Source organism: Ranitomeya variabilis, chromosome 2 (genome assembly GCF_051348905.1).
Source record: "Ranitomeya variabilis isolate aRanVar5 chromosome 2, aRanVar5.hap1, whole genome shotgun sequence".
Lineage (NCBI taxonomy): Eukaryota > Metazoa > Chordata > Amphibia > Anura > Dendrobatidae > Ranitomeya > Ranitomeya variabilis.
In genome coordinates, this window is record NC_135233.1 from 1,086,236,655 (window position 1) to 1,086,380,833 (window position 144,179).

Below are 144,179 nucleotides of genomic sequence, written 5' to 3' on the forward strand. Positions count from 1 at the left end.
GACAAAATTAGGACAAAGGGGCATAAAACTCCCCTCCTTCTTTACAGTGTGAAGAAAAATTGACATGCTGTTGTTACAGAGAACCTGTTACCTGAAAAACCGCAAATAACCTGCAGATATGAGATTAGTCTGCAGGTTAATAGTGTTCTAAACCTGCCCAGCACCGGCACTTAGAACCCCGCTTTTGGGAAGAATTAATTTTTTTCCTCCTGGAAGCTTACGGGTTTCGCATGGGTTCAGTCACCGCTCTGTGCCCCCAATTCACTGAGAAAGTTGAAAAGTCACAATTAGGAGCATTTTTGGTGAACATTTTATATTGGTTTGTGGTAATAAACACATAATATCCCAGAAAACCCCATTTATTGTAGCTTTCCGACATCGTTCCTCTTCTTAAGTTTCAATTTTGCAATATTTTTCACAAGACAAGGCGCATGGTGTCAGACCGGTGACATTACTTCCCTTTTTATTGTACTGTCATACATGCTTCAAAGAGCGATTCCAAAAGCAGGTCCTGTGGGTAACCGTCCCGGGCGTTATTTTGCGGCAGTCAGGGCCATTGTTACTCCCTTTCCATGTAGTCTGAGCAGATAGGAGGAAAATAACCTAATCTACAGCAAATTTATTAAGAGACTCGCAAAATCTATATGCCATGTTCACCAGTTCGATAAATGTGGCATATTTTTCAATCATAATTTAGGCATCCCACAAGACTAATGCATCTCTTTGAATATTTTTGCTTTCTTTTGAAGCTTTTAGCTCCTAAAAATAGTAAAAAAATAAATAAAAAATCCCTTTTTACACATTTTCCTATTAACCATGAGACAAACCATTAAAAGAGAACACAATTTAGCATTCGGCATCTTTAACCCTTTAGTTTGATATGTAACATGGGGTAGTTATATATTTATTCATAAAATGACGTTTCCACAGCAACCAGAATGACACCCTCCCTACTTTACACTGCAGCCTGCACTTTGTGAGTGCTTATAGGTATTTTGTATTACAGGCATTTTCTTCTTTGCTGGCTGTTTGGATGTTTCTCTATGTCCGCTCCACCTCTCTCATCACAAGGTAAAATGGCTTCTGTTAACCCTCATGCTTTACACTGCAGCGCTACTTTTTCAAAGTGGGTGCTCCCGCAGAAAGTCAGTGCGATGGGAGCTGATTCAACAAAAATAAGATGATTATAGACAAGAATCTAAACCACTTGTGATGCTTAGAGGAATAAGGCTAAATTGCGGGGTTGGGATGGTCGACTTTATAACATTTAAGGGCAATTCTCACCTATTTGTTTACCAACTATCTGCAGCAAATTGCAAATGATGTATCTCCATCACATAAAAAGAACAGGAACCATCAAATACAGCAAATGTAATAAAGTTTCAAACTTTTATGGAAACTGACAGCCATCTAGGATAATGAACTTTAATAACCCTACACATCCATGCCACATGCATCCAAGTAATTTAAAGGGTCATAATCATTTTCATAAATGTTTTTTTTTTCACACAGAGCTTGTCCATACAAGCAATTTTTCAATTTATAGCGTATTAAAATTTTCAACCATTCTTGAGATATTAACACTTTTCTTTTGTTCTCGTTGCTTTGGAAACCGACCACCTCTGCTAGACAGTAGAACATGCGCACTACTTGCAAGCCCTTTTCTGTTGAGCATATATGCATTGCATTGAAGCTGGCCAGAATCACTGGGGCTTGCCGTTACCTATTAATCCATGCCAGATTCAACATAGTGGTTAAAAGTTAAACAATAGTGGTGGTCGGTCTCCTAGGTAACAAGTTGCAAACAATAGAAAAGTGTTAATATCTCAAGAACGGCTGCCAATTTTAATAAGCAGTAAATGGCAAAAGTGATTGTTTTTACAAGCTCTATCCAACAATATCCATTTCGGAAAATGTAAATGAAATGAAAAAAATCCCTTTAAATGGACTCTAAACCTAAAGTTTCTCCATTTGTCTAGAAATGAAGAGTCCAAACAGTACTGTGCTGTAGTTACAAACACAAGTGGATCCAAATGTCGTCCTCTGGACACATCTCTCAGGCAGTTCCAGTGTCCGAGCAGATCAAGGTGTAGACGGAAGAGCGCCCTTCACCTACAAAGGAAACAATGGGTTCATTTTAGAGCTATGTAAAGAATGTGATATAATTATCATCTACTTCCATCTATCGATTCGTTCGCACATTGGGTGCTCTTTGTGTTTCCCTTTTTATCTCCCTGGTAAAAGAAAAGTTCAAATAAACATTTTCATACCAAATCCATAGAATCCATGACACCAAACGTTATAAATAAGGAGGACTTAAAGGGCCGGGACCTCTAAAATTATCAGTCGTAAACTATATCTATATGTCTTGGAGTAGATTCTATACAGAGTGATACAATTTTCCTTTCCAAATTGGCTACTAACATTTAGGATAGGTTCATCCGGCTTTTTTTTTTAACCGTGAAACTGGAAAAATCAGATGAGTTTTTCAAAAGGATTAAACTTTATTTTTTTTTTACTTTTTTTTCTACTGTGATGTCTATTAGAGGAATGCAGCTATTCATTCCTGGAAGGATATGCCCAAGTTGCTACTCAGTAATTGTCCAGAGCCCAAAATTTTGTGCAGTCCTATCCGATGTACTGTAGTCAACAGCCACATTCCAGTGTAATTGCTGGTGAACGATTGTCCCTTATTACCGATAATTACACAACATTGATACTTTTTCTTTCAAATTTTAAATTCCCTTTAACTTCAGGGAAAAAAAACAAACTTTGAACTTTATTCTTAATTTATTCTTCACTTGGAGCCAGAAGATATTTTAAGGTTTGAGATGTTTTGTGGAATGTTACCATTCAGGAAAGGATTGTTTAGCAAGATTGGCCGGTGTTTGCACAGGACGGGTGTGTGGTTAACATAAAATGTTGTAATCGGTTATCATGCTGATTCCTTCCTGGAAAAACAAGAGCGAATTTCAAATCAGCAGATATAGATCATAAAAATAGTTCTGCAATGTATAACGTCCAAGAAAAAAAAAGAGATTAATATATTCCTCTTTATTTAGCAGGGCATGGATCCTCAGGGGCGGACACTAGCAGAGAAGGGTGAATTATTTCATTTATGGTTTTAACCAAGAGGATATTGATGGGGATGAAAAAGTTATGTCTGGAGAATAAAAATTAAGAACTTGTGCTATATTGTATCTGGCAGTGGCGTAACTACAAAGTTATGGGCCCCGGTGCGAACTTCCAAATGGGGCCCCCCCACCCCGGTATAGTTAAATGCGGCGGCGGCGGCACTGGCAGGGGGCGGGGGGAACAGTGCAGCGGCCCACTACTGGCACCGGCTCTTCTGGCATTTGCCAGAAGTGCCCGATGGCCAGTCCGGCCCTGCACTGACCTGCCAACCCGGGGCCCCTGACCTGCGGGGCCCGGTCGCAATGGCGACCGCTGCGACCGCGGTAGTTACGCCCCTGGTATCTGGCTGTGATGTGTTACATTTGTGTAATTGTATGCTGTGTTACACTGTGTCTGCCTGTGATTTGTTACAGTTGAGAAGTTGTATTTGGTGTTACACTGTGTCTGGCTGTGATGTGTTACAGTCGGGGAGTTGTATTTGGTGTTACACTGTGTCTGGCTGTGATGTGTTATAGTCGGGGAGTTGTATTTGGTGTTACACTGTGTCTGGCTGTGATGTGTTACAGTCGGGGAGTTGTATTTGGTGTTACACTGTATCTGGCTGTGATGTGTTATAGTCGGGGAGTTGTATTTGGTGTTACACTGTGTCTGGCTGTGATGTGTTACAGTCGGGGAGTTGTATTTGGTGTTACACTGTGTCTGGCTGTGATGTGTTACAGTCGGGGAGTTGTATTTGGTGTTACACTGTGTCTGGCTGTGATGTGTTATAGTCGGGGAGTTGTATTTGGTGTTACACTGTGTCTGGCTGTGATGTGTTACAGTCGGGGAGTTGTATTTGGTGTTACACTGTGTCTGGCTGTGATGTGTTATAGTCGGGGAGTTGTATATGGTGTTACACTGTGTCTGGCTGTGATGTGTTACAGTCGGGGAGTTGTATTTGGTGTTACACTGTGTCTGGCTGTGATGTGTTACAGTCGGGGAGTTGTATTTGGTGTTACACTGTGTCTGGCTGTGATGTGTTACAGTCGGGGAGTTGTATTTGGTGTTACACTGTGTCTGGCTGTGATGTGTTATAGTCGGGGAGTTGTATTTGGTGTTACACTGTGTCTGGCTGTGATGTGTTATAGTCGGGGAGTTGTATTTGGTGTTACACTGTGTCTGGCTGTGATGTGTTACAGTCGGGGAGTTGTATTTGGTGTTACACTGTATCTGGCTGTGATGTGTTATAGTCGGGGAGTTGTATTTGGTGTTACACTGTATCAGGCTGTGATGTGTTATAGTCGGGGAGTTGTATTTGGGGTTACACTGTATCAGGATGTGATGTGTTACAGTCGGGGAGTTGTATATGGTGTTACACTGTATCTGGCTGTGATGTGTTACAGTCGGGGAGTTGTATTTGGTGTTACACTGTATCTGGCTGTGATGTGTTACAGTCGGGGAGTTGTATTTGGGGTTACACTGTATCAGGATGTGATGTGTTACAGTCGGGGAGTTGTATATGGTGTTACACTGTATCTGGCTGTGATGTGTTACAGTCGGGGAGTTGTATTTGGTGTTACACTGTATCTGGCTGTGATGTGTTACAGTCGGGGAGTTGTATTTGGTGTTACACTGTATCAGGCTGTGATGTGTTATAGTCGGGGAGTTGTATATGGTGTTACACTGTGTCTGGCTGTGATGTGTTACAGTCGGGGAGTTGTATTTGGTGTTACACTGTGTCTGGCTGTGATGTGTTACAGTCGGGGAGTTGTATTTGGTGTTACACTGTGTCTGGCTGTGATGTGTTACAGTCGGGGAGTTGTATTTGGTGTGACACTGTATCTGGCTGTGATGTGTTACAGTCGGGGAGTTGTATTTGGTGTTACACTGTATCAGGCTGTGATGTGTTATAGTCGGGGAGTTATATATGGTGTTACACTGTATCAGGATGTGATGTGTTATAGTTGGGGAGTTGTATTTGGGGTTACACTGTATCTGGCTGTGATGTGTTATAGTCGGGGAGTTATATATGGTGTTACACTGTATCAGGATGTGATGTGTTACAGTCGGGGAGTTGTATTTGGTGTTACACTGTGTCTGGCTGTGATGTGTTACAGTCGGGGAGTTGTATTTGGTGTTACACTGTGTCTGGCTGTGATGTGTTACAGTTGGGGAGTTGTATTTGGTGTTACACTGTGTCTGGCTGTGATGTGTTACAGTCGGGGAGTTGTATTTGGTGTTACACTGTATCAGGCTGTGATGTGTTATAGTCGGGGAGTTGTATTTGGGGTTACACTGTGTCTGGCTGTGATGTGTTATAGTCGGGGAGTTGTATTTGGTGTTACACTGTGTCTGGCTGTGATGTGTTACAGTCGGGGAGTTGTATTTGGTGTTACACTGTATCAGGATGTGATGTGTTACAGTCGGGGAGTTGTATTTGGGGTTACACTGTATCTGGCTGTGATGTGTTACAGTCGGGGAGTTGTATTTGGGGTTACACTGTGTCTGGCTGTGATGTGTTATAGTCGGGGAGTTGTATTTGGTGTTACACTGTATCAGGATGTGATGTGTTACAGTCGGGGAGTTGTATTTGGGGTTACACTGTATCTGGCTGTGATGTGTTACAGTCGGGGAGTTGTATTTGGTGTTACACTGTGTCTGGCTGTGATGTGTTACAGTCGGGGAGTTGTATTTGGTGTTACACTGTATCAGGCTGTGATGTGTTATAGTCGGGGAGTTGTATTTGGTGTTACACTGTATCAGGATGTGATGTGTTATAGTCGGGGAGTTGTATTTGGGGTTACACTGTGTCTGGCTGTGATGTGTTACAGTCGGGGAGTTGTATTTGGTGTTACACTGTATCTGGCTGTGATGTGTTACAGTCGGGGAGTTGTATTTGGTGTTACACTGTGTCTGGCTGTGATGTGTTACAGTCGGGGAGTTGTATTTGGGGTTACACTGTGTCTGGCTGTGATGTGTTACAGTCGGGGAGTTGTATTTGGGGTTACACTGTATCTGGCTGTGATGTGTTATAGTCGGGGAGTTGTATTTGGGGTTACACTGTGTCTGGCTGTGATGTGTTATAGTCGGGGAGTTGTATTTGGTGTTACACTGTATCTGGCTGTGATGTGTTACAGTCGGGGAGTTGTATTTGGTGTTACACTGTGTCTGGCTGTGATGTGTTATAGTCGGGGAGTTGTATTTGGGGTTACACTGTATCTGGCTGTGATGTGTTACAGTCGGGGAGTTGTATTTGGTGTTACACTGTATCTGGCTGTGATGTGTTATAGTCGGGGAGTTGTATTTGGGGTTACACTGTGTCTGGCTGTGATGTGTTATAGTCGGGGAGTTGTATTTGGTGTTACACTGTATCTGGCTGTGATGTGTTACAGTCGGGGAGTTGTATTTGGTGTTACACTGTGTCTGGCTGTGATGTGTTATAGTCGGGGAGTTGTATTTGGTGTTACACTGTGTCTGGCTGTGATGTGTTATAGTCGGGGAGTTGTATTTGGTGTTACACTGTGTCTGGCTGTGATGTGTTACAGTCGGGGAGTTGTATTTGGTGTTACACTGTGTCTGGCTGTGATGTGTTATAGTCGGGGAGTTGTATTTGGGGTTACACTGTGTCTGGCTGTGATGTGTTATAGTCGGGGAGTTGTATTTGGTGTTACACTGTATCTGGCTGTGATGTGTTACAGTCGGGGAGTTGTATTTGGTGTTACACTGTATCAGGATGTGATGTGTTATAGTCGGGGAGTTGTATTTGGTGTTACACTGTATCTGGCTGTGATGTGTTATAGTCGGGGAGTTGTATTTGGTGTTACACTGTATCTGGCTGTGATGTGTTACAGTCGGGGAGTTGTATTTGGTGTTACACTGTATCAGGATGTGATGTGTTATAGTCGGGGAGTTGTATTTGGGGTTACACTGTATCTGGCTGTGATGTGTTATAGTCGGGGAGTTATATATGGTGTTACACTGTATCAGGATGTGATGTGTTACAGTCGGGGAGTTGTATTTGGTGTTACACTGTATCTGGCTGTGATGTGTTACAGTCGGGGAGTTGTATTTGGGGTTACACTGTGTCTGGCTGTGATGTGTTATAGTCGGGGAGTTGTATATGGTGTTACACTGTGTCTGGCTGTGATGTGTTACAGTCGGGGAGTTGTATTTGGGGTTACACTGTATCTGGCTGTGATGTGTTACAGTCGGGGAGTTGTATTTGGTGTTACACTGTATCAGGATGTGATGTGTTACAGTCGGGGAGTTGTATTTGGTGTTACACTGTATCTGGCTGTGATGTGTTATAGTCGGGGAGTTATATATGGTGTTACACTGTATCAGGCTGTGATGTGTTACAGTCGGGGAGTTGTATTTGGGGTTACACTGTGTCTGGCTGTGATGTGTTACAGTCGGGGAGTTGTATTTGGTGTTACACTGTATCTGGCTGTGATGTGTTATAGTCGGGGAGTTGTATTTGGTGTTACACTGTATCTGGCTGTGATGTGTTATAGTCGGGGAGTTGTATTTGGTGTTACACTGTATCTGGCTGTGATGTGTTATAGTCGGGGAGTTGTATTTGGTGTTACACTGTATCTGGCTGTGATGTGTTACAGTCGGGGAGTTGTATTTGGTGTTACACTGTGTCTGGCTGTGATGTGTTATAGTCGGGGAGTTGTATTTGGTGTTACACTGTGTCTGGCTGTGATGTGTTATAGTCGGGGAGTTGTATTTGGTGTTACACTGTGTCTGGCTGTGATGTGTTACAGTCGGGGAGTTGTATTTGGTGTTACACTGTGTCTGGCTGTGATGTGTTATAGTCGGGGAGTTGTATTTGGGGTTACACTGTGTCTGGCTGTGATGTGTTATAGTCGGGGAGTTGTATATGGTGTTACACTGTGTCTGGCTGTGATGTGTTACAGTCGGGGAGTTGTATTTGGTGTTACACTGTATCTGGCTGTGATGTGTTACAGTCGGGGAGTTGTATTTGGTGTTACACTGTATCAGGATGTGATGTGTTATAGTCGGGGAGTTGTATTTGGGGTTACACTGTATCTGGCTGTGATGTGTTATAGTCGGGGAGTTATATATGGTGTTACACTGTATCAGGATGTGATGTGTTACAGTCGGGGAGTTGTATTTGGTGTTACACTGTGTCTGGCTGTGATGTGTTATAGTCGGGGAGTTGTATTTGGTGTTACACTGTGTCTGGCTGTGATGTGTTATAGTCGGGGAGTTGTATTTGGTGTTACACTGTGTCTGGCTGTGATGTGTTACAGTCGGGGAGTTGTATTTGGTGTTACACTGTGTCTGGCTGTGATGTGTTATAGTCGGGGAGTTGTATTTGGGGTTACACTGTGTCTGGCTGTGATGTGTTATAGTCGGGGAGTTGTATATGGTGTTACACTGTGTCTGGCTGTGATGTGTTACAGTCGGGGAGTTGTATTTGGTGTTACACTGTATCTGGCTGTGATGTGTTACAGTCGGGGAGTTGTATTTGGTGTTACACTGTATCAGGATGTGATGTGTTATAGTCGGGGAGTTGTATTTGGGGTTACACTGTATCTGGCTGTGATGTGTTATAGTCGGGGAGTTATATATGGTGTTACACTGTATCAGGATGTGATGTGTTACAGTCGGGGAGTTGTATTTGGTGTTACACTGTATCTGGCTGTGATGTGTTACAGTCGGGGAGTTGTATTTGGGGTTACACTGTGTCTGGCTGTGATGTGTTATAGTCGGGGAGTTGTATATGGTGTTACACTGTGTCTGGCTGTGATGTGTTACAGTCGGGGAGTTGTATTTGGGGTTACACTGTATCTGGCTGTGATGTGTTACAGTCGGGGAGTTGTATTTGGTGTTACACTGTATCAGGATGTGATGTGTTACAGTCGGGGAGTTGTATTTGGTGTTACACTGTATCTGGCTGTGATGTGTTATAGTCGGGGAGTTATATATGGTGTTACACTGTATCAGGCTGTGATGGGTTACAGTCGGGGAGTTGTATTTGGGGTTACACTGTGTCTGGCTGTGATGTGTTACAGTCGGGGAGTTGTATTTGGTGTTACACTGTATCTGGCTGTGATGTGTTATAGTCGGGGAGTTGTATTTGGTGTTACACTGTATCTGGCTGTGATGTGTTATAGTCGGGGAGTTGTATTTGGTGTTACACTGTATCTGGCTGTGATGTGTTATAGTCGGGGAGTTGTATTTGGTGTTACACTGTATCTGGCTGTGATGTGTTACAGTCGGGGAGTTGTATTTGGTGTTACACTGTGTCTGGCTGTGATGTGTTATAGTCGGGGAGTTGTATTTGGTGTTACACTGTGTCTGGCTGTGATGTGTTATAGTCGGGGAGTTGTATTTGGTGTTACACTGTGTCTGGCTGTGATGTGTTACAGTCGGGGAGTTGTATTTGGTGTTACACTGTGTCTGGCTGTGATGTGTTATAGTCGGGGAGTTGTATTTGGGGTTACACTGTGTCTGGCTGTGATGTGTTATAGTCGGGGAGTTGTATATGGTGTTACACTGTGTCTGGCTGTGATGTGTTACAGTCGGGGAGTTGTATATGGTGTTACACTGTGTCTGGCTGTGATGTGTTATAGTCGGAGAGTTGTATTTGGGGTTACACTGTGTCTGGCTGTGATGTGTTATAGTCGGGGAGTTGTATTTGGTGTTACACTGTGTCTGGCTGTGATGTGTTATAGTCGGGGAGTTGTATTTGGTGTTACACTGTGTCTGGCTGTGATGTGTTATAGTCGGGGAGTTGTATTTGGTGTTACACTGTATCAGGCTGTGATGTGTTACAGTCGGGGAGTTGTATTTGGTGTTACACTGTGTCTGGCTGTGATGTGTTATAGTCGGGGAGTTGTATTTGGGGTTACACTGTGTCTGGCTGTGATGTGTTACAGTCGGGGAGTTGTATTTGGTGTTACACTGTGTCAGGCTGTGATGTGTTATAGTCGGGGAGTTGTATTTGGGGTTACACTGTATCTGGCTGTGATGTGTTACAGTCGGGGAGTTGTATTTGGTGTTACACTGTGTCTGGCTGTGATGTGTTACAGTCGGGGAGTTGTATTTGGGGTTACACTGTGTCAGGCTGTGATGTGTTATAGTCGGGGAGTTGTATTTGGTGTTACACTGTATCAGGCTGTGATGTGTTACAGTCGGGGAGTTGTATTTGGTGTTACACTGTGTCTGGCTGTGATGTGTTACAGTCGGGGAGTTGTATTTGGTGTTACACTGTATCAGGCTGTGATGTGTTATAGTCGGGGAGTTGTATTTGGTGTTACACTGTGTCTGGCTGTGATGTGTTACAGTCGGGGAGTTGTATTTGGGGTTACACTGTATCTGGCTGTGATGTGTTACAGTCGGGGAGTTGTATTTGGTGTTACACTGTGTCTGGCTGTGATGTGTTATAGTCGGGGAGTTGTATTTGGGGTTACACTGTGTCTGGCTGTGATGTGTTACAGTCGGGGAGTTGTATTTGGTGTTACACTGTATCAGGATGTGATGTGTTATAGTCGGGGAGTTGTATTTGGTGTTACACTGTATCAGGCTGTGATGTGTTACAGTCGGGGAGTTGTATTTGGTGTTACACTGTGTCTGGCTGTGATGTGTTACAGTCGGGGAGTTGTATTTGGTGTTACACTGTATCTGGCTGTGATGTGTTACAGTCGGGGAGTTGTATTTGGTGTTACACTGTATCTGGCTGTGATGTGTTATAGTCGGGGAGTTGTATTTGGTGTTACACTGTATCTGGCTGTGATGTGTTACAGTCGGGGAGTTGTATTTGGTGTTACACTGTGTCTGGCTGTGATGTGTTATAGTCGGGGAGTTGTATTTGGTGTTACACTGTGTCTGGCTGTGATGTGTTATAGTCGGGGAGTTATATATGGTGTTACACTGTGTCTGGCTGTGATGTGTTATAGTCGGGGAGTTGTATTTGGGGTTACACTGTATCTGGCTGTGATGTGTTATAGTCGGGGAGTTGTATTTGGGGTTACACTGTATCTGGCTGTGATGTGTTATAGTCGGGGAGTTGTATTTGGGGTTACACTGTGTCTGGCTGTGATGTGTTATAGTCGGGGAGTTGTATTTGGGGTTACACTGTATCTGGCTGTGATGTGTTATAGTCGGGGAGTTGTATTTGGTGTTACACTGTATCTGGCTGTGATGTGTTACAGTCGGGGAGTTGTATTTGGTGTTACACTGTGTCTGGCTGTGATGTGTTACAGTCGGGGAGTTGTATTTGGGGTTACACTGTGTCTGGCTGTGATGTGTTACAGTCGGGGAGTTGTATTTGGGGTTACACTGTGTCTGGCTGTGATGTGTTACAGTCGGGGAGTTGTATTTGGGGTTACACTGTGTCTGGCTGTGATGTGTTACAGTCGGGGAGTTGTATTTGGTGTTACACTGTGTCTGGCTGTGATGTGTTATAGTCGGGGAGTTGTATTTGGTGTTACACTGTGTCTGGCTGTGATGTGTTACAGTCGGGGAGTTGTATTTGGTGTTACACTGTATCTGGCTGTGATGTGTTATAGTCGGGGAGTTGTACATGGTGTTACACTGTGTCTGGCTGTGATGTGTTATAGTCGGGGAGTTGTATTTGGGGTTACACTGTATCTGGCTGTGATGTGTTACAGTCGGGGAGTTGTATTTGGTGTTACACTGTGTCTGGCTGTGATGTGTTATAGTCGGGGAGTTATATATGGTGTTACACTGTGTCTGGCTGTGATGTGTTATAGTCGGGGAGTTGTATTTGGGGTTACACTGTGTCTGGCTGTGATGTGTTACAGTCGGGGAGTTGTATTTGGTGTTACACTGTATCTGGCTGTGATGTGTTATAGTCGGGGAGTTGTATTTGGTGTTACACTGTGTCTGGCTGTGATGTGTTACAGTCGGGGAGTTGTATTTGGGGTTACACTGTATCTGGCTGTGATGTGTTACAGTCGGGGAGTTGTATTTGGTGTTACACTGTGTCTGGCTGTGATGTGTTATAGTCGGGGAGTTGTATATGGTGTTACACTGTGTCTGGCTGTGATGTGTTATAGTCGGGGAGTTGTATATGGTGTTACACTGTGTCTGGCTGTGATGTGTTATAGTCGGGGAGTTGTATTTGGTGTTACACTGTGTCTGGCTGTGATGTGTTATAGTCGGGGAGTTATATATGGTGTTACACTGTGTCTGGCTGTGATGTGTTATAGTCGGGGAGTTGTATTTGGTGTTACACTGTATCTGGCTGTGATGTGTTATAGTCGGGGAGTTGTATTTGGTGTTACACTGTATCTGGCTGTGATGTGTTATAGTCGGGGAGTTATATATGGTGTTACACTGTGTCTGGCTGTGATGTGTTATAGTCGGGGAGTTGTATATGGTGTTACACTGTGTCTGGCTGTGATGTGTTATAGTCGGGGAGTTGTATATGGTGTTACACTGTGTCTGGCTGTGATGTGTTATAGTCGGGGAGTTGTATTTGGTGTTACACTGTGTCTGGCTGTGATGTGTTATAGTCGGGGAGTTGTATTTGGTGTTACACTGTGTCTGGCTGTGATGTGTTACAGTCGGGGAGTTGTATTTGGTGTTACACTGTATCTGGCTGTGCTGTGTTATTGTCGGGGAGTTGTATTTGGTGTTACACTGTATCTGGCTGTGATGTGTTACAGTCGGGGAGTTGTATTTGGTGTTACACTGTGTCTGGCTGTGATGTGTTATAGTCGGGGAGTTGTATTTGGTGTTACACTGTATCTGGCTGTGATGTGTTACAGTCGGGGAGTTATATTTGGTGTTACACTGTGTCTGGCTGTGATGTGTTATAGTCGGGGAGTTGTATATGGTGTTACACTGTATCTGGCTGTGATGTGTTATAGTCGGGGAGTTGTATTTGGTGTTACACTGTGTCTGGCTGTGATGTGTTACAGTCGGGGAGTTGTATATGGTGTTACACTGTGTCTGGCTGTGATGTGTTACAGTCGGGGACAGGGCCGGCTCCAGGTTTTTTGAGGGCCCCGGGCAAAAGAGTTTCAATATAACAGCCCATATAGTATATAGCACAGCCACATACTATATAGCACGGCCCACATAGTATATAGAACAGCCATGTAGACTACATGGCTGTTCTATATACTATGTGGGCCGTGCTATATACTATGTGGCTGTGCTATATACTACATGTCTGTGCTATATACTACATGGCTGTGTTATATTCCCGTCCGTATCACTAACAGCTCTCTAGAGCAGTGACACAGAAAGCACACATGTTTTTTAGATATTAAAAACAATCTTTTTTATTGAACACATAAATATTTTAAAATACAACAAATGTCAACCGAAATATCACAGAAAACCGGGACCGACAGACTACTGCTCAAATACAGCAAAGGTTAAAGCCCTAAATACAAGGGGTAAGCTAAGCAGCAAAGATCAGTCATTTACTGCAATAATGAATGATTATCTTAAACCTCCATATAAATGGAGGATATCGACCCATATGCTGCAGCCATTTAATAGGATTAGAAGTAATGTCACCGCAAAAAAATATACTTCTATTACACAAATACCCTTGACAACATCATAGGGATTGTAAGGTGCCGTGAGCTTAGTCCTATGTTTGGAAATGCCGTACTTACATTGCTGTATGAGGAGTGTCACGGTCCCTCTTACCCCGACGCGCGTTTCGTGCCACAACTTCTTCAGGGGGCGTGTCGGGGAAGAGGGAAGTGAACTCACTTATAGCGCCCTGCATCCAATGTCCTTTCAAATTTACAGACCATGTGATCGGAGACTGTCAAGATCATTCGACGCGCTGAAGCGTTCACCCGCCGCCGTCTGATGACTCATTGTCCTCGGTCAGGTGAGACGCCGATGTAGCATGCTAGACTCATGCCCATCAGCTGACTCTAAAGACCGAAGATTTCCGAGTCTGCGGTCGGGTAGATACAAGTCAGCGCGCTGTTATATGCTACGTGGGCTGTGCTATATACTATGTGGGCTGTTATATGCTACGTGGGCTGTGCTATATACTATATGGGCTGTTATATGCTACATGGGCTGTGCTATATACTACATGGCTGTTCTATATACTACGTGGGCCATGTTATATACTATGTGGCTGTGCTATATACTATATGGGCTGTTATATGCTACGTGGGCTGTGCTATAAAATACATAGCTGTTCTATATACTACGTGAGCCGTGTTATATACTATGTGGCTATGCTATATACTATATGGGCTGTTATATGCTACGTGGGCTGTGCTATATACTACATGGCTGTTCTATATACTACGTGGGCCATGTTATATACTATGTGGCTGTGCTATATACTATATGGGCTGTTATATGCTACGTGGGCTGTTATATACTACATGGGCTGTTCTATATACTACGTGGGCCGTGTTATATACTACATGGGCTGTGTTATATAATATGTGGCTGTGCTATATACTATATGGGCTGTTATATGCTACGTGGGCTGTGCTATATACTATGTGGCTGTGTTATATGCTACGTGGGCTGTTATATACTACATGGCTGTGTTATATGCTACGTGGCTGTTATATACTACATGGCTGTGATATATGCGATCATGAATCGTGGTATGTGTTAAAGGGGGGGCCCACTGAAACTCTTTCGCCCGGGGCCCTCAAAAACCTGGAGCCGGCCCTGCCATGTAGTATATAGCACAGCCCACATAGCATATAACAGCCCATATAGTATATAGCACAGCCCACGTAGCATATAACAGCCCATATAGTATATAGCACAGCCCACGTAGCATATAACAGCCCATATAGTATATAACACAGCCAAGTAGTATATAACACAGCCATGTAGTATATAGCGAAGGAGTTGGCGCTGGCGACAGGTGGGCCCCCCTGCCTCACAGAGGCCCCATAGCACCTGCGTGATGTGCTGCTAGCTGAGGGCCCCTGGGGGAGCGGGGGCCCTAGGCAGCTGTCTGCCCTTAACGTCGGCCCTGAATGGGCCCCCCTGTTTCGCCAGGGCCCCGGCACTTGCCCGGGTGCTGACGCCGGCCCTGACCGGCAGACACCGGTATAGTTCAATACGGCGACGGAGGAGTTGGCGTTGGCGACAGGCGGGCCCCCCTGCCTCACAGAGGCCTAATAGCAGCTGCGTGATGTGCTGCAAGCTGAGGGCCCCTGGGGGAGCGGGGGCCCTAGGCAGCTGCCTGCCCCTAACGCCGGCCCTGAATGGGCCCCCCTGTCTTTGCCAGGGCCCCAGCACTTGCCCGGGTACGCCGGGTGCTGACGCCGGCCCTGGTCGGGGAGATGTATTTGGTGTTACATTGTGTCTGGCTGTGATGTGTTACATATGAAAGGGAAGATGGATGGCACTCCTAGTTTTTGCTAAGTGCTCAAATAGGGATCCACCCCTTATAAGAAAATACTGAGCTTGGCACTCCCTTAGAAATGTAGCGAGTATATTTATTCAATTAGCAATTCAAAACCATCCACATGATATTTTTGTCTTAGAGAGGCCAACCCTTCGTCAGATACTATAATCCATACAAAGCAATGCAAAAAAAGCAACAAAATATTTGTCAGAAATTACAAATATGAAACAGCATCATATAATACTTTTTCAGATAATAAACATAGTGGATAAATTTAACAACATCATTTTCCTCCTTGTAGAAACAGCTGCATATATTTCCAGGTAAGCCTATACAGCAATACGCCGCAAATAGTAATTATATAGCAAGAATACCACTGTTCAGAAAATTACAAGACTGTTAGGAAAATGGTCAGACTGTAAGTAATACAGTATATTGCTCTACTTATGTTAAATGTCTCATGGTATCCACTAGTATACTCTAATGTGGGAATGGGGGGGAAGAATGTTTAAGGAGATCTCAGAAAAAATCTAAAAAAATACTTTTTTTTTGTGACACAACACAGTCAGGATACCGAAAGTTGTGTATGGTGTTACACTGTAACTGGCTGTGATGTGTTACCGTAGGGGAGTTATATATGGTGTTACACTAGTTCAGGCTGTAATGTGTTACAGTCCAGGAGTTGTATATGGTGTTACACTGTATCAGGATGTGATGTGTTACAGTCGGGGAGTTGTATTTGGTGTTACACTGTATCAGGATGTGATGTGTTATAGTCGGGGAGTTGTATTTGGTGTTACACTGTATCAGGATGTGATGTGTTACAGTTGGGGAGTTGGTGTTACACTGTATCTGGCTGTGATGTGTTACACCCAGGGAGTTGTATTTGGTGTTACACTGTATCAGGATGTGATGTGTTACAGTCGGGGAGTTGTATATGGTGTTACACTGTATCTGGCTGTGATGTGTTACACCCAGGGAGTTGTATTTGGTGTTACACTGTATCAGGATGTGATGTGTTACAGTCGGGGAGTTGTATATGGTGTTACACTGTGTCTGGCTGTGATGTGTTACAGTCGGGGAGTTGTATATGGTGTTACACTGTATCAGGCTGTGATGTGTTACAGTCGGGGAGTTGTATATGGTGTTACACTGTATCAGCCTGTGATGTGTTACAGTCGGGGAGTTGTATTTGGTGTTACACTGTATCAGCCTGTGATGTGTTACAGTCGGGGAGTTATATATGGTGTTACACTGTATCAGCCTGTGATGTGTTACAGTCGGGGAGTTGTATTTGGTGTTACACTGTATCAGGCTGTGATGTGTTATAGTTGGGGAGTTGGTGTTACACTGTATCTGGCTGTGATGTGTTACAGTCGGGGAGTTGTACACTGTCTCTGGCTGTGATGTGTTACAGTCGGGGAGTTGTATTTGGTGTTACACTGTATCAGGCTGTGATGTGTTACAGTTGGGGAGTTGTACACTGTCTCTGGCTGTGATGTGTTACAGTCGGGGAGTTGTACACTGTCTCTGGCTGTGATGTGTTACAGTCGGGGAGTTGTATTTGGTGTTACACTGTATCAGGCTGTGATGTGTTACAGTCGGGGAGTTGTATTTGGTGTTACACTGTATCAGGCTGTGATGTGTTACACCCAGGGAGTTGTATTTGGTGTTACACTGTATCAGGATGTGATGTGTTGTTGGTGTTACTCTCTTTCTGGATGTGATCCTCCTCCCGCCTCCTCGTGTCTCACTCCTTATAAACACACCCTGTTTGTCTTCTGTTTCTGGCTGAACATCCAGCCTCGCTGCTTTGCCCAAACTGACAGCCCCAGGAGGCTCAGCCCGGAGTCTGGCGGTACTACAGGAAGGTACTGTACCCATCTCTCACTGTGGCGATGCCATTGTGAACCCTGGCATCTTATTGTCATTCTCCTGCACACTTCAGTGCCATCTAAACAAGGCATCATCTACTCCAAGACACTTGTTGTCTTCATGTCACTCGCTCCAGTATTGTATGTTTGCTGCAGCGTATATACACTGCTGCTGCAGAACATCTTTACTTATTGTTCTAATACTCATATGTAATTTTAAGATGTTCTGGGGCAGCTGTGGTCCAAACATTACAATGTGACTTTAAACAATGTTTTTTTAAATTACATTTTCTCCATTGCTATGATGTTTTGGGGGAATTTCAATCAAAACTAAAGGTTTACTTTTTACAAAAAACTGTATAGCTAGTCTCTATTCAGATTTTGGGGTCCTCGGTGGCTGTGATTTTTGGAGATCTTTTAAGGATCTTTGATCCAATTGTCCACTTTACCTGCTGCCAGAGAATGGGGAAACTTGTCAATGTCCTTCTTTATTCCTCCACAGTCCTAAACTCATTGCTGAACAGGTAATTAATTATATGGACAAAATGGGGGAAGGCTGCGGACCCCATTTCGGGACCCCTTCTGAGATGAGATGGATGGCTTATACTCAATAAATGATAACTAAATTCTCTTCTTACAGGAACATTAAATCTAAAGTCTGTATTGCCTTTGATATCCTGCAAGCTATTGTTCCCTGTTATCATCCATTTTAGTCTGCTGTAGAGGCTGACAGTAGTGGTTTTCAATGGCAGGAGTCCCTGCCCCCATGATCATTACTTTATCTCACAGCTTTCCAGATCTGAGAGCCTCCAGAGACATTTATACACAGAGAGCCGGGAGTTAGTATCAGATCATCTTATAATACTGTATAAGGTTTATATGGTGTCAGCAAGAAGATAGAAATTCTTTATAATTAACCCATCGCAGGTCTGTCTAGTATCTGGCAATCCACTGGTTGCATTATATTGCTATAGTGCTATGAAGAGGGAAGGATGCGGACATTTCTGTCAAGTTCTTAAAGGGGAGCTATATAATTATACCTTCCAACATTGGAATCTCATCATGAGATATGTTCAAGTCACAGATCACTGAATCTCTAAAAAAAAATGGGGGGTTGCAGGATATTTTTTGACAGTTTGAGGAAATTTCTTTGCATAATTCCAAAATACTTAAAATATCCTTTAGTTTAGGCTTCAAATGAGAGGAGTTGTCACTCAGCTCTTCTCAGCTCTATACCTGTCTTGTTACTTAGTGTCGCTGAATAATGGACATCCCTCTACATAATGGAGCACATATTCCATTCAGGAGCACGGGAAAGCTGGGGCCTGCAATGGTCACTATATTAGTTAACGCGCAACATCCCAAGGAACAAATCTAACTAATATATTTTGGGGAGGCAATATGATTTCCTAGTAGAGGTTGGTTCAAAAAATTTGGAAAACAATTTTAGCAATTTGACAGCAGAGGTTGAGATGCTTAATACGGATATAATCACATTTGTATTTCCATTAATAGAATATATAATACTACAGTATGTATGTATAATACAATGTCATACAGATTATATATGCTCAGATGTAACCAACATATGAAGTTGAGTCACTATGTACATATTGGGGTATTGGAGTATTCTACCCCAGAGCTGCACTCACTATTCTGCTGGTGCAGTCACTGTGTACATACATTACATTACTGATCCTGAGTTACATCATGTATTATACCCCAGAGCTGCACTCACTATTCTGCTGGTGCAGTCACTGTGTACATACATTACATTACTGATCCTGAGTTACATCATGTATTATACTCCAGAGCTGCACTCACTATTCTGCTGGTGCAGTCACTGTGTACATACATTACATTACTGATCCTGAGTTACATCATGTTTTATACTCCAGAGCTGCACTCACTATTCTGCTGGTGCAGTCACTGTGTACATACATTACATTACTGATCCTGTACTGATCCTGAGTTACATCCTGTATTATACCCCAGAGCTGCACTCACTATTCTGCTGGTGCAGTCACACATTACATTACTGATCCTGAGTTACATCCTGTATTATACCCCAGAGCTGCACTCACTATTCTGCTGGTGCAGTCACACATTACATTACTGATCCTGAGTTACATCCTGTATTATACTCCAGGGCTGCACTCACTATTCTGCTGGTGCAGTCACTGTGTACATACATTACATTACTGATCCTGAGTTACATCCTGTATTATACTCCAGAGCTGCACTCACTATTCTGCTGGTGCAGTCACTGTGTACATACATTACATTACTGATCCTGAGTTACATCCTGTATTATACCCCAGAGCTGCACTCACTATTCTGCTGGTGCAGTCACTGTGTACATACATTACATTACTGATCCTGAGTTACATCTTGTATTATACCCCAGAGCTGGACTCACTATTCTGCTGGTGCAGTCACTGTGTACATACATTACATTACTGATCCTGAGTTACATCCTGTATTATACCCCAGAGCTGCACTCACTATTCTGCTGGTGCAGCCACTGTGTACATAAATTACATTACTGATCCTGAGTTACATCCTGTATTATACTCCAGAGCTGCACTCACTATTCTGCTGGTGCAGTCACTGTGTACATACATTACTGTTGTGAGTGCCGCTCTTGGGCTCCCTCCGGTGGTTTTGAGTGGTATGGCTGCTTCTTGGATTTAGCACCAGCAGCTGCTTCCACTGATCGTCTTTCTGGCTCGGCTATTTTAGTCTGGCCTTATTCCTCAATCAATGCCAGTTGTCAATTGTTCCTGCTTGGAGCCACTGCTCTTTTGGATTTCCCTGACACTCTGTACAGTTCAGCAAAGATAAGTCCTTGCTTGTTCTTTTGCAGTCCACTTGTTGTGGACTTTATTGTTCAGCACATTCTATGTTTTGCTCATTTGCCCAGCTTATCAATATGGATCTATTCAGCTAAGCTGGAAGCTCTGGGCTGCAGATTTTGCCCTCCACACCTTTAGTCAGGTGTGGAGATTTTTGCATATCTCTGCGGTGGACTTTTTCTAGTTTTTATTACTGACCGCACAGTGTTCTTTTCTGTACTATGTATCTAGCTAGAAGTGGCCTCCTTTGCTAAATCTTGTTTCATACTACGTATGTCATTTCCTTCTCCTCTCACAGTCAATATTTGTGGGGGGGCTGTCCTATCCTTTGGGGATCTTCTCTGAGGCAAGATAGCTTTCCTATTTCTACCTTTAGGGGTAGCTAGTTCTCCGGCTGTGACGAGGTGTCCAGGGAGTGACAGGAACATCCCACGGCTACTGCTAGTGTTTGTGTTAAGATCAGGAACTGCGGTCAGTATAGTTACCACCTGCTCAGAGCTCGTCGCATGTTGCTCCTAAATTACCAGTCCATAACACATTACATTACTGATCCTGAGTTACATCCTGTATTATACTCCTGAGCTGCACTCACTATTCTGCTGGTGCAGTCACTGTGTACATACATTACATTACTGATCCTGAGTTACATCCTGTATTATACTCCTGAGCTGCACTCACTATTCTGCTGGTGCAGTCACTGTGTACATACATTACATTACTGATCCTGAGTTACATCCTGTATTATACTCCAGAGCTGCACTCACTATTCTGCTGGTGCAGTCACTGTGTACATACATTACATTACTGATCCTGGGTTACCTCCTGTATTATACTCCAGAGCTGCACACACTATTCTGCTGGTGCAGTCACTGTGTACATACATTACATTACTGATCCTCGGTTACATCCTGTATTATACTCCAGAGCTGCACTCACTATTCTGGTAATGCACCATGCACAGGCATTGTATTTTGCTTTACAGAAGAAAGAAATTCTTGAGAAATCTTCTGAGGATGTAAAATGGCAATGATCTAGTTCTGTGGTCCTTTCGGTTTTTCTCTATCATTTATGTATAATGGCTGACACCAGAGAGACGTGCCGACAATATACAGCTCTGATAAAAATCAAGAGACCATCACATCAAAACCCTGTCATGGCCAGCCCAATCTCCAGACCTGAACCCCATTGAAAACCACTGGAATGTAAATAAGAGGATGATGGATAGTCACAAGCCATCAAACAAAGAACTGCTTAAAGTTTTGCGCCAGAAGCAGTGTAAAAAAAAACGGTGGAAAGCATGCCAAGACGAATGAAAGCTGTGATTAACAATCATGGTTATTCCACAAAATATTGATTCCTGAACTCTTCCTGAGATAAAACATTAGTATTGTTGTTTCTAAATGATTATGAACTTGTTTTCTTTGCATTATTTGAGGTCTGAAAGCACTGGGTTTTTTAAAAAAATTTTGACCATTTTTCTTTGTCAGAAAAAAAACACATTTATTTCTTGGAACTTCGGAGACATGTTGTCAGAAGTTTATAGCATAAAAGAACAATTTACATTTTACTCAAAAATATACCTATAAGGAGAAAAATCAGACAAACTGAACATTTTAATTGTTGCCAGAGCTGTACATCTTTCTGAATTTTAGTTACTTTGCAGAAATGTTTGTTAAGTTTTGGGCCGAGCTGAAGAATGAGATTTCCCAGAACAAGCAAGTTATGCTGAGAGTTTTGCTCTGAAGCCTGCAGAATTAGGAGTACAGCTCTTGAGTATTAGGGTACATTTCTACAATCAGTGTTTGTTCAGGTTTTCATGCTGCTGAATTTCAGCATGATTCCCGCACCTCAGCTCACATGCGGTTTTAAGGCATCTTTGTACTTTTGTTTTTCCTAATAAAGTTGGTTGAAAAACATGCAGCAGAGCAAACAGGAAGTTGCCAAAAGCAAAGAGTTCAGTAACGTAAGTACATAGATAGAGGGAGATAATGCAGATAATTAATGTCACAACCCCCCAACATATTATAATCTTGCACCCTTTATTGCTGCTATTCATTTGGCACTAAAAGGTGTTTTTAGCCTTGCTTAGCCCAATAAATAAATAAATAAAAAAGACGTGGGGTCTCCCCTATATTGATAACAAGCAAAGGTAAAGAAGACAGCTGCATGCTAATATTATCAGGCTGGGATATTGGCCCCTTCCCAGCCTAAAAATTCCAGCCCTTAGCCACCACTGAATTGGCGCATCACATTATGTGTGCCAATTTTGGCTCTTTGGCTGGCTTTTCCTGATTGCCCTGGTGTGGTGGTAATCGGGGTAATAGTGTTGGGGTTCATGGCAACTGTGATTTCTCACAAATCACAGCTGGCGTCAAGCCCTTTGGTTAGTGATACTGAGGTTTCCACCAGACACCCACATTACTAACCCCGTGATCGTGGGCACGCAGCTTTCGACAGGCTCAGATACTCAGCTAAATCATTAATTCACTAAGAATTAATTTTATTTGTAAACCGCTCAATAGTGACCGTGTTCAGGAGGTGCTCGGAAATGGCGACCTTTCGTGCAGTGACCGTGCTGCACTTTGTGGTGTGCACAGGCTCCTACTCCTCCAAAAATGACAGGAATTCCATCATCCGCCAAGTCCTGGAGATCAGATCCTAATTCTCTGATAATATTGATGTGTTGATGGAGCTGAGGGTGGGGAGCGTTCATATAAACCCTTGTTAATACAGTCTTTACACATTGGACCTGAAAGGGAGACATGTGAGAGGATGTCCTGTAGCCACAATCGAGACCACCTTCTCGGCCCATTTGGTGTTTATGGGACAGTCAGAGGTTGTCCGCTCTGGAGAGCCCACACCTGTACATTACACAAATAATTCTGCCTTATAGTACTGAGATGTTGCCATATAGTGTAAAACACAAAACAATACTTTCCTACGGGGTATAATACATCATGTAAAATAATACTCCCATACAGTACCCATAAAATACGTGATGTCATACTACTCATCTATATTACCCACAGTATATGCCATTCTATGCAGAACTAATACTCCCAAACGGTACCCGCATCATACTGTGATACAATGTACAAATAATAATTCAAATAGTATGTAATATTATGCACAAAAAATACTGCCATACACCAAAAAACAATACAGCGCAGAGATAACACCCAGCTATAGTGCTAATATAAGATGTAGAACTATGCACAAATAATACTCTCATACTGTAATACTCATACTGTACACACAAAGTAGAACCATAAAAAAACAAATAATATACCTATATTGTAGCCAAATAATAGTATCATACAATAAACTATTACCGTAATACTCGCTGATAGTACCCATATAATACTGTCATAAAATGCACAAGTAATGCTCCTATACAATATCCATATAAAAGTAACATACACTAAATAATAGTCCAATATAGTGCTGACATAATACTGTCATAAAGTGCATATATAATGCTCCTATACAGTACCCTCATATTAGTACAATGTAACTAAATAATGCTCCTATACAGAACCCACAGAATACCACAATACAATAAACTATTAATACTCTGTCACAGTGCCACATAATACTGTCATATAGTGCACAAATAATGTTCATATATAATAGTACAATATAAAGAAATAGTAATCCTAAACAATATCCACATAATAGTAGCAAACAATAATGACATACTAATGCTACACACTACCCACATAACAGTACATTACAATAAACAAATAATACTTTTTTAAAGCAAGCACATAATACTGTCTGAGAGTCTCAAGTACCGTAATATTCCTATACTTTACCCTCATGATACTGCAATACAATGCATAAATAGTATTCACCTACAGTAATGCCATAAATATTAGGGACAAGCAATTTTCCTACAGTACCTGTGCAGCGCCCCAGAGTCCTGGTCGTTGCAGTACTGATGCTCCGCCGCTAAGGGGGGCTATGGTACGTCTGATGGCACTGAAGGAGTTCACCTGACCAGGTATCACATACACCAATACACTTCACAGTCTGGCCTCCAGGGGGAGCTAAGGGTGCTATGTATTAGGCCACTCCTCACAATCTGGTAAAACTGGGGGTTAGATAGGAAGTTAGTCAGAAGCTGACTGGGTTGGAACCAGGCAACATCCTGTGGCAGAGGGTGTTGCAGGGGAAGATTCAGGGGGGTCCCTGTCAGGGGTGGGATCCTGACAGAGGCCTAGCACACAGAGAGAGAACGTTACGGGACCGCGCCTGCACGATATAGCGGCGGTACCCCAAGAAAGGACAAGAAGCGAGGTTCATTGTGCTGAGTGAGAAACAAGATCAACGCAACAAGAAGAAACACCAGTAGGAGTCGTGCTGTAAGACGAGGCAACATCCTACTGAGGCGCGTAGCCGGTGGCCGGAACGCCGAGGAAGTATAGAGCTCCAGGCCAAACTTCAAACCTACGGCAGGACAGTCAGCTATAGGCGGGCTGTCTCACCCAATTGACCTAGAAAGACACAAGGGGGTAACAACAGGAGTGGGGCGACTCTAGGGTCCCGGAAGAGCTCCGAGCCTACCCATCATACGGGTGCGTCCTAACCGTAAGATCTGGGGGACGTGGAAGAACATCAGAATCGAGTTGTGAGGGAACACGAGAAACAGACACAACAGTTGTGGGGACTACCCCGTAAGCACAGCAGGGGAGGACCACAACACATAGCGCTAGAAGGTAGGCACAGATTTCCACCTGCAAAGGGAACTCTGGAGGTGCCATCGGACCGGCCGGACTTGTGCAGCCTGGTTAACCGTATTCCGGACTGAGGACCCTGAAGCCTTCAGTAAAGAGGTAAAGAGACTGCAACCTGGTGTCCTCGTTATTTACTGCGACCGGCACTGCACCGCACCACCACAATATCATCACCATACCTCCACCTTCATTGTACGCCCCTCAGCAGGGTCACGGACCGGGTCTAGCCACCGTGACAACCCCAGAACAGAGACTCAGAGGCCCGGTACCGGGTACCCCTCGGCCCTGCGGCCGTGGGGGTGCTACACCTGCATGATACTGCAATAAAATACATAAATAATACACCCATTTACCTTCAAAATAATACTCCCATACAGTGCCCATAAAATTAAACTCACAATGCCCATAAAATAATACTCCCATACAGTGCCCACAAAATAATACTCCCATACAGTGACCATAAAATAATACTCCCTCGGTGACCATAAAATAAAACTCCCATACAGTGCCCACAATATAACACTGCCATACTGTGCCCATATAATAAAACTCCCGTACAGTGCCCACATAATATTACTCCCATACAGTGTCCATGAAATAATACTCACATACAGTGCCTATAAAATAATACTCCCATATAGTGCCCATAAAATAATACTCCAATACAGTGCCCACAAATTGATACCCACATACAGTGGCCAAAAATACTACCATATAATGCACAAATATTACTTTTATAGCTCACCCACATCATTCTGCTACACAGTGCACAACTATCCCCATACAGTACCGGCATATAGTGAGACCATCATACGCCCCTCACTACGTTTCTGCCATTTCGATGGCTTTTGCTTAGTTTACTATTTTCATGGCCTTATTAGATGGGTTGTCCGGGACTCAAATATTGATGAATATATGTTTTTTTATAGTAATCTATCAACTTTGTTATTTTTTTAAAGGAAGGGTGGCGGCTTTATTTTTATAAAAGTTTAATAACTTAATTGTATTTGCTTTTACCCCCCTGGGGTCAGACAAACTCTATAAAGTTTTGTAATACACCATGATCCTAAGCATTATAGCCTGTTAGTATTACAGTGGTGTACCGTAATGGACAGAGGCTCAGGAAAGCCTTGGGGGAGCACAGGCCTCAGCAGGGAAAGCATCAGGCTCACTGTCACATTGTGGGGTGACAGAAGGAGCTCCTTTATTATGTCAAAACCTCAGTTTTGTCTGGAACGTTCCTTGAACAATTCTTGTGTTTGAGGCTCTAAGTAGATGCTACAATTTAAAGGGATCCTCCTGAACTGTGCCGAATTCTGCATCGCCAGCCGTCAGCACCCATCGGGGCCCGGGATCCATGCTGTGATATAACATAGTCTTCCCGGAGTCTCACTTCAAACAAGGTTTCCCCTGTCAGCAGCCGGCAAGTCTCATCACCGAACACACGTCCCCCGCTCCTAATTAGCTCGCGTCCCTTTCTAGCTCCTCTGTAACATCCACCTTTGAAGTGACAGTTGTGAAGTTGCTGTGACAACCCCGGCCGGGCGCCATTGTGTTCAAAAGGAATCACAGGAAGTCTTTTGTAGCGGGCGTCACAAGTGCAGTAGATGGCGGTATGTTCTGTGTCTGATCGGGGGAACACCATTGGGAACCACATCAGGATTAGGGATGAATGGACCCATTGAAGTTCGAGTTGTGGCACACGACCTCAACCTTCTTCCATAGTTTGGTTCAGGCATCAGAATTGTCCCCGAACTTGATGTGTGTCGGCGATTTTCTCACATAGGACACAGAAGCCACTCGGCCGAATGAGCGCTCCTGTGTCGGGGAGAGCCAGGTAACATCAGGTCGACCGAAGAATGTTCGGCCTACAGCCATCAGATGAGTATGGCCGGCTATAGACTCATTCCCAGGTAGAAACGCCCTCTAAAGTCATTTACAAATAGACGCTCTCCAGACTCAGGTACAGGAGATTCTCACACAATCAGAAGATCGTCAAAAAGTGAATTTATTTCAGTTCTTCAATACAAAAAGTGAAACTCCTATATTATATAGAGTCATTACACACAGAGTGATCTATTTCACGTGTTTATTTCTGTTAATGTTGATGATTATGGCTTACAGCCAATGAAAACCCAAAAGTCATTATCTCATTAAATTAGAATAATTAACAAAAACACACCTGCAAAGGCTCCTAAGTGTTTATAAAGGTCCCTTAGTCTGTTTCAGTAGCTCCACAATCATGGAGAAGACTGCTGACCTGACAGATGTCCTGAAGGCAGTTACTGACACACTCCACAAGGAGGGGAAGCCACAAAAGGTCATGGCTAAAGAAGCCGGCTGTTCACACAGTGCTGTATCCAAACATATTAATTTAAAGTTGAGTGGAAAAAAAAAAGTGTGGTAGAAAAAGGTGCACAAGCAACCGGGATAACCGCAGCCTTGAAAGGATTGTTAAGAAAACGCCATTCAAAAATTTGGGGGAGATTCACAAGGAGTGGACTGCTGCTGGAGTCATTGCTTCAAGAGCCACCACACACAGACGTGTCCAGGACGTGGGCCACAGAAGCGTCTTACCTGGGCCAAGGAGAAAAAGAACTGGACTGTTGTCAGTGGTCCAAGGTGTTGTTTTCACGTGAAATTTTGCATTGCATTTGGAAATCAAGGTCCCAGAGTTTGGAGGAAGAGTGGAGAGGCCACAATCCAAGCTGCTGGAGGTCTAGTGTGAAGTCTCCACAATCAGTGATGGTTTGGGGAGCCATGTCATCTGCTGGTGTAGGTCCACTGTGTCTTATCAAGACCAAAGTCAGCGCAGCCGTCTACCAGGACATTTTAGAGCACTTCATGCTTCCCTCTGCCGACAAGCTATTTGGAGATGGGAATGTCATTCTCCAGCAGGACTTGGCCCCTGTCCACACGGCCAAAAGCAATAATACCTGGTGTAAAAACAACAGTATCACTGGGCTAGATTGGCAGCAAACTCGCCTGACCTTAACCCTATAGAGAATCTATGGAGTATTGTCAAGAGGAAGAGGACAGACACCAGACCCAACAATGCAGATTAGCTGAAGGCTGTTATCAAAGCAACCTGGGCTTCCATAACCCCTCAGCAGCGCCACAGGCTGATCGCCTCCATGCCACGCCGCATTGATGCAGTAATTGATGCAAAAGGAGCCCGACCAAGTATTGAGTGCATTTACTGAACATACGTTTCAGAAGGCCAACATTTCAGATTTTAAAATCATTTTTCAATCTGGTGTTATAAAGTATTCTAATTTACTGAGATAATGACTTTTGGGTTTTCATTGGCTGCAAGCCATAATCATCAACATTAACAGAAATAAACACGTGAAATACATCACTCTGTAATGACATGACATGAGTTTCACCTTTTGTATTGAAGAACTGAAATAAATTAACTTTTTGATAATATTCTAATTTTGTGAGAAGCACCTGTAGAGATAGACACACCCTCTTGACTCATTTAGATAGACATACCCCATAGATCCAAGATAGACATGACCATATGGATGATGAGAAGGCCAATCTATTGGCGATAGGGCCATGTGCACATGTTAAGTATTTGTCAGAATTTCACATCAGTATTTATAAGCCAAAATGAGAAGTGGAACAATTAGGGGAAATTATATTAGAAACACATCACCACTTTTGTATTTATCACCCACTCCTGGTTTTGCCTTACAAATACTGATGTAAAATACGGACAGAATACTGAACCTGCGAACGTGGCCTTATTGTGAGGTTATTTACTTTGGCTGAATATATAAAAAGTTACAATCATTATTACACTGTAAAACAATGATTATAAATATCAGTGGAAAAGACTTGGGTGTGAGGGTGGGCGGCAAAATCCACTTTAGCACCCAATGCCAGGCAGCTGCCGCCAAGGCAAATAAAATAACTGGATGTAATAAAAGAGGCCGAGATGCCCATAACAAGAACATGGTGCTTACGGGAGATACTGGGTACAATTTTGGTCTTCTCTATAAATGCTTTATTTGTAATATTTAATAAATAAAGAATACACAAAAGAGTAATAAAAAAAAAGAATAGCAACCAAGATTATTATGGGAATGGGTGATGTGCCGAAGATGGGCTATTAAACTTTAGTAGACAATCCTTTTTGCTCAAGAGCCGATACCATCACTATATTGAGGGACCACATTTTATCTTTGCTATCTTTTTTACTTTTTGGGCTAGTCGTTATTTGTGTATTTGTGTCACGACCACTTTATACAGAAAGATAGTTTTTTTTTTTCTTCTTGGTTGAAGTCTTGTAATCCTTTTTTCTTTTGTCACCTGCAAGGATAATAGATGCTTGGTGACAAACACTAATGGCTGTCATTACTGCGCCCAGAGGGACCGTCACTTGCGAATTCACAGACCCTGAATAACATCTACTTCTTCACTGATTTTTAGGCTGCTCCCTCCCTGGTACCTGACCCTCTCCCATTGTGTGTCAGTCTTTACTGCAGCTCTGTGGAAAATGCTGTCCACATAACATTGTATACAGAAACTGAATAATACCACCATATAGTGCCTACATAATAGTGCCATACACTGCCGCAACAATGCTAAAACAAAAGCCAGCCCCATATAGAACCTATATAATAATGCCATACAGTACATAAATAATACCGCCAAAAAATACCTACATAATAATGTCATACAGTACTTAAGGAAGCCAAAAAATATCTACATATTAATGCCATACAGTACATAAATAATACTGCCAAAAAATACCTACATAATAATGCCATACAGTACATAAATAATCCGCCAAAAAATACCTACATAATAATGTCATACAGTATATAAATAATACCGCCAAAAGTACCTACATAATAATGCCATATAGTACATAAATACCGCCAAAAAATACTTACATAATAATGCCATACAGTACATAAGTAATACCGCCAAAAAATATCTACATAATAATGGCATACAGTACATAAATAATACCTCCAAAAATACCAACATTATAATGCCATATAGTATATAAATTAGACTGCCAAAAATACCTACATAATAATGTCATACAGTACATAAAAAATACTGACAAAAATTACCTACATAATAATGCCATACAGTACATAAATAATACCGCAAAAAAATACCTACATAATGTCATACAGTACATAAATAATGCCGCCAAAAAATATCTACATAATAATGCCATACAGTACATAAATAATACCTACATGATAATGCCATACAGTACATAAATAATACCGCCAAAAAATACCTACATAATAATGTTATACAGTACATAAATAATACCACCAAAAAATACTTACATAATAATGCCATACAGTACATAAATAATACCGCCAAAAAATACTTACATAATAATGCCATACAGTATATAAATAAGACTGCCAAAAATACCTACATAATAATGTCATTCAGTACATAAATACCGCCAAAAAATAGTTACATAATAATGCCATACAGTACATATGTAATACCGCCAAAAAATATCTACATAATAATGGCATACAGTACATAAAAAATACCGCCCAAAGTACCTACATTATAATGCCATACAGTATATAAATAAGACTGCCAAAAATACCTACATAATAATGTCATACAGTACATAAATAATACTGCCAAAAAATACCTACATAATAATGACATACAGTACATAAATAATACCGCCAAAAATACCTACATTATAATGCCATACAGTATATAAATAATACCGCCAAAAAATACCTACATAATAATGCCATACAGTACATAATACCGCCAAAAAATACTTACATAATAATGCCATACAGTACATAAGTAATACTGCCAAAAAATACCTACATAATAGTACATTCCTGTGCCAAAAATTTCACATACAATAGTTCCAAAATAAATAGGAGCCCCATAGAGAACCAATAAAATAATGCCGAACCTAAATAACACTGTCAAAAATGACTACATAATAGTACCATAGAGTGCTAAATAAGACCAATATAACGGTGCCATGCAGGAATATATCCATGTCCTGCCATGGAAATATTAAAGTATCATAAAGCAACGTACATAAAAGTGGCATACAGTATCTAAACAGCACTGTCAAACAATACCTACAGAATATTTCCATACTGTGCCAATAATAATGGCACCAAACAAACATATAACTATATTATAAATATGCAACAATGAAACAATTAGAGAAGTCTTTTTTGCCAATACAGAATCTATATACCAGTGCAATAGATTACCTAAGTGACACTGTCAAACAATAAATAATAGTACCATACTGTACCTATTTACTGCCACCATCCATACACAAGTCTGTGCTTTGCCATGACCATATAAAAGTACCACACAGAAACAGACTCGATGCAATACCTACTGTATAATAGTGCTGTAAATATACAAATAATACTCCAAACAATTCCAACATAATAGCGCCATATACTGCCAAATAAGACCAATATAATAGCACCATCCAGACATATAACTGTGCTGTGCAACAGCGGAATAAAAGATAATCCCAAAACAGAACCTACATAATAATGCCATACAGAACCTAAGTACCACTGCCAGACAAGGTCTATGTAATAGTGCCGTATTGTGCCATTGTAATGCTACCATGTAGACTTAGATGTAGCTGTGCCACAATGATATAACTGTACCACTTACCCCATACTTCAGATTCACAAGCCAGTGAATGTCTCTATACACAGTGAAAGACACAGAGTTTCCCCACACACAGTGTCAGTCAGACAGAGAGGGCCCACATGGACTAAAAGCTGAAATAAATGTGCCAATCTCATTATTAAATCAGAAACCAGCAGCGCCAGATCAAAGACCAGAAATATTGTAACAATATTGGAATTCTGTAATTCGGGTGGAGTCAACTCCGAGGCCACGCACAATGGTCAGGACACCAACGAGGCCAAGGACAATGGTCGGGACACCTCCATGGCCACGGACAATGGTCGGGACACCTCCGAGGCCACTCACAATGGTCGGGACACCTCCAAGGCCACGCACAATGGTCGGGACACCTCTGAGGCCACACACAATAGTCGGGACACCTCCGAGGCCACGCACAATGGTCGGGACACCTCCGAGGCCACAGACAATGGTCGGGACACCTCCGAGGCCACGCACAATGGTTGGGACACCTCCGAGGCCACAGACAATGGTCGGGACACCTCCGAGGCCACAGACAATGGTCGGGACACCTCCGAGGCCACGCACAATGGTTGGGACACCTCCGAGGCCACAGACAATGGTCGGGACACCTCCGAGGCCACACACAATGGTCGGGACACCTCCGAGGTCATGCACAATGGTCGGGACACCTCCGAGGCAATAGACAATGGTCAGGACTCCTCCGAGGCCACGGACAATGGTCGGGACACCTCTGAGGCCACAGACAATGGTGGGGACACCTCCAAGGCCACGCACAATGGTCGGGACACCTCTGAGGCCATGGACAATGGTTGGGACACCTCTGAGGCCACGCACAATTGTCGGGACACCTCCGAGGCCAAACACAATGGTCAGGACACCTCCGAGGCCATGTACAATGGTCGGGACACCTCCGATGCCACAGACAATGGTCAGGACACCTCCAATGCCACAGACAATGGTCAAGACACCTCCGAGGACACGTACAATGGTCGGGACACCTGCGAGGCCACACACAATAGTCAGGACACTTCCGAGGCCACGGACAATGGTCGGGACACCACCGATGCCATGCACAATGGTCAGGACACCTCCGAGGCCATGCACAATGGTTGGGACACCTCCGAGACCACACACAATGGTAGGGACACCTCCGAGGCCATGCACAATGGTCAGGACGCCTCCAACGCCACGCACAATGGTCAAGATGCCATCATCTCTCAGGTGGCTCAGCCTTGACAGGAGATGAAGTGTAATTATTCGGCTAATGAGTCCCTCATGACAACAATGAGGATGTGTTTTCTGAATATTGACTCTGCGCCGGTAACCATACACACAAAGTATCAACTGAGAAAGTGCAACAATGTAACATCGTGGTATCAGTCAGTCCATGCTTTTACACAGACCCTAGGCGACCAGTAGACAAGTGCTGTTACTGTTGTGGATACAAGGTTGTCAGCAATCATCAGGAAAAATCCATTTGTCACCTAGAGTATTCAGTGAGCTGAAGGAGTTCAGGTTGTCTAGCACCATTTCATTGTACCTAGCTGTAACAATTATTTGTTTTACAGTAGACTGCCTCTCTGTGCTGCACAGACTTGTTATAGATCGCCTTTCACCCAGTCATCAGGAAGGCACTGTATGCAGAAGCATGTCGTTTTAGAAAAATAAAACATGCAAAGAAAGGGTTTAGAACAAGGAATATACAGTTGTGCTCAAAAGTTTACAAACCTCGGCAGAATTTTTGCTTTCTTGGCCTTTTTTTCAGAGAATATGAATGATAACACCAAAACTTTTTCCCCACTCATGGTTAGTGGTTGGGTGTAGCCATTTATTGTCAAACTACTGAGTTTTCTTTTTTTTTTAAATCGAAATGACAATCAAAACATCCAAATTAAAAATCCTTTCAATTACAAAAAAAAAAAAAAAAAAAGAATTCTGCGCAAAGAGTTGTCAAGTTGTGTATTAAAAAAAAGACAAAGAAAAATAAAACAATTCCAATGCGAATTCTGAACAAAAAATACCGCAGCGGATTGATGAGATTACAGTGGAAACTCGTGTACTTTACCGATAGTATAAAACGCTGCTGATTTTAAGCGCAGAAAATCTGCACAAAGAAAAAGAAAATCAACCCCAAATATGCGATGTATGAACCCAGTCATGTGGTTCTGTCAAGTCTAAAACATTGTGTTCCGTAGACACTAAAAGCGCGAAAAAATCTAACGTGAAAAACTCCTGTAAAAAAATCCATCAGGTTTTCCTTGAGGTTTACAGTTCTTGATACCTTTTTATGTTTTTTTTTCATACGTTACTTTTTTTTTTAGTTTTCCTGGTATAGAACTAATTGAAAGTTTGTAAAACTTTTTGCGCAACTCGTAGTTGCCGTTTTTCAGTCTCCCCAACCTTTGGAAAAGGGAGCAACAAATTCATGATATTTTTTCCTCACCAGCTTAAAAATGTATCAAACATTACGGGTTGAGAAGATTTTCTTGGTTTAATTTCCACTTGACTTTTCACTCGTGTTTTCCCAAAGACTCTCGTTTTTGCATCACTGTTTCAGCGAGAGGCTCGATACAATACCCCATTGTCTGATTGCAAATGTCCGGTGACATCACCGCGGTGCCGAAATGTCAGTCCAGCTTGTCATCTTCTCTGTGTACCAGACGGCAGGACACAAGACAAGTCACCCCCGTGAGTCACGTCGTTTCTCGAAAACAAAATGACATTTTATAAAATATAATAAAAATATTAAAGAAAAATCAAGATTGAATCATGTTTTTTTTCCTTTGGTGTAGTAGCTTCTGCCATCCTGCAGGGGTCATTATTTCAGACTCATCTACAAAACTCCAGGACCCCAGAACAAAATTTGCAACAGGACCCCCAAAATGACGCATTATTTATTGTACTTTTCCCATAGGGTAGAGACCTTTTGTGTTGTGCACCTGCTACTGTTACTCCCTTGGTAAAACACAGACATTTTTTTTTTCTAGCGACACTTCCACTTTGGCCTGGGTTTGGCTTCTCATGAGGGTGGAGTGTGTTGCGCGTGGCTTAACATGGGGTTGGCTTTGATAAATATGTTTTTTCTGAAAATGGCATGTCCAGATCCCAAAATTTACATCCAAATATTTAACACCAGACCCTGTTAATCAAATTCCAGACTAGACCCCATACTTCAGATCCTAAACCTGACCTCATAATTTTGAGCTCAGAGCAGATCTCATACTTCAGTCCACAGGCCAGTCCCTATAATTCAGACGCCAGGCCAAACTTCACGATTCAGACCCAAGATCAGGCCCCATAATTGAGACCCAAGACAAGGCCCCATACTTCAGATCCAAGACCAGATCCCATACTGCAGATCCAAGACCAGACCCCATACTTCAGATCCAAGACCAGGCCCCATACTTCAGATCCAAGACCAGGCCTCATACTTCAGATACAAGACCAGGCCCCATACTTCAGATACAAGACCAGGCCTCATACTTCAGATACAAGACCAGGCCCCATACTTCAGATACAAGATCAGGCCCCATACTTCACATCCAAGACCAGGCCCCATACTTCAGATACAAGACCAGGCCCCATACTTCAGATACAAGACCAGGCCCCATACTTCAGATACAAGATCAGGCCCCATACTTCACATCCAAGACCAGGCCCCATACTTCAGATCCAAGACCAGGCCCCATACTTCAGATACAAGATCAGGCCCCATACTTCAGATCCAAGACCAGGCCCCATACTTCAGATCCAAGACCAGGCCCCATACTTCAGATACAAGATCAGGCCCCATACTTCAGATACAAGATCAGGCCCCATACTTCAGATACAAGACCAGGCCTCATACTTCAGACACAAGATCAGGCCCCATACTTCACATCCAAGACCAGGCCCCATACTTCAGATCCAAGACCAGGCCCCATACTTCAGATCCAAGACCAGGCCTCATACTTCAGATACAAGACCAGGCCCCATACTTCAGATACAAGACCAGGCCTCATACTTCAGATACAAGACCAGGCCCCATACTTCAGATACAAGATCAGGCCCCATACTTCACATCCAAGACCAGGCCCCATACTTCAGATCCAAGACCAGGCCCCATACTTCAGATCCAAGACCAGGCCCCATACTTCAGATACAAGATCAGGCCCCATACTTCACATCCAAGACCAGGCCCCATACTTCAGATACAAGACCAAGCCTCATACTTCCCATCCAAGACCAGGCCCCCATACTTCAGATACAAAACCAGGCTTCATACTTCAGATCCAAGACCAGGCCCCATAATTGAGACCCAAGACCAGGCCACATACTTCACATCCAAGACCAGGCCCCATACTTCACATTAAAGACCAGGTCCCATACTTCACATCCAAGACCAGGCCTCATACTTCAGATACAAGACCAGGCCCCATACTTCAGATACAAGATCAGGCCCCATACTTCACATCCAAGACCAGGCCCCATACTTCAGATCCAAGACCAGGCCCCATACTTCAGATCCAAGACCAGGCCCCATACTTCAGATCCAAGACCAGATCCCATACTTCAGATCCAACACCAAGCCCCATACTTCAGATCCAAGACCAGGCCCAATACTTCAGAGACAAGACCAGGCCCCATACTTCAGATTCAAGACCAGGCCTCATACTTCACATCCAAGACCAGGCCCAATACTTCAGAGACAAGACCAGGCCCCATACTTCAGATTCAAGACCAGGCCCAATACTTCAGAGACAAGACCAGGCCCCATACTTCAGATTCAAGACCAGGCCCCATACTTCAGATTCAAGACCAGGCCTCATACTTCACATCCAAGACCAGGCCCAATACTTCAGAGACAAGACCAGGCCCCATACTTCAGATTCAAGACCAGGCCCAATACTTCAGAGACAAGTCCAGGCCCCATACTTCAGATCCAAGACCAGGCCCCATACTTCAGATCCAAGACCAGACCGCATTCCACAATCAGACCCATATTTCAAACTCCACTTGAGACCCAAGACAATACTCACATGTCACACCCAAGACCAGGCTCCAAAAAATAATTTATACAAAATGTCCTGGTTGATGAGAGTGACTTCCCATCTCTCCTATTATTGTTTTTTTTGTGTTACATTAATCTTTTAAAAATGTTTGCCAATTTTCTTTTCAAGGTATCACAATCTTTAGTAAGAATAAAAAGTCTTGTAATTCTCACACTGGCCACAGGGATTTTTTTTTTAGACTTTAACCTATTGTATCAGGAAACAACACCTGTACACTACCCATCCTCCTGACCCGATCTTTTATATTGAAGTGTCAAATGAGCGTGTGCAAACGTCATTGTGCAAGGAGGGGGACCTATAACATTGGGCCAGGTATTATCAGCTGTGTATAGACATGTTACCCGCCATTGTAATCCTGCCTCTGCTGATAAAAAAACTGCTGAAAACTCTTCCTGAACATACAGGAAGTACAGTATTAGTGTAAAAAAAAAAATCCCCTACATTTGCTGGTTTGGGGTCACTGAGAACCAGACGGGGCACCGTAGTGTGGATTTACCATTTATTAGGGTGATGATGGCAGACAGAAGTCACCCATCCGCGCTCCTCCATGATACGTATGACGGCTCCTTTGTTGTGGCGGTTTATCGTGGGGCAGAGCTACAGCCGCGGTGTTTATGTGCGAGCAGCGGCGGCACCGGCGGCGTCCTCAGGGGCTCCCCGCAGGCTGCTCAAGGACGCCCCTGGGGAAACTGCAGACTAAGCTTAACCCATTGTTGCCCTCCAGTCTTTCCTGCAGACATAACTTGAAGATTTTGGGCCCTAATGCAAAATCTACAGCAGGGGCCCCTTAAGCGTCACGTGGTGTCTACTCCTCTGATGTAGCAGAGCTGCCCCCTGGTGTATAATTATGGGGGTATGCAATGTCCTGTGGGGGCACTGGAGAGTGAAGTTTTTATATCACTTCTTTTCACATAAATGTGGTTTATCTGCTCCTGGAAAAGCTGTGTGGCAAGCAATAGGATATAAAGGGGCTGTCACCCAGCTTTCCTACATTTCTAAGAAACTTGTCATTCTATGATCTATCTCCTAGTCTGCATAACGAGGCATTCTGGACTCTAGAAAAGATGGATGACATTGAAAATTATTATCATAATGGCTCTTACAGAGGTGGTCACCCAGCTTTCCTTTCATTGTGATATTTCTTCTTCTCTCATAGCACCATGTATCTGAGCAGATATGAAACTCAGGAGCCAGGGAAAGCTGGGTAATATGAGCTGTAATCAAATTTCTAGGAAAGCTGGGTCACAACAATCAGAATACCTGGCACTGGGATTGTCAGCTTTCCTAGGCTCCTGAATGGCTTCCCTGGCTATTTAGGAAATGATACTTATCACTATTAATCTAGTCTGAGTGGCAGGCAATATAATAAATAGCAGAGCTCTCAAAGAGGTTATCACCCAGCTTTGTAAGATTCCTGTAATGCCCAGTTATCTATAGCCATTCAGGACTCTGGAAAAGCTGAGTGATAACCAATACCATCACTATTACTGCTTCCGCAAAGACTGTCACCCAACTTTCCCACCCAGCAAGTTATGTAACCGCACGACAATGAAATGTATAATCAAGGAAATTTGACATTCAGGAGGCTGGAAAAGCTGGATAATAAATCATTTGGAATCTGTTGTTGAAGCCAAAATTAGTAGCTATATCTGTTCCTGGGAAAGCTGGGTGAATCCCGAGTTATAACCACCAGGACAGCCCTTGCGGAGGTTGTCACTCAGCTTTCCCGGATGACTGAAGGGCTTGTAGAGAGAGATTTTTCACGTGTATCTAGGATATTGACTTCTTTGGAATGAGAAGGGTTAAATTCCAAGATTGGAATCCATTGTTGGTGACATAACAGGAGAACCTGCTGGATCATGTCTGGCGAGGGCAGAGACAATGGTCGCCTGGCAGCCGCTCACGCCAAACTTCTTTCGAGAAATTCCCTTTGTTCCCGGCCCGGCCCTGAGATCACATTGCTGCATTGCCAGTTTCTGGGGAGGCGACCGGTGTGCGGAGCGGGGAGGGAAGTCTCTAAATATCTGCCCTTAGTTTACCCTGGCACATGTCCAAGGGTGGAAGCCGCCTGGGCCCAAAGCAACATCTGCCATAGGGCCCCAGGCTGCCATGTGTCCAGTGGTGCCGGTTAGGTCGCCAGGCTGCCATGTGCCCAGTGGTGCTGGTTGGGTCGCCAGGCTGCCATGTGTCCAGTGGTGCCGGTTGGGTTGCCAGGCTGCCATGTGCCCAGTGGTGCTGGTTGGGTCGCCAGGCTGCCATGTGTCCAGTGGTGCCGGTTGGGTTGCCAGGCTGCCATGTGCCCAGTAGTGCCTGTTAGGTCGCCAGGCTGCCATGTGCCCAGTGGTGCTGGTTAGGTCGCCAGGCTGCCATGTGCCCAGTGGTGCTGGTTGGGTCGCCAGGCTGCCATGTGCCCAGTGGTGCTGGTTGGGTCGCCAGGCTGCCATGTGCCCAGTAGTGCCGGTTAGGTCGCCAGGCTGCCATGTGCCCAGTGGTGCCGGTTAGGTCGCCAGGCTGCCATGTGCCCAGTGGTGCCGGTTGGGTTGCCAGCACTGTATGGCTGTATTATTTGTGCTTTATGTGGTAGTAATAATTCAGCACTGTATGGCTGTATTATTTATGCTTTATGTGGTAGTAATAATTCAGCACTGTATGGTTGTATTATTTGTGCTTTATGTGGTGGGAATAATTCAGCACTGTATGGCAGTATTATTTATGCTTTATGTGGTGGGAATAATTCAGCACTGTATGGTTGTATTATATATGCTTTATGTGGTGGGAATAATTCAGTGCTGTATGGCTGTATTATTTGTGCTTTATGTGGTAGTAATAATTCAGTACTGTATGGCTGTATTATTTATGCTTTATGTGGTGGGAATAATTCAGCACTGTATGGCTGTATTATTTGTGCTTTATGTGGTAGTAATAATTCAGCACTGTATGGTTGTATTATATATGCTTTATGTGGTGGGAATAATTCAGCGCTGTATGGCTGTATTATTTGTGCTTTATGTGGTAGTAATAATTCAGCACTGTATGGCTGTATTATTTGTGCTTTATGTGGTAGTAATAATTCAGCACTGTATGGTTGTATTATTTGTGCTTTATGTGGTGGGAATAATTCAGCACTGTATGGCAGTATTATTTATGCTTTATGTGGTGGGAATAATTCAGCACTGTATGGTTGTATTATATATGCTTTATGTGGTGGGAATAATTCAGTGCTGTATGGCTGTATTATTTGTGCTTTATGTGGTAGTAATAATTCAGTACTGTATGGCTGTATTATTTATGCTTTATGTGGTAGTAATAATTCAGCACTGTATGGTTGTATTATTTGTGCTTTATGTGGTGGGAATAATTCAGCACTGTATGGCTGTATTATTTGTGCTTTATGTGGTAGTAATAATTCAGCACTGTATGGTTGTATTATATATGCTTTATGTGGTGGGAATAATTCAGCGCTGTATGGCTGTATTATTTGTGCTTTATGTGGTAGTAATAATTCAGCACTGTATGGTTGTATTATTTGTGCTTTATGTGGTGGGAATAATTCAGCACTGTATGGCTGTATTATTTGTGCTTTATGTGGTGGGAATAATTCAGCACTGTATGGCTGTATTATTTGTACTTTATGTGGAGGTAATAATTCAGCGCTGTATGGCTGTATTATTTGTACTTTATGTGGTGGGAATAATTCATCACTGTATGGTTGTATTATTTGTGCTTTATGTGTTGGGAATAATTCAGCACTGTATGGTTGTATTATTTGTGCTTTATGTGGTGGGAATAATTCAGCACTGTATGGTTGTATTATTTGTGCTTTATGTGGTGGGAATAATTCAGCACTGTATGGCTGTATTATTTGTGCTTTATGTGTTGGGAATAATTCAGCACTGTATGGCTGTATTATTTCTGCTTTATGTGGTGGGAATAATTCAGCACTGTATGGAACTGTTGGTCAATATATCTACTTGCTTTTTGGACACCATAATCCTCTGTACATATAATTAGGCTCTGTATGGTTTGCATATTTGTACACTGCAGGGCAGTACATCATTTATGCAAAGTACCACACACAGGGCTCCATGCAAGAGAAGAGTGGGCTGCCACCAGGTGCAGGTGCGGCCTCCGCAGCTCCCCCATATTAGCAGAGTAAACGGCAGAGCTTTCCTCTCACCGCCCTGCGCGGCATTCCTGCGCCGTTATCACGGTGTAATACAAACACAGCACACCTCGTCCTTGCCCGCGGTCGCCACTATTCCGGGGCACACCATGATCGTATTATGTGGGTTAAACACTATGATATATTGGGGTAAAAAGACGTTTTTTACCTATTTATTTTCATTGTCAATATCTCTGCTTGCTGACAGTGAATGTTTATATCCAGAGGCTGAAATCCTGTACAGACCACTAGTACTTCTCGCAGCTGAAGGTTCGTTACAGCTGTAGCTGGTCCTGACCTCCCTTTTTTATTCACAAGTAGCTTTTTGCTTCATTTTTTTCTTCCATTCAAGCAAAATATATGAGATTTCTAAAATCTCGTTGCCACTATCCGTTTTTGTCTCCTTGTGTTTTTTGAGCTGTGGTGCATTTTTTTGGGGGGAAGGTGGGGAACGCAAGTAATAGGACAGTGAAAAAAGAACATAATACCCTGTAAAAAATATAAGGTAACAAGCGTTTTTCCTGACAACTCATTGTTTTTTTTTGGACCGTGAGATTGAGCTCACTGATGGATTCTCAGTTAACTCATTCTGCAGCCTGCAATAGACAGAAGGCAAACTTTTTCATGAAACCCGATTACAAAAATGATTTTTAGCCTGAAATGCATGCATAGGAGTAATAAAAAAAAAGACTGTCCCCTGAGGTGGACAACCCAATATTTCTCAATAGTTTGATCACATACAGTTTAGGTTTTAACAGAAGTGTCCTGCTGTACCCCCTCTGTGCACTTCATAAAGGGGCCCCCCTTTGTGGCTTGGGACCGCAGGCATTTGCCCAGTTTGTCTTCCCCTAATGCCTGCCCTATAAATGTCCAATTCTGTGATATTTTATGGGCATTTTTTGGCTTCTGAGTATTGGTAATGGGGATGGAACATGTAACAGGAAAGGAGCTTGTGTTCAGGGCGACCCTTGAGTCCTCTAGGGGTCTGTACCTGGATGCCCCTATAGTAAGTACATCAATGTGCCCGGCCCCTGAAAACACCGCTAGTCGGGTGCGTGACGTTATAGCGTTATAATTAACGGGTTGCACTTCTCCATCCTCCCCTATTATCTCGTGCCCATGTTATGTCTCGTCGTTACCACTGCAGTCAGCTGAAGGTCAAGGATATCGGAGATTCGGCAACAGAGCGGGGTTATATGAGACCTGAGGGTTGGGACGGCGCTGCCTACAGGCGACGAGACCCAGAAACCCATAGTATCCTATTATCAGATGGTGTCCTGTATCCTCCGCAGGTATAAGGTGGCCAAGAACGGTAGAAGGATGCGGGGAGGTCGGTTATGGTTTATCGCACCGCAATGCAACTCCAGTTGGGAGAAAAGTTGCACAAGACTAGCAAAAAGGCTGGAAATATTAATAATTTTGACTACCACCTATGTTTTATAACTTGAGGAAATCACCTGGTGTCCTGGAAGATGAGACAAGTGAAAGCTGCTGGCCTCACCACTAGAGGGAGCTCTCTGCAAAAATATATATATTTTCATCCACTGATTTCAATGGGATTACATGCATTACAAACCTGTATGCAGTGAGCTCCCCCTAGTGGCGGTTACTGGTAGTTAGAAACTTCTCATTTATAATTAACTTGTCACTAAGGTCATCCTGCCCTAAGAGGGTGTATGCATAACTCTAAACTGTAATATCAACAGCAGCTGGTGTCTGAATATTAGGCATTCGGAGAGAGGTGTCTGCTCCACCCCTTCAGATTTCCCCACCTGATGTAATATAATTAGTAGGTTTTCCTATTTGAGTAAAATTAGTAACCACCTAGATCAAGGCTATATTATGTTGGCTTATTAATATATCAGCTCTCATTTGTTTGATTTGTCTTTGCTAGTTATAAAATATGGGGGTCCCCCCTATTTTTAATAACCAGCTAAGGCAAAGCAGACAGCTGCAGGTTGATATTGGCCAAGGATATTGGCCCCTTCCCAACCTAATAAGAGCAGCCTTTAGGCACCCCAGAAATGGTGTATCGCTTAGCCTTTGCTCTTCCCGATTGCCACCGCACCAGAGCAATCGGGTAATTGGATTGTGGGGTTGATGTCAGCTGTATAATGTCCGCTGACATCAAACCCACGGGTCAGTAATGTAGAGGCATCTACCAGACACCCCCATTACTAACCCAGTAAGTAAAAAGAAATAAAATTCTTTATTTGAAAAAAACTCCCCAACAATTTCCCTCTTTCCCACATTTATTAAAATAAATAAATAATAATAATCCACAGGGTCTGCCGTAATCCATAATACGGAGGTCTCAAGATGATCCCAGTCTTCTTCATCCAGTCTATGGAGCTTTGTTCGGAGAATGTAGCTCCGTAAACTGGAGCAACAGTCAGTGCCGGGTCTCGCGCTGCTGTGAAGTGAGATGACGTCAGGAAGCAACCGCGGGTCTGTCACTCATCAGTCCAGCACTTGAGCTGCCACGAGACCCGGTGGCTGTGAACTCAGGTAACCTTAGTTCACATCCTCCGGGTTTTCCAGCAGCTGGAAACTCATGTAACCTTTAAGGTTACCAGAGTTTACAACCACCATGTCTCACTGCAGCTCGAGTGCCAGACTGATGAGTGACGGACTCGTGGTCTTTCATTAGTCTGGCCGCCCCTATGAGAACTGGCAGCTATGAACTGAGAAAAACTTATTAAAGTCACCTCAGTTAACACCAGTCACCATTCTATGGAGATACTTTCCCTGAGTGGAGTATTATTATTGTTATCATTTATTATATTTTTTTTAATAAATGGAGGAAATAGGGATTTTTTGGAGTTTTTTTTTTTTTTTTTCAAATAAAGATTTTTATTCTGTTTTTTTTTATTTTAAATAAAGTTTTTTTTGGTATGTTTTTTTTCTCTTTTTACTTACTGGGTTAGTAATGGGGCTGTCTAATAGACACCTCTCCATTACTACATTACTTACCCATGGGCTTGATGTCAGCGGACATTACACAGCTGACATCAACCCCCCAATCCTGATTATCAATTGGGAAGATCCGAGGCTAAGCCGGAATTGCCACACCCAATGGATGCGCCATTTCTGGGGCGGCAGAGGGCTGGTCTTATTAGGATGGGAAATGTTCAATATCCATGGTCCTTCCCAGCTTATTAAAATCACATCCCAGCTGTCTGCTTTACCTTGACTGGTTATTAAAAATAGGGGGAACCCTACATCATATTATTCATTTATTTATTACGTATTATTTTTCATTTATTTATTAGCAATAAATATATAAATAAATGAAAAAAACAGCGTGGGTTCCCACCTATTTTTAATAACCAGCTAATGGAAAGCAGACAGCTGCAGGCTTATATTAATAGGCTGGGAATGCCAATGGTTATCGGGCCATTCCCAACCTACAAATATCAACCTGCAGCCATCACAGAAGTGGTGCATCATATTTGATGGGCCAATTCTGGCGCTTAGCATTGGTACTTCCCGATTGCCCTGGTACCACGGTAATTGTAATCAGGGTTGATGTCAGCAGCTGGCTGACACCAAGCCCAGGGGTTAGTAATGCAGAGGTGTCAGTCAGACACCCCCATTACTAACCTAGCAGTAAAAATAAATAAAAACTTTATTTGAATAAAGTCTCCCCCGCACCTTTTTGTTTACCCTTTTATTAATAATAAATCCAGGAAATTCCGACTGTAATCCAATAGTGAAATGTCCCATGACACCCATCGAATCCTATGGAGTCTTGTTCTGAGAAAGTTCTCAGAACGAGACTTCACAGTTCACTCCCGTTCATTGGCAGGAACAAAAAGTCACACGCTCCTGCCCCTGACCATGAGTAACCCTATTGAGCCTTGTTCTCAGAATGGTGTGGAGGCCCCTCTCTTTTTTTTAATAACCAGCCAAGATAAAGCAGACAGCTGAGGGCTGCATTTGTTATCAAAAATAGGAAGGACCCCACATCTTTTTTTAATTTATTTTTTATCACATGGTGCGCCGGCCAATAACAACGATGCCAATACTTGGCATGGATGGGATGGTGCCGGAAGTGCCCACATTGGAAAAGCTTGTTGAATGGCTGTATTGCAGCCTTTCAACAAGTTTTATTTGTCTGTCAAACCAGAACAGTAACAGTAAAGAAGTTTTCAGTTCAGGTTCAGATTTTTCTGACTAAGGCTAAGTTCACACTGGGCGTTTTTGCTGCGTTTTTTTCTGCAGCAAAAACTCAGGTTTTGTTGCATTTTTTGTTGGCGTTTTTGGTGGTATTTTGTTAAGGTTTTTTATGTGTTTTTTTTTTTCATTCAATTCAATGGGTGAAAATCAAAACCGCCCAGTGTGAACTTAGCCTTAGAGACCAAAGGAAGGGGATCTCCATCTGCAAGATCCATATGCCCTATTAGGATTTTAAAAGATGACGCTTCCCCTTTAAATATATTGTTACTTTGTAACAGTTTAGAATCCCCCCCAGAATGTCCACAATATTTGGCTCGTTATAACAATCACTTCCTCTACTATGAGCCTTTCCAGGAATGTAGCAGTCACGCCCGGTTTACATAATATTCCGAGTTATACGTAGTGATACAATTCCCTCTCCCGTATGACTTTTTATCTAGGCTGATTTGCCTGTCAGGAACCTGGGAAAGTTTGGTGACCACACGACACCAATGCAGATCCCACAGGAGATCTCATCCAGGTTGTCCAGTTTCTTCCGAATCTTATAGTTAAATATCCCATCGCTCCTTAAAGGGCCAGTGTCAGTATTACATAATGCAAATATATTGCTCTGTATAACTAGAGCAAGATCACTATCGGGCAATCGCTTACTGGCAATTGCTTAAGAGATTTTTTTTTTCTCCTGAGTACATTGATTCTGATTGTTTCTATTTCTGGAAATCCTCAGGATGTTCACTCCACCCTGCTTCTGCTGCTTTTATAACTACCACTCCTGTATCTCCTGTAAGACCTTCATGAACCTGCATAAACAGGAGGAAGTTACTTATTAAAGGGACAGTAAAATGTTTCTGCTCTCTATTCATTGTACAAGTGAAAGTGAGCTATTATTCCCTGTTATCAGCCATTTTAAGCAGGGAGGAGGCTTAAGGTACATAGATGCTAAGGCTGCCATTGTTTCACCAGAACTTGTTCCATTTTATAATGCAGCAGTGCCTCCCGATAGGAATGGATCACTTCCAAAAGTGGGATGGATTGCTTTAATTTTGGACAGAAAAAAGATAAGCAGGGGTGGGGCAGTAAAAAAAAAAAAAAAAGAGGTGGGTGGAGTTCCATGATTTTAGATTGATAAATGTAAGCGAACGTGAAAAAGTACAAAAAAAAAGTTTGTATGGAGCAACATATTAGACAGATAAAAGCAGTTAGAAAATAAAGGGTGGAGTTACAATATTTGGATAGATAAAGGTAAGCAGGGGTGGGGCAGCTATAAAGTAGGTGGAGCTACATTCTTTTTGAACTTACAAATGTAAGCAAGTTAAAAAGCGGTTTGAATTATATTAGTTCATCATTTGGACAAATAAATGTAAGCAGAGGTCTGCAGTGAAAAAAGTTTAAGAACTTCTGAAATTTTTGACAGAGAACTTTGAGCAGGGGTGGGGTCGTAAAAAAAATGTCGCATGATTTTAGATTGATAAATATAAACAAAGGTGAAAAAGTAAAAAACAGTTTGGGTGGAGTAACATGACATTAGACAGATAAAAGCAGTTAGAAAGAGTGGGTGGAGTTACAATATTTGGATATATAAATGTAAGCAGGGGAGGGGCAGTAAAAAAGTGGGTGGAGTTCCGTGATTTTAGATTGATAAATGTAAGCAAAGGTGAAGAAGTATAAAAAAAAGATTGAGGATTGGGTGGAATAACATGATATTAGACAGATAAATGTAAGCAGGGGTGGAGCTGTGAAAAAAGGTTTATAAACTTTCACCATTTTGGACAGAGAAATGTAAGCAGGGGTGGAACTGTGAAAAAAGGCTTATAATCTTTCACCATTTTGGACAGAGAAATGTAAGCAGGGGTGTTGCCCTGAAAAAATAGGTGGAGTTACATAACTCTTGGAATGATAAATGTAAGCAGGTAGTTAAGCCATTAAAAGGAATGGGTGGAGTTACACATTTTGGACAGATAAATGTAAGCAGGGGTGTGACTTGAAAAAGTAGGTGGAGTTAAACCTTTTTCCATCTGGCAAATGTAAGCAGGGGTGGTACAATGAGAAATGTGGGAGGGGTTACATTTTAAAATCTGTCCTTGTAATACCTAACTGACACAGCTGCAGGGCTCGTTGCAGTGTATCGGAGCTCTCTGCAAGTTGGACACTTTTAGGACTGAGTTTGGGCCTCTGTAAGCAAACACGATGTTTCTATTCATTGACAGCAAGCAGAAGTTAGACAGAATTATGATGAACTTGAGCACAGATTACACAACGATGGGACAAGGATGTCCTGATTCTTCTAGTCAAGTGACAGATTTACATAGTGTGTCACTGATTGTGTTTGACACCCACACCCGGGACCTGCCTGGTTACAGCTGGGAGGGTGTCGCTGCCGCACAACACACACCCTATTGCGGGTGGCTTCCTGATATGCAGGTTGTGACCTTAGTATGTAGCAGAGCTCTATGAGGACAGACGAGGGGAGAGACCTTTCCAGAAAGGGTAAGAGGATCATACCTAGAAATATATAGGCGCAGATGTAGTAGAGCTGAGTTTGTCATTGAACTCTTTAAGGGCGACAGCGCATGTGATCACTCTCTGGCTGCAGTAGATTTGCTTGCAGTCCTATGTAAAATCATTGCAACACACCATGACAAACTCAGCTCTGCTGCACCTCAGTATAAATATAATGGAGGAAGCAAATCTCAGCAGTCCTATAGACAGATGTAGCAGAGTCTCTCTAGGTTGGCAGACATTGATCATTCACTATCGGAAGTTTACTTGCAGTCCTATGGAAAAAAAAACCCTCTAGGTACCACATTGGGAATCACCATAACAAACCCCGCTCTGCTACATGAGGGAGGGAAAGTGTAAAAATGAACATAATGTATACAGATATATAGAAAGATATAGCAGAGCTCACTATCGAGTTTACATTGTGCAGTAATTTAGCTTGCAGTCCCATGTAAAGTTACACATAAACGGTGATATGAGCATGATATCTGTAAACGTCTAGGTAAGACAGGAGGGCAATGTGCGCTGACAGCCCGCTCTAAGCAAATAGATGGATGTAGCAGAACTCAGTTTGTCACTGCTCGTGCATCAAGGTCATGGAATACCTTTACCTGCAGTCCTATGTAAAATCATCGTCATTGTGTTATACTAAACAGGTTTGATCGCTTGTACTATACAGACCATGCAATGCTCCCTGGAAAGTAATCCATGCTGAAAGCCTCCTTACAGAGGAAGAGATCGGGGTCTCTTCAGTTTGCTTTCCTGTGTAAGCATTAGATGGCGATATTATTACGGCACTATACAGTTTTATTTCTTGTATAATCATAGTATGGCGGTATTATTTAGGCACTATACAGCTTTTCTTCTTTTATAAGGGTTGTATGGCGGTATTATTCAGGCACTATACAGTTTTACTTATTGCATAAGGATTGTATTGGGGTATTATTTAGACACTATACAGTTCAATTTTTTCTATAGTCATAGTATGGCGGTATTATTTCGTCACTATACAGTTTGATTTCTTGCATAGTCATTGTATTGTGGTTTTATTAGGCACTATATGGTTCATTTCCTGCAAAGGGATTGTATGGTGGTATTATTTAGGCACTCTACAGTTTGAGTTAATGTATAATCATTGTATGGCGGTATTACTTATGTACTATAAAGGTTAATTTCTTGTAAAAGCATTGTAGTGGGGTATTACTTAGGTGCTATTATTTAGGTATAGTTTGACGAATTCTATAGCCATAGTATGACGATATCATTTAGACACTATACAGCTTGATTTCTTGTATAATCATTGCATGGCGGTATTATTTATGTACTATAAAGGTTAATCTCTTGTAAAAGCATTGTATTACTTAGGTACTATTATTTAGGTAAAGTTTGACGTATTCTATGGCCATAGTATGGCGGTATTATTTAGGCGCTGTACAGTTTGATTTCTTGTGTAGGGATTGCATGGTGGTTTTATTTGTAGAGCGTCAGTCTCATAATCTGAATTTTTTTGTCTGTACATGTCCCCATTCAATTGTAACGTGCTGCTGACGCTATATAAATTATTCTTATTATTTAGCCACCATATAGTTTGATTTCTTGTACAGGGATTGTATAGCGAGATTATTTAGGCACTATATAGATTGATTTATTGTATAGGCATTATATGGCACTATTATTTAGGCACTATACCGTTTTACTTATTGTATAGTCATTGTATAGGGGTATTATTTAGGCACTATACAGTTTGATTTCTTGTATAGGTATTGTTTGGTGGCTTTATTTAGGCACTATACAGTTTTATTATATAAGGATTGTATGGCGGTATAATATAAGCACTATACAGTTTGACTTATTGTATTGTCATTATATGGGGGTACTATTTAGGCACTATACAGTTTTATAGTATAGAGATTGAATGGCGGTATTTTTTAGGCACTATACACTTTGATTTATTGTTTTGTCATCATATGGGGTATTATTTAGGCACTATACAGCTTTATTTCTTCCACAGGGATTATATAACGGTATAGTTTAGGCACTATACAGTTTGACTTATTGTATTGTCATTATATGGGGTATTATTTAGGCACTATACAGTTTGATTTCTTCCACAGGGATTGGGCAGCGGTATTATTTAGGCACTATACAGTTTGACTTATTGTATTGTCATTATATGGGGTATTATTTAGGCACTATACAGTTTGATTTCTTCCACAGGTATTGTATAACGGTACAGTTTAGGCACTATACAGTTTGACTTATTGTATTGTTATTATATGGCGGTGCTATTTAGGCACTATACAGTTTGATTTCTTGTATAGGGATTGTATTTCAGTATTATTTAGGCACTATACAAATTGACTTATTGCATGGGCACATTATGGCACTATTATTAAGGCACTGTATGGCGGTATTACATGATAGGGCCTGATACTGTTTTTATGGTCACTTGCGGTATATGTATAGAGACCTTGTTGAATGTAAATGGCCCCTCCATTGTTATAAGTCGGAGCCTCGCCCTGTTGTAATGCTCGCTGTGCCTCAGACCTCAATAATACATGAATACTTATTGTTATTGCCCTTTATAAGTACCGTGATTTTCCAGCCTCACATCAAGCTAAAAGCCTTGGATAATCTGGATGAATTAGTCATGTAAAGAAGCGGAAAGACTGCGTCGTCTCTGACTGTAATCTAAGGTCTGATCAAATAAGTCGGTGGTCGGACATTTGTCTTCGTTAGCGCTTCTCGAGGATGGTTTTCTTTCCAGTTGACTTACATCTTTTTTCTCCTTTACTTTAGGTGGAAATCTGATTACATTGAGCGTCATCACTTCTTCCATTTTGCAATGACTACCGTCATTCTGGAATGTATCAGCACGTTGTCTATCAGCGCTCAGCAGCTCCGTCGCTTCCCCAAACTTCTGGAGAGCGGTCTCCTCAAGGAAATGCCTTCTACGGTCAAGGAGTCGGATGTTCCCAACCTCTTCCGAGAACCCTACATTCAGGCCGGATATAGACCGACAGACCAACACTGGAAGTATTACTTTCTCAGCCTTTTCCAGAAACACAATGAATCAGTGAACGTCTGGACTCACCTCCTGGTGGCCTTGGCCGTACTCTTAAGGTTTCGAGCCTTCGTGGAGACTGAAGGTTTCTCCTGGGACACCTTATCCATACCTCTGGTCCTATATGTACTGGCCTCATTGACTTATCTCACATGCAGTATCCTAGCACACTTGCTCCAGTCCAAATCGGAGCTGGCCCATTACACTTTCTACTTCATGGACTACGTCGGGGTCAGCACTTACCAGTATGGAAGTGCCTTGGCCCATTACTACTACAGTTCCCACCAAGCTTGGTATGACAAAGCCTGGTTTTTCTTTTTGCCAGGGGCTGCTGTATTGGGGTGGATGTCCTGTGTGGGTTGCTGCTATGCCAAATACAGATATAGGCGGCCGTATCCAGTAATGAGGAAGATCTGCCAGGTGGTCCCTGCGGGGTTGGCCTACATCTTGGACATCAGCCCGGTGGTCGATCGGATTATCGTTTGCTATGTTGAAGACTGCTCCGATAAGGCAATTTGGTACCATTCTCTACAGATCTTCTTCTTTGTTATTAGCTCCTACTTTTTCTCTTGTCCCGTTCCGGAAAAATTCTTCCCGGGTGGATGTGATATTATTGGTCATGGCCACCAAATTTTCCACTTGTTTTTAGGTTTGTGTACTCTGTCTCAATTAGAAGCCGTGCTACTAGACTACCGGGCCAGACATGAACATTTTACCACACGATACAGCCCAGCCTTGACCCTAGCTTCTTGCCTTTCCTTCTTCCTTCTCATTATCTGCACGGCCAGTACGGCCTTCTATCTACGACAGAAAATTAAGCAAAAACTAGAAAAGAAAGACTTGTGAGGAACGCAAGGAACGTGGTAGACGTCACATCTTACCCAGTCATGTAAATAACATAGGGCGTACTAATTTATTCACCACTAAGACTGAGGTTTGGATGTAACTCTGAATATGGGGCACGTTGTAGCCTAGTATAGATTACTTCTAATAACTGGTGACCATCCAAGGTGGCCATTAGGACATGGCCTACAAAAGGAAAAACATGAATATTGTACCTATTTTTCTTCTTTTTTTTCATTACTTTTGTTGGACATTTTTTTTTACCAGAGATGATTTTTTTGGGCAGTGCTGCAGTAATGTAATCAAGGGTAGGAATTAGATGTTTGGTGAGTTCTCCATCAAAGGAAGTCTTCAAACAGAGGCTGCTTTAGTGAGTCCTGCATTGAGCAGGGGGTTGGACACGAGGACCTCGGAGGTCCCGTCCAACTCTAACATTCTAGGATTCTAAGACTAGGCTGAGTCTCTTTAAAAGCCCAAAAGCAACCACCATAAAAATCTTAGGGTTCCGTTTTTAGAAAAATGTCATATATCCCCTATTCAAACTAGCTCCCCACCCGAAGAAGGAAGCCACCCAACACATCAACGTCTGACCCTCTAATAAGCCTTGCTAAAAGATTCAAGGCCCGATAAACATTGGATAAAAGGCAAACGGAATGGCCTATTTGGACCACACCGAACGATCCTCGTCGAGGATCCTCATCTGGATCTGCGAAACGAATGATCGTTCGTTACAACCGATGACCTACCGGCAAACGAAAAGACGAAAGACATTTTGGATTTTTCATCTGCTGTCGGCTATATTGTTGGCCAAAAAAAAAGTATAGTCTAAGATGGCTTTTTACCACCACCAAAGAAAGACTTTAAGTTCATCGGCACTTTAAATAGTCCAACATTGACTTATTTTGCTAGGTGGCGTTAGCTTTCTTCCTTCTGGAGAGGAGCTAATTTGCATATCTTTCCCCATCATGCATTGCTTTTAGCTGGATCTCCCTAATGAGAACCGATATTCCTCCCACACCAGAGGCTCAACCATTTGTTACATCAAATTAAAGACTGAGGCCATATTAAAGGATACAATCTCCACCATTTTGGTAATTTAGGGCCTCCTAGTATCTACATCTACTACTTACGTTCTAACTTTTAATTCTCTTTGTAACTTATTATGGACAGTCTTAACAAGTAACGAACTGGTGCTGGCGTTTGGAAGCCTTTTATAAATATATGTTTGCATCTAATTATTAATAATGTGATATTTAATTAATATAAAACTTGTCTAAATGATTGAAGTAGAGGCCGGCGGAGGCGTCTAGTCTGCACTGGAAAATATTCACTAGATGCAATGAGGCCGGCCTTTGCTTGTATACTGCACGTCAGACTCTGGGTCCACTGGCACCCTCACATTTTACCATTGGCCAATTTATTCCATAATAGCCAGTATATCATAAGCGATGACACATAATACTGTGACACATAATTAAAGGAATTGTCCACAGCTTTGTGGTTGTAAGACTAGATGTTATATTAATCCAGTGGTTGGCCCTGTTGATTAATTACACAATTTTTTGTGATCCAAATCCAACCAAGGAAAAGATATGGATACAATCATCTTTATATGGGCTAATTAGCTCCAGTAGTGCCCCACCCACGAGGAACTTCATCTCAGGTGACATCCCTCCATGAGTAACTGAATGGCCGCATTTTGTCAAATATTCAGTCTATCCTTAATACTTTTCCATTTCCCCTTTTGTTTCTAGAAGAAGCAAAGGGGTTCCCAAGACCCTCGAGGGGCCCTCAGATTTAATGACATTATCAGTAATAGTAAAGAATAGGCTGATGCCATGACCCTGTGGCTTTTGGTGGTCCAAATAAAATCTGTGTAAGCATAAAATAAAAAGTAACACATGACGGGGGTGACTTATAGTATAAATGAAAAGAGCAGTTCCTCCCGGTACAGACTTAAATCAATGTCACTCATTTCTAGCCTTTTAGCCGATCCCCTAAAATTTTAGGTGTAAAGAAAAACCCCTAAATCCCAAAAGGAATTAAAGAAACATTCCTCGGGCTCATAGCAGATAGATATCACAATTCTGGTGCAAGTTTATGTCAATTGTAAAGGGGAAATTGCATTATCAGCTCCTCGGGGGCGGAGTCTAATATGTGTAAACAAAAAATATCCACATATACGCTTAGCATAAATGAAAAGAGCTATGCCCTCTGGTACAGAATTAAAACAATGTCACTCATTTCCACCCTTTCAACTAGGTGTGGAAAAACCCTAACACCCAAAAGGAATGAAAGAAACATATCATGGGCCCATACCAGAGAGATATTGAATTTCTATCCCTAGTTTATGTCACTTATGAAGGGGAAGTTGCATTATCAGCTCCTCGGGGGCGGAGTCTAATATGTGTAAACAAAAAATATACACATACACGTTCAGGCACACATGAAGGGGGTGGCTTATAGCATAAATTAAAAGAGCTATGCCCTCCGGTACAGAATTAAATCAATGTCACTCATTTACACCCTTTCAACTAGGTGTGAAAAAACCCTAACACCCAAAGGAATGAAAGAAACATATCCCGGGGCCCATAGGAGATAGATATCAAATTTTTATCCCAAGTTTATGTCACTTATGAAGGGGAAATTGCATTATCGGCTCCTCGGGGGCGGAGTCTAATCTGAATAAAAGAAGAATATATCAGTGTTATAAATAGATAATATTATAAATTTATTGATTCATAAAAAGGGAATAAAAATATTTTAGGGAACCTAATAGTCATATTTGCTTACAACCGTACAAGAATGTGGACATAGTGGTCCAATACAATTAGAAAGGTTTGGTATTTTTAAGCATTTTTTTTATTATTATTATTATTATTATGTACTGATATTTAATCAATGATCATGCTGCTGACGTGGTAGAGTCCACTATGGATTTTACTATATATGATGTGAACATGTTTTAATACCTGGTACTGTACTTATATATTTTATGTATAAACACGTTATACGTGCAACTATGATTGATATATTGACGACTAAATCATTAAAAATTCCAACTTAAAGGGATTGTCCACTTTTTAAAACCACTACCGTGTGAGCAGGTCTCCTGGCAACTAGTGATGCCCAATTGTCTAAGGAAAAGAATCCCTTTAAACATTGTGCTTTCTGAAGAATGAGTGAACTGAGAATCCATCAGTGAGCTTGTAATTCTTTCATGGGTCATTTTTTTTTAACCTCTCTGTGTTGACTTACCCCCGCAGACCACATCAGTGTCGAGCGGATCTTTGATGTGGTCGTAGATCAACACAGAGGAGCTCAGAAAAGGACAGATATATGAGTTACAAACTCTCCGGCAGAACTCGCTCGCTGACGGTTTCTTACTTAACTCATTCTACAGTCAGCAACGAGCCTATAAAAAACGAATGTGCTACACTTTTAATGAAGCACAATTAATACATTATTTTTTAATGTATTCAGATTTTCAGACGGATAATACTTTTAAATAATTTATATTTTTATCGTATAATTTCTTAATCCTAAAACCTGAGTTCTGTGCTCAATGTTTGCACTCGGTATGACTTGTACGTGAAGACCAAATACAATAAATACCTTTTACACTCCGGGGGTTTCTGATTATTATTGTACCATATTTTTGTGTATTTTTTAGGGTGCTAGTGTGCAGTGATGCTATATGACTGTAGACCTGTGAATCCTCACAGTGCGCACAGTGTGTGCTGTTAGGATTCTCCAGTGACAGCGGTGGAAGCAGACACTCAGTTTGCGATTTGTATACTCCCGGTCACATTCTGACTAGACGTGTCTGGCCTCGCTAACGTCTAGTCTTCACAGGACAGCATGTGTACAAATCGCAAACTTGCGCTCACATGCATGATCCTGAGAGCGCGCACTGTGCTCGCTGTGAGGACTCACAAGTCTACAGTCACATAGGGGAGGAAAAAGACCCCTGAATCTGCAGAACATTACTTCCCGCTGTCATACATCTACAGCAGGAAGGTGTTTTAACAGGTGCGCTTTAAGGCAGCGATATTGTAATACTCACATACATTTTACCTGGACGGATGATGTATATGTTTACAGCAGGTCGCTCCGCGGCGGGAGGACCGCCAAGATGCCAGTGCCGCCAAGATGGAGAGGAAACAACCACATCCTCCAAAAGCACACGGTGTAAGAGCACCACCATGAGTCCAGCTCTGGAGCCATTATAACATGCACAGATATTATATCAGTATATTTAAAATAATAACACAATAATAATGTTATTGTTATAATATTATTATTCCTATTTATTACGCGTTATTAATATTTAGCAACAAATACCATATTTATCAACTATTATTAATAATTACATCTTTCAGCCTTATTATTCTATACCTAAATAAATTATATTATTGTGTAGATCAACTTTCATATGTGAATTATTTTACAAGTTATTTCCATATTATATATATTTTTTCGGTTTGCATTTTTCTATTTATTTCCTAAGTGATTAAGATATTTTTCTTCTAAGGCACGGGACTGTGGGAATTATTATTTTGTTAATATATGTCAAGATGATGATGAAATTAATAATAATATAATAATAATAGTAGTAAGATAAATAATAGTAGTAATAGTAATAAGAGTAATAGTAATAACAGTAATAATGACAATAGTTATAAGATAAATAGTAGTAGCAATAATAGTAATAAGAAAATAATAATAATAATAATAGTAATAATAATAGTAATAAGATAAATAATATATAATAATAGTAGTAATAATACTAATAATAATTGTAATAATAGTAATAATAATAGTAATAACAAATAATAATAGTAGTAATAAAAATAATAGTAATAAGAGTAATAATAATAATAGTAGTAATAAGAGAAATAATAGTAATAGTAAGAGAAATAATAGTAGTAGCAGTAATAATAATAAGAGAAATAATAATAATAGTAATAATAATAATAGTAATAAGAGAAATAATAATAGTAGTAGTAGTAATAATAATAATAATAATAATAATAGACCATGTTCATATGTTGATTTACACTTTGAGTTTGTCTGTTTAATGAGCAGACATGTGGAGTAAATGACCCGTTGCATAAGTTATGTAGGAGGAGCAGAGGAGCCCCTGCAATTACTATGGGGTCCAAGTTTTAAGATGGAAGAAAAAGTTCTGTATGCAGAAAGAACAGCAGAAACTATCAGCTCCATTTATCAGTGTAGCGTAAATAAGCCGTGTGCCCAAAGATATAATCCATCCAAAACTATTTTAACTTCCCCCTATAATTATATGCTGGTTTTGATCATTGTTCCCACGGTCGGTAAACGCTGCGGGTTGGACGCTTCCGTACATCTGCAGCGTCCAGCCCGCAGTGGCCAGATGTTACAGCATAGTGGACGGGATTTCAAGAAATCCCATCTCCACTATGCGTTCAGAGACACCCCCGGCATCCCTGCGTATACGCACATGCGGCGCGTCTTTCCAGACTGCAGCATGTCTATTTACGATGCGGAGGCGCTCAGTCTCCATAGCATAAATTTCCCATACAGCAGACTATCATTAGATGCGCTAAAACCGCATTATGTCTACAGTCACATGCGTATTAAAGTGCGGGGACGCAGCTTACTACGCATGTGAACTAATTTACCTAATGTCATACCTTGTTCCACAGCCGGAACTTCGCGTCCACTGCAGCTCTCGCGATGAGATCAGCTGATTGTGAGAACTGCAGTGCAGGTGACCGCTGGAGACCGAGTTATCTCCGGTGGTCATCTACAAGGTGGACAGCTATGGTATACTGTGGCTTTTTTATTTTATTTCTCTTACAGGACATCGAGGGCTTCGGTGGAATTAGGCGATGCAGTAAGTATGGTTTAATTAAGAATATTAAAGGAAAAAGCAGACAGCTGCGGCCTGGTATTCTCAGGCTGGCAAGGCCCATGGATTTTGGCCCTCACCAGCCTAAAAATAGCAGCCCCAGGCCGCAGCTGTCTGCTTTATCCTTGGCTGGTTAACAAAAAGAGGGATTCCACGCTGTTCTTTTTGGAGGGGATCCAGCTATTTTTGTTAACCATCCAAGGTAAGAAGACTGCTGCGGCCTTGTATTATCAGGCTGGTAAGGTTCATGGATATTGGATCCTTACCAGCCTGAAATACCAGGCCGCAGCTGTCTGCTTTACTCTGGATGGTTAACAAATACACTGTGTTCCAAATTATTATGCAAGTTGGATTTAAGTGTCTTAAAGATTTAATTGTTTTGTTTTTCAAATAAACTTGTGGATGGTATTGTGTCTCAGGGCTCAATGAATCACTGAAATCAATCTTAAACACATGTGATAATTAGTTTTCCAGGTGATTTTAATTAAAGGAAAACTACTCAAAAATGATGTTCCACATTATTATGCAGGTCACAGGTTTCAAGCAACATGGGAAATAAAAAGGATCTATCTGCTGCTGAAAAGTGTTAAATAGTGCAATGCCTTGGACAAGGTATGAAAAAATTAGATATTTCACGAAAACTTAAGAGTGATCATCATACTGTGATGAGATTTGTGACTGAAACAGAGCACAGAAAGAGTTCATGCAAATAAAGGCATAATGAGGAAGGTTTCTGGCAGACAAATTCATTGGATTAAGAGAGCAGCTGCCAAAATACCATTACAAAGCATCAAACAGATATTTGAAGCTGCTGGTGCGTCTGGAGTCCCTCGAACCTCAAGGTGTAGGATCCTTCAAAGGCTTGCTGTGGTGCATAAACCTACTATTTGGCCACTCCTAAAGAGTGTTCACAAGCAGAAACGTTGCAGTGGGCCCAGACATACATGAAGACTAATTTTCAAGCAGTCTTGTTTACTGATGAGTGTCAAGCAACTCTGGACGGTCCAGATGGACGGAGTAGTGGATGGTTGGTGGATGGCCACCATGTCCCAACAAGGCTGCGACGTCAGCAAGGAGGTGGAGGAGTCATGTTTTGGGCTGGAATCATGGGGAACCAGCTGGTAGGGCCCTTTAAGGTTCCTGAAGGTGTGAAAATGACTTCAGCAAAGTAAATAGAGTTTCTGACTGACAACTTTCTTCCATGGTCTAAAAAGCAGAAACGTGCCTTCAGGAGCAAAATCATCTTCATGCTGACAATGCCCCATCTCATGCTGCAAAGAATCCCTCTGAGTCATTGGCTGCTATGGGCATAAAAGGAGATAAACTCATGGTGCGGCCACCATCTTACCCTGACCTCAACCCTATAGAGAACCTTTGGATTATCATCAAGCAAAAGATCTATAAGGGTGGGAGGCCGTTCACATCAAAACAGCAGCTCTGGGAGGCAAAGAAATACAAGCAGAAACTCTCCAAAACTCACAAGTTCAATGGATGCAGGAATTCTGAAGGTGATATCAATGAAGGGTCCTATGGTAACATGTAACTTGGCCTGTTGGGATGTACACAGCGTCCAACCCACAGCATTTACTGACCGTAGGAACGTACCCCAATATATCTGCAAACAGGAAATCACTTTTTTCTTCCCAGAAGCCAACTTTCAACTAGTTTTATTTTAAGTGACAAAAAAATGCATGCAATGAAAAACGCATCAAAATCGCAGGTGACCTGCCAGTGACCTCAGATGCAGATTTCGTGCAGATTTCACCTGCGGTAAATCATGAGCAAATACTGAGCCATTTACAACTTATAGAGGGGACGTGTACAGACAACAGACATTACAGCATAACAGAAATCACAGTTCAAAACAGATACCAGGAGGAATGAGGGCCCTGCTCGCAAGCTTACAAACTATGAGGAAAAGGGGAGACACGAGAGGTGGATGGTAACAATCGCTTTGGTTATTTGGACCAGCCATAGTGTAAGGCTCGGGTGTTCATGTAAAGCTGCATGAACCAGTTAACTGCCTAAGTATGTAGCAGTACAGACACAGAGGGCTATTAACTGCATAAAGTGTATGAGAACATGATGCGAGGAACCTGATTTTTTTTTTTTTGAATGGGCCACACAGGGATAGTTAAGTTAATGCGTTGAGGCGGTAGGCCAATCTGAACAAATGAGTTTTTAGGGCACACTTAAAACTGTGGGGATTGGGGATTAATCATATTAACCTAGGTAGTGCATTCCAAAGAATCGGCGCAGCACGTGTAAAGTCTTGGAGACGGGAATGGGAGGTTCTGATTATTGAGGATGCTAACCTGAGGTCATTAGCGGAGCGGAGGGTGGTAGACTGAGACCAGAGAGGAGATGTAGGGTGGTGCTGAGCCATGGAGCGCTTTGTGGATGAGGGTAGTAGTTTTGTACTGGATTCTGGAGTGGATGGGTAGCCAGTGTAATGACTGGCACAAGGTAGAGGCATCGGTGTAACAGTTGGTGAGGAATATGATCCTGGCAGCAGCATTCAGGACAGATTGGAGCGGGGAGAGTTTGGTAAGAGGGAGGCCGATTAGTAGAGAGTTACAATAGTCCAGACGAGAATGAATAAGTGAGACAGTAAGAGTTTTTGCAGAGTCAAAATTAAGAAAAGGGCGAATTCTAGAAATGTTTTTGAGATGCAGATAAGAAGAGCGAGCCAGTGATCGGATGTGGGGGGTGAATGAAAGCTCGGAATCAAGTATGACCCGAAGGCAGCGGGCATGTTGGTTGGGAGTAATGGTGGAACCGCACACGGAGATGGCAATGTCAGGCAAAGGTAGGTTAGTAGAGGGAGAGAACACAAGGAGTTCAGTTTTTGACAGGTTCAGTTTCAGATAGAGGGAGGACATGATGTTAGAGACAGCGATAAGACAATCACTGGTGTCTTCTAAAAAGGTCGGCGAGATAACAGGAGAAGAGGTGTATAATTGGGTGTCGTCAGCATAGAGATGGTACTGGAAACCAAATCTACTGATTGTTTGTCCAATAGGGGCGGTGTACAAAGAGAAGAGGAGGGGGCCTAGGACTGATCCTTGAGGAACCCCAACAGTAAGGGGAAGGTGAGAGGAGGAGGAACCAGCAAAACATACAGTGAAGGATCGGTCAGAGAGATAGGAGGAAAACCAGGAGAGAACGGTATCCTTGAGGCCGATGGAGCGGAGCATAGTGAGGAGGAGCTGCTGATCCACAGTGTCGAATGCTGCGGAGAGATCCAAGAGAATTAGCATGGAGTAGTGACCATTAGATTTAGCTGTTAGTAGGTCATTAGAGACTTTAGTGAGGGCAGTTTCAGTAGAGTGTAAAGAGCGGAAGCCAGATTGAAGAGAGTTATCTGAGAGATAGCGGGTGAGACGGGAGTGGACCAGGCGTTCGAAGAGTTTAGAGATGAGGGGAAGGTTAGAGACAGGTCTATAATTAGCGGCACAGTTTTGATCGAGGGATTTTTTTAAAGTAATGGATGTATGATGGCATGCTTAAATGAGGAGGGAAAAATACTGGAAGAAAGAGAAAGGTTGAATATTTTTGTTAGGTGAGAGGTGACAGCCGGGGAAAGGGACTGGAGGAGGTGTGACGGAATAGGGTCACTGGTGCAAGTGGTCGAGCGAGATGATGCAAGGAGTCTGCTTACTTCTTTAACTGGTTCAAAGTCAGAGAGTGAACTAGATGCAGTGGGGGAGGGAGGACAGTGCATGGTATGAAGGGATTGGGAGATGATTTCCTGTCGGATGTGGTAACTTTTTTCTTTGAAGTAATTGGCCAGATCGTCAGAGCGGAGATCTGTGGTTGGGGCCTGCTCTCTTGGGTTGAGTAGGGACTGGAAAGTGTCGAAGAGACGTTTAGGGTTATTGGACAGCGAGGTGATGAGGGTGTTAAAATAGGTTCGTTTGGAGAGGTGAAGGGCAGAGTTGTATGTTTTAAGCATGAACTTATAATGGATGAAATCTTCGGGTAGATTAGATTTTCTCCACAGACGTTCGGCGCACCTGGAGCACCGCTGCAGGAAACGTGTTTGCAGCGTGTGCCACGGTTGTCGCCGCGTGTGCTGAGTTGTTCTATGTATAGGAGGTGCAGCTTCATCCAGGGCACTTTGCAGGGTTTCATTGTAATGCTTCAGAGCAGAATCAGGACATGAGATGGAGGAGATTGGGGCCAATGAGGACTGCAAGATCTTCATAAGTTTCTGGGTGTTAATGGCCTGTATGTTTCTATAAGTGTGGAAAGTGGGGGTGACCTGAGCGGGATGGCAGTTCTTGATAGAGAATGAAAGAAGGTTGTGGTCAGAGAGCGGGAGAGGGGAGTTTGTGAAATCGTCCACTGAGCAAAGCCGGGAGAAGACCAAGTTGAGGGAGTTTCTGTCTTCATGCGTTGGAGAGTTAGTATGCTGCCAGAGGCTGAAAGAGGAGGTTAGAGATAAAAGGTGAGAAGCAGATGGGGAGAGGGGAGAAGCAATGGGGATGTTGAAATCACCCATGATAAGGGTGGGGGTGTCACAGGAGAGAAAGTGTGGAAGCCAGGTGGCAAAGTGATCCAGGAACTGATGAGAGGGGCCAGGAGGACGATACACCACTGCCACTCGCATGGAGAAGGGGACATGCAGTCTGACAGAATGGACTTCAAAGGAAGGGAAGACAAGTGAGGGTACTTGGGGGATAACTTGGAAGGTACATTTGGTTCATAGGAGCAGAGCAAAGCCTCCACCTGCTCTGTTGTCCGATCTTGGGGTATGAGAGAAGTGTAGTCCACCATAGGAGAGAGCAGCAGCAGCGGTTGTGTCTGACTGCTGGATCCAGGTTTCAGTAAGAGCCAGGAGGTTAAGAGAATTGGAAAGGAAGAAGTTTTCTACTTCTGGGCAAAGCCTGTTCATGGGTCACACATAGTTGGAATATATAAAACAGGCTGATCCAGATAACACAGCGAGAAAAGTTTGTGAATCCAGTATGGTGGGATCAAAGGGGTCATGAATGTTTCCCAAACAATTAACTTGTTGACCAAAGGTCTCCAGACAGCAGACATGGAAGAGAAGCAAAGGTGAGAATAGTCCTGGTCTCCCACAGAGAGTTCCTTAATTGTACCCCAAAATATATTACATCTGTATAGTGGAGTACTTTTTTTTTAATAAAATAAAAACAATCTGTAACTAACTACCACTAAGGGAAGCTCACTGCAAATGGATATCAATGGAAGCTATATAAACCTGTATGTAGTGAGCTCCCCCTAGTGGTGGCTGTATAAATCTGTATGCAGTGAGCTCCCTCTACTGGTGGCTATATAAATTTGTCTGTAGTGAACTCCCCGCAGTGGTGACTGTATAAATCTGTATGCAGAGGTGTATCTAGCCTTTCCTGCACCCGGGGCAAAGGATCAGTTTGGCGCCCCCCTCAAACCTCCCCCATTTGAACCTTAACTCTATTGAAACTGTATGAGCAAGCCAAGGTACATTCCTGAATCCCCATAATGTTAAAATAGATACCAATAAAAGTAAAATTAATTGAGACAGCGGTAGGTTAAGTGTTTTTGAATATCCATATTGAATCAGGAGCCCCATATAATCCTGCATAAAGGTTAATAATGACCCCATAAGATGCTCCATAGACACATTTGCCCAATATAATGCTGCAGAAACGTTGATTATGGCCCCATAAGATGCTCCATAAATATATTTGCCTCATATAGTGCTGCAGAAATGTTGATTATGCCCCATAAGATGCTCCATACAGACACTTGCCCCATTTGCTTTTGCTGCGATAAAAAAAATAAAAATCACATACTCACCTCTCCGTCGCTCAGGCCCCCGGCACTTTCAATATTCACCTGCTCCTCGTTCTGGCGCCGCTCCATCTTCAGCACAGACGGTCAGGCAGAGGGCGCGCACTAACTACGTCACCGCGCCCTCTGACCTGAGCGTCACTGCTGAAGACGGAGCGACGCCGGAACGAGGAGCAGGTGAATATAGCGCAGCGCTCCCCTCCCCGTTATACTCACCTGCTCCTGGCGCGGTACAGTCCCTGCTTCCCTCGGCGGCGCTGCAGCTTCTCCCTGTACTGAGCGGTCACCATTACCACTCATTACAGTAATGAATATGCGGCTCCACCCCTATGGGAGGTGGAGCCGCATATTCATTACTGTAATGAGCGGTACCATGTGACCGCTCAGTACAGGAAGAAGCTGGGGCGCCGGGGAACCGGAGACCTGCAGGGACCACGCCGCCAGGAGTAGATGAGCATCTCAGTGTGGGGGCGGCAGAATGCCGCCGCCGAGGAGCCTCCTTGGACCGCCGCATCATCAGGAAGCCCGCTGGCGCCCCCCTGGATACGCCACTGTAGTGAGCTCTCTCTAGTGGTGGCTGTATAAATCTGTATGTAGTGAGCTCCTGTCATGTCGGACCCTGTTCATACTAGGGCGTTCGACAGACAGCGGTAATTCCGCTTTTGTCCACTATGCGCTCAGTGGCGTCAGCTTGATTTTATCTAGCTGGTCCGGGGTTAATTTAGCTGATGCTCGGATAGGAAGCTGGGCCATGCCCACTGCCTTTAAATAGTTCTTCTGAACATTGGGCGTCGCCGATTATAGCTTCTGTCTTGTGCTTGGTTATCTCGGTCTGGAGTGGTGAGCTAGGAGAAGGAGTATCGTATCTGGTGGTGTATATTTCCCTTTGTCATATTTTCCTCCTTCCTATATTTGTATTTGTTTTTCCCTGTGCATTTATAGTGTATTCCTGAGTGACTGCGGCGTGGTGTATATTTTCCGTTATCCTTGTCTGTGCTAACTGTGGGTTTTGGTTAGTGGTCTCTTCACTGGGTGGTGGGTGGTGGTTTCAGCCAGTGGTTGTAACAGGAGACAGGGTGAGGATGGAGGCCCAGACATGCACACCATCAGTGTAAACTCTGGGAGAGGGTCAGTCAGGGTTTCCCAGAGTTGAGGGAAATCGCAGGGGCCCGGGTTATTAGCTCTTGCCTACCTAAGTTTCCCGTGACAGCTCCCCCTAGTGGTGGCTGTATAAATCTGTATGCAGTGAGCTCCCTCTAGTGGTGGCTGTATAAATCTGTATGTAGTGAGCTCCCCCTAGTGGTGGCTGTATAAATCTGTATGTAGTGAGCTCCCCCTAGTGGTGGCTGTATAAATCTGTATGTAGTAGTGGCTCTAGTGGTTGCATGCTAGGTGACTTACAGTGTGGTCACCATTTTACTGTCTGGGGTTGTCACTCTGCTAATCTTCTGCATAACAATTCTGCCTATTTATACAACAGGCGTTCTATCAGTTCTTAGGTAGATACATTAGAGGAACTGGTCATAAATGTTATTTTTATATTAGATATAAATAGGTACACAGCAAGGCATACTTGCCATTCAGGCCTCTAGGAAAGCTGGGTATTCGGAATTTTAACAGCCAATCAAATCTCGCTATATAAATAGATGGGTTTGCCATTCAGGTTTCTGGGAAAGCGATGTATTACTGCATAGCAAAACAGATTTGTCATTTAGGCCACTGGGAAGATGTATGAGAGATGTATCACTGCAAAAAACAGAGAAATTTGACATTCAGCCTCTAGAAAAGTGGAGTGTTGAATAAAATTTCCACTTAATGAGCCGTGATGTTGTATGAGAACATAGATCTATATTTTGCCACTCAGAACGTTCAGAAAGCTGGGTGTCTCAAATGATAATTTTGTTTAGTTATGGGGGATGTGTAATTGCATAAAGAATCATTTGGACTAGCAGGAATTTGAGAAAGTTGGGTCTCCTGAATGCTAATTCTATCTAGTTATACAGCAATTGATGCAAATTTGACGGTCAGATCTCTAGGAAAGTTGGGTCTCCTGGAAAGTAATCATGTCTTGTTTAACTGCTGAATGGTATAGCTGGCATAGGATTGCTTTCTAAAAATATGGGATGTTTCACTGCATAAAGAGACATTTTGATATTCTGGTCTCTAGGAAAGCTGGGTCTCTTGAAAATGAAAGCTAACTACCAAGGTAAAATTATTATCACTGCAAAACCAGTTAATTCTAGTTATATAGCATGAGATGCATTACTACCAAACTAGGAAGATTTTTTTCTTCAAGCCGCTGGGAAAGCTGGGTGTCCTGCAAAGCAGTAATAATACAGCAGGCTGTTATCACTGGATAGATGGCAGATTTTTCTTTAAGGACATTTGAAAAATGTATTTTGTTGAGTGTTTGGGATGTGCCATTGTTTGATTATATTTTGCAACCCAGGACGTTGGGAAAGCTGGGTGTATGAAATGATAATTCTGTCTACTTATGAAGTCAGGGATGTGTAATTTGCCTAGCATGGATAAGCTGGGTCTACTGAATAGCAATTCTCCCTAGCTGAACAGCAAGAGATGAATATTTACACAAATGTGTCATTCAGGCCTCTCGGAAAGCTGGGTGTCCCGAATATTACAGCATCCTAGGGGATGCATCTGTGCATAATGAGGCAGATTTATTAATAGTAATTCAATCTAGTTATATAGCAGGGGACACATCACTGCTTAATGTGACAGATTTCTCATTCTGGCCTCTGGGAAAGCTGGGTCTCCTGAAAAGCAACTATCTGTAATAATTCAGCAGTGTAATATCAAGGGATAGCTTACGGATTTTACTACTCAAGACCCTGGAAAAGCTTGGTGTCAAACAACAAAAGATGTATGTCTGAAGAAATAGATGGTCATTCAGGACTCCAGGAAAGCTGGGTTTCCTGTATTAAAAAAGTATTATTGCATAGATATAAGTATTTAGTATTCAAGACTTTGGTAAATCTGAGATTTCCTGAATGGGAAATTCTATCTAGGTGTACAGCAAGGGATGCCTCATCACACTGCTAGAGAGATGTCAGGATGCTCAGAAAGCTGGATCTCCAAGATATAGTTTTCAAACGTTTACATAATTGACATTCAGGACTCTGGGAAAGCTGGGATTTGTGAAAGTAATTCTGCAGTGTGTGATTTATCACTGTAGACATTTTTCCTTTCAGGTCTCTGAGAATAGCAGCTGTGCCTATTTATATAGCAGGGAATGCATCACTGCCAAACTAGACAGGTTTGCCATTCAGGACTCTGGGAAAGCTGGGTGTCTGAAATCCTAACATATCTGTGCATTCAGGACCTTAGAAAATTCTGGTAAGCCATGCTGACCACTTACACACTGTGAGGTGTATAGTTGCATGAATAGACTGTTTACCGTTCAGGTCTCTAGGAAAGCTGGGTGTCATGGATAAATATAAGGCATAATATATAATAATATACACACTATAACGCATGGGTAGCTGGGACTTCCTGCATAACTAGACAGATTTCTGGTGTGCATATTTTTCCATTCAGTCCTCTAGGAAAGCTGTGTGTCTACAATGTTATGCAATGATGGATATCTCAGTGCATAAATAGACATTCTGTCATCCGGGGCTCTAGGAAAGCTGGGTCTCCTGAATAAAAAAAAACACCATAGCATTACTGCATAAATATATAGATTTACCATTCAGGACTGGAGGAAAGCTGGGTGTCATGGATGTATCATGGCCTAACTAGACCGAACTGCCGTTCAGGGCTATAGAAAAGTTGGATATTCTGAATGGAAATTCTACATAGTTATACATTATGTTTAGCAACCGTTTTCCATTCAGTCCTCTGGGAAAGCTGTGTGTCTTCTAATGTTGATTCTGTCTAGTTATGCAGTGATGGATATATCAGTGTATAAACAGACATTTTGTAATTCAGGACTCTGGGAAAGCTGAGTCTCCTGAATAAAAACAGTAATACTGCATTAATGTATAGATTTACCATTCAGAACTCGCGGAAAGCTGGGTATTATGGACATATAAGTGCATATCTAGATGGATTTGCCGTTCAGGGCTGCAGGAAAGTTGGATATTCTGAATGGCCTTTTTGCCTAGTTATAGAACATGGGGTGTGAAAAGCGACATTTTGCCTTTCAGTGCGCTGGGAAAGCTGTGTGTTTAGTTATGTAGTGAAGGGTATTTCAGTGCATAAACAGACATTTTATCATTTGGGGGCTGGGGAAAGCTGGGTGTAACTGGAAGATCATGGAGTATTACTAGTACTGGTCTTCTTATGTGGCCCCCAGGGCTCCGGGTGAGACCCTGCCCCGCTGCACACTGTGCGCTGTACTATGTAGTCAGGTGACCAGGCAGCATGGCCGCCTCCTGTGTACTGTTACCATGGAGACCAGAGTCATGGCTGACCGTTGCCTGGAGACAGCACAAGCTGCAGAGAGACAGCCGGGCCCATAGAGTGCAAGGAAAGAGACGTCCAGGAGGCAGCGGATCATGTCCTCTCAGCCGGTGCACGGGCTGCCGCTCCTGCCCGGGAACAGCTACCGGGACCCCACCGTAAGTGGAGATGGCGGCACCGATAATAATAATTCAGGCTCTGTGGCGTCTCTTGTGCTGCGGCTCCGTGAGCGGCATTTATTAATGGTGCTGTCGGTACCGGGGCGGTTTATTATTTATGGCTAATAAAGGGTTAATCGTGTGTGCCGCCATGCTGCGACTGCCCGAACCGATCGGCACTGTGTGTGGGGAGAGCGATCAGTGTGGGGCAGCGCCAGCGCTATAGTGTCCGGAGATGTGCGCCGTGTACTGGACTGGATGATATAATACCGCACCCTGTGTGATATATATAATACCGCACCTTATGTGATATATAATACCGCATCCTGTGTGATATATATAATACCGCATCCACTGTGTGATCTATATAATACCGCATCCACCGTGCCGTATATTATAATACCGCATCCTGTGTGATCTATATAATACCGCATCCACCGTGCCGGATATAATACCGCATCCTGTGTGATCTATATAATACCGCATCCTGTGTAATATATATAATACCGCATCCACCGTGCCTTATATAATACCGCATCCTGTGTAATATATATAATACCGCCTCCACCGTGCCGGATATAATACCGCATCCTGTGTGATCTATATAATACCGCATCCACTGTGCCGTATATTATAATACCGCATCCTGTGTGATCTATATAATACCGCATCCACCGTGCCGGATATAATACCGCATCCTGTGTGATCTATATAATACCGCATCCTGTGTAATATATATAATACCGCATCCACCGTGCCTTATATAATACCGCATCCTGTGTAATATATATAATACCGCATCCACCGTGCCGGATATAATACCGCATCCTGTGTGATCTATATAATACCGCATCCACTGTGCCGTATATTATAATACAGCATCCTGTGTGATATATAATACCGCATCCACTGTGCCGGATATAATACCGCATCCTGTGTGATCTATATAATACCGCATCCTGTGTAATATATATAATACCGCATCCACCGTGCCTTATATAATACCGCATCCTGTGTAATATATATAATACCGCATCCACCGTGCCTTATATAATACCGCATCCTGTGTAATATATATAATACCGCATCCACCGTGCCGGATATAATACCGCATCCTGTGTGATCTATATAATACCGCATCCACTGTGCCGTATATTATAATACAGCATCCTGTGTGATATATAATACCGCATCCACTGTGCCGGATATAATACCGCATCCTGTGTGATCTATATAATATCGCATCCTGTGTAATATATATAATACCGCATCCACCGTGCTTTATATAATACCGCATCCTGTGTAATATATATAATACCGCATCCACCGTGCCTTATATAATACCGCATCCTGTGTAATATATATAATACCGCATCCACCGTGCCGGATATAATACCGCATCCTGTGTGATCTATATAATACCGCACCCACTGTGCCGTATATTATAATACAGCATTCTGTGTGATATATAATACCGCATCCACTGTGCTGGATATAATACCGCATCCTGTGTGATCTATATAATACCGCATCCTGTGTAATATATATAATACCGCATCCACCGTGCCTTATATAATACCGCATCCTGTGTAATATATATAATACCGCATCCACCGTGCCTTATATAATACCGCATCCTGTGTAATATATATAATACCGCATCCACCGTGCCTTACATAATACCGCATCCTGTGTAATATATATAATACCGCATCCACCGTGCCGGATATAATACCGCATCCTGTGTGATCTATATAATACCGCACCCACTGTGCCGTATATTATAATACAGCATCCTGTGTGATATATAATACCGCATCCACCGTGCCTTATATAATACCGCATCCTGTGTAATATATATAATACCGCATCCACTGTGCTGGATATAATACCGCATCCTGTGTGATCTATATAATACTGCATCCTGTGTAATATATATATAATACCGCATCCTTATATAATACCACATCCTGTGTGATATATATAGGATAGGATTAGATACACAGCTCAGCAGACAGTATCACACATGAGAGGATTAGATACACGGCTCAGCAGTCAGTATCACACAGGATAGGATTAGATACACGGCTCAGCAGACAGTATCACACAGGATAGGATTAGATACACGCTCAGCAGTCAGTATCACACAGGATAGGATTAGATACACGGCTCAGCAGACAGTATCACACGGGATAGGATTAGATACACGGCTCAGCAGTCAGTATCACACAGGATAGGATTAGATACACGGCTCAGCAGTCAGTATCACACAGGAGAGGATTAGATACACGGTTCAGCAGTCAGTATCACACAGGATAGGATTAGATACACGGCTCAGCAGTCAGTATCACACAGGAGAGGATTAGATACAAGGCTCAGCAGTCAGTATCACACAGGATAGGATTAGATACACGCTCAGCAGTCAGTATCACACAGGAGAGGATTAGATACACGGCTCAGCAGACAGTATCACACAGGAGAGGATTAGATACACGGCTCAGCAGTCAGTATCACACAGGATAGGATTAGATACACGCTCAGCAGTCAGTATCACACAGGAGAGGATTAGATACACGGCTCAGCAGACAGTATCACACAGGAGAGGATTAGATACACGGCTCAGCAGACAGTATCACACGGGATAGGATTAGATACACGGCTCAGCAGACAGTATCACACAGGATAGGATTAGATACACAGTTCAGCAGACAGTATCACACAGGATAGGATTAGATACACGGCTCAGCAGTCAGGATCACACAGGAGAGGATTAGATACACGGCTCAGCAGACAGTATCACACAGGATAGGATTAGATACACGGCTCAGCAGTCAGTATCACACAGGAGAGGATTAGATACACGGCTCAGCAGTCAGTATCACACAGGAGAGGATTAGATACACGGCTCAGCAGTCAGTATCACACAGGAGAGGATTAGATACAAGGCTCAGCAGTCAGTATCACACAGGATAGGATTAGATACACGCTCAGCAGTCAGTATCACACAGGAGAGGATTAGATACACGGCTCAGCAGACAGTATCACACAGGATAGGATTAGATACACGGCTCAGCAGACAGTATCACACAGGAGAGGATTAGATGCACGGCTCAGCAGTCAGTATCACACAGGAGAGGATTAGATACACGGCTCAGCAGACAGTATCACACAGGAGAGGATTAGATACACAGCTCAGCAGACAGTATCACACAGGATAGGATTAGATGCACGGCTCAGCAGTCAGTATCACACAGGAGAGGATTAGATACACGGCTCAGCAGTCAGTATCACACAGGAGAGGATTAGATACACGGCTCAGCAGTCAGTATCACACAGGAGAGGATTAGATACACGGCTCAGCAGACAGTATCACACAGGATAGGATTAGATACACAGCTCAGCAGTCAGTATCACACAGGACAGGATTAGATACACGGCTCAGCAGTCAGCATCACACAGGATAGGATTAGATACACAGCTCAGCAGTCAGTATCACACAGGATAGGATTAGATACACGGCTCAGCAGTCAGTATCACACAGGATAGGATTAGATACACGGCTCAGCAGTCAGTATCACACAGGATAGGATTAGATACACGGCTCAGCAGTCAGTATCACACAGGAGAGGATTAGATGCATGGCTCAGCAGACAGTATCACACAGGAGAGGATTAGATACATAGCTCAGCAGACAGTATCACACAGGATAGGATTAGATACACAGCTCAGCAAAGTATCACACAGGAGAGGATTAGATGCACGGCTCAGCAGTCAGTATCACACAGGAGAGGATTAGATGCACGGCTCAGCAGTCAGTATCACACAGGAGAGGATTAGATACACAGCTCAGCACAATAACACACATGGGAGGAGATAACTGCTCAGAGTCAGCACCACAAAGGATAGGATTAGATTCCCTCTCCCCCTCCCCACTGATACTTACTTCACTGCTCCGCTGCTGAGTCCTTTCTCCCTCCCGTCCTTGGTCTTCTCCTTCTCCTCCTCCTATAACCGCAGGGCTCCTGTGCTTATACTGGGAAGCTGAAGCTCACAGATGCAGTGTGAGCTCCAGGAAGATGGCGCCGATCTCCTGCCTCTGCTGTGGTGTGGACGGCTCAGGGGGCGTGGCCACATCACAGCAGGGAGCTGCTCAATGTAAACTATACAGTCGGACACCGACTGCAGATCTCTATGCCCAGGGCTGCCGTATTTGCAGAGTGTAAGTGTCGTGCAGCTACACTTACACTCCTGCAAAGCAAAATGGCGGCGCCCAGTTGCTGAAAAACAAATTAATAATAAAAAAAATGTTAAAGTTAAAAAAAGGATATTTGTATGAAAAATAATTGTTTATATAAACAATTATTTTAATACAAAAAATAAAATGCGGCACGTTCCCTTTAACAGTTGCTATAGAGATGTGTCTGCCGCTAGAACTCTGTGTGGCATTGACCTGGTCTCTAATCTGAGCTGCTGTTAACCTGCGATTTCTGAGGCTGGTGACTCAGATAAACTTATCCTCAGAAGCAGAGGTGACTCTTGGTCTTCCTTTCCTGGGGCGGTCCTCATGTGAGCCAGTTTCTTGGGGTCACTTTCAAAGTTTTCCCAATTTTTCGGACTGACTGAAGTACTGATGGCCACTCGTTATTCTTTACTTAGCTGCTTTTTTCTTGCCATAATACAAATCCTAACAGTCTATTCAGTAGGACTATCAGCTGTGTATCCACCAGACTTCTGCACAACACAACTGATGGTCCCAACCCCATTTATATGGCAAGAAATCCCACTTATTAAACCTGACAGGGCACACCTGTGAAGTGAAAACCATTCCCGGTGACTACCTCTTGAAGCTCATCAAGAGAATGCCAAAAGTGTGCAAAGCAGTCATCAAAGCAAAAGGTGGCTACTCTGAAGAACCTAGAATATAAGACATCATTTCAGTTGTTTCACACTTTTTTGTTAAGTATATGTGGCACCCCAGGAGTCCGGGTACCACAGTAGTGCTGTCTTCCTCACAGGGAGGATAGTGCGATGTCTGGAGACAAGTGAGGTTTCCTTTGGTAGGTTTACACAAGCACAACACCTTCAACTTCCAGGCCAGGAAGGGGAGCTCCAAGCCCTGTTTTAGGGCAGCTTCCCTGAATAAAGAACCTGGTTTGGAGGCGTAGACAGCTCAGTTGGTAGTAGGAGTCTGTGTGCGAGGACAGACAGGAGTGGAGCACAGAGGAAAGTGAGAGCTCCAGGAGGCCACGAGCAGGCCTCTGAAGAGTGATAGCGCAAGTATCCGGGTACCGGGAGCCCGAGGCTTACGTGGATTACAACACACGGAGCAAAACCGGAGGGCATTGTACTACAGTGACGTTGCCCATAATTACCTGTGGCACAGCAGCACTCAGGAGCCTGGAGTCGCAGCTAGAGGACACCAACAATCACCGCTCGAGCTGCCTGCCATACAGGTACCTGCCCCAGAACAGGAGAACGAACAACTACCTTGCAGAGACACTTAGTGGCAGCAGGGACTTAGAGACAGAAAGCGCAGAGTGGTAGGCTCCCACCTGACTTTCCCAGGGGAAGTTGCTTGTCTCTGGACTGCCCGGACTTCTCTGCCTGCCCTGTGATCTGGTGCCCTGGACTGTGGCTGCTGAAACCAACAGTAAACAAGGTAAATACACTGCAATCCTGTGTCCTCGTTCTTCTCTGCGCCTCTCACCATCTACACACCGCGAGCCCTGGGGATATACTTCACCTGTGGGAAGGTATACCATCTAGCTGCCATAACATCACCCCAGAGGACCCCTTAAAGCAGCATCGGTCCCTACTGACCGAATACCACAGGTGGCATCACGAACATAAACTCTATACATGGGCTCCTAGGGCCACGGACCGGGTCACAGCCACCGTGACATCCCCCTGTGAACCGCAGGACCCGGTACCGAGTACCCCACGGCCCTGGCGGGGCGACTCATATATAATTCCACATGTGGTAATTCATAGTTTTGATGCCTTCAGTGTGAATGTATAATTTTCATAGTCATGAAAATACAGAAAAATCTTTAAATGAGAAGGTGTGTGCAAACTTTTGGTCTGTACTGTATACACAGTATAGCCCAGTGTGCCATATATAATACCGCACCCAGTGTACTATATGTAATACCGCACCATATATAGTGCTATGCACAGTATTATTATTTATTTATATAGCACCATGGTGCTGTACATGAGGAGTGGTTACATACAAGTTACAGATATCACAGTAAAGTAACAATGACAGAGTGATACAGAGGGGCGAGCACCCTGCCCTTACCGGCTTACATTCTACTGGACGGTGGGGAAGGAGACAGTAGGTTGAGGGTTGCAGCAGCTCCAGTGTTGATGAGGCGGTAGCTCTGGTAGTGGTGAGGAGTTTGCGGGGTCAGTGTAGGCTGTAGGCTTTCCTGAAGAGATGGGTTTTCAGGTTCCGTCTGAAGGATCCGACTGTGGTTGATAGTCGGACGTGTTGGGGCACAGAATTCCAGAGGATGGGGGATATTCAGGAGAAGTCTTGGAGGTGGTTGGATGAGGAGCGAATAAGAGTGGAGGAGAGAAGGAGGTCTTGGGAGGACCGGAGATCACGTGAGGGAAGATATCGGGAGATTAGGTCAGAGATATATGGAGGAGACAGGTTGTAGATGGCTTTGTAGGTCAGTATTAGTAATTTGAACTGAATACGCTGAGGGAATGGGAGCCAGTGAAGAGATTTGCAGAGGGGAGAAGCGGAGGAGTAGTGAGGAGAGAGATGGATTAGTCAGGCAGCAGAGTTAAGGATGGACTGGAGAGGTGCAAGGGTGTTAGCAGGGAGGCCGCAGAAAAGGATGTTGCAGTAGTCAAGGCGGGAGATGATGAGGGCATACACAAGCATTAGATTGAGGGTTGAGGAAGGGATGGATTCTGGAGATATTTTTGAGCTGGAGGTGACAGGAGGTGAAGAGAGCTTGGATGTGCGGTTTGAAGGACGGGGCAGAGTCAAAGGTTACTCTGAGGCAGCGGACTGTCATGGTTCTCAATGGCAAGAGACCGTAGTAAAGCATACAAAAGGACTAGCTCTTGGAAGATGGGAACTCGAGCTGACTGTGAGCTAAACCTACCGCACAAATAACAGTGGCCGGGTAGCGTGCCTACGTTTTATCCCTAGACGCCCAGCGCCAGCCGGAGGACTGACTGACCCTAGCAGAGGAAAATACAGACCTGGCTTACCTCTAGAGAAATTTTCCCCAAAAGGCAGACAGTAGCCCCCACATATATTGTCGGTGATTTCAGAGGAAATTGACATACGAAGTATGAAGATAGGTTTAGCAAATTGAGGTCCGCTTACTAGATAGTAGGAAGACAGAAAAGGGAACTTCACAGTCAGCTGAAAACCCTTTCAAAACACCATCCTGAAATTACTTTAAGACTCTAATATCAACTCATGACACCAGAGTGGCAATTTCAGCTCACAAGAGCTTCCAGCCTCAGAAATATTCAAACACAGAGAACTGGAACAAAAATGCAAAACAATCTTAGGACTACAAGTCCAACTTAGCTGATAGTAGTCTAGGAGCAGGAACATGCAACAGAAAGGCTTCTGGTAACATTGTTGGCCGGCATAGAAATGACTGAGGAGCAAGGCTAAATAGAAACTCCCACATCCTGATGGAAACAGGTGAACAGAGGAGATGAAGCACACAAGTTCAGTACCACCAGTGACCACCGGGGGAGCCCAGAAACCAAATTCACAACAGCGGACTTCCGGTACAGGGGAAAACGTGATGTCGTCAATTGTGATAGATAGATCAGGTAAGGAAGATCTGTGGGATGGATGAAAGATGATGAGTTCAGATTTGTCCACATTGAGTTTGAGGAAGCGAGAGGAGAAGAAGGAGGATATGGCTGATAGACACCCCGGGATTCTGTACAGCAGAGAGGTGACGTCTGGGCCAGAAAGGTAGATCTGAGTGTCATCAACATAGAGGTGGTACTGGAAGCCATGGGATTTTATGAGTTGTCCCAGGCCAAGTGTGTAGGTTGAGAAGAGTAGGGGTCCTAGGACAGAGCCTTGGGGGACTCCAACAGAGAGAGGGTGGGATGAGGAGGTAGTGTGGGAGTGGGAGACGCTGAATGTGCGGTTGGAAAGGTACAAGGAGATCCAGGAAAGGGCGAGGTCTTTGATGCCAAAGGAGGAGAGGATCTGTAGTAGGAGACAGTGGTCAACTGTGTCAAAAGCAGAGGACAAGTCTAGAAGGAGGAGTACAGAGTATTGTCCAATATGCCATATATAATACCCCACCATATATAGCGCTATACACAGTATGTACACAGTACATCCCAGCGTTTCATATATAATACCGCACCCAGTGTACTATATGTAATACCGCACCATATATAGCGCTATACACAGTATGTACACAGTACAGCCCAGCGTTTCATATATAATACCGCACCCAGTGTACTATATGTAATACCGCACCATATATAGCGCTATACACAGTATATACACAGTATAGCCCAGCGTTTTAAATATAATACCACATCCAGTGTACTATATGTAATACTGTATGATATATAGCGCTATACACAGTATAGCCCAGCGTTTCATATATAATACCGCACCCAGTGTACTATATGTAATACTGTATGATACATAGTGCTATACACAGTATATACACAGTATGCACACAGCCCAGCGTGCCATATATAACATTATGCTCGTTTTTCCTTTCCCAGAAATCCCTATTCCACCGCTCTCAGACGCTGACGTACCGTAATGGCTACAGTCGCCCGGTGCTTCCCACGGTCGGGGTCGGCAGGGAGCCGGTCACAGTGAACCAGCTGTCACAGGCGGAACTAGACGAACTCGCCAACAAGAGACCCACCCTGACCTACGGGCGAGTGACGCAGGCGCCGCCGTCCAGCTTCACCCCGGTGTACGTGGCGTTCGACAAGAAGGTAAATCAGGAGGGAATAAATCGGGCCGGCGTCCATGTCACTGACATCTGCGTCCCTTTAGGTTTTACGGTTTGAGGGTTACTTTAAAGAAGCCGTGCCCATCTCCCAAGACGAAGTGTGGCGGGTGCGGAGAGTGAGCGTCTACTACTACCTGGAGGACGACACCATCTCAGTGGTGGAGCCCCCGGTGGAGAACTCCGGGATACCCCAAGGCACACTTATGAAGCGGCAGAGACACCCTAAAAATGATCACGGGGATCACTACCACTGGAAGGATCTCAACGTGAGCATCAACCTCACCCTGTACGGCCGGACCCTCCGCCTCGTCAGCTGCGACAAGTTCACACAGGTGAGGAGCCACAAGAGGCAAAACTTGGGGAAACAAGTTGCACAAACTTTTTCTGAAACTTTTTCTGTAACTTTTTCCATATGTATCCAGTGCTGTAAAGTGTCGTCTTCTTACACAGGATTTCCTAGAGAGCGAGGGCATCGAACTGAACCCGCCAGATCTAATCCCTACTGATCCCTACACTGAGCTCCGCAGGGATCCGGACCGCACCTTCACCACGCCGCCCGACTTTGACAAACTGAAGCAATTCCTGACTATGGACCGCAAGGTATCAGTCATTATAAAGACAGGAACAGTCCTAAAATTCAGCGTAAATCGGACGTAAAAGTGACCAACATGGTCCTGAACTGATAATCCGTCGCTGCCTGTAGCCACCACTAGGGGGAGCTCAGGAGCTTATTGCAGACCCTTCCCACCACGGCCAGATTTTTTTTTTGCCTGTTTTTCCCTCCCCTTCTTCCAAGATCTGTAACTTTTTTTTTTTTATCAACATAGGTGAGTGAGGGCTTGTTTTTTTCGGGACGAGTTGAGGATTTGAATTACACCATCCGTTTTACCATGTAATGCATTGAAAAATGGGATAAAAATATACAAATTCCATCATTTATTGAGTTCTGTAAAAGGTTTTGGTTTGTGTCAACATTTTCTATGACTCGTAAATTTTTTTTAATTTAATTATTCCGTCATTAAATAATGAAATATTTTCATAGATCGGACTTCTGTGAACCTGAAGACACCAAATGTTTTTAAAATAAAAAAAATATATAATTTTTTTAAATTATTTTTTTAAAATATTTTTTAACTTGGAAAAAGTGAAATAATTTCAACTCCCAATAATTTCTCTGGGGGTTACAGAAATAGCTCAGCCGCCCCCTGATGGTTCCTATGGGGATCGATGCATGGACCGTTTCAGCCATAAAAGGTCTCCCCTTTAAATGGGTTGTCCACCTCTAAAAAAAACTTTGCCCATGATGGTGCAAAAATGATAAAAAAAAACCCTATACTCACTGATCGGGCCTCCACCGCTCCTTCGTACTGCAGCGCTGACATAGAAAGCCAGGAGTCCGGTGGGGGACACTAGCAGTTTTTGTGGGTTTTTTTTGCCTTTTTGCACCACCATGGGACCATTTTTGCAATTTTTTAAAGCTTTCAACAACCCCTGCTGACTAGATGCAATTGTAGCAACCCATCAGCTGGGATAAGTTTATCTCCGTACACCGCTTCCTTCCCAGGTCCTGCGCTTTTTCTCTCTCTGGGACGACTCTGGCAGCATGTTCGGAGAGACGCGGCCGGTCATCATACACTATTACCTCATGGATGACACCGTGGAGGTCCGGGAAGTCCACGAAAGAAACGACGGGAGGGATCCCTTCCCCGTTTTAATGAAGCGGCAGCACCTTCCGAAATCTGTGAAGGATCTCAGAGGTGAGAGACCCTCTGGGTGCTAAGTTCTCGCTCATACCGGAAGCTTCTAGGAAGTGTGGAGACGTCCTGGACTCCGGGAAGAGTTGGCAAATCCTCGGGGCTCCGCACAAATTTTTGCCTTTCATGTTTCATCCTTTTTTTTTCCCCCACAGATACTTTTCCAAAATGTGTCCTGGAAATCTCAGACAAGGAGGTGACGGAGTGGTATTCCCCCCGGGATTTCATGGTGGGCAGTCACATCACCATCATGGGGCGGAAGTTCTTTTTGTACGACTGCGACGCCTACACCCGAGACTTCTACCAGCAGAACCTGGGAATCCCGGACGTGACACCTGTCGACGTCAAGAAGCCACCAGAGGAAGAAGCGAGACAGGTAGATGTACGGCGAGACCCCAGGAGGGCGCCGCTAGGGGGGGATACAAGTAGTGACTTGTCTCTGTCTCCCCCCAGGAGATCCCCCCTTACAATGGCTACGGTCTGCTGGAAGACTCTCTCCAGAACTGTCTCACCCTGGTGCCCAAACCGCCCAAGAAGGACGTGATCAAGATGCTGGAGAACGACCACAACGTCCTGAGATACGCCGTCACTCTGGTACGCTCACAATCCTGTACTTTCCACAGGGGCGGGCGACCCGGACCACCCACCTAATGCCCCTCTATGCCTCCCTAGGACTCGATGAACCCTGAACACAGCGGGCGACGCTTCATCCTGTCCTACTTCCTCTCCGACGACACCGTCAGTATTTTCGAGCCCCAGATCCGCAACTCGGGAATCATCGGAGGGAAATTCTTAGAAAAGAGCAGAATTCCCAAACCGGGCTCCTCCATGAACGACCCCGTCTACTACGGCCCCGCCGACTTCACTATTGGCTCCGTCATTGAAGGTGAGGTGGTCTGACCCCGAGACCTCCACTAATCAGGGGCTGCCACTAGGTGGCGATGTATGTACAACTGGTTTAAATAGGAGATGTGTGTACACAGCGCCGCCCTAGTGGTGGCAACAGGAAAAATAGACATTGTTAACACGACGCCATTCCTCTAGTTTTCAGCCACCGCTTCGTCATCACGGATGCAGACCTGTACGTCCTCAACTACATGAAGGCTCACCAGCATCAGTATCCCTGCGAGGTGCTGAAGACATTGGAGAAACACCTGCAGCCACAAGAGGGCGACAGAGAGCCGGGGTAAGAGGACGGCGAATCAGAGAGCAGCTCTGAGCACACGGCACACGTCACGTGACAGAGTATCCAATATTCTGGATTATCGGACAGTGACAAGTAGGTAAAACTCATGCAGCTCTAGGACAGATGCCAGATTATCAGAATTTTCCGTGTAAATGGGTTATCAAATTTTCTGAATTATCAGGTTGAGCATTATCAAGCTTTATGGGTTATTGGGTGTCGGATTATCAGACTTTCCAAGTGTTAGGTGCTGGATTATCAGACATTCTTGGTCTCGGGTGCTGGATTATCAGACATTCTTGGTCTCGGGTGCTGGATTATCAGATTTTCTTGCTATTAATGTTAAATTAGGAAACTTTCTGGGTACTGGGTGCCAGTTTATAAGGCTCTCTGGATTACCAGGGGCCGGATTATCAGATTTTAAGGCTATTAGGTGTCAGTGTATTAGATTTTCTGAGTTATCAGGTTCTGGATGTTCAGTTTTTCAGAGTCTCTGTTGCGGACTAGAAGATTTCCTCTGTTTTGGGGACCAGATTATCAGATTTTCTAGGATACTGGATGACAGATAATCAGACTTTCTGGATTATCAAATCACAGATTATCAGACTTTCTGGATTATCAAATCACAGATTATCAGACTTTTCAGGGTATTGGCTGATTGGCTGTTTTTCTGGTTTCTGGCTTCTCGTCACCTCCCCCTAGTGGATGGATGTAGAACTACATCTGTGTACAACACTACACCCAGAACAGTGAGAACAATGTCCAAAAACCAGAATATGGCCCCTATGGAAAGCTAAGGGGTCTAATGCACCTTCCGAATCCATCAGAAAAAAATATATATGTTCTACTGGACTCATAGAGACATTGCTGTAATGAATAATATATATATATATATATATATATATATATATATATATATATATATATATATATATATATATATATAGTACAGACCAAAAGTTTGGACACACCTTTTCATTTTCTGTATTTTCATGACTATGAAAATTGTACATTCACTCTGAAGGCATCAAAACTATGAATTAACACATGTGGATTTATATACTCAACAAAAAAGTGTGAAACAACTGAAATTATGTCTTATATTCTAGGTTCTTCAAAGTAGCCACCTTTTGCTTTGATGACTGCTTTGAACACTCTTGGCATTCTCTTGATGAGCTTCAAGAGGTAGTCACCGGGAATGGTTTTCACTTCACAGGTGTGCCCTGTCAGGTGTAATAAGTGGGATTTGTTGCCTTATAAATGGGGTTGGGGCCATCAGTTGTGTTGTGCAGAAGTCTGGTGGATACACAGCTGATAGTCCTACTGAATAGACTGTTAGCATTTGTATTATGGCAAGAAAAAAGCAGCTAAGTAAAGAAAAACGAGTGGCCATCATTACTTTAAGAAATTAAGGTCAGTCAGTCTGAAAAGTCAGGAAAACTTTGAAAGTGTCCCCAAGTGTAGTGGAAAAAAACATCAAGCGCTGCAAAGAAACTGGCTCACATGAGGACCGCCACAGGAAAGGAAATACCAAGAGTCACCTCTGCTTCTGAGGATAAGTTTATCCGAGTCACCAGCCTCAGAAATCGCAGGTTAACAGCAGCTCAGATTAGAGACCAGGTCAATGCCACACAGAGTTCTAGCAGCAGACACATCTCTACAACAACTGTTAAGAGGAGACTTTGTGCAGCAGGCCTTCATGGTAAAATAGCTGCTAGGAAACCACTGCTAAGGACAGGCAACAAGCAGAAGAGACTTGTTTGGGCTAAAGAACACAAGGAATGGACATTAGACCAGTGGAAATCTGTGCTTTGGTCTGATGAGTCCAAATTTGAGATCTTTGGTTCCAACCACCGTGTCTTTGTGTGACACAGAAAAGGTGAACGGATGGACTCTACATGCCTGGTTCCCACCGTGAAGCATGGAGGAGGAGGTGTGATGGTGTGGGGGGCATTGCTGGTGACACTGTTGGGGATTTATCCAAAATTGAAGGCATACTGAACCAGCATGGCTACCACAGCATCTTGCAGCGGCATGCTATTCCATCCGGTTTGCGTTTAGTTGGACCAGCATTTATTTTTCAGCAGGACAATGACCCCAAACACACCTCCAGGCTGTGTAAGGGCTATTTGACCAAGAAGGAGAGTGATGGGGTGCTACGCCAGATGACCTGGCCTCCACAGTCACCAGGCCTGAACCCAATCGAGCTGGTTTGGGGTGAGCTGGACCGCAGAGTGAAGGCAAAAGGGCCAACAAGTGCTAAGCATCTCTGGGAACTCCTTCAAGATTGTTGGAAGACCATTCCCGGTGACTACCTCTTGAAGCTCATCAAGAGAATGCCAAGAGTGTGCAAAGCAGTCATCAAAGCAAAAGGTGGCTACTTTGAAGAACCTAGAATATAAGACATCATTTCAGTTGTTTCACACTTTTTTGTTAAGTATATAATTCCACATGTGTTAATTCATAGTTTTGATGCCTTCAGTGTGAATGTACAACTTTCATAGTCATGAAAATACAGAAAACTCTTTAAATGAGAAGGTGTGTCCAAACTTTTGGTCTGCACTGTACTTACTTCAATGTATGCATTTTAGACTAAAAATAATTTTTTGCATTTGGATTTCATTGAACATTTTGCACCATTGACTTTAACAGACTCTTTATTTCCCTGCACATTGCTGGCTGCAGAATGAGTTAACTGAGCCTCCATCAGTGAGCTCCTTTATTAACTGCTGCATTGGACAGGGAGGTTGTAATGTGACTTTTTCTGGGCCTCGCGTAGCTGAAAGCAGAGGCGATATTTGATGTGGTCATAAAATCGGCACAGACGAGCTCAGGAAGACACAGACAAGAGTGACAAAGCTCAGCTCAACCTCACAAACTCTCTCTCAGAAGGAGCTCACTGAGGGATTCTCTGTTAACTCATTCCGCAGCCAGAAATGTGTAATGAAGCAAAATGAAAATTTTGGAAGTCATGAATTTGGACGCATGCATTTAAGTAAAGTTCCCAGAGGAGTCCATATGCTTTAAGTGAGGAATATCTTCATAAGTTGGCACCCAGTGAAGACACAGATAATGGGAGGTCTAGGAAATTAAAGCGATTTTTTTTTCCAATATCTCCGCTTACTGTGTACAGAAGCAAACTTTGCATCTAGGAGGTAGAAAAGCTGCACAGAACGAATACTCGTGTTACAGCTGAAGGTTTGTTACAGTTACATCCAGTCTAGACAATACTTCTGGATGCTTCATTTTGCTACAATGTATCAGCTGAGTCCTTGTTTGTCCCACTGTGGGAAACATTTGCTGCAGACTCTCAGCGGTGCAAAATGAAGGCGTCGGGGGTCCGGATAACGTTTCCATTCACTGACAGCCAGCGGAGGTGCTGGGATTGTAAATGATAACCTCATTGGGATATGATCAGGCCTTATAAAGCAGTAGGTGTCCATGTAGCATGTACGGATCACAGGGCCGGGGTGGGATCGCTCCCCTCCTCCCAGTATTCCCGGACCACGTGGCTGGGAAACGTGATCATTCCTGGACACTGAATCACCCGCGCTGGAAACACAGAATCCAAACCCCGGCCCCCCACAGCCCCCGCCACCATCCCAGGACACCGCCAAACCTGAGAAATCACTGGGACGGCTTCATAAGGGCCTCTAACAAAGCAGCACAGAGGATTTCAGGATATGGTGTTTGGGTCATGAAGGGGGGAAATAGTGACCTATCCTCCTCTAGGATGACGGGACAGGGCTGCATCATACTACGAGGGGGGCAAGTAGGCGAGACCCCCAGCAGCACAGAGTATTTCAGGAAAGGGGAGCACTGACCTATCTTCTACTAGGCTGCAGTGTCCATGTGAGCGAGGGGATGGAGCTATGTGGGGGCGAGACCCCCAGCAGCACAGAGTATTTCAGTTGCGGAGAGTTGATGATCTCGCAGGAGGGCAGATAAATGTTACGTGGTCCCATCAGCCATTCTCCCTGTGCGACACTGATCGACACCATTTTTCGTGACTTCGCAGGAGAATCGACGCCCGGGAGACGACGGACGGACACGCGGGAGAATCCGAGCCGACCCATTAAACCTGAGCAGTCCTAGAACTCGGCCCCCCGACTGCGGGACAACAAACCGTTACTTGTTTCATTCTGGTACAAATAAAAATGGTGAAAAAAAAAAAAAAGAAAAGCGCCTGAGTGGCTTCATCGTCTCCAGCAAAAGACAAAAATCTGAGAATACAAAGATGTCACCTCTGCACCCCTAAAGATCCAGGGTCCGGGGGGCTTACATAGGAGACATTCAATAAAAAGAAACATTTCACAGAAATCATTTGGGGTTTTTTTTGTTTAGTTTTTTTTGCTTCTACACCTTTATTTTATTGAAAATAACAGTCGGTTTACAAAATTGACCAAAATCGGTTGTATAAAATGTTTCCCTCCCGTCCCACATTGAAAAGTAACAAATATAAAAAAAGGAGATAAGGCACTTAGAGGAGAAGATGGAGGCCAAACGGTGGAGGAAGAAGAAGAAGAAAGACGCAGATTCCCTTGAGGTTGTTTGGTCCATTGTACAATTACAGTCAGCTCGTTTGTGCATCGATTGGAGACATGGAAATGAGGAGGAGACGAGAAGGACGCCGGCTACACCAGCAACGCCACCATAACCGCCGGCGTATAACTAAAGTGCTTCCTGCTGGATCAAACATCACTGCCGAGGATGGCCTCCAAGCCATGGCCCTCCAGGTCATTGCAAAAGTAGCACTACAACTCCCAGCATTCCCTGGAATCGTGGTTTTGCAAAACGCTGAATATCCATGACTTGGAGCAATTGTCAAACTAGTTTTTTTTTTTTTTTAAAAATGGTGCCTGTCACTTTAAATTCATACCATTATCACATGCATTACATATGCTTTTAAAGGGGTACGCGCAGATGGCAGCTTCCTACAACCAACAGTACCATACTGTGTCTGGAAAAAAGAGATTGTATTATTTTAAAGGGGAAATGCAACAAAAAATGTGTTGTAGAGGGGTCTCATCTGTTATTGGGTTCAAGGTAATTCATATACCGTCCTGGACTGCAAATAAACCCACTGCCAATGGTGACCAGCTGATAAATAACATTTATAGAAAGCGACAAATGTTATTTTTTATTATCTGGTGTAAATGCCGCTGTTCTCCTGAATCCGGCGATGTTTTTCTTTTGTTCCTGCGCCTCTCCGTTCCTGAGATATGGCCCCATGTTCCCTTTATATAAATCTACTTAGTTAGCCAAGTGGGCGTGTGACTGTACTCTTGTTTGTGGGCGTTTTCTTGAGGGTTATGCCTAGTTGGCTAACAAGACTACATGGAAGAGAGGGTCATATCTCGGGAATGGAGAGGCGCAGGAAGAAAAGATAAACATCGCCGGATTCAGGAGAACAGCAGCAATTACAACAAATTTAAAAAAAAACAAAAAAAAAAACACATTTATGGCAAGTGACAGGTTCAATTTGAAGGACAGTATCATAGTGTCAAGAGTGATAATTGGTGTCTAAGCATACAGGTCTCATCTAAGCATACTTAAAAGTGAACCCCTCTCTGGAGACCGCCGTTCTGAGAGATATCAGTATACTGGTCCACATGATATGTGTGGTGTTACAGCTCAGACCCACTCACAATATGCGATGCCACATATACAGCGGTGCTCAAAAGTTTACACACCCCGGCAGAATTTTTGCTTTCTTGGCCTTTTTTCAGAGAATATGAATGATCACACCAAATCTTTTTCTCCACTCATGGTTAGTGGTTGGGTAAAGTCTTTTATTGGCAAACTACTGTGTTTTCTCTTTTAAAATCGTAATGACAACCCAAAACATCCAAATGACCCTGATCAAAAGTTCACACACCCTGGTGATTTTGGCCTGATAACATGCACAGAAGTTGACACAAATGGGTGTGAATGGCTACTAAAGGTAACATCCTCACCTGTGACCTGTTTGCTTGTAATCAGTGTGTGCATAAAAGCTGAGTGAGTTTCTGGGATCCAGACAGACTCCTGCATCTTTCATCCAGCCACTGACATTTCTGGATTGTGAGTCATGGGGAAAGCAAAAGAATTGTCAACAGATCTAGGGGAAAAGGTAGTTGAACTGTATAAAACAGGAAAGGGATACAGAAAGATATCCAAGGAATTGATAATGCCAGTCAGCAGCGTTCACACTGTGATTAACAAATGGAAAATCAGGGGCTCTGCAAAAAGAAAACCACGGTCAGGTAGACTAACAAAAATGTCATCCACAACTGCCAGGAAAATTGTTCGGGATGCAAAGAAAAACCCACAAATAACATCAGCTGAAATACTGGACTCTCTGAAAACTAGCGGTGTGGCTGTTTCAAGATGCACAATAAGGAGGCACTTGAAGAAAAAAGGGCGGCATGGTCGGGTCGCAGAAGAAAGCCATTACTGCGCAAATGCCACAAAGTATCTCACCTACAATATGCAAAACAGCACAGAGACGAGCCTCAAAACTTCTGGAACAAGGTAATATGGAGTGATGAGACCAAAGTTTAACTTTTTGGCCACAACCATAAACGTTACATTTGGAGAGAGGTCAACAAGGCCTATGATGAAAGGAACACCATTCCTACAGTAAAGCACGGAGGCGGATTGCTGATGTTTTGGGGATGTGTGAGCTACAAAGGCACAGAAAACTTGGTCAAAGTTGAAGGAAAGATGAATGCAGCACGTTGTCAGCAAATACTAGAGGCAAATTTGCAATCATCAGCCTGGAAGCTGTACATGGGAGGTACTTGGACGTTCCAACATGACAACGATCCAAAACACAAAACCAAGTCGCCCTGTCATTGGCTACTGCAGAACAAAGTGTAGGTTCTGGAGTGGCCATCTCAGTCTCCTGACCTCAATATCATTGAGCCACTCTGGGGAGATCTCAAGCACGCAGTTCATGCTAGACAGCCCAGGAATTTACAGGAACTGGAGGCTTTTTGCCAAGAAGAGTGGGCAGCTTTGCCATCTGAGAAAATAAAGAACCTCATCCACAACTACCACAAAAGACTTCAAGCTGCCACTGATGTTAGAGGGGGCAATACACGGTATTAAGGAATGGGGTATGTGAACTTTTGATCAGGGTCATTTGGATGTTTTGGGTTGTCATTATGATTAAAAAAGAGAAAACACAGTAGAGTGACAATAAATGGCTTCACCCAACCACTAACCATGAGTGGAGAAAAAGTTTGGTGTTATCATTCATATTCTCTGAAAAAAGGCCAAGAAAGCAAAAATTCTGCCGGGTATGTAAACTTTTGAGCACAACTGTATAACAAATGTGTCAATATTTTTAATAAAAAAAATTCAGGTGAGTTAATCCCCACTCTGGGACAGTGGCAACTTATGGGTGCGTGTTGTTTCCCCAAGCACAGCCAAAATTTGCAAAAAATGTCTTGGCTAAAACTTAGGACGAAGTTAAGAGCGTCATATGAACAAAATATACTGCAATTACAACCTACGACCACTAGTGGCAGTAAAGAGCACACATTTCTGCCCAATCACAAGATCCAAACCCCTTTTTGTGCGGCAATTAAGAAAATGTCAAAAATAGGTTTCCTTTATGGTTTGGCGCAATTATTATCCATATCAAAAAGGGACTAATTAGCACGATAAATCCAACATTAGATGATGCAAACTGGATTTCATTCCACAATTTTCACTGGATGAGCTATTGAGTGTTTCTTGTTCACAAATAAAGATGCAAAGATCTAAGGCTCATGCACCAAAGGCTTTGTGATCTTCAGCACAAAAGGTTGATGAGGTTTACCATGTTGAAAGTTATATCCGGTTGCATAAGGCAAAAAAATTAAGTTGACCAAGTTCATGAATATGCGATGAGGTACTTTTAAGTCTCCAGTCCCAGAAGAAAACATCCCACAGAAGGTTGAGGAGGAGACTTGACTTGGATCTTTAGGCCACTTTTTAAATTCCAACTTGTTTTATGCAGGAGAATATTCTCTGAAACTTTTTGATCTCCTGGGTGTAAAAAGAAAAAAAAAATCCCAAAAAAGGACAAAAATATTTTACCAATTGACAATCCTTAAGCCATGGATAGGAAGAGCCAAAAAACATGGACAAGGCAAGACCCAACATCCGGGCGGGACACAAGTGCCCCAGGTGAAACGTGCGATGGTGTAACTGGCGTCGGGAAAAGTTCACTGTACGAAGGATTCCAAAAAAAGAGAAATACTGTAACTCACCCAGAAGGAGAGAATGTCCGCGTTCCGGGGACTCGAGGGTACCAGGTACAGGCTGAAGGCAAGTTCGGCACGTAGCGGAATTTTTTGACTATTGTTTTAAATACCATAACAAAAAGTTACTAATGAGGATTCTTAGAAGGCACTTTAATTCTCGCCCAGACGGGGCACAGAAGGTGACCATATCCGGGGCAGGGTTCTAGTCCTGCTTCTCCACATGCCCCTGATTCTGTCACACGAGGGTTTGGCTTCGTTTTAGATGTTTGTTTGTTTTGTGTGTGTTTGTTTCATGCTTTTATTAAGGAATTTTGATCTTTTTCGGTCGAGGCGTGGAACCATTCTCAGCTTTTATCAATCCGTTTTCATGATAACCTAACAGCAGAAAAAAAATAAAGAAAAAACAAATGAGCAATGTACAAAGATGTCACAAACATTCCAAAGACATTCCGAAGGATGTTGGCCTATTAAAAGGGGGCATTTTCAGAAGTTAAAGTTATCACCTATCCTTAAGTTAAGCAATAACTTTTAGACCAGTGGGGTCCAATCGCCAGAACGGGGGCTTTTTTAATCCCGTCAGAAAGGAGAGCATGAGCGCCTGGGTGTCCACTCCTCCATCCATGGTGCAGAGCTCTGGTAGTCCAGATAGTGTGATAATGTAAAAGTCCATCGTTCCACAATTGGTGGTCGGACCCCCACTAATCTAAAATTCATCATCTATCGCCTGGAAAGATTATTTCTACCACCAAAATGGCCCTTTATCAAGTGCAATCTCATTGCCAGTATGAAGTCTCTGGCCAATAGTCAATATGATTGGGGGTGGGGGAGAAAAGGTGGTCATCCTTTGTGCATCCCATTAGACTTCTAAGATGGTATGTATGACCATCGAAGTAGTGGCACAACTTGGTAGACCCTTAAAAACGGTTATGGCAGAAGTGTCTGGGCTTATTATTCTCCTCCCAGTAGGCACCCCATCTATGAACCGGAACAAACAATCGCTCTGCAGGGGTGGTTCCTGTTCTGACACAGTCGGTGTATGGCACAGTCACCAGTTCTTCTGGTCCAGCTAGCTGAATTATCTGGTAAATCGGGATCTGGAATGATCAACCCAATCCTGAGGTCTATGACCAGCTTTAGGCTTATAGAGAAGACCGGGTTCATGATGTCTCGTGGACCACCAAAAATCTGATGATAATCAACCATGGTCAGTCATTGAGTCTCGGCCACTCAACCCGCCAACCACTCCTAATAGAAGGGCTCACAGATCATTTTTTTGGAGCCTCGGACTCTTACCTGAATCCCTTTTAAGTATCTTGATCTGTTGCTTGGCCATCACAGGTAAGGGAAGCCTCTTCTTAGAAGCTTGTTCTTTACAGCACTCCCGCCAACGACGCAACTGGAAGTGAATGAATCGCCACATCATCCATGTCTGCGATACGCACATCAAAAGCAACACAATCATCCTGTGGTAGACAGAAGTCCCAGATCTCAGGAAACCATGCCGAAAATTAGAGACTACTTAGTCTAAACACTGGCAATCAGAGTTGTCCGAGCCCCACCAGTGGTCTTAGTGGTCTTCTAACTTACCTGAAAAGTAATGTATTGAAGTTGCCTTTGTCTGGGTTGAAAGTGTGGATCTCCGCTCTAGCAAGTCCAAACCCGATCGTCAAGACAGAAAGGGTTAAAGTAAACAGCCGGGTGACTACAAACACCACCGCCCAGGCATTAAAACTGCAGAGAGAACAAAGATCGCTTGAAGGCTCGTTTAGTGCTGAAGAGATTAACACAGGTGGGTAAATCTGGTCTCCAAATAGACAATGCTCTGTGAGCTAAAAAGCCCGAACTCCAGACTGATGCAATGTACTCATCCAGACCAGACCTGGGCAAAGTGTGGCTCGCAGACCACGGCCAGCCCTTTGGCTATTCCTGTTCGGCCCACAGAATGGGACTGGCGAAAATGCTGAAAACAGTGACCCAGGGGCCACACGGTGCGGCCACCCTCCCCTGCCTGATTTCCCCAATATTTGCATCCTCATATGCAGACAACGGTGGAGAACATTGAGGACCATCATACTGTCTGTGGGGGACATCATACTGTGTGGGGGGCTGTGAGGACCATCGTATTATCAGTGAGGTCCATCATACTGTATGTGAGGTCCATCACACTGTGTGGGGGACTGTGGGGTCCATCATACTGTTTGTGGGGATCTGTGAAGACCATCGTATGATCAGTGAGGTCCATCATACTGCATGTGGTGGGCTGTGGTGTCCATTATACTGTATGTGAAGACCATTACACTGTGTGGGGGACTGTGCGGTCCATCATACTCTGTGGGGGGGATGTGAAGACCATATTATTATCAGTGAGGTCCATAACACTGTGTGGAGGACTGTGAGGTCCATCAGACTGTCTCTGGGGTCCATCATACTGTATGTGAGGTCCATCACACTGTGTGGGGACTGGGGCCCATCATACTGTATATGGGGTCCATCATACTGTATGTGGTGGACTGTGGTGTCCATCATACTGTATGTGGGGTCCATCATACCGTCTGTGGGGGACTGGGGTCCATCATACTGTGTGGGGGACTGGGGGGTCCATCATACTGTGTGGGGGGATTGGGGCCCATCATACCGTCTGTGGGGGACTGGGGCCCATCATACCGTCTGTGGGGGACTGGGGCCCATCATACCGTCTGTGGGGGACTGGGGCCCATCATACCGTCTGTGGGGGACTGGGGCCCATCATACCGTCTGTGGGGGACTGGGGCCCATCATACCGTCTGTGGGGGACTGGGGCCCATCATACCGTCTGTGGGGGACTGGGGCCCATCATACCGTCTGTGGGGGACTGGGGCCCATCATACCGTCTGTGGGGGACTGGGGCCCATCATACCGTCTGTGGGGGACTGGGGCCCATCATACCGTCTGTGGGGGACTGGGGCCCATCATACCGTCTGTGGGGGACTGGGGCCCATCATACCGTCTGTGGGGGACTGTGGGGTCCATCATACTGTGTGGGGGACTGTGGGGTCCATCATACTGTGTGGGGGACTGTGGGGTCCATCATACTGTGTGGGGGGACTGGGGCCCATCATACCGTCTGTGGGGGACTGGGGCCCATCATACTGTATATGGGGTCCATCATACTGTATGTGGTGGACTGTGATGTCCATCATACTGTATGTGGGGTCCATCACACTGTGTGGGGGTACTGGGGCCATCATACTGTATGTGATGGACTGTGTTGTCCATCATACTGTATGTGAGGTCCATCACACTGTGTGGGGGACTGGGGTCCATCATACCGTCTGTGGGGGACTGGGATCCATCATACTGTGTGGGGGACTGTGGGGTCCATCATACTGTGTGGGGGACTGGGGTCCATCATGCCGTCTGTGGGGGACTGGGGTCCATCATGCCGTCTGTGGGGGACTGGGGTCCATCATGCCGTCTGTGGGGGACTGTGGGGTCCATCATACCGTGTGGGGGGACTGGGGTCCATCATACCGTGTGGGGGGACTGGGGCCCATCATACCGTCTGTGGGGGGACTGGGGCCCATCATACCGTCTGTGGGGGACTGTGGGGTCCATCATACTGTGTGGGGGGATTGGGGCCCATCATACCGTCTGTGGGGGACTGGGGCCCATCATACCGTCTGTGGGGGACTGGGGCCCATCATACCGTCTGTGGGAGACTGGGGCCCATCATACAGTCTGTGGGGGACTGGGGCCCATCATACAGTCTGTGGGGGACTGTGGGGTCCATCATACCGTGTGGGGTCCATCATACCGTGTGGGGGGACTGGGCTCCATCATACCGTGTGGGGGGACTGGGGCCCATCATACAGTCTGTGGGGGACTGGGGCCCATCATACAGTCTGTGGGGGACTGGGGCCCATCATACAGTCTGTGGGGGACTGGGGCCCATCATACAGTCTGTGGGGGACTGTGGGGTCCATCATACCGTGTGGGGTCCATCATACCGTGTGGGGGGACTGGGCTCCATCATACCGTGTGGGGGGACTGGGGCCCATCATACAGTCTGTGGGGGACTGGGGCCCATCATACAGTCTGTGGGGGACTGGGGCCCATCATACCGTCTGTGGGGGACTGGGGCCCATCATACCGTCTGTGGGGGACTGGGGCCCATCATACCGTCTGTGGGGGACTGGGGCCCATCATACTGTATATGGGGTCCATCATACTGTGTGGGGGGATTGGGGCCCATCATACAGTCTGTGGGGGACTGGGGCCCATCATACCGTCTGTGGGGGACTGGGGCCCATCATACCGTCTGTGGGGGACGGGCCCATCATACCGTCTGTGGGGGACTGGGGTGCATCATACTGTATATGGGGTCCATCATACTGTGTGGGGGGACTGTGGGGTCCATCATACTGTGTGGGGGGACTGGGGCCCATCATACCGTCTGTGGGGGACTGGGGTCCATCATACTGTGTGGGGGACTGTGGGGTCCATCATACCATCTGTGGGGGACTGGGGCCCATCATACTGTATGTGGGGTCCATCACACTGTGGGGCCCATCATATTCTCATATTAACATTCATATTAACATTGAGCAGACATACTTTCAGCCTATTGCTTCGCTGGATGATTATCCCTCCCTGTGAGATGAGGACAAACGAGCAATATGGCCACTACACAAGGTCACATAATGCTCCGCAGACTGCGACACTTACAGCTTTTGATTGTTTTCATCAGTAAAGTAGAAAAGCCGCGCAATATGGAAGAGGAACTCGGCCACCGCCTGCAGCAGGAGCAAAATCAACCCCAAACGGGTTAAACTGTGGAGAGAAAAAAAAAAAAAAGCGCGGTAACCCTGAGGTGTAATAATTGGTGGAGGCAACGCCAACGTAATTATTGGATATTTTTGGCGAGTAGCATTATATGGAGGTGCAGGAGGGGCTACGACAATGTACTGATGGACGGGCGCAGAACGACTCACTTGAGTAAATACGCGCCTCCTATATGAAGTAGATATAGTACAATATACTGGAGCTGCCGAGGAATTTCCTCCTGAAAAAAAAAAAAGTTTTATTAAAAAACCAGCATGATATATCGTCACGTGCAGAGAACGGTGTCACCGACCTACAAGGTCCCGCCCCCGCGGAGCTCACAATCACTGCACCGCACTCTTATACTGGCGCATTATCTCCGATTATGGGGCATCCAGCAGGAGAGGACTGTGAGGACCTCGTGGGAGGCTGCGACCTGTCCATTTACTTGTGGAAACCGCTCTACACCTGCTTTATATCAGGAGCCATCGGGTCACCCGTCCTGGGACCTCAGCGTTTGTTTTTTGTTTTTGTTTTTTTTACCAAGTACTTGAACATTTCTCCCTTGTAGTTTTTTCTCAAACTATCAGAATGGTGACAGATCTGTGTAGCAGTATTATTTAGCAATTATATAGCAATGTGCGGCTCTATTATACACGCACTGTATGGCGGCATCATTTATTTTATACATATGACTAAAGTGGCTGTGATACACAACACGTATTCTCATTAGGTCAGTGTGGCACTATTATGTATGCCAAGCATGGCTGTATTCTAAAGGAGCTCAGTGTGTCACTACTATGTGGGCATTATATAGCTGGATTATGTGGCCATATGATATTCTCACAAGCTCACTATATGGCACTATTATAATATGCACTGTATAATGGTATTACTCTGTGTAGTACCATTACGTATACGCACATGCTATATTCCCAATGAGTTTACAGTGTAGCATTATTATTATATATGCACTTTGTGCCTGTATTATTTACCCATATAACTAAATTGGTTGTTATATACTACATCTATTCTCACTAGTTCACTGTGTGGCAGATACCATTTTCAGAAATTCATTGTGTAGCACTATATGGTTGCATTATTTATCAGACGATACTATTCTCAGGAGTTCACCGCATGGCACTATTATGTACGCACTATATGGTGGTATATATCCACATGATGAGATTCTGAGGAACTTACTATGAGGAATGACTATGTATGTACAGTCATGGCCAAAAGTATTCACACCCCTGCCATTCTGACAGATAATACTCAGTTTCTTCCTGAAAATGATTGCAAACACAAATTCTTTGTTATTATTATCTTCATTTTATTTGTCTTAAATGAAAAAAAACACAAAAAGAATTGTCCTAGAGCCAAATTGGATATAATTCCACACCAAACATAAAAAAGGGGGTGGACAAAAGTATTGGCACTGTTCGAAAAATCATGTGATGCTTCTGTAATTAGTGTAATTAACAGCACCTGTAACTTACCTGTGGCACCTAACAGGTGTTGGCAATAACTAAATCACACTTGCAGCCAGCTGACATGGAATAAAGTTGACTCAACCTCTGTCCTGTGTCCTTGTGTGTACCACATTGAGCATGGAGAAAAGAAAGAAGACCAAAGAACTGTCTGAGGACTTGAGAAACCAAATTGTGAGGAAGCATGAGCAATCTCAAGGCTACAAGTCCATCTCCAAAGACCTGAATGTTCCTGTGTCTACCATGCGCAGTGTCATCAAGAAGTGTAAAGCCCATGGCACTGTGGCTAACCTCCCTAGATGTGGACGGAAAAGAAAAATGGACAAGAGATTTCAACGCAAGATTGTGCGGATGTTGGATAAAGAACCTCGACTAACATCCAAACAAGTTCAAACTGCCCTGCAGTCCGAGGGTACAACAGTGTCAACCCGTACTATCCGTCGGCGTCTGAATGAAAAGGGACTGTATGGTAGGAAACCCAGGAAGACCCCACTTCTTACCCCGAAACATAAAAAAGCCAGGCTGGAGTTTGCCAAAACTTACCTGAAAAAGCCTAAAACGTTTTGGAAGAATGTTCTCTGTCAGATGAGATAAAAGTAGAGCTTTTTGGGCAAAGGCATCAACATAGAGTTTACAGGAGAAAAAAGAGGCATTCAAAGAAAAGAACACGGTCCCTACAGTCAAACATGGCGGAGATTCCCTGATGTTTTGGGGTGGCTTTGCTGCCTTTGGCATTGGACTGCTTGACCGTGTGCATGGCATTATGAAGTCTGAAGACTACCAACAAATTTTGCAGCATAATGTAGGGCCCAGTGTGAGAAAGCTGGGTCTCCCTCAGAGGTCATGGGTCTTCCAGCAGGACAATGACCCAAAACACACTTCAAAAAGCACTAGAAAATGGTTTGGGAGAAAGCACTGGAGACTTCTAAGGTGGCCAGCAATGAGTCCAGACCTGAATCCCATAGAACACCTGTGGAGAGATCTAAAAATGGCAGTTTGGAGAAGGCACCCTTCAAATATCAGGGACCTGGAGCAGTTTGCCAAAGAAGAATGGTCTAAAATTCCAGCAGAGCATTGTAAGAAACTCATTGATGTTACCGGAAGCGGTTGGCCGCAGTTATTTTGGCTAAAGGTTGTGCAACCAAGTATTAGGCTGAGGGTGCCAATACTTTTGTCTGGCCCATTTTTGGAGTTTTGTGTGAAATGATGAATGTTTTGCTTTTTGCTTCATTCTCTTTTGTGTTTTTTCATTTAAGACAAATTAAATGAAGATAATACCAAAGAATTTGTGTTTGCAATCATTTTCAGGAAGAAACTGAGTATTATCTGACAGAATTGCAGGGGTGTCAATACTTTTGGCCATGACTGTAGTGTGTGACGGTATTACACACACGATACAATTTTGTGGACATTATAGCAGCACTACCTGTTCCCCTTCCATCTCACAGTCTCATAATATAGTAGGGTAGAAGGAAGGGAGAAGCGCGCGCAGGGAGGCGATACCATGGAATCTAGTGATCTGCCCACTCAGGGCTCCTTTCCAGTAGAGAAGATATGGAGCACACTCGGCCAGTCTTAGGGGATTGGCAATTATGGACCTACCAAAACTCATTTCCATTTTTATCTCCCCATCTACCCAAAGAGCCAGAGATTAAAAGGGATATTTGAATCTCCAAGATCCTATCCCAATATGTAGTAGTAATATTAATATTAGCAAATACCTACCGTGTAGGTGTAATATTAGCAAATACATCCATTAAAAATGGAGTATAGTTCTTCTGATTTGCTATGTCTCTTTCCTCAGGTGCAGGCATTGCAGGACCTTAGGTACCCATGGTTATAAACATTAGCAACTAGCTGTCCCTATATCAGTGGTCGAAACCATGGATACCTAAGGTCCTGCAATGCCTGCGCATGAGGAAACAGACATAGTCAATCAGAACAACTATACTACATTTCTAATGGATGTATTTGCTAATATTACACCTACACGGGAAACGTCCATCTCCTGCCCCCTTAGAGACCCTGCAGATCAGATTTTGCAAAGACTGCACGGATATAATGTCGGTAATGGACGCAGGCGCGGCTCTCACCTTCTTTACTTTTTGGAAATATAATTCTGGCAGGGCGTGCAGCCAATACGCCAGCTGGCACAGGTAGAAAAACTTCACTTGAAATCTTGAATGGGGGGAAAAAAAAATAAAATAAAAGTAAAATAAATGTATAGATTTTAAAACAAATGGAACAATTATTTATACCCAAAATGGCTTTTGTTATTTAGAGAATGGCGGCGTGTTCTGAAGAGAGATGGACCCCGGCGACACTTACGGTAGATACACATGAGGATAACTTTCCCATAGGGTCTTTGGATTGGATAAATAACCTTCCTAGGGAGCAAAAAGAGCACAAAATGTTTTATAGAAGCATTAAAGGTCATCATCATCGCACAGTTAAAAAAAATATATATAATAATATTATATATATATATATATATATATATATATATATATATATATATATATATATATATATATATATATATATATATATATATATATATATATATATATGTGATTTCCCACTCATAGGATAGGAGACAAGTTGCTGATTGCTGGCGGACCGACCATTGGGAGCCCCATAAATCACGAGATCAGAGGTATGGAGCTGATGTGCGCATGCTCGACAGGTTCTAGAAGTCTTATAGGCAAAGAATGGCGCAGGGATGAGCATGCGCACCTCCATTTTAGTCAGGATCGGTCCCGGAGCGTCTATCTCAGCATTATGAGGGTCCCACCGGTGAGACCCCCTGTGATCAGCAAGTTGTCCCCTATCCCCCTCAGCCCTGTGCGCACTGCATGAACAGAACCGGTTGACGGGGTGTGAATGCTCCATACAACCTGGGTGCCGGCTGTGCTGTACAGCCATCACCTGAGACCAAGTGGTCTGATCACAGCAGTATAAACCTTTAAATGCCACGGGTCCATTATGACAGCGGCATTTAAGAGGTTGGAAATGGCGTGCTGATTGTTTTACCGTGGTAGCCAGGGACCGACTAAAAGTGGCTGAAATAAGTATTGAACTCGCCACCATTTTTATTTTTTTTTTTAAATTAAATATGTATTTCTGAAGGTGCTAATGACATGAAATTCTCACCAGATGTTGGTAACAACCCATCCAATCCACACAGGCAAAGAACTCACCATAGATAAATTATGTGTAATATTGAGAAAGTATTGAACACGCTTACTGAAATTTATTTAATACTTTGTATAAAAGCCTTTATTGGTGATGAAGCTTCAAAACACATTCTGTATGGAGAAACTAGTCGCAGGCATTGCTCAGGTGTGATTTTGGCCCAATCTTCTCCACGATCACGCTTCACATCTTCAAGGTCCTGTCGGCTCCTTCTATGAACTCTGAGACTTAGTTCCTGCCATACATTTTCCATTGGTTTTTGGTCCGGTGATCGGCTTGGCCATTTTCGTAGATTTATTTTCTTTGAAACCAATTGATAGGTAACTTGGCTGTGTGTTTAGGATCATAGTCTTGCTGAAACGTCCACTCTCGTTTAATCTTCATCATCCTGGTAGATGGAAGCAGATTTTTATCAGGAATGTCTCTGAACATATGTCCAGTCATCCTTCCTTCAAATTACATGAAATTTGCCAGAGCCGTGTGCTGAAAAACAGCCCAGCACCATGGTGGTCTCACCTCCAAACTTCACTGTTAGTATGGTGTTTTGGGGTGATATGCAGTGCCTTTTGGCCTCCAAGCATGAGGTGTATTATAGGTGTATTATACCATCCAAAAAGTACTATTGGTCTCATCTGACCAGAACTACATTCTCCCAGTATTCCACAGGCTTGTCTAAATGCTGTTGAGCAAACTTTAAAAGTTCTAGCATACTCTTTGTTGAGCAATGGAATGTTGTGTGGTGAGCGTGCCTACAGGCCATGGTGGTTACTTATAGTTTTCTTTGTAACAATTGTACCTGCTGTTTACAGGCCTTTCTGTAGCTCTTCATGGGTGGTTCTTGGACAACTCTTCTGATAATTCTTTTCACTCCTTTGTCTGAAATCTGCAGGGAGCACCTGGTCGTTGCCGATTTATGGTAAAATGATGTTCTTTCCACTCCCGGATTAAGGCCCCAACAGTGCTCACTGGAACCTTCAGTAGTTCATAAATTCTTCTGTAACTAATGCCATCAGTATGTTTTTTTTTTTTGTTTTTTTTTAACAATAAGGTTGTTAAGGTCTTGAGACAGCTCACAGGTTTTACCCATCATGAGATGTTTCTTGCGTGTCACCTTGGTAATGAGACCCATTTTAATAGGCCATAAGTTGAATCAGCTGATATTATTTTCAATAATTGGCAGGATTGCTTTTTAATTACTGATTTCAGCTGCTGTCATGACTTTCCGTGGCTTTTTGCACCTCTCTTACTTCATGTGTACAATACTTTTTACCTGTGTCATTTCTCACTATTACACATAATTTATGGACATCTAGGGCGATTTCTTTGCCTGTGTGGATTGGATAGATTGTTACCGACATGTGTGAGAATTTCATGTCAATGACACCTTTAGAAACAGATTTGCTTAGAAAATTGGAGGACATGTTCAATACTTCCTGAAAAAAAAAACCCTGAAAGCAAAGATATGCCCCCATGGGATTCTTTCACCCAAGGGTCTGCATAAACTTGGCCCTACTGTAAAACACATCCAGAGCTGCATTCAGAATTCTGCTCATCTCCCTTAAGCTCCAAGACTGCAGTGACAGACATCTCAATGTGCACACTGCTGGGGTAGTAGTTGTACAACTCTATCACATCTGCACCCTTGAGATAGGCACGTCTGTCACAAGTGTCATTTATTACCATCTTATTAGGGGTCCTAATTATCACCCCATTAATTAGTACAGAGCCAAATACTCCATCATAGTAAGACTCACCGTGGCTGCAACATAGAGACCCCAAAACATGGAGGTCATATGAAACGCCGCCAGCTGCCCGGACTCATTAAAGCGGCTTTGTTTTACCTTTGACAGGTGGAGGCGCCGGTTAATTTTCTGTGGATGAGATAAAAACACAAATAAAAAACAAAACTCACATTTTCCAAGTGTCTTTAGTACTTATGCGAACCACAGAAAGCATAACCCAGCTGACCGGTCCTCTATAGCAGAGTCCCGCTGGCTGTTATAACCTGCTGCAAATGTGATGCACGCTGCCAGAAGCTGGTGGTTGGCTGTGCATGTGGAATCAGAGCCCCTTCTTCATGGTCACTTACATTCTTAGGTTGTTGGGAGAGTGATCCAAATTCTAAAGAGATCATTGCTTTGTACAAACAAGGAAAAGGATAGAAACAAAATACAAAGCCAATGAATGCTCCTAGAGATAGAGTTGGAAGCATGGTTCACAAGTTCAAACTCATAAGAACACCGGCTACACCATCTGGACGTGGCAGAAAGAGGACGCTGTCACCGGCTGCCACCAGATTCCTGAGGCGGCGTGTGGTCAAAAACCCTCTAATGACTACAAAAGACCTGCAGCAAAATTTAGAGGCAGGTCTTTATACCCTGGAGATCTTCATGCCCAGACGTCACCTCCACTGACCATAAAGCCCAAGAAAAGTCTGAAACATGCTGAAAATCCTACAAATAAGTCTCCGAACATTTGTATCCTAAACAAACCTTGAATTTTTTTTATTTCTACAGATGAGTGGTATGTCTGGAGGAGGCAGAATGAAGCTGAAAAGAACACCCTGCATTTAGGGAAGCATGGTGGTGGCTCAGTGATGCCTACAGTGATGAATGATGGTGGCTTGGTGATGCCTACAGTAAAGCATGACACTAGCTCAGTGAAACCCTCAGGAAAGCATGGCGTTGGTTCAGTGATGCCTACAATGATACTGGCTTGGTGATTCCTTCTGTGAAGCACAGCAGTGGCTCGGTGATGCCTTCAGTGAAGCACGGTGGTGTCTTTGTGATGCCTACAGTGATTGAGCAGCAATGGCTTGATGATACCTTCATAAAGCATGGCGCTTGCTCAGTGAGGTGTATACTGAAGTACAGGCTTTGTGATGCCTACATTCATGAATGTAAGTAGCTTTGGGGCACCTACAGTAAAGCATGGTGGTGGTTAGGTGATGCTTTGCTTCCTAGCGTGTGGAGGGCAAGGTAGTTTAAAAAATGCCTTATGTGATGAAGCAGAAACTTGGGTGCCATTGGAGCTTCCAAAATGAGAATGATAAACACCTCAAAGTCCACCAAGGTTTGGTTTCAGAAGATGTCCTGGCAGACTCTGGATTGGTCATCACTTTCACCCGATTTGAACCCCATAAAGAGTCTTTGTAGGGATGCAAAGAAGGCGGCTGCAGCAGCAAATCCAGAGAAACTAGTGTCCTGGAGACCACTGCATAAGCCGATAGCTGATGTCTGGCTATACAACATGTGTACAGCAGGTCATAACAGCCAGAGGGGCTCTACTAAGTTCTTGAGTTACTTGTCAATCCTGTGACCGCAGTAACCAGTACAAGCAATATTTTGGGCTGCATTTGGAGAAACCGCTTGTTATATTAGTTATTAGATTTTACATTGCAATAAACCAATGATACAAGAACAAAGTTTGTGAACTTTTCTAATAAATCAAGTTTACAATGGGAGGTGGTGTTAATTTTAATTACAACTGAAGCCATTAATAAGGCCACCAGGGATCACACACTTGTCTATGGACAGGTGATAAAAGTCTTGGGTGGGAAACCCTTTTAAGTCACAACATAAGGCCTAACTACAGGGAAAATGTAATAAGTTACTGGGGGGATTCGGCCTTTATATACTGTAATTTACTGCACCCCCCCATATTTCTAATACCCCAAGTGACCGGTTCTGGATAATCATCTACTTACATCTAGGACATACTCCTGGACGATGGCGTGTAGAATGATTGTGATGATAATGTAGAACAATATGGTGACCAGATCCTTGGCCCCATAGTGATAGTAGACAATCTCGCCATCTGGAAGGTAACGAGACCAGTTAGAATCCAAAGACAAAATTACCAGTGAAAACCACCCAAAAATCAGCTCACAAAGTTTTCAATAACTAATTTGCATTGTTGTTCATAAAAACGTGGATTTTTTTCATCCCTAACGTAAAAACCGTTTCCGTATACGATATGTGACTTACTGAAACCATGGCTCAGCATCACAACTGCATGGGTCTGATCCACATCAGATTTTTGTCCAGGAAATATCAGGGGGAGACTGCTCCCCGACAGAGGGCAACGTGCAAGAGGGGAAGGGAGCACTCGCCGACAGAGGGCAACATGCAAGAGGGGAAGAGAGCGGTCGCCGACAGAGGGCAAAATGCAAGAGGGGAAGGGAGCGCTTGCCGACAGAGGGGGAAGATGCAAGAGGGGAAGGGAGCACTCCCCGACAGAGGGGAAGGGAGCGCTCCCCGACAGAGGGCAACATGCAAGAGAGGAAGGGAGCGCTTGCCGACAGAGGGCAAGATGCAAGAGGGGAAGGGAGCACTCGCCGACAGAGGGGAAGATGCAAGAGGGGAAGGGAGCGCTCGCCGACAGAGGGCAACGTGCAAGAGAGGAAGGGAGCGCTCGCCGACAGAGGGCAACGTGCAAGAGGGGAAGGGAGCACTCGCCGACAGAGGGCAAAATGCAAGAGGGGAAGGGAGCACTCGCCGACAGAGGGCAACATGCAAGAGAGGAAGGGAGCGCTTGCCGACAGAGGGCAAGATGCAAGAGAGGAAGGGAGCGCTTGCCGACAGAGGGCAAGATGCAAGAGGGGAAGGGAGCACTTGCCGACAGAGGGCAACATGCAAGAGAGGAAGGGAGCGCTTGCCGACAGAGGGCAAGATGCAAGAGGGGAAGGGAGCACTTGCCGACAGAGGGGAAGATGCAAGAGGGGAAGGGAGCACTCGCCGACAGAGGGGAAGGGAGCGCTCCCCGATAGAGGGCAAGATGCAAGAGGGGAAGGGAGCGCTCGCCGACAGAGGGCAACGTGCAAGAGGGGAAGGGAGCACTCGCCGACAGAGGGCAAAATGCAAGAGGGGAAGGGAGCACTCGCCGACAGAGGGCAATGTGCAAGAGAGGAAGGGAGAGCTCGCCAACAGAGGGCAACATGCAAGAGGGGAAGGGGCCGCTCCCCGACAGAGGGCAACGTGCAAGAGAGCGCTCCCCGATAGAGGGCAATGTGCAAGAGGGGAAGGGAGCGCTCGCCGACAGAGGGTAAAGTGCAAGAGGAGAAGGGAGTGCTCGCCAACAGAGGGCAACGTGCAAGAGGGGAAGGGAGCGCTCGCCTACAGAGGGTAAAGTGCAAGAGGAGAAGGGAGCGCTCGCCAACAGAGGGCAACGTGCAAGAGGGGAAGAGAGCGCTCCCCGACAGAGGGCAAGATGCAAGAGGGGAAGGGAGCGCTCCCCGACAGAGGGCAAAATGCAAGAGGGGAAGGGAGTACTCGCTGACAGAGGGCAACGTGCAAGAGGGGAAGGAAGCGCTCCCTGACAGAGGGCAACGTCCAAGAGGGCAACGTGCAAGATGGAAACGTGCAAGAGGAGAAGGGAGCGCTCGCCGACAGGGGGCATTTTGTAAAAGGTGTAAAGTGGTAGTATTAATAATAATAATCTTTATTTTTATATAGCGCTAACATGTTCCGTAGCGCTTTACAGTTTTGCACACATTATCACATCTCTGTCCTGTAAACAAGGCAATTTAAAATACATGACAATATCCTGCTGGATTTAGTTGCAGCCGATTGGTATTGCGCTGCCATATAGTTTATTATCAAATAGTACAACCAGATCCTTCAGTATAGTACAGCCAGATCCTTCAGTATAAGGGACTCTCCTAGTTTTATTTTCTCTCGGACTCTCCTAGTTTTACAGACCATTAGTACACAGATGCAGAACCAAGTACAAAGCAACGCCAGGATATCAACAATATAAACCACCAGAATAAGGCTCAGAGCAGAATACGGCCAAACAGCAACTGAACTCAGAGACCGGGCTGATCCCCAGCACAAAAACCCCAATAGTATCACAAAACATTCATAAAACATGGCTGAACTAGTGGAAGCAACTTACCGAGAGACTGGAGGCTGCTGTTATACTGAGGTAAGATGAAGATAAAGGCAGTTTTAGCGGTGACCTGTAATGGAACAAATATGTGACTGATCATTCTAAATAAGGAACATGACTTCTGTCTCGAGAACATTAAAAAATAAAAAGTGTCAAAAACAGCACAGAAAAATCATAACTAAAAAGGCGCAACCCCCCAACAAAAATCATGAACACTTGTGTTGGGCATCTTATGACTGACCTGCCAGTAAAGAGTTAAATCCGGTATTTAATTAATTTAAAAAAAGCCATTACTTTTTGGAACAGCCAAAAGCGAGGGAGTGTTTCCCAGTAATTAAAAACCTCATTAGACGTGTTGATTATGTCATATTTATGTCTGGAGCCGCCAGGTATAATCACATAAGCTTCTCCAAATACAATTTTACAAACTTTTCGACAAGTCATATTTTTGTTGGGCTGGGTCAAACACTAGGACAGCGACGAGGGATTTACACCGTGTAGCGGCACCATGCCACCTAATAAAGCCATTTAGGCAGCCTTGGTCCATATACCCCATTAGGTCCCCATTCAGAACTTAAAGCCCCAGGACAGAAAGCCGCCCCAGATATGGCGGACTCATCCAATCCACGCAATACACAGATCAACATTCATTGGAAAGCCGACCATGCAATGCTACAATTTCACCAATAGTGACATCTGCAGAGGAAATGAGCACTCCCAACAGTAACAGGTGATTACTAGGGGCGGGAGAAATCAGACTATTTCTGCAGCATTATTGTAGTTCTTGTATATAAGAGCAGTATTGTAGTAGTTATATTCTTGTACATGGGGCAGTATTATAGTAGTTATATTCTTGTACATAGGAGCAGTATTATAGTAGTTATATTCTTGTACATAGGGGCTGTATTATAGTAGTTATATTCTTGTACATAAGAGCAGTATTATAGTAGTTATATTCTTGTACATAGGGGCAGTATTATAGTAGTTATATTCTTGTACATAGGAGCAGTATTATAGTAGTTATATTCTTGTACATAGGAGCAGTATTATAGTAGTTATATTCTTGTACATAGGAGCAGTATTATAGTAGTTATATTCTTGTACATAGGGGCAGTATTATAGTAGTTATATTCTTGTACATAGGGGCAGTATTATAGTAGTTATATTCTTGTACATAGGAGCAGTATTATAGTAGTTATATTCTTGAACACAGAGGACAGTATTATAGTAGTTATATTCTTGAACATAGGAGCAGTATTATAGTAGTTATATTCTTGTACATAGGGGCAGTATTATAGTAGTTATATTCTTGTACATAGGGGCAGTATTATAGTAGTTATATTCTTGTATATAGGGGCAGTATTATAGTAGTTATATTCTTGTATATAGGAGGCAGTATTATAGTAGTTATATTCTTGTACATAGGGGGCAGTATTATAGTAGTTATATTCTTGTACATAGGGGCAGTATTATAGTAGTTATATTCCTGTACATAGGGAGCAGTATTATAGTAGTTATATTCCTGTACATAGGGAGCAGTATTATAGTAGTTATATTCTTGAACACAGAGGACAGTATTATATAAAAGTCTCCCTTCCGTACAGCTGATGTCACACTTTCTGTCTGGAATAGCTTTTTATAACAAGCTTTAGACACTGTCACTATTTCTAGTCTGGTCCAATTTAAGTTCTTGTAATGCTCTAACCCATTAATGTAAATGGACGGGTAATCCTTCCCTACCCAGTAAAATTCACCTTCTCGTCTGACACTTCGTACAGTTGTACATTTACCATATTTCCTTGGATGCATTCTTTCTTGCGTTGCTTGGCAGCGCACAAATAATGTCCGGACAACACTGGGTGCAGAAGTCGGAGTGAATCTTCTCACAAGATCATTTTACCAGGGACCAGACACTTTCACAGGAGGGTTCAGAACACATTGTGTCAGGGAAACTGCGCTTCTAATAACTGGGTTTAACCCTTTCAGTGTCTAGACTGATTCTGAAAAGATCCCTGCACAAAAAAATAAAAATTTGCATTCTGTGCCAATTTTTATTTTATTTATTTTTTTATGGTTGCTTGACCAAGCCTCTATTCACATGGGGCACTCTGGAGCCTCGTTCTCTGTATTGGTGGGGTTCCCAGCAGTCTGACGCCCAGCGATCAGCAATTTACCACCTAATAGGTGAGCATTCAAATCTTTACTACAATCCCTTTGAAGTCTAATGTCCAGAGTTCAGCGCCAACCGCCGAGTGACCGATACGAACCCCGAACTTTACAGTTCAGGTTAGCTCATTTCTAAATATAAATACAGTTACGGTATATGAAAAAGTTTGGCCACTCCTATTAATCTTAAGCTTAATGTTTTATAAAAATTGTTTTTTTTTTTTACAACAGCTATTTCAGTTTCATATATCTAATAACTGTTGGACACAGTAATGTTTCTGCCTTGAAATGAGGTTTATTGTACTAACAGAAAAAGTGCAATCTGCATTCAAACTAAAATTTGACAGTTGCATAAGTATGGGCACCCTTATCATTTTCTTGTTTTAAATACTCCTACCTACTTTTTACTGACTTACTAAAGCACTTTTTTTTTTGGTTTTGTAACCTCATTGAGATTTGAACTTCATAGCCAGGTGTATACAATCATGAGAAAAGCTACTTAAAGTGGCCACTTGCAAGTTGTTCTCCTGTTTGAATCTCCTCTGAAGAGTGGCATCATGGGCTCCTCAAAACAACTGTCAAATGATCTGAAAACAAAGATTATTCAACATAGTTGTTCAGGGGAAGGATACAAAAAGCTGTCTCAGAGGTTTAACCTGTCAATTTCCACTGTGAGGAACATAGTAAGGAAATGGAAGAACACAGGTACAGTTCTTGTTAAGGCCAGAAGTGGCAGGCCTAGAAAAACATCAGAAAGGCAGAGAAGAATGGTGAGATCAGTCAAGGACAATCCTCAGACCACCTCCAGAGAGCTGCAGCATCAACTTGCTGCAGATGGTGTCACTGTGCATCGGTCAACTATACAACGCACTTTGCACAAGGAGACGCTGTATGGGAGAGTGATGCGAAAGAAGCCGTTTCTGCAAGCACGCCACAAACAGAGTCGGCTGAGGTGTGCAAAAGCACATTTGGAGAAGCCAATTTCTTTTTGGAAGAAGGTCCTGTGGACTGATGAAACCAAGATTGAGTTGTTTGGTCATACAGAAAGGCGTTATGCATGGCGGCAAAAAACCACAGCATTCCAAGAAAAACACTTGCTACCCACAGTAAAATTTGGTGGAGGTTCCATCATGCTTTGGGGCTGTGTGGCCAATGCCGGCATGGATTCCTCTCAGTATCAACAGATTCTTGACAATAATGTTCATGAATCAGTGACAAAGTTGAAGTTACGCAGGGGATGGATCTTTCAGCAAGACAATGATCCAAAACACTGCTCCAAATCTACTCAGGCATTCATGCAGAGGAACAATTACACTGTTCTGGAATGGCCATCCCAGTCCCCAGACCTGAATATCATTGAAAATCTGTGGGATCATTTGAAGAGGGCTGTCCATGCTCGGCGACCATCAAACTTAACTGAACTGGAATTGTTTTGTAAAGAGGAATGATCAAAAATACCTTCATCCAGGAACTCATTAAAAGCTACAGGAAGCGACTAGAGGCTGTTATTTTTGCAAAAGGAGGATCTACAAAATATTAATGTCACTTTTCTGGTGAGGTGCCCATACTTATGCACATGTCAAATTTTGTTTGAATGCAGATTGCACATTTTCTGTTAGTACAATAAACCTCATTTCAAGGCAGAAACATTACTGTGTCCAACAGTTATTAGATATATGAAACTGAAATAGCTGTTGCAAAAAAAAACAACATTAAGCTTAAGATTAATAGGGGTGCCCAAACTTTTTCATATAACTGTATATATATGTGCATTTTCCTCCTAATTTCTTATTCTCTTGATTTTTACATTTCACTTAGATTAATTTCCTTAAGTATCGGCGGTTTGAAATTCAAATAACAGAAACAAAAAGTTTGAATTTTGAATTTCCAACTGCCGACACTTTGAATTTTAAACTGACGATTCTGTAAGATAAAGTTTCGGCAGTTGGAAATTCAAAATTCAAACGTTTTGTTTCTGTTATTTGAATTTCAAACCGCCGATACTTAAGAAAATTAATCTAAGTGAAATGTAAAAATCATGAGAGAGTAAGAAATGAAGAAGAGGTTAATACAAACTTATAATCCCCCCGCCTGGTGTGAGAGTATCTGACACGTGTGTGTTCCAGTTCATGTTTCGGTTATGTGCTGGGGAGGAAATACGTTTCTCACTTCTAGATTCGTAGAGAGCAGAAGGCCGGGGGTGTTATTCAATAAAGGCATTTTTTCTTTTCTGGAGTGCCCCCCCCCCGCTCCACACCCCCAATCACGCTGCTGCGGCTTTAATCCATTCAGTTTTGGAAACGTGGCAGTCAGGGAGGGGGGAGAGGAAGGGGAAAAAAAAAAAAAAAGGAAAAATTTGTGAAGAATCCCACCATTTAAAGCCATGAATAGGGAAGCAGGTTCCCCCCCACCATGAGCCAGGTGTACAAGAGCTGGGTTGTTTCAGACACTGCAGTCACTCAAACCCCTGAACTGCAGGGGAAAAAAAAAAAATTTGCTCTCTTCTCAGGGAGAGAGAGACACATTCCAGTCATATTTTGGCAGAGGCGAGAGGCGCACACAGAGCCGGCTTTAACTTCCTGCATGGAGAGGAGGAAACTGAGAGGACGGCTTTATTCCCTCTTCTCCAGCGTAATCACCAGCAGGATGGAAAAAACAACTGGAAGATAGGAGTCAACAAGGATTTTATTAAAAGTATTTTTTTTCTTGCCCATTTAACAAATAAATCATTTTTTTGTCACTTGTTAAAGAGAAGACTGCAATCTAAATAAATGATAAATCTGGATTTTCGTAAAGGTCCCAGATCCTGCGGGACACTTCCGAATTTGGGAAGCAGTCCCATGGCCCAGTTTCGACAGTATCTGTGTCCTTTCTCCTTTGGATGCAGTTACAGTTGAATACGTTGGTGGAGCGGGGAGCGACAGCGGTGGAGCCGGGAGCGACAGCGGTGGAGCCGGGAGCGACAGCGGTGGAGCCGGGAGCGACAGCGGTGGAGCCGGGAGCGACAGCGGTGGAGCCGGGAGCGACAGCGGTGGAGCCGGGAGCGACAGCGGTGGAGCCGGGAGCGACAGCGGTGGAGCCGGGAGCAACCAGCTCCACAACAAGGTTTTTCATACATAAAATTTATAAAAGTTGCTTTTGTGTTTTTGCAACAATTTTTTTTTCTTTCAAAAGCAGCAAACCGCGATCTTCAGCGTTAATATAACGTAACGTCAATGTGTCACCAGCGAAGTCTGTCGCAAGGCGGCGATTGCAGAACTTCCTATACAAAGTGTCTGAGAACCAGAGATAAATGACAGGGAAATATCTATTCTCCCCCAGTGACTACAATGTGTGCACAATGTGGCAGCCGTGACCAGAGGCCACCGAGGTCCTTCACCGCTGCGGTCAATACCTCCCACAGGTGACCTCCACATAATATTTGCTTCTAGAGAAAATGGGCAGCGCATGTCCAGACTGGAGGTGGCACAGGAGGTCGCTCACCACCTCCCACCACGCGACATGACAGCACAGGACACATCATGTCGTCACCACCTCCCACCGCACGACATGACGGCACAGGACACATGTCGTCACCACCTCCCACCGTGCGACATGACGGCACAGGACACATCATGTCGTCACCACCTCCCACCGTGCGACATGACGGCACATCATGTCGTCACCACCTCCCACCGCGCGACATGACAGCACAGGACACATCATGTCGTCACCACCGCACGACATGACGGCACAGGACACATCATGTCGTCACCACCTCCCACCGTACGACATGACGGCACAGGACACATCATGTCGTCACCACCTCCCACCGCGCGACATGACGGCACAGGACACATCATGTCGTCACCACCTCCCACCGCGCGACATGACGGCACAGGACACATCATGTCGTCACCACCTCCCACCGTACGACATGACGGCACAGGACACATCATGTCGTCACCACCTCCCACCGCGCGACATGACGGCACAGGACACATCATGTCGTCACCACCTCCCACCGCGCGACATGACGGCACAGGACACATCATGTCGTCACCACCTCCCACCGCGCAACATGACGGCACAGGACACATCATGTCGTCACCACCTCCCACCGCGCAACATGACGGCACAGGACACATCATGTCGTCACCACCTCCCACCGCGCAACATGACGGCACAGGACACATCATGTCGTCACCACCTCCCACCGCACGACATGACGGCACAGGAGGTCGCTCACCACCTCCCACCGCGCGACATGACAGCACAGGACACATCATGTCGTCACCACCTCCCACCGCACGACATGACGGCACAGGACACATCATGTCGTCACCACCTCCCACCGTGCGACATGACGGCACAGGACACATCATGTCGTCACCACCTCCCACCGTGCGACATGACGGCACAGGACACATCATGTCGTCACCACCTCCCACCGCGCAACATGACGGCACAGGACACTCCACCCCGAACACATGAGGGGCTCCAAAGCTAAGGTTCCCCTCAGTCACAAACAGTGGCCGCTAGAGAGCAGATTGTTCTTTTCCATCTTGGTTCATCTGCACGTCTTTCCCTCGAACGGTAACACACTAACACCGCAGCCGCACATGGTCCACAATGGCGCTATGTCTGGGGGTTAAAAAAAAAAAAAAAACTATTTCTGATCAACCCCTTTAAGTGTTCCTGCATCACACAGGACGGAGCTGTGTACCCCTGTGTGCACGGGCCCTTAATGTGCGCCCACGCCTCCACCTGAGATCAGCGGCGTCTGATGCATCAGAAAAGTACTACAATTTATAAGACCACGGAGGGGCCACAGATTCCCGAGCTCAGCGTCCGGCGCCATTCATCAGAACCAGTACCACCGAAGAACCAATGGACCCAGGTATAACTTAAGGGGTCCGGTGCTGCCGGGGTCCGTCATATTCTGCACAAGTCCTTCAAAGTCATTTTGCCCAAACTTCTTGTGAGCTTGTAATCAGGGGTGTAAATGTTGGGGGAGCACGAGACCCTGGAGCCTTTTGGGGGCCCTATTGCAGATACTGTATTGCGGGCCCCAATAAAAGGGGGTCTTCCTGTGATTGGTGGCAGTCATTTTACAGTGCGGCTGCCTCCATTCACTTGTAGTACTAAACCGAGCCATAACCAAGTGGTGGCGCTGTGGTTCTGGAATTCATCAGATTCCTCCTGTAGGAATCCTCGCTGTTCGGAGAGTCGGTCCAGACACAAAGCGCCTGAACGTGACTCACGGACGTCACCCAGCTCTAGCGCAATCCACAGTGACCCCCCACCCTCCGCCATGTGTCCGGATATCCACACACCAAGTACACGCCAGAGGGGTGAAAAGATATGCACTGCACCCGGGGTGCTAAGGCTTACACTACAAAGTTCAATCTTTATACTAGGACACTCATAGTTAAAGGGAATGACCCTGCTAGAAGAGGACTTTAAGGGGACTTTGATTTTGCAACGTTCAAGGGAAGGCACTATGCGGTGGTCCTTTCCCAGTACAGCAGACATGTGGCCATGCTGATTCTCATCTGGTCCTTGCGATGAGATGTCCTGCACCTCTGGCGGGCATGAACCTCTGGCGGTGACCCTGCACCTCTAGCGGCGACCCTGCACCTCTGGCGGCGGCCATGCACCTCTGGCAGCGACCATGAACCTCTGGCAGCGGGCATGAACCTCTGGCAGCGGGCATGAACCTCTGGCGGTGACCCTGCACCTCTGGCGGCGGCCATGCACCTCTGGCGGCGGCCATGCACCTCTGGCGGCGGCCATGCACCTCTGGCGGCGGCCATGCACCTCTGGCGGCGACCCTATATTCCACTATCCATAGGAAGATGGCACAGCTCGGACAACCATTTCTGCTTTCAGCCATGGACGACTCCACTTTCGTCCAGAGGTAGGATCTGGTACTGCAGCGCAATCCCATTCATAAATCATGGGCCATGGACAAGAGAGGCACTGCTCCTTTAAGAAAGCGGCCATGGTTTATAAATGACATCCAATCATTTTCAGGGGCGCTAGGACTTTTTGTAGCACAGACTATCACTAATTCCGGTAAATGGATTGTGGGAGATTATGCTCAGAGCTGCAATACCGGACAAAACCAATCGGCAAGGGTGGCGCTGTGACCGGGAAAAAATAAATGTGCCCCCTCTACAAACTAATTATATTCACCCCCTTTAAAAGTTCTGATCCCCCAAGAATCAGATCACTGGTCAATGACCAGATGGCAGAAAAAAGTGCCCCCCTCCTCACCAGCCCTGAATTTGAGGATGGTATGACATGCTGGGATTTGTAGTGCCACAATATCTGTAGATTCCTGTCCCTATACACGCCTGCAGTACGACAGGCCGCCCTCCATGATCTACTTGGTGGGGTCTACTCTGGGGTTGTGTGGGGACACGGGGCAGGCGCAGTGTTGTGGGGCCCACCTGCAGCAATGGGAGCAGCCAGAAGGCAGGGAGAGGGTTAACTTCCGCTACACAGCGTCATGCAAATATAGGGGTTAACCCTCTTACCGCCGGGGGATTAGTGGCAGGTAAATCACAGCGGAAAGAATGCTCATTCCATAGACAGGCAGCAGGTGTTCTGCAGACGTTACACTGGTTGTACCCCACCACCAGGTGGCGCCATGGAGTCAAAGGCTGAGGCAGGAAGATGGACACATCAGCAAAAGAGTGTTAAAGGGGTTCAGAAACTTTTTAAAGGGGATGATATGAACAACAGAGAATAGGATTGGGGTAGAAAGTCATAAATGTGAATATTAAAGTAATGTAGGAAAAAAAGACACTAGTGCACCCCACCCCCCTCAAGGATTAACAAGCTTTTTAAAGGGCCAGGAAACACAGTGAATCTGCATGAGATCTGTGGCACTGCCTGCAGGTAGAGGAGTGAGAATATAGGAGTGTGGCAAGTCACTACACACCCCACCACCAGGGGGAGCCCATAAGTAATGCACTGGGGGAGGCAGAAGAAGAGGAGGAGGAGGAGGAGAAGGACACATCAGCAGAAGTCACCAGGAAAGGGTTAACAGACTGGATACAAAGTAACATCTGCAGGGTTCTACAATCAGTGCAGGGGAAACACAGGGATACAAGAGGGGAAGGGGGGCACAGGAGGGTGCAGAGGGGGGCACAGGAGGGTGCAGGGAGGGGCACAGGAGGATGCAGAGGGGGCACAGGAGGGTGCAGAGCGGGGTGCAGAGGAGGCACAGGAGGGTGCAGAGGAGGCACAGGAGGGTGCAGAGGAGGGTGCAGAGGAGGGGGGCACAGGAGAGGGGGGCACAGGAGGGGTGCAGAGGAGGGGGGCACAGGAGGGTGCAGAGGGGGGGCACAGGAGGGTGCAGAGGGGGGGCGCAGGAGGGTGCAGGGAGGGGCACAGGAGGATGCAGAGGGGGGAACAGGAGGGTGCAGAGGGGGACAGGAGGGTGCACAGGAGGGTGCAGAGGAGGGGGGCATTGGGGGTACCAGGGGGCGCAGCCGGACACCTACCTCAAACATGAGACCGATGAGGACGCACAGGACGAAGAAGAAGCCGATGTCCGCATGATTGTGGATGACAAACTCCTGGCTGAAGATGGGGTAACTTTTCCTTCTTCTGAAAGCCATAACGTCCCAGGAATCTGCTTGCCCCCTCCCTGCTCCTCTCCTCTCTCCACCCTTCCTCCACTCACTCTCCCCCTCACTGAGGATGAGGAGGATACAATGTAACAAGTAGCCGCAGACTGAGAACCTCTCCTCCTCCTCCTCCTCCTCCCAGGCCCCGCCTCCTTAACCCCTCCTGCCCCGGCTTCTCCTGACATTCCCCGCACAGGTCACGTGACTGCAGGAGACCAAAGTGTCACTGAGGAGAAGTGCAGAGAAGGAAGGACAGACAGACGGCAGAGCATGGGGGCAAACTATGGGGTCACTATTATAGGGGCACTGTGGATGGGTCTGTTATGGGGGCACTATGGCTCACTATTATAGGGGCACTGTGGATGGGTCTGTTATGGGGGCACTATGGCTCACTATTATAGGGGCACTGTGGATGGGTCTGTTATGGTCGCCCTATGGCTCACTATTATAGGGGCACTGTGGATGGGTCTGTTATGGGGGCACTATGGCTCACTGTTATAGCGGCACTGTGGATGGGTCTGTTATGGTCGCACTATGGCTCACTATTATAGGGGCACTGTGGATGGGTCTGTTATGGGGGCACTATGGCTCACTATTATAGGGGCACTGTGGATGGGTCTGCTATGGTCGCACTATGACTCACTATTATAGGGGCACTGTGGATGGGTCTGTTATGGTCGCACTATGGCTCACTATTATAGGGGCACTGTGGATGGGTCTGTTATGGTCGCACTATGGCTCACTATTATAGGGGCACTGTGGATGGGTCTGTTATGGTCGCACTATGGCTCACTATTATAGGGGTACTGTGGATGGGTCTGTTATGGGGGCACTATGGCTCACTATTATAGGGGCACTGTGGATGGGTCTGCTATGGTCGCACTATGACTCACTATTATAGGGGCACTGTGGATGGGTCTGTTATGGTCGCACTATGGCTCACTATTATAGGGGCACTGTGGATGGGTCTGTTATGGTCGCACTATGGCTCACTATTATAGGGGCACTGTGGATGGGTCTGTTATGGTCGCACTATGGCTCACTATTATAGGGGCACTGTGGATGGGTCTGCTATGGTCGCACTATGACTCACTATTATAGGGGCACTGTGGATGGGTCTGTTATGGGGGCACTATGGCTCACTATTATAGGGGCACTGTGGATGGGTCTGTTATGGTCGCCCTATGGCTCACTATTATAGGGGCACTGTGGATGGGTCTGTTATGGGGGCACTATGGCTCACTATTATAGGGGCACTGTGGATGGGTCTGTTATGGGGGCACTATGGCTCACTATTATAGGGGCACTGTGGATGGGTCTGTTATGGTCGCCCTATGGCTCACTATTATAGGGGCACTGTGGATGGGTCTGTTATGGGGGCACTATGGCTCACTATTATAGGGGCACTGTGGATGGGTCTGTTATGGTCGCCCTATGGCTCACTATTATAGGGGCACTGTGGATGGGTCTGTTATGGGGGCACTATGGCTCACTATTATAGGGGCACTGTGGATGGGTCTGTTATGGGGGCACTATGGCTCACTATTATAGGGGCACTGTGGATGGGTCTGTTATGGTCGCCCTATGGCTCACTATTATAGGGGCACTGTGGATGGGTCTGTTATGGGGGCACTATGGCTCACTGTTATAGCGGCACTGTGGATGGGTCTGTTATGGTCGCACTATGGCTCACTATTATAGGGGCACTGTGGATGGGTCTGTTATGGGGGCACTATGGCTCACTATTATAGGGGCACTGTGGATGGGTCTGCTATGGTCGCACTATGACTCACTATTATAGGGGCACTGTGGATGGGTCTGTTATGGTCGCACTATGGCTCACTATTATAGGGGCACTGTGGATGGGTCTGTTATGGTCGCACTATGGCTCACTATTATAGGGGCACTGTGGATGGGTCTGTTATGGTCGCACTATGGCTCACTATTATAGGGGTACTGTGGATGGGTCTGTTATGGGGGCACTATGGCTCACTATTATAGGGGCACTGTGGATGGGTCTGCTATGGTCGCACTATGACTCACTATTATAGGGGCACTGGATGGGTCTGTTATGGTCGCACTATGGCTCACTATTATAGGGGCACTGTGGATGGGTCTGTTATGGTCGCACTATGGCTCACTATTATAGGGGCACTGTGGATGGGTCTGTTATGGTCGCACTATGGCTCACTATTATAGGGGCACTGTGGATGGGTCTGCTATGGTCGCACTATGGCTCACTATTATAGGGGCACTGTGGATGGGTCTGTTATGGTCGCACTATGGCTCACTATTATAGGGGCACTGTGGATGGGTCTGTTATGGTCGCACTATGGCTCACTATTATAGGGGCACTGTGGATGGGTCTGTTATGGTCGCACTATGGCTCACTATTATAGGGGCACTGTGGATGGGTCTGTTATGGTCGCACTATGACTCACTATTATAGGGGCACTGTGGATGGGTCTGTTATGGGGGCACTATGGCTCACTATTATAGGGGCACTGTGGATGGGTCTGTTATGGGGGCACTATGGCTCACTATTATAGGGGCACTGTGGATGGGTCTGTTATGGGGGCACTATGGCTCACTATTATAGGGGCACTGTGGATGGGTCTGTTATGGGGGCACTATGGCTCACTATTATAGGGCACTGTGGATGGGTCTGTTATGGTCGCACTATGGCTCACTATTATAGGGGCACTGTGGATGGGTCTGTTATGGGGGCACTATGGCTCACTATTATAGGGGCACTGTGGATGGGTCTGTTATGGTCGCACTATGGCTCACTATTATAGGGGCACTGTGGATGGGTCTGTTATGGTCGCACTGTGGCTCACTATTATAGGGGCACTGTGGATGGGTCTGTTATGGTCGCACTATGGCTCACTATTATAGGGGCACTGTGGATGGGTCTGTTATGGTCGCACTATGGCTCACTATTATAGGGGCACTGGGGATGGGTCTGTTATGGGGGCACTATGGCTCACTATTATAGGGGCACTGTGGATGGGTCTGTTATGGTCGCACTATGTCTCACTATTATAGGGGCACTGTGGATGGGTCTGTTATGGGGGCACTATGGCTCACTATTATAGGGGCACTGTGGATGGGTCTGTTATGGTCGCACTATGGCTCACTATTATAGGGGCACTGTGGATGGGTCTGTTATGGTCGCACTATGGCTCACTATTATAGGGGCACTGTGGATGGGTCTGTTATGGGGGCACTATGGCTCACTATTATAGGGCACTGTGGATGGGTCTGTTATGGTCGCACTATGGCTCACTATTATAGGGGCACTGTGGATGGGTCTGTTATGGTCACACTATGACTCACTATTATAGGGGCACTGTGGATGGGTCTGTTATGGGGGCACTATGGCTCACTATTATAGGGGCACTGTGGATGGGTCTGTTATGGTCGCACTATGGCTCACTATTATAGGGGCACTGTGGATGGGTCTGTTATGGTCGCACTATGGCTCACTATTATAGGGGCACTGTGGATGGGTCTGTTATGGGGGCACTATGAATCACTATTATAGGGGCACTGTGGATGGGTCTGTTATGGTCGCACTATGGCTCACTATTATAGGGGCACTGGATGGGTCTGTTACGGTCGCACTATGGCTCACTGTTATAGCAGCACTGTGGATGGGTCTGTTATGGTCGCACTATGACTCACTATTATAGGGGCACTGGGGATGGGTCTGTTATGGGGGCACTATGGCTCACTATTATAGGGGCACTGTGGATGGGTCTGTTATGGTCGCACTATGGCTCACTATTATAGGGGCACTGTGGATGGGTCTGTTATGGTCGCACTATGGCTCACTATTATAGGGGCACTGTGGATGGGCCTGTTATGGTCGCACTATGGCTCACTATTATAGGGGCACTGTGGATGGGTCTGTTATGGTCGCACTATGACTCACTATTATAGGGGCACTGTGGATGGGTCTGTTATGGGGGCACTATGGCTCACTATTATAGGGGCACTGTGGATGGGTCTGTTATGGGGGCACTATGGCTCACTATTATAGGGGCACTGTGGATGGGTCTGTTATGGGGGCACTATGGCTCACTATTATAGGGGCACTGTGGATGGGTCTGTTATGGGGGCACTATGGCTCACTATTATAGGGCACTGTGGATGGGTCTGTTATGGTCTCACTATGGCTCACTATTATAGGGGCACTGTGGATGGGTCTGTTATGGTCGCACTATGGCTCACTATTATAGGGGCACTGTGGATGGGTCTGTTATGGTCGCACTATGGCTCACTATTATAGGGGCACTGTGGATGGGTCTGTTATGGTCGCACTATGGCTCACTATTATAGGGGCACTGTGGATGGGTCTGTTATGGTCGCACTATGACTCACTATTATAGGGGCACTGTGGATGGGTCTGTTATGGGGGCACTATGGCTCACTATTATAGGGGCACTGTGGATGGGTCTGTTATGGGGGCACTATGGCTCACTATTATAGGGGCACTGTGGATGGGTCTGTTATGGGGGCACTATGGCTCACTATTATAGGGGCACTGTGGATGGGTCTGTTATGGGGGCACTATGGCTCACTATTATAGGGCACTGTGGATGGGTCTGTTATGGTCGCACTATGGCTCACTATTATAGGGGCACTGTGGATGGGTCTGTTATGGGGGCACTATGGCTCACTATTATAGGGGCACTGTGGATGGGTCTGTTATGGTCGCACTATGGCTCACTATTATAGGGGCACTGTGGATGGGTCTGTTATGGTCGCACTGTGGCTCACTATTATAGGGGCACTGTGGATGGGTCTGTTATGGTCGCACTATGGCTCACTATTATAGGGGCACTGTGGATGGGTCTGTTATGGTCGCACTATGGCTCACTATTATAGGGGCACTGGGGATGGGTCTGTTATGGGGGCACTATGGCTCACTATTATAGGGGCACTGTGGATGGGTCTGTTATGGTCGCACTATGTCTCACTATTATAGGGGCACTGTGGATGGGTCTGTTATGGGGGCACTATGGCTCACTATTATAGGGGCACTGTGGATGGGTCTGTTATGGTCGCACTATGGCTCACTATTATAGGGGCACTGTGGATGGGTCTGTTATGGTCGCACTATGGCTCACTATTATAGGGGCACTGTGGATGGGTCTGTTATGGGGGCACTATGGCTCACTATTATAGGGCACTGTGGATGGGTCTGTTATGGTCGCACTATGGCTCACTATTATAGGGGCACTGTGGATGGGTCTGTTATGGTCGCACTATGACTCACTATTATAGGGGCACTGTGGATGGGTCTGTTATGGGGGCACTATGGCTCACTATTATAGGGGCACTGTGGATGGGTCTGTTATGGTCGCACTATGGCTCACTATTATAGGGGCACTGTGGATGGGTCTGTTATGGTCGCACTATGGCTCACTATTATAGGGGCACTGTGGATGGGTCTGTTATGGGGGCACTATGAATCACTATTATAGGGGCACTGTGGATGGGTCTGTTATGGTCGCACTATGGCTCACTATTATAGGGGCACTGGATGGGTCTGTTACGGTCGCACTATGGCTCACTGTTATAGCGGCACTGTGGATGGGTCTGTTATGGTCGCACTATGACTCACTATTATAGGGGCACTGGGGATGGGTCTGTTATGGGGGCACTATGGCTCACTATTATAGGGGCACTGTGGATGGGTCTGTTATGGTCGCACTATGGCTCACTATTATAGGGGCACTGTGGATGGGTCTGTTATGGGGGCACTATGGCTCACTATTATAGGGGCACTGTGGATGGGTCTGTTATGGTCGCACTATGGCTCACTATTATAGGGGCACTGTGGATGGGTCTGTTATGGTCGCACTATGACTCACTATTATAGGGGCACTGTGGATGGGTCTGTTATGGTCGCACTGTGGCTCACTATTATAGGGGCACTGTGGATGGGTGTGTTATGGTCGCACTATGGCTCACTATTATAGGGGCACTGTGGATGGGTCTGTTATGGGGGCACTATGGCTCACTATTATAGGGGCACTGTGGATGGGTCTGTTATGGTCGCACTATGGCTCACTATTATAGGGGCACTGTGGATGGGTCTGTTATGGTCGCACTATGACTCACTATTATAGGGGCACTGTGGATGGGTCTGATATGGTCACACTGTGGCTCACTATTATAGGGGCACTGTGGATGGGTCTGTTATGGTCGCACTATGGCTCACTATTGTAGGGGCACTGTGGATGGGTCTGCTATGGTCACACTATGGCTCACTGTTATAGCGGCACTGTGGATGGGTCTGTTACGGTCGCACTATGGCTCACTGTTATAGCGGCACTGTGGATGGGTCTGTTATGGTCGCACTATGGCTCACTATTATAGGGGCACTGTGGATGGGTCTGTTATGGGGGCACTATGGCTCACTATTATAGGGGCACTGTGGATGGGTCTGTTATGGTCGCACTATGGCTCACTATTATAGGGGCACTGTGGATGGGTGTGTTATGGTCGCACTATGACTCACTATTATAGGGGCACTGTGGATGGGTCTGTTATGGTCACGCTATGGCTCACTATTATAGGGGCACTGTGGATGGGTCTGTTATGGGGGCACTATGGCTCACTATTATAGGGGCACTGTGGATGGGTCTGTTATGGTCGCACTATGGCTCACTATTATAGGGGCACTGTGGATGGGTCTGTTATGGGGGCACTATGAATCACTATTATAGGGGCACTGTGGATGGGTCTGTTATGGGGGCACTATGGCTCACTATTATAGGGGCACTGGATGGGTCTGTTACGGTCGCACTATGGCTCACTGTTATAGCGGCACTGTGGATGGGTCTGTTATGGTCGCACTATGACTCACTATTATAGGGGCACTGGGGATGGGTCTGTTATGGGGGCACTATGGCTCACTATTATAGGGGCACTGTGGATGGGTCTGTTATGGTCGCCCTATGGCTCACTATTATAGGGGCACTGTGGATGGGTCTGTTATGGGGGCACTATGGCTCACTATTATAGGGGCACTGTGGATGGGTCTGTTATGGTCGCACTATGGCTCACTATTATAGGGGCACTGTGGATGGGTCTGTTATGGTCGCACTATGACTCACTATTATAGGGGCACTGTGGATGGGTCTGTTATGGTCACACTGTGGCTCACTATTATAGGGGCACTGTGGATGGGTCTGTTATGGTCGCACTATGGCTCACTATTATAGGGGCACTGTGGATGGGTCTGTTACGGTCGCACTATGGCTCACTGTTATAGCGGCACTGTGGATGGGTCTGTTATGGTCGCACTATGACTCACTATTATAGGGGCACTGTGGATGGGTCTGTTATGGTCGCACTATGTCTCACTATTATAGGGGCACTGTGGATGGGTCTGTTATGGGGGCACTATGGCTCACTATTATAGGGGCACTGTGGATGGGTCTGTTATGGTCGCACTATGGCTCACTATTATAGGGGCACTGTGGATGGGTCTGTTATGGTCGCACTATGGCTCACTATTATAGGGGCACTGTGGAAGGGTCTGTTATGGTCGCACTATGGCTCACTATTATAGGGGCACTGTGGATGGGTCTGTTATGGTCGCACTATGACTCACTATTATAGGGGCACTGTGGATGGGTCTGTTATGGGGGCACTATGGCTCACTATTATAGGGGCACTGTGGATGGGTCTGTTATGGGGGCACTATGGCTCACTATTATAGGGGCACTGTGGATGGGTCTGATATGGTCACACTGTGGCTCACTATTATAGGGGCACTGTGGATGGGTCTGTTATGGTCGCACTATGGCTCACTATTGTAGGGGCACTGTGGATGGGTCTGCTATGGTCGCACTATGGCTCACTGTTATAGCGGCACTGTGGATGGGTCTGTTACGGTCGCACTATGGCTCACTGTTATAGCGGCACTGTGGATGGGTCTGTTATGGTCGCACTATGGCTCACTATTATAGGGGCACTGTGGATGGGTCTGTTATGGGGGCACTATGGCTCACTATTATAGGGGCACTGTGGATGGGTCTGTTATGGTCGCACTATGGCTCACTATTATAGGGGCACTGTGGATGGGTGTGTTATGGTCGCACTATGACTCACTATTATAGGGGCACTGTGGATGGGTCTGTTATGGTCACGCTATGGCTCACTATTATAGGGGCACTGTGGATGGGTCTGTTATGGGGGCACTATGGCTCACTATTATAGGGGCACTGTGGATGGGTCTGTTATGGTCGCACTATGGCTCACTATTATAGGGGCACTGTGGATGGGTCTGTTATGGGGGCACTATGAATCACTATTATAGGGGCACTGTGGATGGGTCTGTTATGGGGGCACTATGGCTCACTATTATAGGGGCACTGGATGGGTCTGTTACGGTCGCACTATGGCTCACTGTTATAGCGGCACTGTGGATGGGTCTGTTATGGTCGCACTATGACTCACTATTATAGGGGCACTGGGGATGGGTCTGTTATGGGGGCACTATGGCTCACTATTATAGGGGCACTGTGGATGGGTCTGTTATGGTCGCCCTATGGCTCACTATTATAGGGGCACTGTGGATGGGTCTGTTATGGGGGCACTATGGCTCACTATTATAGGGGCACTGTGGATGGGTCTGTTATGGTCGCACTATGGCTCACTATTATAGGGGCACTGTGGATGGGTCTGTTATGGTCGCACTATGACTCACTATTATAGGGGCACTGTGGATGGGTCTGTTATGGTCACACTGTGGCTCACTATTATAGGGGCACTGTGGATGGGTCTGTTATGGTCGCACTATGGCTCACTATTATAGGGGCACTGTGGATGGGTCTGTTACGGTCGCACTATGGCTCACTGTTATAGCGGCACTGTGGATGGGTCTGTTATGGTCGCACTATGACTCACTATTATAGGGGCACTGTGGATGGGTCTGTTATGGTCGCACTATGTCTCACTATTATAGGGGCACTGTGGATGGGTCTGTTATGGGGGCACTATGGCTCACTATTATAGGGGCACTGTGGATGGGTCTGTTATGGTCGCACTATGGCTCACTATTATAGGGGCACTGTGGATGGGTCTGTTATGGTCGCACTATGGCTCACTATTATAGGGGCACTGTGGATGGGTCTGTTATGGGGGCACTATGGCTCACTATTATAGGGGCACTGTGGATGGGTCTGTTATGGGGGCACTATGGCTCACTATTATAGGGCACTGTGGATGGGTCTGTTATGGTCGCACTATGGCTCACTATTATAGGGGCACTGTGGATGGGTCTGTTATGGTCGCACTATGACTCACTATTATAGGGGCACTATGGCTCACTATTATAGGGGCACTGTGGATGGGTCTGTTATGGTCGCACTATGGCTCACTATTATAGGGGCACTGTGGATGGGTCTGTTATGGTCGCACTATGGCTCACTATTATAGGGGCACTGTGGATGGGTCTGTTATGGGGGCACTATGAATCACTATTATAGGGGCACTGTGGATGGGTCTGTTATGGTCGCACTATGGCTCACTATTATAGGGGCACTGGATGGGTCTGTTACGGTCGCACTATGGCTCACTGTTATAGCGGCACTGTGGATGGGTCTGTTATGGTCGCACTATGACTCACTATTATAGAAGCACTGGGGATGGGTCTGTTATGGGGGCACTATGGCTCACTATTATAGGGGCACTGTGGATGGGTCTGTTATGGTCGCACTATGGCTCACTATTATAGGGGCACTGTGGATGGGTCTGTTATGGGGCACTATGGCTCACTATTATAGGGGCACTGTGGATGGGTCTGTTATGGTCGCACTATGGCTCACTATTATAGGGGCACTGTGGATGGGTCTGTTATGGTCGCACTATGACTCACTATTATAGGGGCACTGTGGATGGGTCTGTTATGGTCGCACTGTGGCTCACTATTATAGGGGCACTGTGGATGGGTCTGTTATGGTCGCACTATGGCTCACTATTATAGGGGCACTGTGGATGGGTCTGTTATGGGGGCACTATGGCTCACTATTATAGGGGCACTGTGGATGGGTCTGTTATGGTCGCACTATGGCTCACTATTATAGGGGCACTGTGGATGGCTCTGTTATGGTCGCACTATGACTCACTATTATAGGGGCACTGTGGATGGGTCTGATATGGTCACACTGTGGCTCACTATTATAGGGGCACTGTGGATGGGTCTGTTATGGTCGCACTATGGCTCACTATTGTAGGGGCACTGTGGATGGGTCTGCTATGGTCGCACTATGGCTCACTGTTATAGCGGCACTGTGGATGGGTCTGTTACGGTCGCACTATGGCTCACTGTTATAGCGGCACTGTGGATGGGTCTGTTATGGTCGCACTATGGCTCACTATTATAGGGGCACTGTGGATGGGTCTGTTATGGGGGCACTATGGCTCACTATTATAGGGGCACTGTGGATGGGTCTGTTATGGTCGCACTATGGCTCACTATTATAGGGGCACTGTGGATGGGTGTGTTATGGTCGCACTATGACTCACTATTATAGGGGCACTGTGGATGGGTCTGTTATGGTCACGCTATGGCTCACTATTATAGGGGCACTGGGGATGGGTCTGTTATGGGGGCACTATGGCTCACTATTATAGGGGCACTGTGGATGGGTCTGTTATGGTCGCACTATGGCTCACTATTATAGGGGCACTGTGGATGGGTCTGTTATGGTCGCACTATGACTCACTATTATAGGGGCACTGTGGATGGGTCTGTTATGGTCGCACTATGGTTCACTATTATAGGGGCACTGGATGGGTCTGTTACGGTCGCACTATGGCTCACTGTTATAGCGGCACTGTGGATGGGTCTGTTATGGTCGCACTATGACTGACTATTATAGGGGCACTGGGGATGGGTCTGTTATGGGGGCACTATGGCTCACTATTATAGGGGCACTGTGGATGGGTCTGTTATGGTCGCACTATGGCTCACTATTATAGGGGCACTGTGGATGGGTCTGTTATGGGGGCACTATGGCTCACTATTATAGGGGCACTGTGGATGGGTCTGTTATGGTCGCACTATGGCTCACTATTATAGGGGCACTGTGGATGGGTCTGTTATGGTCGCACTGTGGCTCACTATTATAGGGGCACTGTGGATGGGTCTGTTATGGTCGCACTATGGCTCACTGTTATAGCGGCACTGTGGATGGGTCTGGTCGCACTATGTCTCACTATTATAGGGGCACTGTGGATGGGTCTGTTATGGTCGCACTATGGCTCACTATTATAGGGGCACTGTGGATGGGTCTGTTATGGTCGCACTATGTCTCACTATTATAGGGGCACTGTGGATGGGTCTGTTGTTGTCGCACTATGGCTCACTATTATAGGGGCACTCTGGATGGGTCGGTTATGGTCGCTCCATCCAGCAGAATGATGGAAGGAAGGGATGAATGAAAGATTGTAAGTGAAATATGGAGATTAAACAGCAACAATGTAAAACAAAAATAAAAAAAAAAAAATCTGACAGCAACACAGAGAGGTGAAATATGACTACCGCTATGTACAAATAATTCTCTAAACGAGCTTTGCTACAATTGTATTGGCTAAAATTCTAATTCTTTGCAAACTTGCGCCTTCCGTACGGTAGTTCTTCGCTTGATGTTGAGTTTCTTCTCTTTATTCCCATACTTCCATTCTTAGTTTTTCCGTCCACAGACGTATGAGAGCTCTTCTTCTGTGGGACAAGTTGTTGACATTGCAAAAAAAAGCACAATTGTTTTTTTATTTCCCATATTCACCATACGGTAACACTAACATGTCAATGTGATTGTCCAGGTGAGTGCAATTATTCTGATGCAAACAATGCAATTTGTTGTCTATTCAAAAATATTTTTAAATTTAAAATAAAAATTTGCTCGTCGCCTTTTTCAAGACCTGTAACGTTTTTAACATTCGGCCGATGGAACTGTGTGAGGATTTATTTCCTGCACCCTGAGATTACATTTTTATTCATATAATTTTGCGGTAGATATGATGTTTAATCTCATATTGCATTTTTATGCAGTTTTGTGGCAGCTGAAAAAAAACATAATTCTGTATAGATTTTTTTCTTATTACGTTTATTGAATCAGTTTATTAATTTTATGTTTTAGTAGATCGGACGTAATGATATCACTTTTTTATAATCATTTTTATTACTTCTCACTGTATTTTTTACTCCTCTTAGGGGACTTGGATCTGCGATTGTCTGATCGCTTGTGCTGTATGCAGCGATACCACAGTTTTGCTGTGTATAGCAAAAACGGTCTCCTGTAAACATCAACCATAAGCTGGCATCCACAGGAGTATTATCATGACAGATATCAATCCAATGGATGATGCTATCCATCCAATGGATGATGCTATCCATGCCATGTTTTCTCACTATGGAAAGGTAACATCGCTATAGGAAACATGATAATATCTACCACCTTGGACCTCCAGGGGCGAAGATAACCTGGAAGTCAGGGATCTCATATACTTCTAAAAGACCTAACACATCGCACAACCAATCCTGATACGAGCTCACCAAGGGGAGGTATGTGGGTGTAACCTTGATCTAATAAAAACAGAGTTTGGGTTTCTGTTATTGTTCATTCCCTGCATGGTGTCCTCTTCCCCTTTCATGCAGGGACGCCGGCTTACTAACCGCCCCAGCCTTGCGGTATGGTCCCCGGCATCCTTCCGTGTCACTTTCTGGTCAGTGTATGCGTGCCACAATCTGGCGGCACGCCTAATACAAGTGTGCTGGCGCTTCTCGAGGCTCTCAGCCTGTTGCTAAGAAGCATTTAGCATAAGTAGTACACCTGCAAGATGGCTCCAAGCCAATAGTTGGGAGGCATATTGTATAAAAACTCCCTCTTCCCTATTGAGTCGCCAAGCAACGTAGTGATTAGTTATTAAGGTGTACTGCTAGCGAGTTGTAAAGTCCCCTTGTCCTGGTGTAGCCAGAGCCTGAGCATTATCCCCTGGTCCCAGTTTGGCCAATCCTGTATCCTTGTCCCCTGATCCTGAAACAGCCATTGCCTGAACCTCATCTTCTGGTCCAAGAACAGCCAGTGCCTGAACCTCATTCCCTGGTAATGGAGCAGCCAGCGCTTGAACCTTGTCTATTGGTCCCAGTGCGGCCAGTGCATATATACAATTCGCCGGCTCATGAGTGGCCTTATCCTGACCCTAGACCGGTGTGACTGAACTAAGCCCGAAATTAGTGTCAGCATATCTGACCCCTGGGGTCAGCCCAGGGGGGTTCCTGGTGGCGACCTGCCGCACAAGCCTGACCTCACAACTAGAGGCTCCAGTGAATATGAAGGTAGCTCTTAGTTACGCCCCTTCCTGCATAGGCCCGACACAGTGGGTTCACAAATCCACATGCACCATATTTGGGCTTAACAGAGACCGCAACAACTGCCTATTTTTCCACATCAAATATAAAAAATAGCTCTGTTCCTCTTGCTCTGTAAACCGCAACCCTAAAGCCAAACGTTACCTGTAACGGGTGTCCGAATGGCTTGTATAAACAGTTGGTGGTGCAAGCTAGTAGTTCTTTTTGTTATTGTGAAGCTGGCAGTGACCGTACCTGGGTGTAATATATACAACTTTAAGAGACCACCACATCAAACCCTGTCATGAGCAGCCCAATCTCCAGACCTGAACCCCATTGAAAACCTATGGAATGTAATCAAGAGGAAGATGGATTGTCACACGCCATCAAACAAAGAAGAACTCCTTACATTTTTGTACCTGGAGTGGCATAAGGTCACCCAAAATTAGCGTGAATGACTAGTGGAAAGCATGCCAAGACGCCTGAAAGCTGTATTTAAAAATCATGGTTATTCCACAAAATATTGATTCTTGACCTCTTCCTGAGCTAAAACATTAGTATTGTTGTTTCTAAATAATTATGAACTTGTTTTTTTTTGCATTATTTGAGGTCTGCAATGCATTTTTTTGTTATTTTGCCCATTTCTCATTTTTAGAAAAAAAAATACAAAATTTATTGCTTGGAACTTCGGAGACTTGTTGTCAGTACTTTATAGAATAAATGAACAACTTACATTTTACTCAAAAATATACCTATAAAGAGAAAAATCAGACAAACTGAACATTTTGCAGCGGTCTCTTAATGTTTGCCAGAGCTGTATGTATATAATGTTATATATATTCCATGCATTGGAATCAGAGGTGTATACGTGAGGTAGGCTCACTGTGATTTCCCTAAAAAACAGCCTAGTAGTGGAAGCAGCTGCAGCCTTGTCCATCACTTGTCAGTCAATTGCATAATTATCCTGACGATTGGAGGCAGCCGAGGTGCGTCTCCCTGACAAATTGGTGGCAGCGATGGGATCTGCATGATCTCTTCAGTGTTAACCATGACAAACTGGAGGCCAGCGGTGGGATATCACAGACCTCAAATGATCTGGGGGGAGCAATCATTTATGTCACTAAAAACTTGCCCAGTCCCTGCGAGGATTCTGTGCCGAGTTTTGAGGATCGGACTCAGTGTTTATTTACACCTGGGGGACAATATTGTTAGTGTAGCACTTACATCCCTCCTCCCGCTCTTGTTTCTCTGTTCTATCTTTCATTTGGCAAGAAACTGCTAAGATGGAAGCTGCTTATAAGAAGCACGAGAAAGCGGTGCTGATCCATTTGTGTGAGAAGTGAGGTCTCGATGGGTCAGACAAGACCAAAGAGATGTTGACCTGTGCCTTGGTGGAGGATGATACCAGGCACCAACACGATGTGGCACCAGAGCTTGGGACAAGTGTAGCACCAGGATGCCCAATTGTGGATCTGGTTCCAGAACTGTCTGACGCAAAATGGGGCCAGCAGCAATTATAACCCCCACAGTGGAATGGAATCGTGCTTGCCACTCATTCTGCAGCAAATAAGAGCATGTGCCCTTCAAATGTGGATGCAGCTTGTGCTACAAGAACACAGAGCAGACCATGAGCGACAGGCAGAGGCTTAGCAAGAGGTTGCAGCGCATCAAGCCGAGCGAAAGGCTGCAGAGCGTCAAGCCAAGCAAGAAGCTGTGGCGCAACAGGCCCAGGCCGAACGGATTGACAGGCTGACAGAGACCACCAGTTTACCCAACTCCAGAAGGTGCTATTTAACCCCTCCAACTTAATATTGGTCCAATGAATGATGATATCCATGCCATGTTTCATCTCTATAGAAAGGTAAAATTATGGTAGGAAACATGATGGCAATATCTACCGTATGCGAACTCCAGTTGTGCAGATATCCTGAAACTCGGAGAGCTCAAAAACGTCTAAAAGACCTATGACATCCCACATCCAGCCCCCGCATGAGCTCACCAAGGGGAGGTATGAGGGCGTAACCTTGATCTCTGTTGATCACAGTTCTCTGTTACAGTGCTCCATTTTCTTAATTGGAGTGCTTCCCTCCATATGGATAAGAGCCGGCATTCTTGCAACATTAAGTTTGGCACTTCTGTTTCGTTATTACGTTTTATGTTATGTAATTTTATTAGTTCCCATTTTGTATAATCTTTGCATATTTTTTGTTCTAAACAGAGCCTGCCTTACCGGATTAATTATCTAAAATTGAATAGCTCTGTTCCTCTTGTTCTGTAAACCGCACCCCTGAAGCCATACGGTGCCTGTCAGGTGTCCAATCGGCCTGTATAAATGATTGGTGATGGCAGCTAGAAGTTCGATTTGTTACTGTGGAGCTGACAGTGACCATCCTGGGATTATATATATATATATATATATATATATATATATATATATATATATATATATATATATATATTCCATGCGGTGGCATTGGAGGTCTATATACCATACACTCACTGTGAGTTCCTCAATAAACTTCTTGTATTTCATTGTTGACAACTGAAAACTGACACTCTGTGTCTAAATGATATATCTGTATCAAAAATGAAATTATGTGACACAAAATGGTAAAGTTGTTACTAAAACTTTCAGAAGATCATGTTCGTGTCACAATAATAATAATGAAAAAATTGCATTTCAACATGTTTATCCGTGTTACTAAATGGGGTTTTGTATCACAACATTAGGCCGTGACAAAATTATTTATATCACAAAATATATATATATATAAGAAAAAAAATCTGGATTTCAAAACGATATTGTGTGTCACTAAATAAAACTTTCGCAAAATAAATATTCTGCAATCACAAAAAATAATGTACCCAAATGATATCCTGACACTAAAAGAAATTCTTTATCACAATTTTTTTCTGTATTTTAACATGACTTGATCCAATATTGCATTCGTGCCAGTTTTGTTTTGAGTTTCTAAGTGTTTTTTTTTTCTAGCTGTCTTATTCCTCTTCCCATTTTATATATGTTAGCCTATTTGTTTATTTCTCTTAGTTTGCCCGTTAGGGCGGAGTTAATGATTTCGAGATGTTGTCGGCTTAGGCCGGCGTCACACTAGCGAGTTTTACGGACGTATGAGAGCAGAAAATACGTCCAGAAAATACGCATTACACACGACCCAATGATTCTCTATGGGGCAGATCCTATCTGCCTTATATTACGCATCCGTAATATACGTTGTTACGGCCGTAGAAAATCGCAGAATGCTGCGTTTGTCAGCGTATTGCGCAAAAAATACGCCAATGAAAGTCTATGGGGGCGAGAAAAATACGGATTACACACGGACCAGCAGTGTGACTTGCAAGAAATATGCAGCGGTGTTCTAGAGAAAAGCCGGTAATTCACTGCGGTGTACAGTAAAATCACACTGACAGGTTAGAATAGGTAGAATATATATATATATATATATATATATATATATATATATATATATATATATATACATATAAATAACACATATATATGTTTATATTTAATTCAGCGCTAGATAGCAGAAAAGCCGGTAATTCAATTGCCGGCTTTTCCTATCTCCTTCACAAACCCGACAAGATATGAGACATGGTTTACATACAGTAAACCATCTCATATCCCTTATTTTATTACATATTCCTCTTTACTAATGTAACAAGTGTCTGTGTGTCAAATTTGGGGTCTCTAGCTATTAAATTTAAGGGTCAAATCACGGAAAAAATTGGCGTGGGCTCCCGCGCAATTTTCTCCGCCAGAGTGGGAAAGCCAGTGACTGAGGGCAGATATTATTAGCATAGAGAGAGTCCATGGTTATTGCCCCCCCCCCCCCGGCTAAAAACATCTGCCCCCAGCCACCCCAGAAAAGGCACATCTGTAAGATACGCCTATTCTGGCACTTAGCCTCTCTCTCCCCACTCCCGTGTAGTGGTGGGATATGGGGTAATGAAAGGTTAATGTCACCTTGCTATTGTAAGGTGACATTATGCCAGGTTAATAATGGAGAGGCGTCAATTATGACACCTATCCCTTATTAATCCAATAGTACGAAATGGTTAATAAAACACACACACACACACACACATTATTACAAAGTATTTTATTGAAATAAAGACACATGGTGTTGTAATATTTTATTCTATTCTTAATCCACCTGAAGACCCTTGTCACCTGAAATAAAGTTAAAAAAAAACAAACAACAATATTCTATACCTTCCGTCGTTAGTCTTATCCCACGCTGTAAATCCCTCTGAAGGGGTTAAATCATTTTACACCCAGGAGCTCTGCTAATGCAGCTGTGCTCCTGCCTGTAAAACTTGGTGAAGGAATGGAATGCAGGGGAATGTACTGTAGTTACCTCGAGTCGCGGTGATGCGCCCTCTGCTGGATCAACTCATATGAACTTGAGCCTGGAAACTTTTCATAATATTTTCTCATGCTCGAGTTCATATGAGTTTATGCAGCAGAGGGCGCATCACCGCGACTCGAGGTAACTACAGTACATTCCCCTGCATTCCGTTCATTTGCCAAGTTCTCATGGTAGGAGCACAGCTGCATTAGCAGAGCTCCTGGGTGTAAAATGATTTAACCCCTTCAGATGGATTTACAGTGTGGGATAAGACTGTAACGACGGAAGGTATAGAATTTTTTTTTTTTTTTTTACTTTATTTCAGGTGACAAGGGTCTTCAGGTGGATTAAAAGTACAATAAAATATTACAACACCCTGTGTCTTTATTTCATTAAAATACTTTTTAATAATATGTGTGTGTTTTATTAACCATTTCGTACTTTTGGATTAATAATGGATAGGTGTCATAATTGACACCTCTCCATTATTAACTTGGCTTAATGTCACCTTACAATAGCAAGGTGACATTAACCCCTCATTACCCCATATCCCATCACTACACGGGAGTGGGAAGAGAGAGGCTAAGTGCCAGAATAGGCGCATCTTACAGATGTGCCTTTTCTGGGGTGGCTGAGGGCAGATGTTTTCAGCCAGAGGGGCCCCAATAACCATGGACCCTCTCTAGGCTATTATCTGCCCTCAGTCACTGGCTTTACCACTCTGGCGAAGAAAATTGCGTGGGAGCCCACGCCAATTTTTTTCCAGGATTTAACCCTTTAAAGGGACACTGTCACCTGAATTTGGAGGGAACAATCTTTAGCCATAGGGGCGGGGTTTTCGGGTGTTTGATTCACCCTTTCCTTACCCGCTGGCTGCATGCTGGCTGCAATATGGGATTGAAGTTCATTCTCTGTCCTCCATAGTACACTCCTACGCAAGGCAAGATTGCCTTGTGCAGGCATGTACTACGGAGGACAAAGAATGAACTTCAATCCAATATTACGGCCAGCATGCAGCCAGCGGGTAAGGAAAGGGTGAATCAAACACCTGAAAACCCCGCCCCTATGGCTAAAGATTGTTCCCTCCAAATTCAGGTGACAGTGTCCCTTTAATTCAATATCTAGAGCCCCCAAATTTTACACAGAGACACTTCTTACATTAGTAAAGAGGAATATGTAATAAAAGAAGGGATATGAGATGGTTTACTGTATGTAATCATGTCTCATATCCTGTCCGGTTTGAGAAGGAGATAGGAAAAGGCGGCAATTGAATTACTGGCTTTTCTGCTATCTAGCGCTGCATTAAACATAAATATATGTGTGTCTCACTGACATATATATACACTGTATGTATATATATATATATATATATATATATATATATATATATATATATAGACTGTATATATGTTTTTAAGAATATTTGAGCCGATGGATCCATGATATGTCCATTTTGCAAGCCTGCGCAAAAAAAAAAATCGCCGTGTGGAAGCCATACGGATGACACACGGATAAATTTGTGCGTAAAAATCGCATCCTCGCATTGAATACGGAACAGTGTTTTGGGACACTTACTTTGTATTACGGCCGTAAAAAACGGACTGTATTTTCATACGCCTAGTGTGACGCCAGCCTTATTCTTCAATTGCAACTTTTAAAAAAGTGGCAAACTTTGTTGGAAATGCACTCTGGTCCACCCGTGAAGTGATTTTATGTACTCCAGAACTCCACCTCCACCCTCAATTTTTATGTGCAAAATTTGTAATTTTTTTTTGCTAAAAAAAATCCATTCTTAAAAACAAACAAACAAAAAAAACCAAAACACAAAAGGCAAAAATAAAGGCCATTTTTGACATTGTGCAAAATTCTAAAACTGATTGCGCCATTTTGAAGATTTTGGCACAAAGATGGCAATGAAAAGCACAAAAAAAGAAAAAAAGAAAATTGACTTAAGAAAAATGTATACGACGAACCAGGACGCCGAAGTATATAACATTCACTCCAAGGGATACTGGAATATATCTGAGCAAATATTTAGCAACATCTGGAAATCCCAACTCCTGGGACATAAAAAAACAAGTGAATACAGAAAATCGACTTTAAAAAAGGCACAAATTTGAAGAAGAAGAAGAAGAAGGCGGAAATGGAAACCAGTAAAAAAAAAAAGAAAAGTGGAATAAAAAAAGGCGCAATCACAACAATGAATCTTCACGGTTTTATGAAAAGTTGCCGGAACGAGGAAACAATGACACAAGTGCTCGTTACACTGTGACGTTTACGTGACGTCCATCGGCTGCACCCAGAGGACACACAATGTTACAGAACATAAATTATGTCCAAAAATGGAACCTTGTGACAAAACCTTTCATTACTTGTACTTACAAAACTCGTTTTGTGTCTCACGACTTTGGTGAATATTATTTTCCTATCACAAAACTTGACTTTTTACCAGCGATTTTAGCTCCTTGGGGAAGATGGTAGATTTCTGGAGCCAGACGGGCGCAGTGTGAATGTCGTGTCCGGGCGAGTCTGCTGCGTCTCGGGCAGGTTTACACTGGTCTGTGAGGGTTACCGGCCGTGCACAGCTGGCACCGGGCACACACAGCTGGAAGTGTTGGCAGGAACCAGGAGAGTTTTCTGAGTCTTTTTGTCAAGCAACTAAATCTGAAATTCTCCAAGTTAACCCCATACAGCCGGGCAATTTTGTGAGTCACTACTTTCTAACATAGGGGCAATCGCATAAACGGCAATTCCAGAATTACTGGAAGTGATCAGGATCGGAGATAACTCCAATCTTGGCTTTATAATTCCCCTTCATTGCCTCCCCCATAACAATGCAATTTCAAGATGCCAAAGTGTTGTAATGGCCGCCAGGGACCTAATGAATTTCCCCACACTTGCCCCTTTTATAATGGGAATGTATCATCAGAGAAAAGGGTTTTTTGTTTCAAATATTTTAAGTAAATGTTTACAGCTTTTTTTTCTCCGATTACAATGTTTATTGCAAAAGAAAATTAGTAATCATGCAATGTTCACACTGGCCACTAGGGCTGTTTTAGACTCATAATTCCTGTGCTTTCTGGAAGAGTTAGCAGCACTTTCCTTATCATCAGAGGAAGGATTACAATCACTGGTAAGGCTACTTTGACAAATCAGGTTTTTACCGTCAGGCACAATCCGGCAAATTTTGAAAAAAAACAGATCCGTTTTTTTTTTTTTTTTTTTTCAGATCTGTTTTTTTCTCATAGAGTTGTATTAGCGGCGGATTGTGCCAGATGGCTTAATGTTTCATCCGTGATTCTCTCACCCTCTCTCTCCGGACATTAGTCCCCAGAAATCAGCTAGTTGGATCGGACAAAAAAAAAAGATCCGCTGCATCAGTTTTTAACAATTTACAACGGATCAATTTTTTTTTTTAAAGTTGATGGATTCAGCATGACAGCGAAAACCTGATGTGTGAAAGTAGTCTAACACCTCTATATACAGTAGATAACACAGGATCCACCATTCACAATAGGTGATGTCACAGCTCACCTCCTCCTCCTGTACAATGACTGATAACACCTCTATATACAGTAGATAACACAGGATCTACCATTCACAATAGGTGATGTCACAGCTCACCTCCTCCTCCTGTACAATGACTGATAACACCTCTATATACAGTAGATAACACAGGATCCACCATTCACAATAGGTGATGTCACAGCTCACCTCCTCCTCCTCCTGTACAATGACTGATAACAACTCTATATACAGTAGATAACACAGGATCCACCATTCACAATAGGTGATGTCACAGCTCACCTCCTCCTCCTGTACAATGACTGATAATACCTCTATATACAGTAGATAACACAGGATCCACCATTCACAATAGGTGATGTCACAGCTCACCTCCTCCTCCTGTACAATGACTGATAACACCTCTATATACAGTAGATAACACAGAATCCACCATTCACAATAGGTGATATCACAGCTCACCTCCTCTTCCTGTACAATGACTGATAATACAGTAGATAACACAGAATCCACCATTCACAATAGGGGATGTCACAGCTCACCTCCTCCTCCTGTACAATGACTGATAACACCTATATACAGTAGATAACACAGGATCCACCATTCACAATAGGTGATATCACAGCTCACCTCCTCCTCCTGTACAATGACTGATAACACCTCTATATATAGTAGATCACACAGGATCCACCATTTACAATAGGTGATGTCACAGCTCACCTCCTCCTCCTGTACAATGACTGATAACACCTCTATATACAGTAGATAACACAGGATCCACCATTCACAATAGGTGATATCACAGCTCACCTCCTCCTCTGGTACAATGACTGATAATACAGTAGATAACACAGAATCCACCATTCACAATAGGGGATGTCACAGCTCACCTCCTCCTCCTGTACAATGACTGATAACACCTCTATATACAGTAGATAACAGGATCCACCATTCACAATAGGTGATATCACAGCTCACCTCCTCCTCCTGTACAATGACTGATAATACAGTAGATAACACAGAATCCACCATTCACAATAGGTGATGTCACAGCTCACCTCCTCCTCCTGTACAATGACTGATAACACCTCTATATACAGTAGATAACACAGGATCCACCATTCACAATAGGTGATGTCACAGCTCACCTCCTCCTGTACAATGACTGATAACACCTCTATATACAGTAGATAACACAGGATCCTCCATTCACAATAGATGATGTCACAGCTCACCTCCTTCTCCTGTACAATGACTGATAACACCTCTATATACAGTAGATAACACAGGAGCCACCATTTACAATAGATGATGTCACAGCTCACCTCCTTCTCCTGTACAATGACTGATAACACCTCTATATACAGTAGATAACACAGGAGCCACCATTCACAATAGGTGATGTCACAGCTCACCTCCTCCTCCTGTACAATGACTGATAACACCTCTATATACAGTAGATGACACAGGATCCACCATTCACAATAGGTGATGTCACAGCTCACCTCCTAAATGCGCTATGCAGCGGTGTGGCACTGTATATAGGGGCAGGCTCTGGCGGTGGGCACACTATCCGGGTGGTATATACACCATACAGTGTAGTTGGCAGATCTCCTTTCCCTTCTATCGTGCCCTCACTACAGAGATGGGATATTTGTAAGAGGTTCTTCTCTGTATAATCTGTTGGGTCAGTCCACGTTGCGGCAGAAGTTTCCGCCTCGCTGGTACAGATCGGTTTGTGCAGCCTAGGGACAGGAATGACACAGTAACGTTAAATTTACCATTTTAGAATCCTGCTCGGCCAGACTCCCCAGATATTAATGGAAGCATTGTTCCCCACCCACGTATGCAGCAAGTCCGTGCGTAATACAGAAGTGCTCCGAATATTACAGGACTGGAAGGTGGTGAACGCCGAGGATCCACACATGGGAAATAGAGAATATTGAAGAAATCACTCACCATCTACTGAATGATGAAATCCTCCTTCATGTGCGATGGATGCGTTTCCAATACAGCAGAAAATATGTCCAAGAAAAGTAAAGTTGATCGGCATATCCAAGAAAACAGATTAAATCTTACAATTTTATTCCATATATGTCAAAGTTTTTCTTTCAATCCCCATATGTGCATTCTAATTGTTTGACATATATGAAATAAAGTTTGAAGATTTTTTCTATTTTTTTTTTTGGTATATGCTGAACACCTTTATTTTTCTTGGACTAAAAGGAGAAATAGTATATACAGTGGGTACGGAAAGTATTCAGACTCCTTTACATTTTTCACTTTTTGTTTCATTGCAGTCATTTGGTAAATTCTATAAAGTTCACTTTTTTCTCATTAATGTACACTCTGCACCCCATCTTGACTGAAAAAACAGAAATGTAGAAATTTTTGCAAATGTAATAAAAAAGAAAAACTGAAATATCACATGGTCATAAGTCTTCAGACCCTTTGCTCAGACACTCATATGTAAGTCCCATGCTGTCCATTTCCTTGTGATCCTCCTTGAGATGGTTCTACTCCTTCATTGCCGTCCAGCTGTGTGTAATTAAACTGATAGGACTTGATTTGGAAAGGCGTACACCTGTCTATATAAGACCTCACAGCTCACAGTGCATGTCAGACCAAATGAGAATCATGAGGTCAAAGGAACTGGCCAAGGAGCTCAGAGACAGAATTGTGGCAAGGCACAGATCTGGACAAGGTTACAACAGAATCTGCAGTACTCAATGTTCCTACACTATGTTCCAAATTATTATGCAAATGACATTTTTCTCTGATTTTCCTAAATGGTCGGTGCAAATGACAATCAGTCTAATAAAAGTCATCACCCGTTAGATTATACATCGAATTTTATTGAAGAAACCTCCCAATGATAACAGTATAATCTCCAAAATGAATAAAAACTTAAAATGCACTGTTCCAAATTATTAGGCACAGTAGAATTTCTAAACATTTGATCTGTTTTAAAGAACTGAAAAGTCTCATTTGTGGAATTTGCAGCATTAGGAGGTCACATTCACTGAACAAAAAAGCTATTTAACTCCAGAACCTCCTAACAGGCCAAGTTACATGTTACCATAGGACCCTTCTTTGATATCACCTTCACAATTCCTGCATCCATTGAACTTGTTAGTTTTTGGAGAGTTTCTGCTTGTATTTCTTTGCCTCCCAGAGCTGCTGTTTTGATGTGAACGGCCTCCCACCCTCATAGATCTTTTGCTTGATGATACTCCAAAGGTTCTCTATAGGGTTGAGGACAGGGGAAGATGGTGGCCACACCATGAGTTTATCTCCTTTTATGCCCATAGCAGCCAATGACTCAGAGGTTTCTTTGCAGCATGAGATGGTGCATTGTCAGCATGAAGATGCTTCTGCTCCTGAAGGCACATTTCTGCTTTTTATACCATGGAAGAAAGTTGTCAGTCAGAAACTCTATACTTTGCAGAGGTCATTTTCACACCTTCAGGAACCTTGAAGGGCCCTACCAGCTGTTCCGGACCAAAACATGACTCCTCAACCTCCTTGCTGATGTCGCAGCCTTGTTGGGACATGGTGGCCATCCACCAACCATCCACTACTCCATCCATCTGCACCGTCCAGAGTTGCTCAACACTTATCAGTAAACAAGACTGCTTGAAAAATAGTCTTCATGTATGTCTGGGCCCACTGCAACCATTTCTGCTTGTGATCACTGTTTAGGGGTGGCCGAATAGTAGGTTTATGCACCACAGCAAGCCTTTGAAGGATCCTACACCTTGAGGTTTGAGGGACTCCAGAGGCACCAGCAACTTCAAATAACTTTTTGCTGCTTTGTAATGGTATTTTGGCAGCTGCTCTCTTAATTCAATGAATTTGTCTGGCAGAAACCTTCCTCATTATGCCTTTATCTGCATAAACGCTGTCTGTGCTCTGTTTCAGTCATAAATCTCTTCATAGTATGATGATCACTCCTAAGTTTTTGTGAAATATCTAATGTTTTCATACCTTGTCCAAGGCATTGCACTATTTAACGCTTTTCAGCAGCAGAGAGATCCTTTTTATTTCCCATATTGCTTGAAATCTGTGGCCTGCTTAATAATGTGGAACATCATTTTTAAGTAGTTTTCCTTTAATTAGAATCACCTGGAAAACTAAATATCACATGTGTTTAAGATTGATTTCAGTGATCCATTGAGCCCTGAGATACAATACCATCCATGAGTTTATTTGAAAAACAAAACGATTAAATCTTTATGACACTTAAATCCAATTTGCATAATAATTTGGAAAAAATAGGAGATCCAGCTCAACGAGGTAGTGAAAAAAACCCTTTCTTTATTCACTTCAAATCATGTTCAGTGGAGGATAAAACATCAGCAGCAACAAAGGTAAAAACGATATCAAAATTTTTTGATATATTTTGATATCGTTTTTATCTTTGTTGCTGCTGATGTTTTATCCTCCACTGAACATGATTTGAAGTGAATAAAGAAAGGTTTTTTTTCACTACCTCGTTGAGCTGGATCTCCTATTTTTTCTTTGATTCCTCCGCGCCCTGACACAGCGGTTCTCTGCTCCGAGTTCCTAAGGATGCCGACTATGGTGAGCTGAACTTTGTTTTATTTTGCAGAATAATTTGGAACACAGTGTAAGAGCACAGTGGCCTCCATAATCCTTAAATGGAAGAAGTTTAGGACCACCAGAAGTCTTCCTAGACCTGGCCGTCCAGCCAAACTGAGCAATCATGGGAGAAGAGCCTTGGTGAGAGAGGTAAAGAAGTCCACCAAGATCACTGTGGCTGAGCTCCAGAGATGCAGTAGGGAGATGGGAGAAAGTTCCACAAAGTCAGCTATCACTGCAGCCCTCCACCAGTCAGGCCTTTATGGCAGAGTGGCCAGAAGGAAGCCTCTCCTCAGAGCAAGATATATGAAAGCCTGAAAGCCCGCAAAGTTTGCTAAAAAACACATGAAGGGCTCCCAGACTATGAGAAATAAGATTTTCTGGTCTGATTAGACGAAGATAGACCTTTTTGGTGATATTCTAAGCGGTATGTGTGGAGAAAACCAGGCACTGCTCATCACCTGCCCAATACCATCCCAACAGTGAAACATGGTGGTGGCAGCATCATGCTATGGGGGTGTTTTTCAGCTGCAGGGACAGGACTACTGGTTGTCATTGAAGAAACACGAATGCAGCCAAGTACAGAGATATCCTGGATGAAAACCTCTTCCAGACTGCTCTGGACCTCAGACTTGGCCGAAGGTTCACCTTCCAACAAGACAATGACCCTAAACAAACAGCTAAAATAACAAAGGAGTGTCTTCAGAACAACTCTGTGACCATTCTTGACTGGACCAGCCAGAGCCCTGACCTAAACGCAATGGAGAATCTCTGGAGAGACCTGAAAATGGCGTCCACCAACGTTCCCCATCCAACCTGACGGAACTGGAGAGGATCTGCAAGGAGGAATGGCCGAGGATCCCCAAATCAAGGTGTGAAAAACTTGTTGCATCATTCCCAAGAAGACTCATGGCTGTACTAGCTCAAAAGGGGCTTCTACTCAATACTGAGCAAAGGGGATGAATACTTATGACTATGTAATATTTTAGTTTTTCTTTTTTAATAAATTTGCAAAAATTTCTACATTTCTATTTTTTTTCAGTCAAGATGGGGTGCAGAGTGTACATTAATGAGAAAAAATGAACTTTTTTGAATTTACCAAATGGCTGCAATGAAACAAAGAGTGAAAAATTTATAGGGGTCTGAATACTTTACATACCCACTGTAAGATTAATGGAGTGCAGGAAGAAACACAAGATAGAAGAGGCCACGGAGGAGCAAGTCTGAAAATATAACTACTATAATACTGCTCCTATGTACAAAAATATCTCTATATATAATTGTCTAAGGGGTACTTCTGTCTTTCTGTCTGCAACTTCTGTAACGGAAATCCCGCGTCGCTGATTGGTCTCGCCAGCTGCCTGTCATGGCTGCCGCGACCAATCAGTGACGGGCACAGTCCGATTAGTCCCTCCCTACTTCCCCGCAGTCAGTGCTCGGCGCCCACATACTCCCCTCCAGTCACCGCTCACACAGGGTTAATGCCAGCGGTAACAGACTGCGTTATGCCATGGGTAACGGACTCCATTACCGCTGCTATTAACCCTGTGTGTCCCCAACTTTTTACTATTGATGCTGCCTATGCAGCATCAATAGTAAAAAGATGTAATGTTAAACATAATAAAAAAACCAAAAAACCTGCTATTCTCACCTTCCTTCGACCGACGATGCGCTCGCGCCTGTCACTATCTTCCGTTCCCAGAGATGCATTGCGAAAATACCCAGAAGACTTAGCAGTCTCGCGAGACCGCTAAGACTTCTGGGTAATTTCAGAATGCATCCTGGGAACGGAAGATGGCGACAGCCGTGCGCGCATCGCCAGAGCTTCGCTGGATCCCGACAGGTGAGTATATAACTATTTTTTATTTTAATTATTTTAATAGGGATATGGTGCCCACACTGCTAAATACTGCGTGGGCTGTGTTATATACTGTGTGGCTGCTATATACTGCGTGGGCTGTGTTATATAGTACTATGTGTTGTATAGTACTATAATACTGCCCCCATGTACAAGAATATAACTGCTATAATACTGCCCCTATGTACAAGAATATAACTACTATAATACTGCCCCTATGTACAAGAATATAACTACTATAATACTGCCCCTATATACAAGAATATAACTACTATAATACTGCTCCTATGTACAAGAATATAACTACTATAATACTGCCCCTATGTACAAGAATATAACTACTATAATACTGCCCCTATGTACAAGAATATAACTACTATAATACTGCCCCTATGTACAAGAATATAACTACTATAATACTGCTCCTATATACAAGAATATAACTACTATAATACTGCCCTCTATGTACAAGAATATAACTACTATAATACTGCCCCTATGTACAAGAATATAACTACTATAATACTGCCCCTATGTACAAGAATATAACCACTATAATACTGCCCCTATGTACAAGAATATAACTACTATAATACTGCCCCTATGTACAAGAATATAACCACTATAATACTGCCTCTATGTACAAGAATATAACTACTATAATACTGCTCCTATATACAAGAATATAACTACTATAATACTGCCCTCTATGTACAAGAATATAACTACTATAATACTGCCCCATGTACAAGAATATAACTACTATAATACTGCTCCTATATACAAGAATATAACTACTATAATACTGCCCTCTATGTACAAGAATATAACTGCTATAATACTGCCCCTATGTACAAGAATATAACTACTATAATACTGCCCCTATGTACAAGAATATAACTACTATAATACTGCCCCTATGTACAAGAATATAACTACTATAATACTGCCCCTATGTACAAGAATATAACCACTATAATACTGCCTCTATGTACAAGAATATAACTACTATAATACTGCTCCTATATACAAGAATATAACTACTATAATACTGCCCTCTATGTACAAGAATATAACTACTATAATACTGCCCCTATGTACAAGAATATAACTACTATAATACTGCCCCTATGTACAAGAATATAACTGCTATAATACTGCCCCTATGTACAATAATATAACTACTGTAATACTGCCCCCTATGTACAAGAATATAACTACTATAATACTGCTCCTATTATTATTATGACTTATAAGACACTCGTCTCCATCGTCCCCCGCTATCAGGAATTCGCTGCTCATCACTTGTCGCCGGATGAATATCTGCTGAATCAACTTCCCGTCATCAGTATTTGGGATTACAGCAGGCAATCTGTAACATAAACAGGAATAAAATGACGACGTGTGATAAAATACAATGTGACCCCAGCAGAAGGGATCCATCATCCCTGCATCAGCAGAATTACTTTTTTTTTTTTTTGGGGGGGGGGGGGTGGATATCTGTGCTGAGCGGTGAATCTGCGCGGTTCTTGCCTTTCTGGGAAAGCTGTCCCTCTTTCCCCATATCAAATGATTGTCCACAGAGGTGAGGAGACTCCACAGCAAAGCATAAAATGGCCCCTTTCTCAGTTTGGGTGCAGGTTTGGTGCCATCCCATTTCCAAGATTATTGCTTTAAATCCCTACCTCCTTGTTTGTAGGATATGGGCACAACGCATCGGCCATTAGTTGTCATCACCGATCAAAATAATGGATGAACGTCTCGTATTTGCATATATTCCAGGACTAAAAGTCTCCTCAAAAAAGTCTGCAGAGGCGTGGTTAACCTTGAGGCCGTCCTACACCACCGGCCAGTCTCCATTCTATAAGACATGCATCCATCCTGTTCAGTGGCCTCGTTCATGAAGGCCTCAATAGATGGACAAGCCCTTTAGAAATGCTCCCATGGAGTGTTTGGTGGTCGGCGCTATTGTACAGCGATTTATGACCGTTACCCGTCTCTGGTCCTTTGGTTAGGAGGGTGATGATCGTCAGCAGGGACCTTTCACACATTAACTTTGCGTTTTAGAAATGTCAAAACCGGACAGACACAATAGTGCTGGGATCTGAGCCAAGAAGGCTGGAGGCTCCCACGCTGCCGGCCGGGGCCAGACAGGACGCGTCATGTCCCTATGGGGTGATCTGGATAAATGGGCGGCGAAAGGCCACGAGGCTCGGTGCCGATAAGTGGAAGGTTTGGACAATTTGGGGTCTAAAATGAAACCTGAGAATTCCTCAATGTGTCACTAGTGGGAGGACAATTCTAGCACTCAATGCCAGTCTGCTGCATCTAAAGCCAACAGAACCTGCCCTGTAACAAGCGAGGTGAGGCTCTTAGGGAAGGGTTGACTTTAACTTTCCATAAAAGGTTCGGGCAGGGCCAGATTTTGGGTTTGCGGTTCCGTTCTGAGCATCCTCATAAAAAAATGCATTTAAACTGGATTCCAAAATGTAATACTATCGAAAATAACGAATCCGTCATTAATTCTCCCCCGTTGCTCCAAACGTGTTTGTTGATGCTGCAGCAATGATGATATCACGCCTCATGCATGTGACCGCTGCAGCCCATCAGTGAGCTCTAACCTGATATAACCGCTGTACACAGTGATCCTGCTGGAGCAGGAGGTAAGTAACTATTTAGGTTATTTTCTAGAGGGCTGGGTGTTTGATATATTACATTTTTGAAGCTGGAAACTTCCCCTTTAACGACACATGGGGCTGCCATGATGTGAGGAATAGAGATGTTATCAGTCATTGTACAGGAGGAGGAGGTGAGCTGTGATCTCACCTATTGTGTATGGTGGATCCTGTGTTATCTACTGTATATAGAGGTGTTACCAGTCATTGTACAGGAGGAGGAGGTGAACTGTGATATCACCTATTGTGAATGGTGGATCCTGTGTTATCTACTGTATATAGAGGTGTGATCAGTCATTGTACAGGAGGAGGAGGTGAGCTGTGATATCACCTATTGTGAATGGTGGATCCTGTGTTATCTACTGTATATAGAGGTGTGATCAGTCATTGTACAGGAGGAGGAGGTGAGCTGTGATATCACCTATTGTGTATGGTGGATCCTGTGTTATCTACTGTATATAGAGGTGTTATCAGTCATTGTACAGGAGGAGGAGGTGAGCTGTGATATCACCTATTGTGAATGGTGGATCCTGTGTTATCTACTGTATATAGAGGTGTTATCAGTCATTGTACAGGAGGAGGAGGTGAGCTGTGACATCACCTATTGTGAATGGTGGATCCTGTGTTATCTGCTGTATATAGAGGTGTTATCAGTCATTGTACAGGAGGAGGTGAGCTGTGACATCATCTATTGTGAATGGTGGATCCTGTGTTATCTACTGTATGTAGAGGTGTTATCAGTCATTGTACAGGAGGAGGAGGTGAGCTGTGATATCACCTATTGTGAATGGTGGAT

The 144,179-nt window shown here is 44.2% G+C and overlaps 3 protein-coding genes across 4 annotated transcripts; 2 read left to right on the top strand and 1 right to left on the bottom strand.

Moving 5' to 3' along the window:
- Positions 1-17,244: 17,244 nt before the first annotated feature.
- On the top strand, positions 17,245-54,924 carry PAQR8 (progestin and adipoQ receptor family member 8). Of its 2 annotated transcripts, none has more exons than XM_077291690.1 (2): positions 17,245-17,340; positions 50,291-54,924. In XM_077291690.1, exon 2 carries the CDS (start codon positions 50,337-50,339, stop codon positions 51,399-51,401), a length of 1,065 nt encoding a protein of 354 aa, XP_077147805.1. In that variant the 5' UTR covers positions 17,245-17,340; positions 50,291-50,336; the 3' UTR covers positions 51,402-54,924. The 2 variants fall into 2 exon arrangements, with proteins under 2 accessions (XP_077147805.1, XP_077147806.1); XM_077291691.1 differs by lacking the exon at positions 17,245-17,340 and adding an exon at positions 47,381-47,479.
- Positions 54,925-67,517: 12,593 nt separating this feature from the next.
- Positions 67,518-83,892, top strand: EFHC1 (EF-hand domain containing 1). Its single transcript, XM_077291688.1, has 10 exons — positions 67,518-67,670; positions 76,410-76,631; positions 76,693-76,980; positions 77,099-77,248; positions 78,213-78,405; positions 78,558-78,778; positions 78,856-78,996; positions 79,075-79,288; positions 79,447-79,588; positions 83,604-83,892. The coding sequence occupies exons 1-10, from the start codon at positions 67,608-67,610 to the stop codon at positions 83,662-83,664; spliced, it is 1,695 nt and encodes a 564-aa protein (XP_077147803.1). The 5' UTR covers positions 67,518-67,607; the 3' UTR covers positions 83,665-83,892.
- A 4,209-nt stretch (positions 83,893-88,101) lies between these two features.
- On the bottom strand, positions 88,102-113,127 carry TRAM2 (translocation associated membrane protein 2). Its single transcript, XM_077291689.1, has 11 exons — positions 112,853-113,127; positions 103,200-103,263; positions 101,011-101,120; positions 99,059-99,175; positions 96,438-96,496; positions 96,203-96,287; positions 92,790-92,860; positions 92,524-92,628; positions 89,407-89,550; positions 89,113-89,282; positions 88,102-88,194 (listed from the first exon to the last, which is right to left on the bottom strand). The coding sequence occupies exons 1-11, from the start codon at positions 112,967-112,969 to the stop codon at positions 88,121-88,123; spliced, it is 1,116 nt and encodes a 371-aa protein (XP_077147804.1). The 5' UTR covers positions 112,970-113,127; the 3' UTR covers positions 88,102-88,120.
- Positions 113,128-144,179: the final 31,052 nt, after the last annotated feature.

Bases quoted from the DNA above. Each gene is read 5' to 3' on its own strand.
- PAQR8 (XM_077291690.1), top strand. From the start codon at position 50,337: ATGACTACCGTCATTCTGGAATGTATCAGCACGTTGTCTATCAGCGCT.
- EFHC1 (XM_077291688.1), top strand. From the start codon at position 67,608: ATGTCCTCTCAGCCGGTGCACGGGCTGCCGCTCCTGCCCGGGAACAGC. The intron at 67,671-76,409 runs GTAAGTGGAGAT...TTCCTTTCCCAG, and splicing joins ACAGCTACCGGGACCCCACC to AAATCCCTATTCCACCGCTC. The intron at 76,632-76,692 runs GTAAATCAGGAG...GCGTCCCTTTAG, and splicing joins ACGTGGCGTTCGACAAGAAG to GTTTTACGGTTTGAGGGTTA.
- TRAM2 (XM_077291689.1), bottom strand. From the start codon at position 112,969: ATGGCTTTCAGAAGAAGGAAAAGTTACCCCATCTTCAGCCAGGAGTTT. The intron at 103,264-112,852 runs GTAGGTGTCCGG...GTTCCATTACAG, and splicing joins TCATCGGTCTCATGTTTGAG to GTCACCGCTAAAACTGCCTT. The intron at 88,195-89,112 runs GTAAGAGTCCGA...TTCTGCTGTTAG, and splicing joins GATACTTAAAAGGGATTCAG to GTTATCATGAAAACGGATTG.